This window comes from Lontra canadensis, unplaced genomic scaffold, assembly GCF_010015895.1.
Source record: "Lontra canadensis isolate GAN:19392208 unplaced genomic scaffold, GSC_riverotter_1.0 scaffold107, whole genome shotgun sequence".
NCBI classification, from domain to species: domain Eukaryota; kingdom Metazoa; phylum Chordata; class Mammalia; order Carnivora; family Mustelidae; genus Lontra; species Lontra canadensis.
Genome location: NW_022631101.1, coordinates 4,813,212 through 4,935,107, shown reverse-complemented (window position 1 = coordinate 4,935,107; position 121,896 = coordinate 4,813,212). Strand labels below are relative to the sequence as shown.

The 121,896-nt window shown below is 53.2% G+C and overlaps 3 protein-coding genes across 5 annotated transcripts; 2 read left to right on the top strand and 1 right to left on the bottom strand.

The window, feature by feature from the left end:
- Positions 1–305: 305 nt before the first annotated feature.
- Positions 306–9,551, top strand: NAPSA (napsin A aspartic peptidase). The gene is made up of 9 exons (XM_032838896.1): positions 306–484; positions 3,869–4,010; positions 4,100–4,223; positions 4,661–4,779; positions 5,129–5,328; positions 6,550–6,672; positions 7,099–7,243; positions 8,933–9,031; positions 9,239–9,551. The coding sequence occupies exons 1-9, from the start codon at positions 402–404 to the stop codon at positions 9,476–9,478; spliced, it is 1,275 nt and encodes a 424-aa protein (XP_032694787.1). The 5' UTR covers positions 306–401; the 3' UTR covers positions 9,479–9,551.
- Positions 9,552–13,788: 4,237 nt separating this feature from the next.
- Positions 13,789–25,909, top strand: KCNC3 (potassium voltage-gated channel subfamily C member 3). Its single transcript, XM_032838895.1, is given in 6 exon segments — positions 13,789–14,755; positions 19,263–20,370; positions 21,882–22,073; positions 22,319–22,338; positions 22,340–22,445; positions 25,262–25,909. Coding segments are annotated over 6 exon segments (2,328 nt in total). The 5' UTR covers positions 13,789–13,870; the 3' UTR covers positions 25,279–25,909.
- A 4,507-nt stretch (positions 25,910–30,416) lies between these two features.
- Positions 30,417–110,047, bottom strand: MYH14 (myosin heavy chain 14). Of its 3 annotated transcripts, XM_032838892.1 has the most exons (43): positions 109,829–110,047; positions 107,006–107,416; positions 102,741–102,897; positions 99,357–99,384; positions 99,123–99,225; positions 98,435–98,455; positions 97,360–97,452; positions 96,810–96,873; positions 94,569–94,667; positions 93,453–93,593; positions 82,797–82,892; positions 80,515–80,633; positions 79,123–79,275; positions 78,801–78,974; positions 78,302–78,475; positions 76,826–76,940; positions 74,941–75,039; positions 73,459–73,646; positions 69,688–69,809; positions 68,005–68,074; positions 67,711–67,871; positions 66,530–66,638; positions 64,502–64,633; positions 63,642–63,848; positions 60,984–61,121; positions 59,105–59,228; positions 58,347–58,518; positions 56,869–57,081; positions 56,197–56,341; positions 55,856–56,062; positions 53,769–53,873; positions 53,512–53,664; positions 52,062–52,310; positions 47,403–47,615; positions 46,109–46,321; positions 45,133–45,294; positions 43,514–43,642; positions 42,743–42,831; positions 42,536–42,659; positions 35,778–35,986; positions 33,059–33,167; positions 31,314–31,486; positions 30,417–31,206 (listed from the first exon to the last, which is right to left on the bottom strand). In XM_032838892.1, the coding sequence occupies exons 2-43, from the start codon at positions 107,411–107,413 to the stop codon at positions 31,053–31,055; spliced, it is 6,114 nt and encodes a 2,037-aa protein (XP_032694783.1). In that variant the 5' UTR covers positions 107,414–107,416; positions 109,829–110,047; the 3' UTR covers positions 30,417–31,052. The 3 variants fall into 3 exon arrangements, with proteins under 3 accessions (XP_032694783.1, XP_032694784.1, XP_032694785.1); XM_032838893.1 differs by lacking the exon at positions 74,941–75,039 and having other exon boundaries at positions 31,053–31,206; XM_032838894.1 differs by lacking the exons at positions 74,941–75,039; positions 98,435–98,455; positions 109,829–110,047 and having other exon boundaries at positions 31,053–31,206; positions 107,006–107,413.
- Positions 110,048–121,896: the final 11,849 nt, after the last annotated feature.

Sequence of the window (121,896 nt, the reverse complement as noted above, 5' to 3'; positions counted from 1 at the left end):
CTTCTCAACCCCCCGCCTCCCTTCTCCTGCCCAAGAAAACTCTTGTGGTTAATGAGTCTCGGAACAGTGAAGTGAAATGAAAGTCATAGATAAGAGCGACAGCAGCTGAAGGATTCAGTGGGGGTGGGGGAGGCCCCCTGCAGGAGACCGCCCCTCCCCCACCCCCGAAGTTGGGAGTGAGGCGCGCCGGCGACACAAGCTGACCCTCTCCGGCGACCCCACAGAACTACTCCACACATCCCTCCAAAAGCACAAGCAGCTTCCCGACCCCCGTCCGCGGTCCCCCCTCACTCCCAGAGAGCCTTCAGGCCCGGGTCACTTCCGAACCCCGGAGGTGGGCGGGGCACAGGGTGGAGACTCTGGGGAAAGAAAACGCATGGGTCTCCACCGGGTCCCTAGAGATGTCCCCGCTACCGCTGCTGCTGCTCCTGCTGCTGCCGCCGCCGCCGCTGACTGTGGAGCCCGCCCGGGCCTCACTGATCCGGTACTGGGGACCCCATCACCACCCCAAACAGGGGACGGCCCCTCCCCCTCTTGCCCTTTAAGTCTGGAGCCCCCCAGTTCAGTGACTCCCAAACCTAGCACCCCAAGACCCATGATTCCTATCTCTTGGGTTCACAGATCTCCAAACGGGGCTCTCACCCGGCAGGGGGTGGGAGGGTTCCACCCTGTTAGGTCCTAAGAGGGCAGCCCTTTCAGTCTAAGGTCCTCCAACCCTGAGACCCTGCACTGGGGGGCTCCTCTGTCCTTCCTGTCTCCAGACAAGCTTTGGGAGGACCCCACAGATCCCACCCTGAGCTCTGATGATCTTGTACTGGGGTCTCCAGACATGTGACTCCCCCTACCCCAAACCAACAAGATCTTGGAGACTCAGAGCTGTGACTCCCCCAGACTCACATCTTCCAAACTGTTTAGGTCTCTAGAAGTCCAGTTTTGGGGACCCCAGTGACCTCCCCCTTTCCCTGGCCTCTGGTTCCCCAAACCCCAATCTCTCACTTCTTCTCCCATTCCCTGGAATTCTTGATCTGGCGGGGGGACAAGGGGTCCTCTTCCAGGAAACATTTTCCCCACTTGACATTCTTGAGCCTCTCAAAGATTGAGTCATGGGGGGCAAAGATGTGAGGGAGGGAGCAGGGCTCCAAGGAGTGACTAAGAATAGGACAAAAATATTACTGCACAGGATGTTTGCTAACCTGCTTTTTGAACCAAAAAGCTCATGGCCATTTCCCAAGCCAGCGCAAAAGATAGTGATTCTCTGAGAATCATTTCAAGACCAACAGCATCTGCGTGACCCAGGAACTTGGTAGAAATGCAAATTCTCAGGCTTCATCTCGGACCTAGTGAATCAGAAAGGACAAGCTCTGAATTTCACTTCTCAGTCAGGGGTTGGCAAACACTTAGTTCAAGGGCCAAATTCATCCTGCTATGGAGTTTGACAAAACCCAGTCATGTTGCCTTGGACTGTTTTCATGCTATACTCACAGAGGTGAGTGGTTGCAACGGACACCAATGGCGGGTAAAGTCTTTACAAAATCTTTGCCCTTCACCCCTGCTCTAGGTGGTTCCTGTTCCTGCTAAAGTTTGAGAACCACTGGCATAGAGGGCTACTTTCTCCTTTTTTTTTTTTTAATTTGACCACATAAACATTTGTTTGCTTGTTTGTTTGTTTGTTTGTTTGTTTGATGGGGGGGTAGGTAGGGAGAGGGAGAGCCTACAAGCAGGGGAAGAGACAGAGGGAGAAGCAGGCTCCCCACTGAGCAAGGAGCCCCAATGCAGGATGTGATCCCAAGACTCTGGGATCATGACCTGAGCCGAAGACAGACGCTTAACCAACTGAGCCACCCTGGGTGCCCCTACTTTCTCCTTTTTAGTGCTTGAATGGATTCCATTCTATGCATGTTCCATGCAGAGCCAAGGCCTAGCTAGTTGGTCTCCAGTTTTCAAAATTAGATACATCCTCGTAAACACCTCTTAGTGCACTTGTCCAGTGATCTCCTATAGATGAAACTCATTGAACCGAAATTAAGTTGGGCTAAAATGTGTGCAATTTTAAGCCCTATGATACATACTTGCTGAATCATCCTCCAGAAAGTTTGTATCGATCCACATCAATCCACAGCCGGAGCCAACAGTATCGGTGGTTCTTTGCCAATCTGCAGGGTCAGTAAATGTTTCTGACTCTTGTCATTTGTATTCTTTTGACGACTACTGGGGTTGAACATCTAATATAAAAAGGTGTTATTTGTTTAGAAGCTGTTTGTACTTCTTTTGCCTGTTTATGTCCTTTTGCCTATTTTCCAAGAACTGTGAAGTCAGCTTGCCACAGTTTCATTTCATGGGTGCTCATAGAAAACATAAAACTCCCAGGTCAGAGACAAGGATGGGTTATTACCCTTGGCAACAGTAGTAGCCAGGTTATTAGTTCTCTGAACCCCAGTTACCATGGGGTGAGATGAAGAGGGTTGGCTGAGACCTGCACATGCAGTAAGGTATATTACAGGAAAGGAACCCAAAGTTTAGGGAAACTGAACCTTTTATAGTGGATCATAAACCTACTTGCTCTTTGCCCCAGAGGGAGACACTGTCTTTCTCCCAAGGCTATTCACTAAAGGAAATCCTTGACAAAGTCCCTCTTTGGAAATGTGAGAGAACCATGGCAAATTGTCTCCCCAATGCTGGGTTGTTTATCTTACTCTTATTTGTAAAAGTTCTTTGCATATTAAAGGTATTAACTCTTTGGCATATAACCTGTAATTATTTCCCCTAGATTAAAACAACAACAACAACAACTTTTTTAACAGCTTTGTGTGTTGGGAAAAGGGAGTACAAAGTTTTAAAATTTTAGAGTCCCATTCATCAACATTCTCCCCAATAATTTCTGATCTTGTTATCATGCTTTGAAAAGCCAGAGTCATTTAAACATTGTACTTCATTCTAGTGCTCTTAAATATTACATTTAATGGGGCACCTGGGTGGCTCAGTCAGGCATCTGCCTTCAGCTCAGGTCATGATCCTGGAGTCCTGGGATCAAGCCCTGTATCGGGATCTCTGCTCAACGAGGGGTCTGCTTCTCCCTCTCCCTCTGCTCCTCCCCCACTTGTTCTCACTCTTTCTCTCTTGCTCACTCTCTCTCAAATAAATAAGAAAAAAATCTTTTAAAAAATTACATTTCACCTTAACTCTTTGATTATCTGGAACATAATTTAGTATAAAGAATGAAATTGGGATTTGGTGCTTGTCCTCTCCCCCCACCAATAGTAAGGAAAATTGTCTCTAACATCATGATGAGAAGCATGCCAGGAACGGTTTCTGCAAAGGCTAGTTTTTTTTTTTTAAGACTTTATTTATTTATTTATTTGACGGACAGAGATCACAAGTAGGCAGAGAGGCAGGCAGAGAGAGAGGGGGAAGCAGGCTCCCTAATGAGCAGAGAGCCCGATGTGGGAATTGATCCCAGGACGCTGGGATTATGACCTGAGCCGAAGGCAGAGGTTTTAACCCACTAAGCCACCCAGTGCCCTGCAAAGGCTAGTTTTATGTTTAGGGTCTTTGGAAACCTTTGTAAATGTCAACTTCCTGAGGATGGTTTAGTTTATGTTATTCGGAATGTCTCTTATTGAAAGATTCTGGGGGAAACTCTGTTTGGGATGGCTTGCTCTTGTAAAGTCTTTGGGGAAATTTGTCATCATGGTTTGATATGTGTTTCGTTGGGTTTCCTGGAAGGTTGTTATTGTAGGTTTTCTGGTAATGACAGTTATTGTAGGGCCATAGAGACATTTGCTTTATCATTTTATCATATTTGGAACATTCTGTCATAGAGGGTCTCCAGGAAGAGTAGTTTCCTAACTGTCAGTATTCTCCCCAACAGGATCCCTCTCCGCCGAGTCTACCCTGGACATAGGACCCTGAACCCACTGAGGGGATGGGGGAAGCCAGCAGTGCCCCCCAGTTTGGAGGCCCCATCCCCTGGGGACAAGCCTGTCTTTGTACCTCTCTCTAACTACCTGAACGTGAGTCATGGCCCCAGAGAGTCCCTGCCCTCCTCCCCACTTAGGAAGCCAAGCTCTTCATTCCCCCTCTCTCCTGTTTTTGCCATCAGGCCCAGTATTATGGGGAAATTGGACTGGGAACACCCCCACAAAACTTCTCTGTCGTCTTTGACACTGGCTCCTCCAACCTCTGGGTCCCATCCATAAGATGCCACTTCTTGAGTTTGCCCTGCTGTGAGATTTCTTTCTTTCTTTCCTATTTTATTTTATTTTATTTATTTGACAAAGAAAGATCTGAGATCCCAAGCAGGCAGAGAAGCAGGCAGGGGCGGGGTGTGGGGTGTGTGGGGGGTGTGTGGAAGCAGGCTCTCTGCCAAGCAGAGAGCCCGATGCGGGACTCGATCCCAGGACCCTGGGACCATGACCTGAGCCAAAGGCAGAGGCTTTAATCCACTGAGACACCCAGGTGCCCCGCTGCTGTGAGATTTCATGGGGGATGATAAGGCTGAACACAGGTGATGAGAGAAGGGAGGCCTGGTTCTTGGCTTCCCAGGGATTTCTGAGGCACTGTTCTCTTCTGACATGCCTTTAGGGGTGACAAGGACACAGAGGCAGGAGGCACTGAGGATATTCCCTTTCCCCAGTGACACCTCCCTGATCTTCTGACCTAGGGTTCCACCACCGCTTCAACTCCAAAGCCTCCAGCTCCTTCCAACCCAATGGGACCAAGTTTGCCATTCAGTATGGAACTGGGAAGCTAAATGGCATCCTGAGTGAGGACAAGCTGACTGTGCGTGACCCTTGACCCCAGGAAGACTTGAGCCTGGGAGAACCCCAATGTCTAAGATGATCTGGCTTAGGGAGGTGGCTTGGGAGGCGGAGCTTCCAGGGCAAATGTGTGAGGCTTCTGGAGTGGGGGGGCGGGGCTTCTTGAGTAAAAGGGGCAGGGTCTCTCAAGCAGGGGTGGGGCTTCCTGGTTAAAGGGTGGGCTTCTTAAGTGGAGAAGCAGCTTCCTAGGCAGTTGGAGTTGTTTTCAAATGTCTCCAAATGTGGGATTCAGGCCTTCGTTCGTAAGATCTCAGGGTTACAAAGGTAATGTCCTCCAAGAAATAACTTGCCTCATTTGCATCTATCCCTAGATTGGAGGAATTAAGGGTGCATCAGTGATTTTTGGAGAGGCTCTGTGGGAGCCCAGCCTGGTCTTCACTTTTGCCCACTTCGATGGGATACTGGGCCTCGGTTTCCCCATTCTGGCCGTGGGAGGAGTTCGGCCCCCACTGGATACACTGGTGGACGAGGGGATGCTGGATAAACCCATCTTCTCCTTCTACCTCAACAGGTAATGGGGAAGGGTCTACCTTCCTATGAGTCCTAGCCCCTACCTTCCTATGAGTCCTAGCCCCAGGAAGTGCTTTCTGTTTTTAGGAAGCCCCTTACCCACTAAAGGAAGTCTCATCCTCCACTCACCAAGTCACCGACCCAGTCAATATAAGCAAGACCTGTTCAAAAGTTCCACTGGCCAAGCAACCTTAAGACCCATGAAAGACACTCACCACCATTTTAAATGCTCCACGTTCCAAACCCAAACCAGGAAACTCCATGCTCTACCTACTCAACTTAGGAATGCCCTCTTCACTATACAGAAAACCCAAATGCCATTTGAGAACGCACTCCAGAAGTCAGAAGTTACCCATTTTATTTTTTAAAAAGATTTTTATTTATTTATTTATTTATTTATTTGACAGAGAGAGAGAGAGATCACAAGTAGACAGAGCAGCAGGCAGAGAGAGAGGGGGAAGCAGGCTTCCTGCTGAGCAGAGAGCCTGATACGGGGCTTGATCCCAGGACCCTGAGATCATGACCCGAGCCAAAGACAGAGGCTTAACCCCCTGAGCCACCCAGGTGCCCCTAAGTTACCCATTTTCATCTAAGAAGTCCCAGGTTCCTTTTAGGAAGCTTGACCTTATGTTCAGAAATCTCCACCCACCATCCAGGAAGTCCCCACCTTCCCTCTGGAGGCCCATCCCCCATAGGCATAAAAGCCTATGCACTTTCAGTTACCCTGATGTCCATCCCACTCAGTCAACCCACTGTGTAGATCTCTCCTCCTGCACCTCCAGGAATCACTGCCCTTCCCCCCCCGCCACTCTCAGCCAAGTAGGAAGTCTACCACCTCTGAACTATGAGACCTACAATTCAGAAGGTCTCACCATGCACCCAGGAAGCCACCCCACTTCTACCCAAGTCACACCTGCCAGAGCCAATTCACAAACCCCAATGCTCCACTTAAATTCCACCCCCAAAATTCCATCTCCCACAGCCAAATCAAGAAGTCCCATCCTCACTTCAGAAAGCCCTCAGGACCCTACAATCCTGACCTTCCTCAAGAACAGTCCTCTCTCTCTTCACTTCTTGCTTTGCTTCCCAGTCACAACTTCTAGGCCCTGCCTGTACCCCACTACTCCCACCTAGAACCTGGAGACCTTCCCTTGGCAGGAATTCCCTTCCTTGGCCCCTCCTGGGTCTGGCAAGTGACATTGCCAGTACTTTGCCTCTACAGGGATCCTAAGGCAGCGGATGGAGGAGAGCTGGTCCTGGGTGGCTCAGATCCAGCTCACTATATCCCACCCCTCACTTTCTTGCCAGTCACGATCCCTGCCTACTGGCAGATCCACATGGAGCGGTGAGGGACCTGGCCTTCTAGGTCTGGGAGGGATGGGCTAGAGCCTCATCTCCAGTGTTCTGGGAGAATGGAGCTTGGAGGCCTGGACTCCTGGGTCTGAGGGAGGAGGGGCTGGGGGCCAGGATTCCTGGGTCTGAGGGAGGAGGGGCTGGGGGCCAGGATTCCTGGGTCTGAGGGAGGAGGGGCTGGGGCCCAGGATTCCTGGGTCTGAGGGAGGAGGGGCTGGGGGCCAGGATTCCTGGGTCTGTGGGAGGAGGGGCTGGGGGGCCAGGATTCCTGGGTCTGAGGGAGGAGGGGCTGGGGGCCAGGATTCCTGGGTCTGAGGGAGACAGGCTGGGCTAGGGCTCCTATGTTTGAGGGAGGAAGGGCAGAGGGCCTGGACTCCTAGGACACTGGCTCCAATGTCTATTCCTTGCCCCCTCACAGTGTGAACGTGGGCACAGGGCTGACTCTTTGCGCTCAGGGCTGTGCTGCCATCCTGGACACGGGCACATCCCTCATCACAGGACCCACTGAAGAGATCCAGGCCCTGCATGCCGCCATTGGAGGAGTCTCCCTGCTGTTGGGGGAGGTGAGGACCCAGTGTCTGGTAGGGATTTGATGGAAAACAATGCCCAAGGGTGGGAATAAATGGTTAAGAGGTATCGCAGGGCAAAAGGCACTGGGCATCACGAGGGACAGGCTGGGGGGTAGTGGGAGGGAGCAAGGACCCCTCCTAGGCCTCTGCAGAGTCACTCCGGACAGGAGGAGATGGTGATGGAGATTTATTCAGGACTGAATGGGAGTGAGAAGCCTAAGGAGCCTGGCGGGGTCTGGGGGAGGTGTGAAGGAACTGCAGGAAGAGTCAGGGGGCATTAGCTCCCCAACAGTGATCAGCCACAGAAGAGGGGAGCCCTTTCTGGGAGAAAGAAGAGATCCCAGAAGCAGCCTTGGGGAACACCCACACAAGGGAGAAGTGGAGACAGGGCAGGAGCAGCCCGAGGCATGGGAGAGTGGAGGCTCACAGAAGCTGTGCCAAGAGAGTTTCAGGCCTGGTGGGGGGCATGGTGCCACATCAAAGCTGCTCAAGAAGCCCTGTAGCTCCCGGGGGGAAGAGGGGGTTTCCTTCCAGGTCAGGATTTCTGTGACTCTATCCCTGTTTTCTTTGGCACTACTGAGAGGGTAGAGAAAACTCAGTTTGCGGGGCTCCGAGTTAAATGTCCAGGATGTGGGCTCGTAATGAGCCAAGCGAACCAGGGAGATCATCGTGGTTCAGTGTGGCTTGCCTGGGGTTGGGATTCAGCTCTGCCACGTAAGAGCTATGCTGTCTTGGACAAGTCACTTAGTGTTCCTTGGTCTTGGTTTCCTAACCTCTAAAGTAGGGTCACTAATACCTCTTAGGTATGTTGTGGAATTGAATAAATTAACCCACTTAAGGTACTCGGAACAATGCTCTGATGCTGTCATCTCTCTCAAGAGGGATATACACTCAAAATTAACTTCTCACCATTCCTTACCTTCCTAACAAGGTAATTACTATTGGTTTTTACGGAAAATAGACTTCCTGGTAGTCGTTTACATTACAGTCATTTCCAAATGTAAACATTTACAATATTTACAGCCTAGCTTTGTATTCTTAAGGACTTGGGGGTGGTGGGATGGGAGAGCAGGTACCCCATCAATCTAAAAAGGGCAGCTCTTGGCCACTCAGTTCCAGCCAAGTGTTTCCGTGCAGGGAAAGCCAGATCTTCTGGTTTGTTGGCGAAAGCTGAAAACATTATTTGAAACCTCCTGGCTCATGAATAATAACACTCTTAGTATGTGTCAGGCATTCTTCCAAACTAACTCATTTATTTCTCACACAGTATCTCTGAAGTATTACTATCAACTAACACCTTCAAATTGGAAACTGAGGCACAGAGAGGTTAAGTGACTTGTCTAAGGTTGCACCACACTGGACTCCAAGGATACAATCTGTACCACTGTGGTGTACAGTTGGTAAATAATTTTTAAAACATTTTTGAAACTGTTAGACAATTGCAATACACCTGTGGGCTCTGTGTGCCTCACGGAGCCAGCATTTTTTTGACCTACAAGTAGATGGAGGAAAAGGTTTGCTCAAAAGGGAGCCTAAAGGAAGTGGCAGTGATTATGTATGTGTGTGGTGGGCAGAGCCGGTAAGGATAGAGAAGGCAGTAGAGCTTGACCACACAAAGCTCTGAGTATCTACTTTAAGCAGAGCAGGAATCCTTCAACTCCCCTTGGTCCTCTTTTCCTTCAGTACCTCATCCAGTGCTCGAAAATTCCAACACTTTCTCCAGTCTCCTTCCTACTTGGTGGGGTCTGGTTTAACCTTACAGCCCAGGACTATGTCATCCAGGTAGGTGGTCTTAACAAGTCAGAGTGATGCAGTAAGATGGGATTTGAGAGGATGGAGCTGGGAGTGAGACATCACCAGGGCCAAGGAGGGGCCACAGAAACACTTCTGGTGCCGGGGATTGTGGGCGGGGGCAAGGCTCTGGCTCCCCGGGAAGAGGAGGGTTCGGTGCGTGTGACACACCCAGTGGCCTCTCTTGTCGCCCTGCAGATTGCTCGGGGTGGTGTTCGCCTCTGCTTGTCTGGCTTCCAGGCCCTGGACATGCCTCCGCCTGCAGGGCCCCTCTGGATTCTTGGCGATGTCTTCTTGCGGACCTACTTAGCGGTCTTCGATCGCGGGAACCTAACAGGCGGTGCCCGAGTGGGGCTGGCTCGCGCTCGCTCTCGGGAAGCAGGACCACAAAGGGGCGGGCCCGCGCGGGCGCAGGGCACCGGTTGGCGCGCTGGCTAGGCGCACGCGCACCGAGTGGTAGCCGAAGCATAACTAGCTACTCAGTACAAACCCGTTATTTACATTGACCCTACCTGGATTCTCCTCCCGCTTTTTAAAAAAATTTTAAGCGCACGATTTTTGGAGAGAAAAATTAGTGTTCAGCTCTCTGGAGTTGAGGAAGAAAGGAAAAAAGGGCTCACACCAGTGAGGGAGCCTTGTACTACGAATCCCATGAAGCCCTTCGCCTACGCCCTCTGTAGACAAAGGCGTCCGGCACCGCGGAGCATCACGGACCTTGTATTCCAGGCTGTGTTCTTTTGCCGGGGGCGGGCGCAGCCACAACATGCGTGGGAGGCGACAGGTCGCGACGGCAGCGACAGGTGGCAGTGGGGGGTGGTGGCTGAATCGTAAAGGGCTTTCCAACCCTTGTTTTAAGGGGTGGGGATACGATTCCCGCAGACTTCATCTTCTGTTCCTCTTCTCTCCTCTGGGATTCTGAGACCCCCCCCCAGGGTCCGCCATAAAGGCGGGGCTTGAAGCCCCCGGGTTGGGGGGAGCTGTGCTGTCCCTCCTCCGGCGATGATGTCATAGCCCCCCCTCCGCAGCCTCTTGCTGCCCTGAGCTGCCGGGGCTGGGTCACCCCTCCCCCAACGCCAGCCCCGGATTCCCCCATCCCCGCCCCGCCTCGACTTGGGGTGAGTACGGGGGAGGGGGAGAAGGCACAGGGACTGGGGGCGGTAAGACGGCCCAGATCCCAGTTTGGGAGGCGGGATACCGGGAGATGAAGACTTAAAAATTACAGCGGAGAGATTCTTCCTTAATAACGAGGTTTGGGGGCCAAGGTTCTTGGAGGGTCTGGGGAACTAAGGTTCCTAGGCAGAGTCTCCATATTTTCAGCTTTAGTGTTCGGGAGACCCCGTTTCCTAGAACTGATAGGAATGGGGGCGGAGGAACGATCCTGGGGTCCTAGAAATCGGGAAGCGGGATACCCTTTTCCAATTCCAGGGCCTTGGAGAATGGGGGAGGGTAAGTTAAGAGAGGGCGCCGAGGATGACGGAGGTGGGAGTTTGGAGCTTTCAGGAATTTCAGGGAAAGGATAGGTTGGGAAGGAGGAGGAAAGAGAAAGGTCTGAAGATGAGGAAAAATTTTGGCCTACACCCTACTAGTGTCTATGGCCAAAAATAGAGTCCACTTCCCTCTGGTCTGTCTGCAAGGCTGGGCGTCCCATAGCTGGAGCCTACATTATGCCTCCAGAACCCTACCCCATGGGTACAGAATCCAGGCTCACAAATCCCCCCACATAACCTGGTGGGGTCTGGGGAGGGCCATGAGGGAGTGATGGCATTCAGTTTTCCCAGGGCCTGATGGAGTCTGGACTATCCTGTTACTCCTTGCCCTGGGGCCTCCTTCCTGCTCCTGTGGTCTCTAATCTGGAGTCTCATCCCATATTCACCTCTGTGGCAGCCTCCTCCCTCTCCTTCGCACCTTCTCCCACACCTTCTGACCTCTGCAAAAATCGCTGATTTGGTAACTTGATCCTGTGCCTGGCTGCTGTCAAAAGCAGAAGAGAAAAGTAGAGTTGGGGGGAGGGAGAGGATATAAGGGAGCATGGCTGATTTAGGTCCTTATTCTAGCCCCTACTCCCACCCCTAAGGCCTACCCAACCCCTCCTCCAGTCACCACCCTCACACCCGACTTGCTCAGAAACCTTACCCAACCCAAGCCTCAGCCTAAGTCCAGTCCCTCACCTCAAGACTCACTGCTTCTGCCTGGGGATACACCAGAATTCTGGGCAGAGAGGAGTAGGAAGCTCCGATGTCTTTTCTCTGCCTTCCTGGGTCCCATCGGGGGCTTTAGGACTGCTCACGGATACTGGATTAAGGATATTGAATCGGGGGCAGCGGGGGAGCCCAGGGTCTGGGGGGTGAGGGAAGCTACCTCCCTGGTCTGCAGGACGGGCCCCACTTCTGCAACTCTCTCCGCAGTGACGCAGCCTCGAGTCCTGGCCAGGATGGGGGTTAGAGGGTGTGATGGGGGGGGGTCAGAGACCAAAGGACAGCGGGACAAAGTCCCAAAGAAGTGGGGACAGAGACTCAGAAGGGGGCAAAAGAGACACAGGGAGCGAGGATAGAGACCCAAATAGGGGGACAGAGAAAAAGAAAGGGCAGAAAGAGAAAAGGCACTTACAAAGGAGGGAAAGTGGTGGAGGAGAGGAAAAAGACACTGGGAGGGAGGTTGTAAGAGAACAAGAGCAAGGGGGACAGAAAGGCAGATGTATGGGCAGAGAAGTGGGTGGGGCGTAGAGATTGGGAGAGGGGAGTGGAGGACAGAGACACAAAGAAGACAGAGGGCTGGAGGGAACAGAGACCCAGAGAGTGGGAGACAGGGTCCTAGAGCAAGGGGGACTGCGACCCAGAGAAGGGGCAGATTGGCGAGGAGGGGCGGGGAGGGGGTAGTGGAGGTCAGAGACACAAAGAGGGCGGATAGAGACCGGGAGGGGACAGAGGCCCAGAGATAGAGGCAAATCCCTGAGAAAAAGGTACAGAAACCAGGAGAAAGAGACTGGGGGTAGGGGGGAAAGAGACACAATTGGGGGAGAGGATGGGGGCAAAGACTCAGACGAGAGGGACACCTTCAGAGAACAATGGGACAGAGACCCAGAGGGAGGGTAGAGACTTGTAAGAGGGGCCAGAGTCTCAGAGCGGTGAGGGCAGAGACAGGGGACAAGTACTCAGAAAAAGGGGAGAGAAAGACATCGAGAGACACAGAAACGGGAGCGGGGGGTGGGTGGGTAAGCGATACGAACCAGCCGCCGCACCTGCAGAGGGAGGCGGCGGGCCAGGGATAGTGCCGCGGTAGGAAGCCCGCAGCCCCTGACCCGCCCCCTTCGCTCCCGCAGGCACCGCCTCCTCCCGCCGCAGCCCGGGCAGCAGCCGCTGGCCCCGCCCCAGCGCCTGCGCCCTGCTACTAGGCGTCTGGCCAGCCAAGGGGGCGGGGCCGGACACGCCCTTCATCTAGCCCCGCCCCAAACCTCCCTCTCTCCCCTCCCGCCGGGACTCCCGGACACCTAGCCCTGCCCCATTTTTTCATTGGTCCTGCTTATTTCCTAGCCTTCCCAGCGCTTAGGTTTTTCCCCTCCGCCGCCCTTAAGGCTCCCTCTTCACTAGTCCTCATTCATCCTTTGGTCTCCAGTCTGCAGTTCGCTGTTGTGTATACTTGGTCCCTTTTTCATCAGCAGTTGGAAGTTCTTGTATCGCCCTCTAAAGCCCCACTGACTCTTAGGACTCTCTCCCAGGTTCTGAGCCCCAAGACTCCCCATTCCAGGTCCCACCCTTCCAACCAGCCCAGTATCTTTGTACCCTGCAGGTCTCACCTTTCCCATAGTGTACCCTTATCCGTTCTCTACTCTGAACCCTGCCCCACCCCGCCTAGCCTGGTTCCTTACACGCCTCTTAGAACCATACTCCCGCCTTCCCACAGCGCCCTTTAAGAGGTTTTCTACCATTCGTAGACCCTGCCCACCTTCCTCAGATCCGTTCCATCCATCCTGACCCTCATTTTCCCGGCCCAGCCCTGTCTGACCAGGACAAGTTTGCAGCTCCGGCCCCTCCACTTCCTTACTTTGCCCCCTTTCTTAGTCCTAGCCAGACGCTCTCAGGTTTCCAGGCCTCGCTTACGTCCGCTCCTCCTCACTGGGTCTCAGTCCCTATTCCTCCTTACAGTCCAGCCTAGTGCCAGTCTCGCCAAAGTACTCTACTCTCCAGTTCCAGTTCCCGCCCCTCGTTCAGTCTCGCCCCCTCACTCTCCCAGGCCAATTAGGACTGCTCCTAACTTTCTCAGGCCCTGCCTCTCTTTAAGATCCGCCCTGTGGCGACAAAGCGAAGTTAGGGACCCAAGCGAGCTGTTTCCATCCTCCCTTCCCCACCGGGTCCTGCTTGCCAACTCTTTAGGTCCTTTCTCTGTCCAGTCAGGACCGTCTCCCCCATGCCAGTCAGAAGTCTTTAAATAGTTTGGACGTGTCCCCTTCCTCTGCTGGACCCCCTCCTTTTTTCAGTTCACTCAGATCTCGTATCTGGTCCCACCTCCTCTGTTTTCCTTGCGCGGTCCAGCCCCGCAGCTTTAGTTGTCGGTCCCGCCCCCTAACGCCTAGCTCCGCCCGCCCCTTCTCTCGGAAAGATCCAATCGGTGTGCTTCACCTGCAGCCCCGCCCCGTCCAGCTAGGCTGTGCGGAGTCCCCGACCTTCTCCCTGCCTCAGCCCCGCCCTACCTCCCCCAGGCCAATCAGTTCTGTTCCTCCCTTACCGCGGCCCCGCCCCCTCCTCGCGTCACCTCCTCCACCCAATCCTGTCTGCCTCTCCCCCTGAGGCCCCGCCCCCTACTCCCCGCCCCTCTCGCCCCGCCCCCCGTCCAATGCTGAGCTCAGTCTGCGTCTCGTCCTTCCGCGGGCGCCAGGGGGCCAGCAAGCAGCAGCCGGCGCCACCGCTGCAGCCGCCCGAGTCCCCGCCGCCGCTTCCCCCGCCGCTGTCACCGCCGCCGCTGCAGCAGCAGCAGTCTGCGCAGCCCGGCCCCGCCGCGTCCTCGGCGGGCCCCCCGGCACCTCGCGGGCCCGGGGGCCGGCGCGCCGAGCCATGCCCCGGGCTGCCGGCGGCGGCCATGGGGCGGCACGGCGGCGGCGGTGGCGACAGCGGCAAGATCGTGATCAACGTGGGCGGCGTGCGCCATGAGACGTACCGCTCGACGCTGCGCACCCTGCCGGGGACGCGGCTGGCCGGCCTGACGGAGCCCGAGGCGGCGGCGCGCTTCGACTACGATCCCGGCGCTGACGAGTTCTTCTTTGACCGGCACCCGGGAGTCTTCGCCTACGTGCTCAACTACTACCGCACAGGCAAGCTGCACTGTCCAGCCGACGTGTGCGGGCCGCTTTTCGAGGAGGAGCTCGGCTTCTGGGGCATCGACGAGACCGACGTGGAGGCCTGCTGCTGGATGACCTACCGGCAGCACCGCGACGCCGAAGAGGCGCTCGACTCCTTTGAGGCTCCGGACCCAGCGGGCGCAGCCAACGCCGCCAACGCCGCCGGCGCCCACGACGCGGGCCTGGACGACGAGGCGGGTGCGGGCGGCGGCGGCTTGGACGGCGCGGGCGGCGAGCTCAAGCGCCTCTGCTTCCAGGACGCGGGCGGCGGCGCCGGGGGGCCGCCAGGGGGCGCGGGCGGCGCAGGCGGCACGTGGTGGCGCCGCTGGCAGCCCCGCGTGTGGGCGCTCTTCGAGGACCCCTACTCGTCGCGGGCCGCCAGGGTGAGCGCGCTCTCGGAGCCCCCATCCCTCCCCCCTTTCCTGGAGATCCCAGCCCCTTAGGAGTGCCCCCATCCTAACCCCCAGAATCTCGCGGCGGGTCCCAAGCCCTTCTGGCCTTCCTGGTCTCTGGGCCTCCCAGGTTCTTCTAGAAAAGCTTCTTTGTCCAACCCCGAGTTTCCCGTACTTTTTTGAACACACCCCCTCTCCCTGCCATCCCCAGGTCCTCGGAAGACGCTTCCTCAACCTTCAGAATCCTCCAGATCCCTCCAAACCCCACCCGGCTTCCCTAGGCTACCCAACACGCTTAGAAACTTATGCCCCGTCTGTTAATCTCCTGGGCTTCTCTGAACAACCTCACTACCTCCTTTCCTGGACTCCTCTGAGACCCTCAGAAGAACTTTATCCAGCCCCGAGTCTTCTGAGCCCCTGTAAATCCTTTTCACCTCTCTCGGTCATCCCCTCAGACCGCCAGAGAACCCCTCTGCAGCCCTCAGTTTCTTGGACCATCCCCAGACCCTCAGAAGACCTCTCCTCCAACTCCTCCTCCTCCTCCTCCCCCTCCTCCTCCTCCTCCTCCTCCTCCTCTTCTTCTTCTTCGTCTTCTTCTTCTTTTTGAAGATTTTATTTATTTATTTGACAGAAAATAGAGATCACAAGTAGGCAGAGCAGCAGGCAGAGACAGAGGGGGAAGCAGGCTCCCTCCTGATCAGAGAGCCCAATGCGGGCCTTGATCCCAGAACCCCGAGATCTTGACCTGAGTCGAAGGCAGAGGCCCAACGCATTGAGCCACCCAGGTGCCCCAGAAAACCTCCCTTCTTAACCTTCAGTGTCCCAGACTCTGTGAACACTGCCCCTACCTTTCCCTGCAAGCTGCCTCTCCTCTGAAGCTCCTCTCCAACCCTCAGTCCCTGGGGTTCTCCCTGATTCTTTCTCCCTATGCTCCTCTCCCTACACCTCCCCTCTCTTCAAGTTTGAGTCTTCTGGCTATTTTTGAACCCCACTTGTGCTCTCAAAGTCTTAGAAGACTCTGCCTCAATCTCAGAACCTCCTGGACCCCTGTGAACCCCCAAACCACTTGCTCTGGCTAGCACACTTTCCCCCTCTCCCCTGCTGCAACACGGAGTCCTGGTGAGCCTTTCCTCCTGGGACCCTATCCAGTCCCCTCTGTGTCTGTGTTCACATATCTTCCTGCATCCTCCACGCCAACTCCCATCCCAAGGACTTTCCCTATAAAGCTCCAGACTTCCCCCAAGCCTTTCACACTCCTCCTCAGTGTCTTCAGAAGAGTCTTGAGCCCCCATAATATGTCTTTCCTCTCCAGAAGTTCCCATATGCCTTCTTCATCCACAGATTCTCCCAGCTTCTTCTCCCTTCCCACTCTTTATCTCTAGGATCCCCCATCCAGAGCCTCCCAGTCCTTTTCCAAGTCAATCAACTGACTTTTCTCCTACTTTACTGAACCTCAATCTTTGGGACTCCCTCCCCCACCCCCAGATATCTGTCCCAAAACTTCCTCTCAAAATAGCTCCCAGTTCTTTCTACTCTGCCTCGGTATCTTTCCACTGGTCCCTACCCCAGCTCTGCGCACTCCCCCTTTCCCAAGCTCCCTGCCTCTCCATCAGCCAAACCCCAGGACTGGGTCTCTGTGCTCCCCTACCCCAAAAGTGAACCAGAGAGTTCACACTCTAATCTTAACTCCCTTGAAATGCCAGACTTTTTCCCAAAGCACCCTTCACCTTCCCCCCAAAACTTCCTTCAAACGTCTCTAACTTCCTAGGCTAAATAGCTACCCTCCCCCTTTGTTCTCCCTTGAACCTCTTCCTCCTACTAACTTCCTCCCTGTGTTGGAAGAGAGGGGGACAGTTCATAGTGGGGGGGATCAGAAAGGAGGGGAAAGAGGAACAACTCCCGGGCCCTCTCCTAGCCTCCAGAACACCCAAACACCCGGAGAAACCTGTCCGACCCCACCCCCCACCGTGCCGTGTCCTGGGCAGGGAAGGACGTGGAGCCGCAGTGTCGCATTCGCGCCAGGGGAGGGAGCGAAAGGGGGGGGGGGGGGGTAGCCCAGAGGCACTGCATAAAGTTTGGTCCCAGGAAGCGCTGAGTTGGCGAGATTTGGGGCTGGGTGGGGGGAGGTAGGGAGGAGGAGGTTCCGAAGGGCCTTGGCCCTAAATGCCCCTCAGGCCTCTGAGTGGCCTCCTCCCCTATGGCTGGGGCGCCCTTCTCTCGTGACCCCATTGAAGGGTGCTGAGGTGAGACTAGGGGTCCGGGACAGTTATGGGGGAGTGGGGGTTGTCACTCACTTACTACACAAATGGTTTTTGAGTGTCGGGCTTGCCAGGTACTTTCCAGCCTACAAGAGAGAGAGCTGGACAGACAGAGTTGGGAGCAGAGGCCAGTGCAACGTGGAGAGTACAGCCCTACTTCATCCTCCCTCCCCTCCCCTCCCCGTAATTTTTCTTTCCCTTCTTACAGAGACTTCTTGCCCTCCTGCCCCTTCTGCTTTTGAACCACCTGAGGGCAAGGGATTAAACCAGCCCCAACGCAGTCCAGACTCTACAGCCGCGCACTGCGGCGGGTGCCCACCTTTCTTTCCTTGCCCTGGGAGGGAAGGAGTTAAACTCCTGGCCCGCGGCCACCCGAAGCGAAGCAGCGGCACTGCGGCTGCGCCCTGCTTGCTCTGCTCCTGGCCCGGAAGGGGTTAAGACCGCTCTCAGCTGCGGCGGCTGCGCACTGCGGCGGGGGAGCTGGCCTCGGTGCTGGCCGCCGCGCGCCCCGCCCCCCGGCCCGGCCGGCCCGCCCCCACTGCGGTGCCGCAGCCTGCGCCGCGCACCCGGCTCGGAGGAGGCGGGGGAGCACGGGGCATGCGCTGTGCAGCGGCCTCTGGCCTCTTAAACCACTGCGGAGAAACGAAGAGGGGGGCGGGGCAGAGAGGGCCCGCGCTGACCCCAGCCCACCCCAAGGTCCAGGGCTGTATGTGCGGCAGACTCTGGCCCACCTCTCTGCTCCGCACTTCAGATTAAAGTTGAGCCTTCCCAAGCCCAGACCCCGCCCCCCAGCCCTGTGGAGGAAGGGGAGTGGCTGAAGGGGTGTGCAGGCCCCCAGCCCACCCCAAGGTCTGGTCCTGTCTGCAGTCGGAGCCTGGGCCCCCGCTTTTCTCTGCATCCCTGATTAAAACTCAAGCTGCCCAGGTCCTCCTTCCTCCTCTACCCAACTGACTAAAGCCCCCCTTTGCCTTAACACCCATCTCCTTCTCCCTGCAAGGCACTAACCCCACTCTTCTCCTCTCTGCATATTTGATAAAGCCCACTGTCATCTCCAGGGGACAACTCTGTCCCCTTCCTTCTCTAAGTTCTTGACCGCACCCCCTCTGCTCCTCACGGTTTTCTTCAAAATCCACACCATTGCATTCAGGACTCTGGTTCTCCCCATCTTGAAATAACCCATGTGTGCCCCACCCCCTTTTCTGCACTTTTGGCTAAAGCCTCATCACCTCTATGGCCCTGGCTCCACCATCTCCCCTGACGCTTGGGCCCCTGACCCTCCCTTCCTCTCCACAGCCTGAAACCCCAACCCTCCTTGCTTCTCTCTTTTTCAATTTTTGCAGACTTGACTCTTCACTTCCTTTCCTATTTATGGCCCTAACACCCCTCTGTGGTTCTAGCCCTTTGCTGTCCTCTCCAGTTGAGGGTGACACCGAGCTTTCTCCCTTCTCTGGAGCCGGACATTGGGACCAGAGTCCTTAAGCCCTGGCTCCTCTCTGAAGGCCTTGACCTTGTCTCCAACTAACGGATGCCCACGTACCCTAATAGGAGCACAGTCTTGCTTACTGAGTTCCAGATGCTGGGCCAAGCACTGTTTCTGGAGCCAGGACTTCTGTATATTCATTTAACATAATCCTCATAATAATCTGGTAACAACAACAACAAAAACCCTGAGGTGTAGAAAGCTTAAACTTCTTGCCCAAATTAGGCACAGGAAAGGCCGGATTCAAATCCAGACTTTCTTAACCGTCGGGTACTCTGTTTCCCCACCCACCTTCCCCCCTTCCCCTTCCCTTGGCTCCAAGCTGAGCTCCAAAGCCTCTGATACACAGAGGGTGAGTGATCTTGGTCTCCCCCCACACCCCACCCCTATCCCTCCCCCCAGCATCCTTGGACCCTGCTGGGAAGTCCTGAGATAGGACACAGAGTATGGGAAGGTGGTCTGGGACATGGAGCAAAGGACCAGAAATTGCTGCTTCCATGAAAACAGTTGCCCATCTGTTTCCACTGCTGGAGCCGGCTCCTATCCCAAGCTGGGGGGAGCTGCCTCCGATCCTTTTCCTCCCCTTTTTCAGGCGTTAGAGGGGACAGCAGGGTGCGGGCTGTGATGGAGGTATGGGGCTTCTGAATTTCCCTGGAGTCTGGAGCTGGGAAAAGGGCCGCCGGGAGGGTCTTGTGGACTTGGCTGGTTGACCAGATGCCTGGGTCATCTTTTGCCCTCTCTCTCCTGCCCTGCCTCACAGTATGTGGCCTTCGCCTCCCTCTTCTTCATCCTCATCTCCATAACCACCTTCTGCCTGGAGACCCACGAAGGCTTCATCCATATCAGCAACAAGACAGTGACCCAGGCCTCCCCGATCCCCGGGGCTCCACCAGAGAACATCACCAATGTGGAGGTGGAGACGGAGCCCTTCCTGACCTACGTGGAGGGCGTGTGTGTGGTCTGGTTCACCTTTGAGTTCCTTATGCGTGTCACCTTCTGCCCGGACAAGGTGGAATTTCTCAAGAGCAGCCTCAACATCATCGACTGCGTGGCCATCTTGCCCTTCTATCTCGAGGTGGGCCTGTCGGGCCTCAGCTCCAAGGCCGCCAAGGACGTGCTGGGCTTCCTGCGGGTCGTCCGCTTCGTGCGCATCCTCCGCATCTTCAAGCTCACGCGCCATTTTGTGGGGCTGCGCGTGCTGGGCCACACGCTCCGCGCCAGCACCAACGAGTTCCTGCTGCTCATCATCTTCCTGGCGCTGGGCGTGCTCATCTTCGCCACCATGATTTACTACGCCGAGCGCATCGGCGCGGACCCCGATGACATCCTGGGCTCCAACCACACCTACTTCAAGAACATCCCCATCGGCTTCTGGTGGGCCGTGGTCACCATGACGACCCTGGGCTACGGAGACATGTACCCCAAAACGTGGTCGGGGATGCTGGTCGGGGCCCTGTGTGCCCTGGCCGGGGTGCTCACCATCGCCATGCCCGTGCCCGTCATCGTCAACAACTTTGGCATGTACTACTCGCTGGCCATGGCCAAGCAGAAGCTGCCCAAGAAGAAGAACAAACACATCCCCCGCCCCCCGCAGCCCGGCTCTCCCAACTACTGCAAGCCCGACCCTCCCCCACCGCCCCCGCACCACGCCCACCAGGGCAGCGGCGGCATCAGCCCCCCGCCCCCCATCACCCCACCTTCCGTGGGGGTGACTGTGCCTGGGGCCTACCCACCGGGCCCCCACACGCACCCCGGGCTGCTCAGGGGGGGAGCGGGTGGGCTCGGGATCATGGGGCTGCCTCCTCTGCCAGCCCCTGGGGAGCCTTGCCCTCTGGCTCAGGAGGAAGTCATTGAGATCAACCGGGCAGGTGAGAAGGGTGCATGGGGTGGGGGGCGTGGGGAGGCGGAGAGGTTTGTGGGGGGCGGGAGGTCACTGCTGAGGTTAAGAGAGATGGGGGGGTCACGACAGAGGAGAGAGGGAAAGGGGAACGGCTATTGCTGAGGTCAGTGAAAAGGCACAGAAACAGATTCTGTGTGAAAGAGACAGCTTGGGGAGAGACAGACATTCCGGGGGACCTGGGAGGCAGAGTAATGAGCCTCTGGCCAGGGGGACTCAGACATCGGCACTGAGCGGGTCTAATGTGGGAATCATGGGCTGGCCGGAGACCTGGCGAAAGGACAGTTGCAACTTCGGAGGCTTCCAGTGATGACCCTGAGAAAAGAGTCTAAAAGCAACAGTCAGAAATCAGGCAATTGTCACTGAGAGCAGGAGAGTGAGGACAGATGGAGGGAGGGGTGGGGATAGGGTCAGTGGCAGAGAGTTCAGGTTCTAATAACAGTGAGGCCAAGAGAGGAGACAAGGCTTAAAAACCCAGAAGATAGAGGCCAAGAAGATAGGCCCGGAGGCGGACCGGCCACATGATGGTGACTCGGGACCTAGGGCCTGGCTCGGGCTGTGCCAAGAGCGAGAGCAGCCCAAGAGGGGTCTGAGAGACAAAGGCTGCTGAGACAAAGAGGGGAAGCAAAGGAGATGAGCTAGAAGAGAGTTGACTGGGTGTTGCCCACCCCTCCCCCCAGAGAGTCTGTGTCTCTGAGGCAATGATTGGGGGCAGTCCGGAGCTGGTGGCCCCCACCCCCATGACTTAAGTAGGTCAAGAAAGGGAGCTGGGCCACCTGGCCCTCATCTTGCTCCCTCAGCCGCTGACCCAGTTTCACGCCAATTAAAAATAGCTTAAGTCAGACCCTGGGGGACCCCCACCTCTCCCTTCCCTCCCCTGTCACCTTCCCAACCCTTCCCCACTGTTCCCTTTCCAGCACCCAACACCGTCCCTAAGCCACTCCCTCTCTGTCCTCTAGATCTCCCAGCCAATCCTCCAAACCCATCCCAACCCAGGCACCCTACCAACCCAACGCTGCATCCCAGTCCTACTTAGTTCACTTCAACCAACTGTCCCCTCAGCACCCTATCCCAGCCTCCTTCCCAGCACCCACCAAACTTCCTAACCACCCTCCAAATGCCCAACTCCCCACCCCAGTCCTGCCCTTCCCAGCACCTAATACCTGGCCCAACCACCACTTCCTACCACTCAGCACCCTCCATCTGCACCCACCCCTGACTGCCCTTCCCTCTCCCTGTTGTCCTTCCCAGCATTTAATACCCTCCCCCAATGACCGGCTCCCTGAACCCACCAGCACACACCCTGACACCCTGCTTCCAACTGTGCACCCCTCCTGTCCCCTCCTTGAGACACCGTGCCCCTCAATCACCTACTTCTGGCACCTAACATTCTCCAACACCCTCCTTGCTAATCTCCCCTCCACCTTGAGTTCCCACACCTCACTCTGTCCTCTCTGTCTCTGTCTGACCCCCCCGGTGCAGATCCCCGGCCCAACGGGGACCCTGCCGCAGCTGCGCTTGCCCATGAGGACTGCCCAGCCATCGACCAGCCCGCCATGTCCCCGGAAGACAAGAGCCCCATCACCCCTGGGAGCCGAGGCCGCTATAGCCGGGACCGAGCCTGCTTCCTCCTCACCGACTATGCCCCTTCCCCTGATGGCTCTATCCGGAAAGGTGAGGTGCCCTCCACTGGCCCCGGGACCCTCCCTCTCTTTCTCTCCCTCCCTCAGGGGAGGGGGGAGAGGGAGATGGGGGAGGAGGTGCTGGACTTCCCTTCCCCCATCCCCTGGCCCCAAATTCCCTTCCCAGACCCCTCCCACCACCAAATTTCCTCACCACTGACCCTTCACCTGTCTTTATTCCATCTCCATCTCCCCCACCCACCCCCCCGACCCTCTGGCCTCTTCCCCCACCCCCAGCCATCGGTGCTCCCCCACTGCTCCCCCCAGACTGGCATAAGCCAGGCCCCCCAAGCTTCTTGCCCGACCTCAACGCCAACGCTGCAGCCTGGATATCCCCCTAGCGGACGAATCCCCTCCCCCCGGGGTAAGTAGCCCCCAACCTTGGATCCCCACCTCCCTCCTGACTAACCCCTCTGAGAACATGTGGCCCCCACTGACCGAGACTCCCGTCCCCTCACTGAACGGCTCCATCCAATTAACCTGCAGCCACGACCCCCGACCCCATACCCATCTGCCCAGGACTTGCCCTGCCCCTCACTCACCCACCAGATCTAACCCAGCCCTCCCCACCGCGTGCCTGACCTCCCTCCCCTGCCGGTCATGACTGAGCCCCAGCCTCACCCCTATCCTCATCTCTCCCCTTGCCTCCCCGCCTGGGTGTCTTTTAAATTCAATGAAGAAAGCAGGGTGCACACCCAGCACACTTCTGGGTGCAAGCCGGGGTGAGGGGGACTCAGTTGCTCACGCAGAGGCTTGTGAACAAGACCAAGGCATGCACAGGGTACCTGTCTGTACCCGCACATCCCTGGCCTGGTGCTCAGCGCAGGGAGGCAGCAGGGAAGACCATCCCCCTGCCTCGGGGGAGCTCCCAGTTTGATGGGAGAGGCAGACACCGACCTAGAAAGTCCCTGTTTGAGGTGATCTCTGGAAGTGGAGGTAGCGCAGGGACACGCAGTATGCGGAACACTCGGAACTCTCCAGGGTAGGAGGGAGGTGACAGGGAAGGTTTCCCGAAGGAACTGATGTCTGGAGTTAGCCTGACCTCAAGCGAAGAAATGATCCCATTAGACGGTGGTGACCAGAGGGACCAGCACAAGCAAAGCTGAGGAGACCGGGGACTGGCAGGTAGACAGGCAGGAAAGCCGGGCTGGACTGAAAGGCCAGGACCTTGCTTAGGGCCCCTGGGGAGGGCAGGTCGGCTCTTGGGCTGTGTTTGTAGAGGTCAGGAGGCTGGATGAAGGCCCAGAGGGAGGGGGAGGATGCTGCCTGGACCCAGCTCAGGGCTGTGCACAGGGATGGAGAGGAAGAGACAAGGTAGAGGGAGTCAGGGATGGGGAGGGGGCGGAAGGGACGGGGCTGGGGACTGGCGGTGGGCAGATGAGGGGGAGAGAGTGGCGAGGTAGTCGAGGAATCTTGCAGCAAACACGGTCCGGCTTTTATTTTCTGCCAGGAAGCGAACACACATTCTGTAGTCTTCGGAGCCACCCTAGCTTAAGGCACAGGGCTTGCTTCCTCCATCCCTCCATCCGCTCCTTCACCGAGCAGCTCATTACTGAGGGCACAGCTCCAGGCGCTGGAAATTTGGCAGCGCGCAGAGCAAGAATCCACCATCACAGAGCGAACATGCTAGAGCACAGATTGGCACGCTTCAGCCCAGGGGCCAAGCCTGCCAGCAAGCTGTTTTGTAAATAGAGTGGAAGAGCTGCCACAGAGAACGTGTGGCCCACGGAGCTGAAAATATTTAGGAATTGGCCCTTTGCAGGAAACGTTTGCCACCCCCTGATCCGGGGATTACTCTGGCCACTTCAGACTGGGCTTGGGGGGGTGGGCGCGGTCTGCAAAGGGCTTTTTGAGAAGGTAAGACCGAAACCTGAACAGTGAAAAGGGCCAGCTGGTCAGAAGGCACAGCAGGTGCAAAAGTCCAGGGGTACTGAGATGGGGTGAGCTTGGTTTGTCAAAGGAAAAGCAAGGAGGGGTGTGTGGCTGGAAGTGAGTATCTGAAGGGAACAGGGTGCCAGACAGAGTATGCGGGGCGGGGGTAGGAAGGATCGTGACAGGTTTTGGTGAGAGGCTGGATTTGATCTTCAAAGTGACGGGGAAGCTGCCTGAAGGCACTTGATCGCAACAGTCTGTGGAAACTTCTTTAGAAATAGAGATAATAGCCCAAAGAATTCCCGCTTACAGCCTACAAAGATGCTGTCATGGGACTTGGGGAGCCTCCAGGGACAGCCTTTTTCAAGCCCCTTGTTCCACAGAAGTTCAGGGGGGCCTTGAGCGACCCCCGCCACAGAGCAGACAGGGATGAGAACCCAGGCTTCCAGGCTCCTCGTCCAGGAGGGACTGTGGCTCCTCTCGTTCCATCCCTCCGTCTCCCCAGTTCATCCTCCATTTTCATCTCATTATCCCCCCCCTTCCCTGCTCCCGCCTCACCCTTCCCCCTGCTTGCACCCAGTACCACCCTTTGTTCCCCACCCCCGGGTCTAGATGGGCCCCAGAGAACTGAGGGGTTCAGGGGGTGGGGAGGATTTGGGAATGGGAGGGAGGGTGGAGTGGGGCGGGCGGGTGGAGGTCTCTGCTACTCTTGCCTCTGATGCCAAAATCCATTCATTGAACTCAAATAGTGGCTGGAGCTGATGGGGCTGACTGAGCGGTCTGCCCCGGGTCCTGGGTCCCTCCCCACTCCAGTACTTCCAGGCTCCTCCCTTCCTCTCTGCCCTCCCTGGGTGACCCCTCCACTACCATCCCCCAACTCCTCCCAAGACCCTTCCCCCTGGCCCGCCCCTTGCCCACCCCATGACCCTTTCCTTCTCCTCTTCTCACACCAACCTCCTGAGTCCAACTCCTGACACCTGTTACCCTTTCTTCCCTAACCCTCCCCCAGCCTCCCTCCCTTGGTCCTCCTCCCCAGCCACCCCCTCTTCCCGGGGTCCTCCTCCCCACCCACCCCCTCCTCCCCTGGTCCTCCTCCCCACCCACCCCCTCCTCCCCAGCCACCCCGGAAGCTCCTTCCATATTTGATGTCTCTGGCTGCCCCCATTTCACTGCTCCCCTCCCCCGGAAAACACCAGAGAGGAGGAAGAGATTTCGGCGTTTCTCCGTCCCCCCAACAGTGAGGCTGTGTTGGGGGGTTCCCCCTGACCACCCTCCCCCCGCCGTGACTCTGTGTATTTCTGTCCCCAGCTCTTGTCACCGCCTGAGACCTCGCGAGACCCTCGGTCCCCCCCTGCCCCTTCCCCCCAGGTTAGCATTTGGGAATGGCTGGGAGGGGGTGTCCCCAAGATACTGGGCTTCCAACCCCGGTGCCCCAGGCCCCTTCCCCTCTGGTCAAGATGCCCTCATCCAGACAGACCTCTTGGCATCACCTAGAGAAGTACTGGAACTTTCCCCAGACACTGGCAGACTCAGATCTTCCCAAGCTTTCAAGAAACCACACACGTACTCCCCCAGTCTTAGACCCGTTGGGCTCTCAAGACACTGTGAGAACCTTCCCATCAGAAGGTTTCCACCTCAAGACTTCATGACCCTTTAAAGATACCCCATTACAACCTGCAGGTGTGCCCTGGCCCACTCAGACTGCTCTCCAGCGCCGCCCCCCCCCCAGGCACTGCCCCCTTTTGCTCCTTTCCGCCCCCCACAGCCCCATCACCTGCCTTTCCCCCTTTCCCCACAACTAGGTCAGCCCCCACCCAAGCCCTCCCACCGGCTGCTCCCCTACATGCATTCCACCAAGCTCCCTCCCCATGCCCGGCTGCCCACCATCTGCCTTGCTGCCCCCCACCGTTTTGCCTCAGATAAGGGGGCCAATGGGGGAGGGGGAGGGGAAGTGTGGGGCGGGCTGCGGTGGGGTTGGGGTGAGGGAGGCTTGGTGGGCCTCACCCTGCCTCCTAACCCTGAGTCTCTCCCCCCTCCCCATGTCTGAACCTTTCTCCTTGATGCTGACTGACTGTCCAATTTGTTCACCTCTCTCTCTCTCCATCTCCTTGGTCCGCCTCTGTCCATCTCTGCCTCTGCCATCTGTCTTGTTATGTCTTGGTGTCTGTCTCTGTCTCTCATCCCCTCTGTCTCCCTATACCGTCTGTCTCTATTCCTGACCCTCTGCTTCACCTTTTTCTGTCTCTTGACTTTTCCTGTCTCTGGCTCTCTGTTTCTGTGTCTCTCTTTCTTTTCTCCATCTCCCTTCCCTCCTGGTCGTTTCTCCCCTGCTACCCTGTCTCGGGGTCTGTCTGTTGGACCCTTCCCCCGCACCCCCATCTCCATGCTTCCTCCTGTGTTTCCGACCCCTCCCCCCCCAGGTTACGAGAAATCCCGCAGCCTGAGCAGCATCGCGGGCCTGAGTGGGGTGTCCCTGCGCCTCGCGCCCCTTGCCCCTCCCCCGGGCTCTCCCAGGGCCGCCCGCCGCGCTCCCCCAACCCTGCCCTCCATCCTCTAGCGCTCCCCTCCCCCCCCGTGGGGGGACTCGGGGGTGACAGGGAAGAAGGTCAAAGGAGCTGGGGGTGGGGGGTGGGGGAAAGGGTTTTTTAAAAAAAAAATCAAAAAGTCATTAATAATATGCAACTGAGACGACGACGCCAGCAGACACCCCCGGACCCCTCACCCCCCCCCGGGCCCCCCGGGAGGGGGGGGGAGGAGCCAAAGCCCCCCCCCCCACCTCTCTCCCCCCCCCCAATAAAGCCTTCTCAGGTCTCCATGAGCCATAGGACATCCCGCTCCCATAAACTCCTGTAAATACGTCCAAATTATGCCAATTACATTTTGGGGCGCCTCTCCCCTACTCTGCATGCCTCCCTTAACCTGGACAATCCCCCCTCCAACCCCACCTCAGCAATAAGCCACCAGGGGCTGCATGCCACGGCACTGAGGGAAGGGGAATTCTGGGAAGGGGGCGGGGACCTCAAGGGAATGAGCTGGCGTTTAAGCCGCAGGAGGGTTTCCTGGCCTCCTACCCTTCACCCCAGGAGGGCAACCCATCACATTGATGTGATATATATACATATATATATATATATATATATATATATATATATATATATATTAGCAACAATGTGGGGGAAGGAGTAACAGTCACTCGAGCCCCCAAAATGAGCTGAGCTCAGATGGTAGAAGCAGAGGCATGGGGCGTGTGCTGTGGACAGCTGCTCCCTCAGCTTTTAGGAGGACCCCTGGTGAATGTGACCCTGTCATCTCTCCCCAATTCTCCCTCCCCATCCCAACCCTCCCCCAAGGGATCTGCTCGCCTCTATTCTTGCTGCATGGACTCAGACCTCCCGTCTCAGAATTTCTGGGATGATCTGGCCCTAGCACACGAAATTCCCCACTACCCCCTTCAAATTACCAGGACATGAGACCTGTACCCAGAATCCCTGAGACCAACCCTGGCACCCCGCATCCCCTAAATCCCCACAGGGTCCTGGGACTTAACCTCTGCATACAGATGCTGCCCTCCCCAAGCCCCACCCCACCCATTGCCTGGACTGCATCCCAGCACCTCGAACCTCCAAGACTTGACCCAGCCCTTCAGCTCACTTTCAGCCTTTGGGATGCTCCAAATCCTTCCCACACTTGGACATTTCTTGGACACCACCAAATCCTCAGGCCTCCCCCCTCCCCCGCCACCCAGATATCCCCAAATCTCTGACATCAGACATCCACCTCAGGTTCTCCTGATGCTAGAATTTCCAAGATAGGCTCAACCTGTCTGCAATTCCAGGGAACCAGACCTTCCCCTGGGCATCCCCTTTCTTATGCCTAGACCTGCCTCTTCCAAGAGCCCCTTCCCCTACATGGTGCCCAAAAGGGACCCTCTTCATGGACATCAGTGTTTCCCAGAGGGCTATATTTGGACCCCTGGTGATGTGCTAAAGTTTTAGGCAGTACAAGGACACTTAATCTAGAAAGTTTTGTCTTTTACGGCATCTTCCAGAGGCCGGTAAGTCCGGATACTGCTGCCTGGCCCGGACACCGTTTATTTAGGGTAGAGTGTTTCCACTCACAGGAGAGGCTGTGCCCCCATCAAGGGACACTGGAACATCGGAAGCCTGGGAAACGACAAACCTACAGGGGCTGGAATCCCAGCCCACCCTTCTCCGGCATTCCTCGTCCTGCCATGCTCATGGGCGGAAGATCATTTCTCATATCCCATCCTGGCTCAAGGATGCGCTACCTCCCCCAAGCCCAGAGACCACACGGTCCCAGAATCCTTAGAGGGGACCACCCCTTTTGGAGCTGGAGGCCTACAGAATTAGCAACCTCCCTCCCTCTGCTCCCACGGCCTCAGGAGCCCCCCCCACCAACCCGAGGGTTGGGGGGTGTCACTGAGCACGATTCTTGATGCAACGATTCCTATGCAAGGGGCATTTTGAGTCCCCCCATCCTTTCCTTGGACCCTAAACCCTAAACCCTAAATCAGGGGTGAGGGGTGGGGCAGGTTCTGGTGTGAGCGGAGTGGGACGAGGCAAAGGGCTAGGGGCTCCAGACACCAGGGTATGGGGGTGGGGACTGGTTATATTGCCAAAGGGTTTAACTTCTTTAAAAAAAAAAATAGCCCCCAGATTCCCATGATCCTCACGGAAGCCGAACAGCGCAGGGAAAGGGGGTGAGGATCTTTTCCAAAGGGTACAGACCTCTTCCCAACGTCTCCCCCTGCTCGCCAATCTGCCACACGTACCCAGCTTTTTAGTTCAGCTTTTGAAAGTAATCACGATCATAAACTTTTACAAAACGTGACTCTCGTCCTTCACCACCGTCCCCATCCCCCAAGTCAACAGTGTAGGATTCGGGGAGGAAGAGAGAGCTAAAGGGACAACTTCCAAGTCCCGCTCCCCTTTTCTCCTCGGCCGCCAGGGTGCCTGCAACTACACGCATGCGCTGCATGACGCGCTCCCCACACGCATGTCGCGCCCCTCCTGCGCTCCGGGAACGCACGGACACGGGGCGGGAGGCGGGGCGATTGGGGAGGAAGGAACGGCGTGGGGGGGGGGGTCTCCCTGAGTTCAGCGGCTCCTCCTCCCCATCACACACACAGCAATAAGACTCTCTCACTCAAATGTGGGCGGGACAGGCCTGGCCTGTCGAAGTGGGAGGTGGGAGGAGTGGCGAGGGGGCGCTCTCAGGGATGGGGGCGGGTGTCCGGAGTCAGTGTGGGGAGGGGAGGTCTGCAAATCGTCCAACTCTGGTGCTAATGGCGGGTCTTCTCAGCCCACCCCCAGGGCAGGGAGGGAGGGGTCGGCATGGCCCCTCCCCCAAGTCTCCCCCACGCCCACCCTGGGTGCATGAACCGCCCAATGCAGAAGCTGCCGCATGTCACCTGCCCTCCCTAAAGAAAAAAGTGTCATGCCCCCTTCCCACCCACCCTCTTACTTCCCACCAAAATAAAAGTTTCCTTTTCATTTAAAAATTGCATCCTGTTTGCTGGGGAGCTCTGATCCGGGCCGGCTTGGGGGGTTTCCTCCCAGAGGAGTTGGGTCTTCAAGAACAGGGGTCATATTAAAGTAGCAAGACTGTGTGCTTTGTGGGGGGCAGGGGGTCCAGATATCCCCTTGATCGCTTGGTCTCACCTTGTGACTTTTCTAGGGGATGGTGTGGGGGAGGGGGTAAGAAGTGACTGCCGCAGTTTCCCTGATGGTAAAAATGGGGATCCACACCCCTAACTTGAAACTGTGAGGGCATCTGGTAATAGAAGCTCTGATGTCAGGGTGATGACCCCAGGAGAGGAGTGGAGCTGGGTCTCCAACAGGAGGTCAGGGCCCGAGGGCCACATGCTCCACATCGCCCACTCTGAAGCCCGTGGGCAGACTGTGTGGGTTCAGCTTCTTAGCTGTGTGTCCTTGGGCAAGTCTCAACCTCTCTGGGCTTGTTTCCACCACTCTAATAGGGCAGGAAGGGGTGATCTATTCATTCAGCAAATATATGAATTCCAACTGCATGCCAGGCACTATTCTAGGTGCTGGAAAGCAATGGAATCCCTATCTCTAGGGGTTGTGCTGAAGGTTGAGAGGAGCGGCCCACCTTTAGCCCATGTTCAGCTAAACAAAGGATCGCCATCCAAAAGGTGGCTTAGTGGTCACCCTGTCACTGTTTTGCAAAGGGTCAGACAGAGTGCAGCATCCCTTCTGCCACTTACTGGGAGTCTTGGAGCAAGGGACAGCTCAGCCTCAGTTTCCCCACCTATAATGAAGTTCGGAATATGTGGGAAGGAGGCCGAAATGAGTTTTTTCACATTAAATGCCAGGTACCCCAGCGGCTCCCAACACTGGCCAGCAGACTGGCCAGATTCGAACCAGCAGACTGCCCCACCTGCTGCCCCATCAGAGATCTCCGTGCAGGAACACACAGCCCCAAGGGCTGGGGCTGGGGTTTATTTCTGCGACAGCCTGGACGCTGAGAGGCTACGGGAGCCTCCTCCAGGCCCCGTAGGAAAATCCAACCAAACTGTGATCACACAAGAGCAATCAGAAGGGAGGGCGGAGCATGGGGGGAGAGGGGCCCCCTTATCCCGCCCTCTGCAAGGGACAAAGGCTGGTGGAGACCTGGGGCTCGGGCTGTTGTCGCTCAGATGTTCAGGGATCAGTGGCTAAGTGGAGCGAGAGGAAGAAATGGGGGTGGGGGGAGAGGAATGGGAGCCTTAGCTTCGGAGGCCAGGGGAGCCATGCTCCCTGGCTAATAAAGATCATTAACAACTTAAGGATGGAGGGAAGCCCTTTGGGACCACAGCTTGCCAACTACACCTGGATTTCTTCCCCAGCGAAAGCCCCAGTCCTCGTCTCCCTGCTTGCCAGCTCCTCTGTGTTTAGGGGTTTACAGGAGGTCGCAGCACCCGCTCCCGCCATTGGGTTGGTAAGTGCTGTAGTGCCAGAGGGTGGCACCATTTCCAAAGTGCAAGAAGCTGGAGGTCGGAGGGAGGGTTCCTGGGGACTTGGGCCTCCAGGGGCCAGGGGCCAGGGAGGGAGGGGCCATGGCTGGGAACAGGGTGGGGTCACTGGGGCTGGGACACAGGCGGCCCATCAGGCTCTGGTGGTGCCGGCCCAGCCCCAGGCTCTGCCTCCTCGGCCTCCTCTTCCGAGACCACGCCCTCCTCCAGTCGGAAGACCTGGCGCACGGTGCGGGTGGTGAAGGTGAGGGGGCCACGTCTGCAGGGAGGAGGGAAGACCGAGAGACAGAGGTTAAAGGAGGCGGGCAGAGATAGCTGGGGGGCGGGGCTTATGGAGGGAGGGTGCGCATGCGTGGCTGGCCCTACCGGAGCCGGTTCCTCAGCGTGTTCAGCTCCCGGTTCATGGACTCCGAGGCCTCTGTGACATCCTCCAGCTCATGCTGCAGCCTTCGGCGGACTGACTGAGCCCGGGATGCCTCCTCCTCGGCCTCCTCCAGCTGCCGCTTCAGCTGCTTCACCCGAAGGTTGCCCTTCTCCAGCTTGGTAGGAGTAGAGGACCGGGCTGCGTCTCTGGGCCACTCCCTTGGGCCCCCGAACCCCATCCCTCCTGCCCACTGCCTTCTGTTCATGCTTCGTTCTAGATCCTCTTGCCAGCCTCCACCCCAGCTGCAAATGTGAGGCTGTCCCCTACTTGGCCTCAGAGGGGTCTTTCTATGCCCAGAGCTGACCCCATCTCTCCTCTGCTCAAAGCCCTCCCATGGCTTCCCAGTGGCACTGAGACAAAGTGCCAGCCCCTCAGTCTGGCATCCCAGGTCCTGCAGGGTCTTCTTCCCATAAACCCATTGGGAGACCATCTTCACCAAGACCTTCCCCAAACCCTGCTATCTCTGTCTTTGGGGAGGGGACACACGTTATCTGCCTCCCACCAACCCCTCTGGCCTCCTTTCTTATCACTCAACTTTCCCTCCCCATTCTTCTCTCCAGCCACACTGCTCTGCTTTTTGCTCTAAACTCACCAGACTTATTTCCACACCCCAGGGCCTTTGCACCTGCTGTTCCCCCTGCCTGGCTCTTTCTCTCCTTTCAGTTCTCAATTCCTATGTCACCTCCTTAGAAAGGTCTTCCTGACCCGACCCCCTCACCCCCAGTCTAGGGAGTATTCCCTAATCCTCCACCTCTCCTTTTCTCTTCATTCTCTTGTTCCTCCACAGCGCCTGTCACAATCTGTCCTCATCTCTCCTTGTTTATAGGTTTGTGTCTTCCTTTCCTTATGCTACAAATGTGAGCTCCATGAATGGGGGACCTTCTCTGTTTTGTTCACAGCCACATCTCCAATGCCAAATACAGTGGTGGGTGCCGGATAATCATGGGATGCAGGGCAAATAAGCGGCAGCGGAGCTTTTAAGGCCACGGTGACGCTATCTAGAGTCAGAGAGTCCCGGGATCTGATGCAGGCTCTGTCTCTACTAACTGTGTGACTTTGATATAAACTGTGTCCCCTTTTGAAGTTTCTGTTCTCCCACCTGTGCGTTGGGGCTGGTAAGAGAATGCAAACATGTTTTTGTTTTTTGGTTTTTTAAACCAAGTGGCACAGCACTTGGGGCACACTTGCTGCTCAATAAATAAATAAGAGCAGAGAGACTCTGCCGTCAGAGTCCTGGGGTTTGAACCCAGACGCCATCTCTCATGATCATCTCTCTGCCTCATTTTTATCACCCGAATGAGAGGGGAAAGGATAGTACTTGCCTTGTAGGGTTCTGATAAAAACTGAATATACTACACCTAATGTCTTTCGCACAGTGCCTGGCCCATAGTAGGCATTCTGTAAACATTACACATTGTGATTTTAGCCCTGGCCTAGCCTCGGGTAGGGTTTCAGTTCTTCCTTCTCCCTGGCTGTCTCAGCTCCCCACCAGGACCTGTCCTCGATCCCACAATGGACAGATCGCAAAGTCACCGATGCCAGCTCTCCATTGATGTACCAAGCCCCAGGATGGTGGTCACACGTGGCCTCTCGTGATGGGAACTCACTGCATCCAGATAGCATGGGGTACGTCTCTGTCAGCAGAGACCATCCCCCCCGCTGCTCCCCAGAAACGTCAGTGGCTCACCTGGTCCCGGAGCTGGTCAGCCACCCTCCGCTCCTCCTCCACCTGGAGCACCACCTCCTTCAGGCGCTTCTCGGCCCTGCGCACCAGCTTGCCGGAGAGGATGCGCTCCCTGGAGAGGGGTGTGAAGGAGGCAATGAGGAGAGGTGCTCATGTGGGCTTCTGTCCCCTCAGCCTTGTCCAGGGGCTGCTGTCCTGTTTTTGCAGTGGCCTCTTCCCTCTTTCCCACCCTCACTAGCTCCCACAGTTTATACAGGCCAGACATGGCTCCCAGGCTCCCGACTGCATGGCATCTAGTCCTTGACTTGTACCAAGGTGCTCAATGTTCCTGAAAGTGGCTCATGTCTACACCAGTTCCCATACCCCACTGTGCACCCCAGTCCTCCTCTTAGGGAACTGCCTCACTGACCACCAGTCCCCAGGTCAGATCTAAGGCATTATCTTTGCCCCTTCCTTCCTTGCCTCATGCTCACCCTGTCCTGATGTCCCCTGGACTCTGTCCTGTCCCCTCCTCTCTGTCCTCCAGCCCGAGCCCCCAGCTCAAGGCTGTGCTCTCCCGCCTGACCTGGCCTGTCCCTTCTCTCTCAACTCCCTTCTCCACTGTCCACAAGTGTGTGGGGGACACTCTGGAAGCCCAGAGCATCTCCATCAGCCACCCTGGCTGCTTCTTCCCTCTCATACACATGCTTCCCCTGGACAAGCTCATCAGCACCCCAGGTCTCCACAGCCATCTGCTAAATCTGTTTCCTGGGCTCCAGCCAGGCCCCCGGCCTTGGCCACCCACCAGACCCCACACCCCCCCCCCACCCCTCATATTCCTCACCAGGCTCAGCGCCTTCTCCCCAACTAGTTCCTTCTCCCCCTGTGCTCCCCCTAGATCTGCAGATCAGACACCAGAGCCATCCCCACCTCCTGTCCCCTCAAAGCCTGTCCCTCCCTTCCCCCAAATTTCCCCATCCACAACCCTAGCTCCTCTATCCTTTCCTGCAAGGACCATCACACCCGGGGTGAAGTCCATGTGAGGGGCCCCTAGTGGTGGGTGGTGCTCGGCAGCCTCAGATGGGCTGAGAGGCAGACATGGGGCTAGGGGAGTGGGAGGGCTTAAGCTGTGGAAAGGGATGTGGTGGGGGAGGCTCCTTGAACTACAGATCCCCCAGCCACTCCTTGCTCCCAGGGTGACTTTGAGTAGGTCATTAACACCCTCTGAGCCTCAGTTTCTCCATCTGTATAATGGGGGAGGGGAAAGAGCTCAGAGTGGTATATCCATCTGCCTCTGGAAGGCCTCTCCAGAGACCCCAAACTACATCTCCTGTGAGCCCATGGGCCCTTGGCTGGGCCCTGGGATGACAACACCTTCTCCCATGACCCTCTGGGGTTGGTTCCCATTGCCTGTCCTTGAGACCCCATGTTCATCATACTCCCCAGTGAACTCAACTTATTTCCCCACTATTCCCCCAGTCACTGGGACTTAACTGCTAACACTGTCCTCTTCTCCCTACACCCACAACAGCCTATCAGCACCCGCTCTATCCCTTCTGCCTCTCTATCTTTTTCATCCCCTCAATGTCTATCCTCACTCTCTAGCCTCAGCTTAGGCTAGGCTCATTTTCTGCCACAATCTCCCAGCCTCCTCTCTAGCCTCCCAGCTCCCAGTCTCTGTCCTCCAGTCTGCTCCCAACTTGATCCCCAGGAGGACTTTTTACACCCAGCACTGACCCTACCCCCATCCCCTCCGGCTCACAGATATCCATGGCTTTCCACTTCCCAAGACAGAGTTCTTCAGCCTGGCATTCAAGGCTCTTGCCTCCCATCCCTCTCCTGAGTCACAGGCTCTCAGGACCAGTCACCCTCCTCCAAACACCCTGGAAACACCACGTTTCCCATACATGTCCCCAAGGCCACTGCTCTGCCTAGGTCAGAAATGGCCTCAATTCTCACCTCTTCCTCTACCCACAGCCTTTGCAATAGGATTTTGCAGCTTCTCGCACCAAGAGACAGAATCTATTTCACCATTCCCTTAAATCCGAGCTGGCGACACGACTTGCGTTAGTGACAGGAGGATGCAGCAGAAGTGACATTGTACCAGTTCCAAGTCTAGGCCCCAAGAAGCCTTTAACACTTGCCCTCACCCGTGGAACCTGGACTCTGTCATGTGAACAATCCTGGGCCAGTCTGTAGCAGGGACAAGTGAGCCTCACTGTCCCAGGCAAGGCATTAAGCAAATGGAAGCCCCTCAGATCGGCAGAACCTATCAGCCAGCCAAAGACTCATGAGCAGTAAGAAATGGGTGTTATTTTAAGCCACTCAACTTTAGGCTTGTTTGTTATGCAGCTAGAGCTAACTGCTATATTACTGTTTGAAGATTTATTTACTTTAGAGAGAGACTGTGTGGGAGCAGGGAGGAGCAGAGGGTGAGTGTGGAGTCCAACGTGGGGCTTGATCCCATGACCTGAGACCATGACCTGAGCCAAAGCCAAAGGTCAGATGTTCAACTGACTGAGCCATCCAAGCGCCCCTACATTACTGTTCAAATCTTATTCTTAGTGGGCGTACAGTTACTTGTAGCCCCAAGTATCTTAAATAATAGAGGAAATCAGCCATCATTAATATTATGACATCTTTAGGATGTTTCTAAACCAGGGGCTTGTAACATGGCTCCCCTTCATCTCCCTGATCAGAATGTGGGGACCACCCTCCAGCTGTGTGCCCCCCCCCAACCTACCTGCTCTCCTGCTCCAGCTGCTCCTCAGCCTGGGCCAGCTTAGACTCAAGGGCTGCAATGATCATCTTCTGGCGGGCCCGGGCCCCAGCATCCTCCTCACCTAGGCGCCCCCGGAGCTCCTGCATCTGCCGCTCCAGCTGCTGTCGCCCGCTCTCTGCCTTGGCCGAGAAACTTCGCTCAGCTGACAGCTCTGTAGTCAGTGATTCCACCTGTAGCAGTGGGAAAAGCAGAACCATCATGGGAGAGTCTCAGAGGGAAGACGGTGGGTAAATTCAGGCACCTCCCACAATTAAGTGAGTTGACAAAGGTTAAGTGTAGCACAGAGCCTGGGACATACTAGATACTCAATAAACAGCATGTATTTTCCCCGATTGTCTTAGCAGCCAACAACAGTGCCAGCCCCGTGTTTTCACCTTTCCGATAGCTTTCTGCTATATTTTAATGAGTCCACAGGACTATCACAAACTTGTTTAAATGCTATAAATTCTACCTCTGACTGTGAATGAGTCCATTCAAAGGGTTATCACACTTCTGTTTGCACTTGGATTATGTGGGGAGCTTAAGAAAAAGATGCAGACTGCAGGGTTCCTCCCCCCAGAAGTTCTGCTTCCGGCTGATCCAGGGTTGGAAGGCAGAGGAGTGTCCACGAATCCACATTTTCAACAAGCACCTCAGATGGTTGTGATATGGGTGACGTGCAGGGTCATTTTAAGAAATGCCAGCTCGGGGGGCGCCTGGGTGGCTCAGAGGTTAAAGCCTCTGCCTTCGGCTCGGGTCGTGATCCCAGGGTCCTGGGATCGAGCCCCGCGTCGGGCTCTCTGCTCCGTGGGGAGCCTGCTTCCCTTCCTCTCTCTCTCTGCCTGCCTTCCTGCCTGCTTGTGATCTCTCCCTCTGTCAAATAAATAAATAAAATCTTTAAAAAAAAAAAAAAAAAAGAAATGCCAGCTCGGGATGCCTGGGTGGCTCAGTTGGTTAAGCGTCTGCTTTCAGCTCAGGTCATGATCTCTGGGTCCTGGGATCAGCCCCCCATGGGAATTCCTGCTCAGCAGGAAGCCTGCTTCTCTTTCTCTCTCCCTCAGCCCCTCCCCACTGCTCCTTCTCTCTCTAATAAATAAATAAAATCTTAAAAAAAAATGCCAGCTCAATAAACAGCAGCTACTACATTGAGAATGTGTAAACACACCCCTAATAATAGTTCCTGTTGATTTATTCAGCTCATACTCTGACTGAGGTCCTCGCCGGGGCTAAGGAAGTGAGTCAGGTTCAGGCTGATTCATACTTTATTTCACTGGGCTCTCACAGGAACACAGCGACACAGTGATTAGCATATGCTCTGTTTTTTTTTTTTTTTTTTTTACTTTTTATTGGAAAATGAAACTGTAATACAGAAAGTCAGAAACTGATAACTCCATGACCTCAGACGTCGAAAGGCAAACACCCAGGTTTAGAAACAGAATGGTGCCGTTTCACAAGGCCCAGCACCTGACCACCCTAATACCAACCCCAACCATTCCCCACCAAATAGCACACTGTCCTCATTGTCACGGTCATCACTTCTTTGCTCCTCTTTCAAGTTTTATCCCTCCAAGATGAAGGTATAGATCCTACAGTTGAATTTTGCCCATTTAAAACTCTGGTCTATGTTTCTTTAAAAAAAAAACAATATTAATATACTTTCTTTATTTTTTAAGCAGGCTCCATGCCCAGCGTGGAGCTTGAACTCACAACCCTGAGATCAGAACCTGAGTTGAGATCAAGAGTCGGACACTTATCCAGCTGAGTCACCCAGTGCCCCTAAGTTGCTGTTGTTTTGAAGCTACCTGGTTTGGGGGACTTTGTTACGGGTACCCTAGGAAATGAATATAGTGACTAATGAGTAGTGGAAGAAAATCGCTGACCTCATGGATTTAAACAGACCGGACTGATTTAAAGCAGTTGTGATTATTATCCTTGTAGAAGCTTTAACTACTGCATTTGGGGCCAACAGGAGCCTCTCCTGGTTGATGTCTAGGTGCTTTTTGATGTAAGTATGCCGGCTCCCGGGGCGCCTGGGTTGCTCAGTTGGTTAAGTGTCTGCTTTTGGCTCAGGTCATGATCTCAGAGTCCTGGGACTGAGTCCTGCATCAGGCTCTTTGTCAGTGAGGAGTCTGCTTCTCCTTCTGCCTCTGCTGCTCCCCCCTACTTGTCTTCTCCCCCTCCACCTCAAATAAATAAATAAATAAAATCTTTAAAAAAAATGTATGCTAGCTCCCTCGATAACTGGTATGTTGTAGACTGAACGCTTGTGTCCCTGCAAAATTCCTACGTTGAAGTCCTAACCCACAAAGTGCTGATCTTGTGAAATGTGGTGGGATCTTGTTATGGGGCCTTTGGGAGGCAGTTAGGGTTTGATGAGGCCACGACGGTGGGACCCCCATGATGGCATCTGTGCCCTTATAAGGATCCTCAAGAGAGAGCTCTCACCACATACGGCCTCCAAGCCAACAGATGAGACCTCAGAATAAAATCTTCCTCATTGGCACCTTGATCTTAGACTCCCAGCCTCCAGAACTGTGAGAGATAACTGTCTGTTGTGTGAGCACCCCGCCAATGCTGTGGTATTTTGTCACGGCAGCCTGAGCAGCCTAAGGTGAGGTATGACCAGCACGCCCCAGTCTCCTCTTGTTTGTTTCCTCTTTCAGATCTGGAATTAGCCATTTGTAAAGAAGCTGCAGTCTCTTTTAGCGGGACTTGGCATTTCTGGATGGCAAACTTGGGTACCGGGGATGCTCACAGCTACTGGACTGGTTACTGTTCTCAGGCCTTTTGAGTAGACAGAGATAGGATGGCTCTCTACAAAATACCTCACAAGTTCACATGAACATGCCCAAGTCCAATTCAGAACCACAGAGTTTTGTTTGATTTTAACTAAGCCTCTCCTCATGACCCACCTACATTTAGGTGCTTACGCGCTTACGGACACAGGCGGCAACAGGACATGAAGATGCCGTCTTTACTCACTGACTTTGTCCCCCATTGCACACGTGATGGCCTCAGAAACATGACGTGAATACTGTCCTTACCAATATAATTACTCAATCTAGTAATATAGGGGTTTTTTTTTTTTACATATTTGTCCATTCTCTTAATTTAAAAATAATTGCACTACACACAACTGAGCAGACAGCTGTTACCTTCCTTATTCCTTTTCAGTCCTCACTGAGTCTTAGAACAATGAGCAAACTGGTCGCTCATTACGCCCCGGCGCTGCTGTCGCTCTAATGACTTTGATCACCCGGATCAGAGGCGGCATGTGTCAGAACCCACTGGGCTTTTTAAACAGATTGCTGCCCCACCTTTGGCATTCCTCACTCACTCGGGCTTGGCCGAGGCCCAAGAACTTCCATTTCCAGCAAGTTCACAGGTGACGCTGATGCTGCCAGCCTTGGGGCCACTTTGAGGACCGCCAATCTCATAGATTCCTCAAGAATCACTTGTGGGGACAGGGCCGCTGAGCTTCTGCATGCTAACACCTCTTCTGTGTCCTTTATACTTGGAAGGAAGTCTTGCTGGGTGCAAAAATCCATGGCTCACGTCTTATGCTGAGAATCTTAACTATATCTTCCATTTTCTTGCAGCACGAAGTCTTGCTCTCAAAAATCTGACGACAATCAAATTTTCTTTTCCTCATAGATCACAGGCATTTTTTCCTAGATGGCTAAGGATACCTCCCTGCCCCCTGCCCTTATTTGTGCAATAGTTTTACCAGCATCTGTCTTGGTATCAGTTTGTTTATTTATTTATTTATTTATTTATTTATTTATTTGAGAGAGAGAGAGAGAAGTAGCAGAGGGAGAGGGAGAATCAGACTCCCTGTTGAACGGGGAGCCTGATGTGGGGTCTGATCTTAGGACTCTGGGATGATGATCTGAGCCAAATGCAGATGCTTAACCGACTGAGCCACCCATGCACCCCTTGGTATCAATTTTGATAGGTCAGTATCCTTGGATACACAGTGTGCTCCTCTGGTACAGAGCTTCCAACTGTAGTATTTCAGGAAAGTTCTTGTGTCATGCTCTCAGGTTATTTGCTCTTTCCTCTTCCTGGGGTCATCTTCTTTGGGAACTCCCATTACCATATGTTGGATCTTCTTTGCCTGTCTTCAATATTTGCTATTTTCTTGTAACTCCCTTTTTGTGTCTTTTTAAGTTTCATTTTGATTTTTTTTAAAGATTTGTTTATTTACTTCAGAGAGAGAAGTGGGGAGGGGCAGAAAGAGAGGGAGAGAGAGTCCCAAGGAGATGCCACGATGAGTGCAGAGCCTAATGTGGGGCTTGATCCCAGGACCCTGAGATCATGACCTGAGCTGAAGTCAGATGCTTAACCAACCGAACCACCCAGGTGTTCTGCCCCCATTTTGATTTTTTTAAGACTTATTTACTGTATTTTAATTTTTTAAAAGATTTTATTTATTTATTTGATAGAGAGAGACACAGTGAGAGAGGGAACACAAGCAGGGGGAGTGGGAGAGGGAGAAGGAGGTTTCCTGCCAAGCAGGGAGCCTGATGCAGGGCTCCATCCCAGGACCCCCAGGATCATGACCTGAGCTGAAGGCAGATGCTTAATGACTGAGCCCGCCAGGTGCCCCAAAGGACTTATTTACTGTACTTTAGAGAGAGAGCACACACATCTTTAGAGAGAGTGCACACGTGTGAGCAGGGGGTAGGGGCCCAGGGAGAGAAGCAAACTCCCTGCCGAGTAGGGATCCAACTAAAGGGTTTAATCCCAGGAACCCAAGATCACGACCTGAGCTGAAACCAAGAGTCAGACCCTTAACTGACTGAGCCACCCAGGCACACCACACCACCCCGCCCCCCATCCCATTTTGATTTTTTAAAGAGGTCCTCCTTTCCACTAACAGCCAAGGATGCAGGTTGGGTTAAGTGCCCTTCACTAGAGCATGTATTGGGTTATTTACCTCATTTCTAATGAGCACCCAGCACTGTTTTATATCCAAAGATAGAACAGTGATCACAATTAAGACAGAAGCCCTACTCTTAAAACGCTTACTTTTTTTTTTTTTTTTTTAAATAGCCTCCACACCCAGCTTGGAGCCAACATGGGGCTTGAACTCACCACCCCGAGATCAAGACTGAGTCAAGATCAAGAGTCAGATGCTTAACCAACTGAGCCACTCAGACACCCCTCAAGGTGCTTACATTCTGGTGGGGAGATGGAGAGCAGACAAACAGGTAAATACATAATATAGTGCCATGTAGCAGTAAGTGATATGAAGGAGATTCAAGGAGAGAGAATGGAGGAGAACTGTGGAAGAGAAGCTGGCTGTTTCACACAGGGTGGTCGGGGAAGGCTCTTCTGAGGGAATGAGACATGGGATGGTCTGGGATAAGAGCTCTCTCCCAGAAGGCGGGAACAGCAAGTGAAAAGGCCCTGAGGTAGGAATAAACCTCGCAGAGTCAAGGAATAGTGAGGAGGCTGGTGTGGCTGGAGCAGAGTCAACCAGGGATAAAGAAGGGTTAGAGATAAGGTCTAAGTTAGCCAGGGAGCAGAGTGTGGGGCCTTGTATATGACTGGGCTTTCACTCTGAGTGAGCTCATCATCCTGGAGTACGACTGCCTCTCCTACTGGTCTAGGTGCTTCCCAAGGGCTGAGCTAGTGTCTTAACATTTCCCTGCATCCCCAGCAGGATCAGGGCATGGAGGAACCATGAGAGGCCTCAAAATGTGTCTAAAAAATAATGAGGGCACCTGGCTGGCTCAGTCAGTCAAGTGTCGATTCTTGATTTTGGCTCAGGTTATGATCTCAGGGGTGTGGGATCAACCCCACACTGGGCATGGAGCCTGCTTGAGATTCTCTCTCTCTTCCTCTGCCCCTTTCCACCGCCCTCCTCTCATACACATGGTTTCTCTCTCAAATAAAATATAAATTAATGAAATAGTGGAGACATCTCCACTATTTCCAAAGGCCTCTCTTTGGAAATCCCATCCCTCCACTGCCTGCCTGGCAAACTCTTAACTTCCTTCAAGATCTTTTAAAATAGCTCCTCTATCAGGAAGTCTTCCTTGATAGCCCCCAACCTCCAGGCTGGGTCAGTAGTCTCCTCTAGGTTCTCACAGTGTCTTGTGCTGCCTTCACTTTCATTTATATTTCTGTATGGGGATAGTCCATCTCCTCCATCAGACTAGGATGTCCTTAAAGGCAGAGACCTGGAATGATCCATTGCCAGGTCCCCAGCACCACCCAGCATAGGACCTGAGCCTCCAGAAGTTTCGGACAGTATTTATAAATAAATATACAAATGAAAATATGCTTTTCTCTGTCTAGCTCCTACTTATGCCTTAAAACCCCAGCCAAATGTTCCTTCTCCCACATACCTTCTTATGATTCTTGGAGCAAGTTCTCTCCCTCCTTCCCCCATTCTCTCTCTATCTCTGTCCATCTGCTGGGCCCAAGATCCTTCTATTATCACACATGCCACCCCACCCATAGACACTGTAGTTCCATGTCTATGTTCCCAGAGAACTTAGCAGGACAGAGAACCCACATCGTTCATCTCTGGATCCAGCCCTAGAGAAGCCTCAGAAATACAACTGAATGAAGGCACCAATGCCTATCCCCTCCTTCAGAACTCCTATTCAACCATTAGAACCCAACCCAGACACTCCCTTCTGCTTTAGCTGTTGAATAAGAGGGCTGAAGGTTACAGGCCCAGGTCCGCGGGGTCCCAGGCGGTCCGGAGGCCGCACGGCGGTGCTCACCTGCAGGAGCAGCTTGCGGTAGCGGTCGTTGAGCAGCTCTGAGTTGCTCTGCTCCTCCTCTAGCTCTTCTTCCATTTGCCCCAGGCGCCCCTCCAGCTGACGCTTCTCTTCCAGAATGGCTGCCCTAAGGAGACCGGGAACAGGGAAGCTGAGAGGGTGCGAGGGCCAGGGAGGGTGCCCTGCTCCATTTTGCGATGGGCCACTCACTTGCTAAGGCTGCCATTGGCCAGCTCGTCTGCCATCTCGTCCCGCTCCTGCTGGATTTGCCGCCGGGCACGATCTGAGGCGGCCAGTTCCTGTGATGACAGAGGGAGTAGTGGTCAGCGGTGGTGGGGTGACGCTACTTGGGCACCGGCCTCCTTGCCCCTCACACCTCGTCTCTTGGCCTCGTCTTCAGTGCACATGAACACACCACCCGTGGGCAACCTTGGAATGAACTTCGATCTACAGGCAGATGTCTCCTGAATCTGTGTCTGGAGGCCCTGACTCATGTCCGTTCCCAAGCCCCGCCCCCTCGGCATGGCCTCACTGAGCTCAGCATCTCCTTTCCAACCTGCTCCTCCAGCCATCTACCCCCATCCCCTGTGTCGTCACAGGTCCTAACCCCCAAGGTCTCTCCTTACCTCCTCTGCCTCCTTACAGTCCTGTCTATGTTGACCCTTTATTTTCTCTGCCTTTTCTCCTCCCTGCACCCCCGTGGCCCTAGCTCAGGCCTTGTCCTTTCTCCCCGGCCTTCCTGACTCCAATCTCCCCCCACCCAGAACCATCCCCAGTAGTGCCCTCATGCCCAGTCTTTGGCCCGCCCCCCCCCCCCCCCGGGCCCGCCCCCCCATCCCCAGGGGCCCGCCCCCCCCCATCCCCAGGGGCCCGCCCCCCCATCCCCGGGGGCTGCCCCCTCCCATCCCCTGGGCCCCGCCCATCCTCTGCCTCCAATCCCCGCCCACCCCACTTCCAGGGCCACGCCCATCCTGGCAATACCTCCTGTAGCCTCAGGACCTCCGCTTCCAGCGCCTTGAGGCGCTTCTCACTCTCCCGGTTCTGGCCAAAGATTTCCTCCCGGGAAGTGCGCGACTCTTCCACCTCCCGCCACAGCTCCTTCATCTGGGCCTGGGTGGAACGAAGCTAGTGAGCGGGCGCAGCCTGGGCGTGACTCACCCGGAGGCCCCTACCCTCACCTCAGCCCTGCAGGACCTCAAGCAAAGCTCTGCAACCGACCCCAGGCCCTTGCTCTGTGACCTTGGACCAACCCCTACCCCTCTCTCTGGGCTTCGGCTACCTCCCGTTTAAAAAAAGTAACACCTTAAAATTAAAATAAGTATGAAATGGGTGTAGTATTTAGCCTCTGCCGTAACCGTAATACTAATGCTGGCGCACACTTACTGAACCTCTACCCTGGCCAGCCTCTGTTATACACACGTACCGACTCCCTTAATCCTCACAGCTCCAGCTGGTGGAGACTGGCTGCCTTCCCAGTGTAGACGTGGAGCAACCGAGGCAGAGAGGCTCCGCAACAAGCCAAGTGTGGTAAATGGCAGAGTCAGGACTTGAACCCAGGCCATCTGGCCCCAGGGTTTCCCTCCTAGTCACTTTGCTATGCGGCCACACCGCTGTGTGTGTAAAAGTGCCAGTGTAAGACTTCTCAGTGGCTCTTAAACAGAAATAAAACACAAACCTGATGTCCACCACCGTTAACAAAAACTCTGTAGAAGGGAGAGTGAGGACAGCATCTGGCTTGGTACTACCAGCAAGACAATTAGCATCGTTGTTATTAATATTATTATTTGCTCCATAGTAATAGCTTTTCAGGGCAGGCACGTTCTCTATTCTCTCTCAGGGATGACGCAGTGGGGAATTTTTACTTTTTGGAGAGGGATCTTTCTATCCCAACGCTGCCCTAGGGGAGATACTACAAGGACATGCGTTGTTTTACATGTTCTAGTGGCCAGATTAAAAAAATGAAAAGAAATGGGTGAAAGTAGTTTAAACGCTCTATTTTTATTTAGCCAATATCCAAAATATTATTATTTCTATTTATAATCACTGTGAAAATTATTGAGATATTATACTTTTTTTTTTTTTTTTGTACTAAGTCTTCAGAATCCAGCAGGTAATTTGGATTTCAGTCCCATCATATCATAGATGCCCAACAGCCTCATGGGGCTGGCACCCACTGTACTGGACAGCCCAGTTCTATACTTTTTTTATTTTTTAATTAAACTTTACACGGACACCTCATTATCATTAAAAAATTTTTTTCTCAAGTAATTTCTACTCCCAACCTGGGGCTCGAACTTAGGACCCTGAGATCAAGGGTCCCGTGTTCCACCGACTGTGTCATCCAGGCACTCCCACCGCCCCACCAAATTTTTTTTTTTTTTAAACCACCAGATATAACTTTCATATTAGGGGAGGAACCCTAAGTCATTTCCATTTCAAAAGGTTAAATAGAATGAAGAAATTGGACTTCAAAGCTAAGGATTTTAAGTAAAGTCAATAAAAAATATAAAAAGAAGCAAGCAAGCCTTTGACGCGTGTATGTTTACAAAGCGGAGGCTCGCGCCCCCGCCCCACCCCCGGGGGTTAAGCCCCACCCCTACCTGCATCTTGCGGAGCTGCTTCCCCGCCTCCTCCTTGCCCTGCTGGGCGGCCGCGTTCTGGGCTCTCAAGTCATCCAGCTCCGCCTCCAGCTTCTTGCGGGCGGCCACGGCCAGGGCGCGCTGCTTGCGTTCCTCGTCCCGCTCCACCTCTGCATCCCTCAGCTGCGGAGAGGTCGGGAGGGGCAGGCTTAGGGGACCGGAGGCCCAGGCTCCCTCTACATTGCTCGGGACCTAGACGTCCACCGGCCAGCCACTGTCCAGGCCACCAGCGCCACTCCGCCTGCCCTCTTGCTTCTCTAGGCTCCAAAGGGATCCCAGCTCTTCGTCCCCAGAGCCCCCAGCTCTGGGTTTTTCCCTCTCCCCCTTTACTCCAGCCTCTGCTCTGCTCCCATGTGTGTCCCCGCCAACCCCTGCCCACACGGCTCAGGAGAGTCCTTCTACACTCAGAGCTGCCCTGCCCCTCCCATGCTCGGCACCCAGCTCCAGCCGGCTGCAGAGCACGGGGAGTCCCTCCACTGGCCAAGCCATGAATGGACATTGCTGAGCCCAGGGAGAGGGGGATGAGTACATGAATGCGCGAGGAAGGCTATGGTTGAAGGGGTGCAGAGGAGCTGGTCCTGGAGCGATGGAGGAGCACTGGGGCAGGCTGGGGGCTGGGGAGAGGAAGTTGCTGGAAAGGCGCAGCTGGGCGGGTGGAGAAGCAGAGGTGCTGCTGTGTAGGCTGTGCGTGGGTGGGGGGCTGTGCGGATGCCCAGGGAGATGCTGGGTGAATGGTCTGGTGATGATGTCCGATTGGGTATGTCAGTCGGTCAATGGGACATGCGTGTGAGTTCACGGGTTCGGGTGGGTGAGTGGGCTGGGCAGCAGGAGGGCCTTGGGAAGCAACTTGGAGCAGCAGGGAGGTGACTGAGGCTTTCTCGGCTCCTCTGTTAGCCTGCAGGCACCAGAGCCCTCCCATCTGGATGGACGCCCATACCTGCTTGGCCAGCTGCCTCCGCCTCTCCTCGCCAGCCTCATCCCGGCTCTGCAGGTCGCGCTCCTGCTGGGCCTTGAGAGCCTGCAGGGTCACTTCCAGCCGCAGCTTGGCGTCCTCTGCGGCCGTCAGCTCGTCTTCCAGCTCTGTCACCTGGGCTCGCAGGTCGCTGGCTATCTGTTCTGCCGCCCGGCGGGATCGCTCCTGCTCATGCGCCTGGTGGGGACAGGAGGGTGAGCTCTGGGCACCGGGGGCATGGGGAGAGGGAGGCCAGGATCCTAGCTTTATCCTAGGACAGAGTGAGGGAAGCTTTGATGGTCAAGGTGATGGGCACATTCTGGTTCACTCCTTCATTCACCATTTCCCAGGCAGCAAGTTACCACGTATGTCATTCCGAATCCTCCTAAAACATGGCATGAGTCGCCTCTGCATGCAAGTTCTGTGATCCCAAGCCCTTGAGAGTCCAGTTCAAGTGTGAGCTAGCTCAGCTGACGCTCGCTCACGGTAGAGAACCTCCTCGCAGGCTTTGAGATTTTTGCATCATGAGCTCACTTCACTAAGGGGCTTCTTTGGGGACATCCTGTGTGGACATGGGTTGAAGGCGTGTCGCGCCAGCCTTGAGTGCTGATTTGTGCGGGACCCCCCAGGATCACACCATTGCACTATCTCCTATGATTTCTTTTCTCAGACCTTCTGGGAAGTTTTAAATTAAAATTCCAAACACCCTGTGAAGGCAGACCTGGGCTTATGAATTCTGAGAACCGCCCCCCCCCCACATGCCTCTCCTTTAACTGTCACCTTCCCAGAGAAGTGTCCCTTGGCCTGTTGGGGCCTCTCTGTTACCCATACTGCTGGCCCTGAGCCCCTCCCTGACTCAGCCTTAGTCACAGTGATCATTTAACACGAGCTTATGTGCCTTTGTGCATGTGCAGAAACTCATGTCTAGGGAACGGTTCTCAGGCTGTTATGTTGTGGTAAATTCTCTTCATGTTCTCTGGACGATTCTGTGTATCTGTACATCAGCATGCATGCTGATGAATGGCCTTCCTACTTCCTGCATGTATGAACATGTGTGTTTGGTGGAAGATTCTCCTCACCCTCTGTATAGGTCATGGGAGTACATGTTTGGTAAGGGGCTCTCCTCCCATTCTGGGCTGGGCGTGAACACGTTGCTGTGATGGCTGGTTCCCTTCATGTTCTGTGCATGAGAGCACGCACGTGGCTAGGGGCCACACACCGTCAGCTGTGCCTGCGGCAGCCCACAGGTATACGTTGGGGAGCGGGGGCCTCTGCTCACCGTCTTGCCAGCATCATCCTTGCTGCTCAGCAGTGCTTCCATCTCTGCCCTCAGGGCCCGGTTCTGCCGCTCCAGCTCCTCCCGTGCTTCTTGCTCCTCCTCCAGAGCCCGAGTCAGTGACAGGGTCCGAGCCTCGCGCTCCCGGCCCTCCGCCTCGACCCGCTCACGCTCCTCCACCGCCCGCAGGACAGCGGCCTTCTCCTCTGCCAGGAGCTTCCGGGGTGAGGGAGAGGGGATGGGGGAAACAAATTAGCTGAAGGGAGTGAACAAGTGGACGGGGAAGAGGGAGCAACCAGGGACAGAGAGAGAGAGAGGGAGACAAAGGCGGAGACACAAGAGGAAGGTAGAGGGATTAAAGTCGCAACTGTGTCCCAGAGCAGCCCAACTTAGTGGATCAAACTGAGCAGCCCCTCACTATAGAAACCCAGTAGAGGAAAGGGTGTTTCTTCCTCCTGGGGTAGTGGTGCCAAAAATGTGTACATCATTTTTAAAATGTACTTCAACCCTGGCTGTTTTTGTTTTTTTTTTTAAGACACAGAAATTAATAATAATAAAACTTGCAAGACCTGCCAAAAGGGACGAGAACAGGGCTCACGGTCAAGAGAAGAAATAGTCCATGGAAACAGACCAACAGATAACCTCCACACTGACACTGGAATCATCACACAAGGACTTTAAAGATGATTAATAAATTTCAGGACCAGATGGATATGGTGGGTAAAGATCCAAGGTTATTTCAAAAGGGATTTGAAACTAAAACAGAACCAATTAGAAAGGCCAGGACTGGGGTGCCTTGGTGGCTCAGCGGGTTAAAGCCTCTGCCTTTAGCTCAGGTCATGATCTCAGGGTCCTGGGATTGAGCCCTGCATCAGGCTCTCTGGTCAGCAGGGAGCCTGCTTTCCCTTCTCCCTCTCTGCTGGCTGTTCTGCCTACTTGTGATCTCTGTCTGTCAAATAAATAAATAAAATCTTAAAGAAAGAAAGAAAGAAAGAAAGAAAGAAAGAAAGAAAGACAGACCAGGACTGAAAAGCATGATATCTGAAATCAAAAAGTCATTGGAGGAAACTGAGAGCAGACTGGACACATCAGAAGAACCAGTAAACTTGAAAGCCGGTGTTGATAGAAATGATCTAAATGGGGGGGGGGGGTAAAAAGACTGTAAAAAATTAACAGAGCTATAATAACCTGCAAGGCAGCATCAAGCAGTCAAACACAGATATTTGGAGACCCACAGAAAAGGGGAAGAAAAAGGAAAGGAAGATGTGAAACTGTCTTCATTCATAGAAAATAGGGTCACCAATATAGAAAATCCAATGAAATCTATTTAAAAAAACTTACTAACACTCATAAGTGAATGTAGGTAATAAATTGTAGGATACAAGATCAATACATAAAAATCTACTGTATTTCTATATAGTGGTAATCAGAAACTGAAATAAAAATCAGAACTGCTTAATTTAAGTAATCTCTGTATCCAGTGCGGGACTGTACTCACAATTCTGGGATCAAGAGACCCACATTCTTCTGATTAAGCCAGCCAGGTGCCAAAACCAGAACCAAATAAAAAAGCACTGACAATATGAAATGGTTGGAAATAAATTTGATGAAAGATATGAAAGATGTACACTTGTAAGTACTAAAAGGGGGCACCTGGGTGGCTTGATTGGTTAAATGTCTGCCTTAGGCTCAGGTTATGATCCCAGGGTCCTGGGATCGAGCTCTGAGTGTGTGTGTGTGTGGGGGGGGTCACTGCTCAGCAGGGAGTCTGCTTCTCTCTCTGCCTCTGCCAGCCACTCCCCCTGCTTGTGCTTTCTCCTTCTCTCTTTCTATCAGTAAATAAATTAAAAATTTTTTAAAGTACCAAAAGTAAAGATCTAAATAAGTGGGCACATGTATCATGTCCCTAGGTGAGAAATCAGTATTATTAGGATGTCAGTTCTTCCCAGATTAATCTGTAGCTTCAACACACTCCCAAACAAGAGGATTTCCTTTCTGTGTGTGGAAACTGACAAACAGATTCTAGAATACATGTGGAAATACAAAGGACCTGGAAGAAGGAGAACAACTTTGAAAAGAAGGGAAGTTTGGACAACTGTCACTCCCTGATTTTTAATGCAAGGAATGAGTCAGTAAGAGAGTATTTCTAGCCATGTTTGAACAATTCAGTAGCCATATATAAAAAATTAATTTGGAGCCATGAGAGTGCAATATAAACAAATTAACCCAAACTGGATCACAGATCTAAATATGAAACTGCAAAGTAGAAAATTTCTGGAAAAAATATAAGAAACCTCTGTGACCTTGGGTTAGGCAAAGTCTCCTCAGACACAACTCTAACAAGCAGAGCCCACAAAGTGACAAATTAATAAATAGGACTTCATCAAAATTCAAACCTCTTGCTCTTTGAAAAAGTCCATGAAGAGTAAAAAGTCAAGCCACAGACAGGACAAAAATAACTGCAAAGCGATACATCTGGTAAAGAACTTGTATTCACCAAATATAAAGAACTTTCACAGTTCAATAATAAAAGAAGCAACCCCCACCCCAAAAACAAAGCAAAGAAAGGAAACAAAGCAATTTTAAAAAATGGATAGAAACTTTGAACAGACACTTCACTCAAGAGGTATAAAAGGCAAATAAACACATGAAAGATACTCAATGTCATTGTTCATTAGGGAAATGCGAATTCAAACCACCACATCCTATTAGAAAGACTAAGGTTTTATTCATAATAGCCCCAAATTAGAAACAACTCAAATGTACAACCAGTTAATGGTCTTCAAAATGTGGTCTATCAAGGGGTGCCTCGGTGAGGCCCAGTTGTTAAGCGTCTGCCTTTGGCTCAGGTCATGATCCCAGGGTCCCGGGATCAAGCCCCACATCGGGCTCTCTGCTCAGTGGGAAGCCTGCTTCTCCCTCTCCCACTTCCCCTGTTTGTGTTCCCTCTCTCACTGTGTCTGTCTCTGCCGAATAAATAGAAAAATCTTTTTTTCTTAATGTGGCTTTTTATCAGCAATAAAAAAGGAACAAATAATTACTAAAATAAAATTTTTTATTAAGTTATGTATACGCCCAATGTGGGGCTTGAACTCATGACCCTGAGATCAAGAGTTGCATGCTCCACTAATGGAGTCAGCCAGGTGCCCCGAGGAATGAATTATTAATCCATGCAAAAACATGGATGACTCTCAAAATAATTCTAAATGAAAGAACCCAATCAAAAGGATTTATATGAGGGGTGCCTGGGTGGCTCAGTGGGTTAAAGCCTCTGCCTTCGGCTCGGGTCATGATCCCAGGGTCCTGGGATTGAGCCCCGAATCGGGCTCTCTGCTCAGCAGGGAGCCTGCTTCCTCCTCTCTTTCTGCCTGCTTCTCTGCCTACTTGTGGTCTCCGTCTGTCAAATAAATGAATAAAATCTTTAAAAAAAAAAAGGATTTATATGAGAAGAATTTATATAAAATTCTAGGAGAAACAAATAGAGCCATGATAATCAATGGTACAGCATTAAGTGGTCAAACATATGTGTGCTTGGAGTCTGAAAAGAAGAGAAAAGAGAGAGAATGGGACAGAAAAGACATTTAAGACATAATGGCTGAAAATTCCACATTTGATCAACAACACGAGCCACAGCTGTGGGATAAATTCAAAAGCCCACAGCTGGATATATCATAGCCAAACTGCTAAACACCAAAGATAGAGAGAAAAAAAAATGTAAACCAGCTAAGAAAACATATATTCCCTATAAAAAACACAGGATTTGAATGACTGCGAACTTTTCATCTGAAACAATGGAGGCCACAGAAAATGGAATGACCTCTTCAAAGTGCTTAAAGCATAAACTCTTTGCCTAGAAATCAAGAGCCAATGATAAATCCTTCAAAAATGAAGGCAAAAGTAATGACTCTCCCATCTTCTAGATGAAGAAAATAAGGCACAGAGACATTGGGCAATTCACCCAAGCCACACACAGCCAGGAGGAGCCAAGCTGGGATTTGAACCTCAGGGTTGCCTGATGGTTCCTAATGCTACGGGGTCCCATGATTTTTATTTCATCCTCAGATTGCCAGATGCTTAATACTATCCCCATTTCCTAGATGGGCAAACTGAGGCTGAAATGGGAAAAGCAGCTTGCCTGAGCTACACAGTGGGCCAGCAAGAGGAGCAAGATGTGTTGTTTTGTTTGTTCCTGGTTAGCACGCCCTGATACAACCTGAGGGTGTCTTGGGGAGTAACAGTAGGTACACGATCAGGGCGCCTGGGTGGTTCAGTCAGTTAAGCCTCTGACTCTTGCTTTTGGCTCAGGTCACGATCTCAGGGTCTAGGGATCAAGCCCTGCATCAGGCTCTGTGCAGAGCGTGGAGCTGCTTGAGGTTCTCTCTCTCTCTCTCCTATGTCCCTCCCCCTGCTCACATGTGAGTTCCCTCTCTCTCTCTCTTAAAAAAAAGGTGGGCCCTACCAAGAATTATTTTGGAACAAGAGTCATAAAGCAGGAGGATGGGGGTCTTATCTGACAGAGGCTTAGAGGGAAGAAGCATCTTGCCCGAGGGTTCCCCCACGTTCATAGCTCAGCTGTGAGGCCACATGTCATCCAATCTGCAATGACTGCAGAAGCGTGACAGAGCGTCCCAACTCCCCTCCCCCCAACCTGAGGGGCCCCACCTGGTCGAATTTGCGCTGCTTCTTCTCCAGCGTGCTCACGAGCTGCCGCTGCTGCTCCAGGTCCATGAGTGCATCATCCAACTCCTGCCCCAGCTGCCGGCGGCCCCGCTCCAGCCGCTCAACCGCCTCTGTCTTTTCTGCTAGGCGCTGGGTCAGGGCCTCAGCCTCTCGGGTGGCCCGGCGCCGCGCCTCCTCCCCTGCTTCCAGTGCTCCCGCCTCTTCCTCCTGGCGCCTCCGCCACTCTGACAGCTGGGTGGGGGAAGGAGGAGACAGAGTGTGGGGGGAAGTCATGGCTGCAACCAAGGTGTGATCTGGTAGTGTCCTACTTCCCAGAGGAGGAGACTGAGGCCAGAGGAGGGAGGTGACTGTCACTGGGTTCTTCTACCTTGGGATAGGGTTGTGGTTGCAAGTTCTGTGAACCTCAGCTTCTTCCAGAGATAAAAATTACTCCCATTGGGACCCAGAAGATGAATGGGACCTAGACCCTGGCCTGGGGGAAACCCTCTTCTAAGGGGGGAGACTGAGCATCAAGACCAGGGTGATGGAGGCTAAGGCAGGGAGCCTTAGGGAAGCATGGGAACCATGAGGGCCCACAGGAGGAACTTAGAATTTGCTTAGAACATCCAAGAGGGACTTCCTGGAAAAGGGGGCATTTGAGATGGGTCTTGAAGTATGCATAGGAGTCTGCCGGCTGAAGAAAGGTATTTTCAGGCATGCATTCAGCACTCATGCATTCAAGAGGCATTTTCCAAGGCGTCGTATATGTCAGGCTCTATGCTGGCCTGTGCTGAAGACCAAGATCTAACTCAGAGAGGGTCCCACTTTCAAGGAGCTCATATTCTGGTTGGGGGTGGGGGGAGACCTATGGGCAGAGAGAGTTCCAGCCCAAGGTGACTGGAATGGGGACAAGGAGAAAAAAGGGTGTGGGAGCTCAGAGTGGGGCGGTGAGGGACCTCCCACAACAGGAGAGGCTGACATTGAGTCCTGAAGAATGAAAAGGGTTTCTTGTGTGAAGTGGAAGGAGGTGAGAGATCAACACAGCTAATGACACGGAAGGGCCAGCAAAGGCACAACTGAGAGGCACAGGCTCCATCCTGGGGGTACTGGAAGCCAGGGAGGGCTGTGAGAGGGGAAGGAGCAGGGGCAGCTCTGTGGCAGGAAGACCGTGGGGAGGATGAGCTGGGAGGGGAGAAACCGGAGGCAAGGATGAGGCCTGACTGGGTCTAGGTCTGTGTGGATGCAAAGTAGGGGTGAGACAAGAGTCGAGGGAGGAGGGTGGGGTCTGAAATGACAGGCCGTGGGCTGAGGGACAATCAGAGATGAGAATGGGGGTCTCCCAGTGATCTGGCCTAGGACCAGGTGGGCAATGGGGCCATCCCCGAGCTGGGGAACCCCGGGGGAGCGGGTTGGAACTGGAGGCCCCTCGAGGTCGCCCTCCAGGACAGCTCACCTGGGCCTGGGCAGTCTGCAGCTCTCGGGCCATCCGCTCCCTGGCGACTGCCTCCTCCTCCAGCTGCTCCCGCAGCCCTACCACCTCAGCCTCCAGGGCTCGCGCACGGGACCCGCAGGCCAGCTTCGCCCTGGTCTCCTCCTGCAGCATCTCCTGCAGATGGGGGAGGGGGAATGGAGGACAGGTGATGGCAGAGGGTATGGAGGCGTGGGGGGAAGGGGCTGGGTGTGGGGCGGGCTGAGGGCCGCTGGCCTCACCTGGGTGTCGTGTAGCTGGGTCTCCGAGCTGCCCAGCTCCTTGCTCAGCCGGATGACTTTGGACTCGGCCTCACTCAGGGCTGCAGACATGTTCTCCAGTTCAGCCTGCGGGGAACGGGTGCCTTCCAATGGCGGCTTCCCCCCGGCTGACCCCACCCGCTTCTCTCCCCTCAAATCCCTGCCACACTGGGCTGGTGGCGATGATGTCAAGTGGGGAAACCAGCCCCGTGGTTCCTCAAACAGTTAAACGCAGAGTTTCCATATGGCCCTCGCTCTCCAGGGGAAAGAAACCCACTGGTTTCACACACCAGTAGCACTATTCCCAGTTGACATAGAGAGAAGTTGAGGCACAGAAAGGTTAGGAAACTTGCCCAAGATGACACAGCTACCAGAGGTGGGACTGAGCCAGGCAGGATGGCTCTACGGCTGTATTGTCCAACATGGTGGCTACCAGCCGTACGTGACTATTTAAATTTAAAATTAAATAAAAGGAAAAATGCACCTCCTCAGCTTTGGTCCCTACATTCTGAGTATTTGGGGGCCAAGTAGATCGCACAAATACAGAACATGTCTATCAATGAAGAAATCTTCTAGTGCTGGAACTCCTGCTATCAACCCCCAAACTCTACTTCCGGTGCCACTCTTCTGTGTGTGATATGTAAAATGTTTAGTACAGTGACCGCTGGCTAGCATGATTCCATTTGGGGCAGACCCTGGCTGTCCCCCTAGAGCCACTCTTCCATGATCCCACTATGATAGTCTATTCACTAGGCCTGTGCCCGTCAGCTAGAAACTACATTTCCCAGGCTCCTTTGTAGCTAGCTGTGATCATGTGGTTAGGTGGCAGCCAATGGGATATAAGCAAAGGGGGTATATGCAAATTTTGCTACTCCCTCTCTTTCCCCTTTCTAAGCAGGAGCATGGATGTGCCCATAATCCAGATTTGACTTGAAGGTGAGGGCGATGCTCTCAGGGACGGTGGCATGACAAGGCCAAGGAAGCTGTTTCTTTTTTTTTTTTTTTTTAAGATTTTATTTATTTATTTGACAGACAGAAATCACAAGTAGGCAGAGAGGCAGGCAGAGAGAGAGAGGAGGAAGCAGGCTCCCCGTGGAGCAGAGAGCCCGATGTGGGGCTCGATCCCAGGACCCTGGGATCATGACCTGAGCCGAAGGCAGAGGCCTTAACCTACTGAGCCACCCAGGCGCCCCAGGGAACCTGTATCTTAAGTGAACCTGTGGTGCATAGTATCCTGCCGGCCTTCATTGCTTACCCTGAGTCTCTTTCTCCAGAGGGAAAGACACATCTTTTACTTAAGCTGATGGATTCTGGGATGCCTTTGCTATATGTCAGCTTAGCTTTGACCCTAACTAACACAGCATTTTCATCTGGAAACTAACTGTCATGGTGTTTTCCCCTGGAGGAACTGGACAATTAAAAATCATTCTTCCTGGGGCCCCTAGCTGGCTTAGTCAATTGCGCATTCGACTCTTGATCTCGGGGTTGTGAGTTCGAGCCCTGTATTGGGTGTAGATTACTTAAAAACAAATTATTTTTTAAAAAGTCAGTTTTTTCCTTCATTCTTTCTGCTTCTTTGTATTTTCAGTAACATATAAGTATCAACCATCTAAAGAAACATAATAAAATTAAAATGTAAAAGCCCACATTTCTTTTAACAGTCACAGTATGATATCATCCCCACACAGTTGCATGTGTCCACGCTAGGCTTTTTTTTTTTTTTTTAATCAGAATACAGATTATTTAAGGCTTCTTGGAGGGTGGGGGGTCATGGTAGGGTTAAGAGCTATAGAATCAGGCATGCCTGGGTTCGGGTTTTGGCTCTGAGGGATCTCAGACGATCAGTTTCAGGTCTCTGGGCCTCAGTTTCCTCGCATGTACAAGAGGAACAATATTAGGAGAGTCAGAAAGATTTAGTGAAATACACAGGATATCTGGTATATAGTAATTGCTCACGGAATCCTAGCTACTTGTGAGTGATCATGTTGGAAGAGCTGGAAGGGACAACAGGGCTGCTGTGGACCTAACGGAAGCCCACAGAGGGTCCCTGCCCTGGCTGCCCCACTTACCTGGACTCGTTGAAGCTTCTCCGTAGCCTCCGCTCGGGCCCGCTCCCCATCACCAGCCCGGCCCTGCACCTCCTGCAGCTGTGACTCCAAGCGGCGTCTGCGCTGCTCGCCCTCATGCCGCGAGGCCTGCAGGCTGCTCAGCTCCGACCGCAACTCTGACACTTCGGTCTCCAGGGCCAACCGGGTCTTCTCCCAGGTACCTTTGCTCTGGCAAGGGAGAGACAAGTAAAGATTTATGCCTCCTCCCTCAACCGGACTGGGCACCCTCCTGCCTCAGGGCCTTGGCACCGGCTGTTCCCTCTGCCAGCCCCCCACAACTCCCCGTTCCTGTCCCAACCCACCCTCCGGGCCTGTTCCAGCTGCTCCGTCAGCTCGCCCAGCGCCTGGCCATGGCGCTGCCTCAGCTCCTGAACTGCCACTTCGTGAATACGCGTCTCCTCTTCCAAAGCCTTCTTCAACTCTGTCACCTCCTGTTCCCTCTTGGACCTTTTGCGGAGGGAACACAATTTCAGAATAAAGAAAGGCAGGGACTTTGGGGATGTGCCTCTTTTTATTGTTTCCCTTCAGGGGTGAGGACCTCACTCTACGTTCCCTAAGGGACCTGGGTGGTAACCTAGGGAGGAGTGTGGCTTTAAGGGTGAACTCCTATTCACCTTTCAAAACCCTATTCAAAAGTCCCTTTCTCAAGGAAGTCTTCCTGGACCTCCTTCCATAGACATGGTTTAGCGGCTCGCTCTTATCATCCACAAGGTCCTGTGTTGCTCCCTTAAAGCACACTTTGTTCTGGAGTGGGTCCCTTTGCCCGACTCTGCCTCCCCCAGACCGGGAGTCCCTGAGGAAAACGCCTGGGTCTGATGAATCTCTGTCCCCAGACTGGCAGAGCTGTACAGCCAATACTGGATAAACAACCGGTGAAAGTCTAAACCTCTGTGTGGATGGGGGCTCGTTCCAAAGCCCCTCTCCTCTCCCTGCGTGGCACCCAGCCGGTGCCCAGGCTCTGCCAGCTGCCTCACCGGAGCTCCTGCTGCGCATTGGTGGAATCCAGCGTGTCCTCCAGCTCGCTCCGCAGCGCCTCCAGCTCCTCGCCCAGGTCCCTGCGCTGCTTCTCTGCCTTGGCCCTGGCCGCCCGCTCAGCCTCCAGGTCCTCCTGGGCTTCAGCCAGTCCTGCTTGCGCCTCCCGCAGGGATTTGAGCAGCAGAGCCCGGGCGCCGCCCTCCTCCTCCACCCTGGGGGTGGACAAGGACCATGGAGTTGGTACAGGGGCAGGCGAAGGGCAGGAATGATTTCTGGGGGCGGGGAAGCCAGGTATGGATTTGGGGGTGGCCCAACCCGGGCTGAAATCCCAGCTCTGCCTTTGGGCGCATGTCTCACTACCCCAACCCTCAATTTCCTCAGCTGTAAAATGGGGATGACACCAAGAGTAATCACAGGGAAACGTACTGAGCCCCTGCCACAGGGGACCCTTTACTTAATTATCTCATTTAATGATCACACTGAGAAAACTGAGGTGCAGAGTGGGAAAGTCCTGGCCCGGGTGACACGGTCAGCAAGTGGAAGAGCTGACCCCAGCATCTGATCGGCTTCATGACCCCAAGGAGACACAGCCTCTTGCAAAGAGAAGCTGAATTGAGGGGCAGCACTGACTGGGGGTTTAAATTGCTCACGGAGTCATGAAGACTGGGGTTTGGATCCCCTGCTCTCCAGATTGATCAGGGAAGCCACCCTGGGGCTTGATACCAGAACCTTGGGATGATGACCTGTGCCAAAGGCAGATGCTTAACAGACTGAGCCCCCAGGCGTCCTTTAAAGGCAGTTGCAGATTTCATCCCCATAATAGCCTTAGGAATAGCTTCAAAATCTCCCCATTTTACAAATGAAAACATTGGCTAGGGAGGCCAATGGCACGTGGGTGAGGTCAGGTGCCCAGAAAGGGGTGGGCCCATGGCTTGAACCCAGAAGTCAGACTAGGGTGCGGGTTCTTAACCACACACACACCTGGCGCACTGCTGATTTTAAGACACATTTTTCCACACTGACGTTTACGTTGGGCTGCACCTATAATCAAGGGCTCTCAGAGGGCATGAAACACAGCGGCGGCGGGGGCGGGGGGGCAGGGGGAGGGGGAAGGCATTCATAACACGGGGCGCACACAGTAGGTGCTCCATAATTGCGACTGGCTGTAATCATAATGATACGACTCCTTTCATGACTGGAGCACTTATGAAATCACAGCTGATCCCCTATTCCGACCCCTAAACTGGGCAAGTTACTAGACATGCGAAGCCCCCTTTCACTCTTCCTTTAACCTGGCAGACTTGGAACTCTCGCCAGGTCCAGGTTACAGAAGGGGACACTGAGGCTCAGCGGGGCTGGGGCGCGTGCGCGCTGGCGGAGTCTCCCCGCGGTGCCCCTCCTGCTGGTGGGCTGTGCCCTGTAGACGGCCCTGTGGACTCGCGCAGGGTCCCCGCTGTACCCCACCCCCACCGCGCACCTGGCCAGGGCCGCCTGCAGCTCCTCCTCCTTGCGGCCCAGCTGGGCGCGCAGCTCCTCCCCGCGCTGCTGCTGCTCGGCCATCTGCTCCTGCAGCTCGGAGCTCTCCCCGTCCAGCCTCCGCTTCAGCTTCTCCAGCTCCTGGCGGCCCTTCTCCTCCTTCCGTAGGCGGTCTGGGGGCGGGCGTGGGGGCCATGCAGAAGGGCTCCCGACCCCACACCCAGCAGCTCCCCGACACCCGCGGCCCCGCCCCTGGCACTGGCTGGGGTGGGGGAGGGGAGAAGCTGTGGCTCAGCATCTCCCTGTGCCCCTTCTTTCCGCTTCTGCGACCCTGGGCCCGACCCCCAGGTGCCATCCTCTCCTCCTCACCCCCCAGTGACACCCTGCTCCCGCTCAGTAACTGCCACTGCCCTGTCCTCTCCTCTGTCTCCACAGCCTTCCCCTGGCGCTCTCTCCCTTCTGCTTCTGCTTCTGAGTCAATAGCAAGGGACCCAGGCAACAATGTGTCTGAAAGAGTCAGTGGGACAGTCAGAGACGGAGAGAGTGACCCCAAGACACGGAGGAGAGAGCAGGAGAATTGGATTTAGAGTGGCAGAAACAACCTAAGAGCTGGGAAGACACCCAATCTGTCTGGAGCCTTCTTTCCTGGCCCCATTGAACAGATCTGACCGCCGAGCCTCGACAGCTCACGAGGTTCCCTCAACGCCCCTCCCCCACCAAGCATGCGCACCGCGGCTCCCCACTAGCGGGGGCGCTCACCCTCCATGTCCGCAATCGTGGCCTCGTATTTGAGTCGAAGCTTATTAAGGCTCTTGACCTTCTCCTCCTCCTCAGCCGCCTGCGACGAGAACTCAGCCAGACGCTCCTCCAGCAGCTTCCGCTCCTGAGGGTGGTGGGCAGTGGGGACGGTCAGAGCGGCGCCCCCCCCCACCCCAACGGCACATCTCTGGTGTGTTCTCCTCTGCATTTCAGCTCCTCTCCACTCCATTCACCCTGCCCTGAGCCTCCGCTCCCGACCCCCAGCCTTCCTTCCCCGTTCTCTTGGGTCTGCAGACCCGTCCCACTCCGAACTACAGGGTAGACTCCCGTTCTTAGAAGAAGCCCAGCATTCCCTAACACACCATCCCACTCACGGGCGCTGAGGTTCATTCCAAACCGTGTGCCATTACAAACAACACTGCCAACTGCGCGGAACATCCTTGCCCACCCTCTGAGTTCCCAGGAACTCTGGCTCCATGTCCTTCCAAGTGTAGGTTTGTGGACCGGCAGCAGCACCAAATGGGAGATTGTAAAAGAAATGCTGCATCTCAGGCTCCACCGCAGACCCGCTGAATGAGAACAAACTCCCCATATGATTCCCCGGCACGTTAGCCTTTGAGAAGCCCTGGCGTGGATCAGTACTTTTCAAACTGTGAGTGGTTCTGGACACCAGTGTAGTGCGTTGACACTACCCTTAAAAAGAAAGAAGTAGAAGAGTGTAGAATGGAATAGCCGTTGTACCAAAAGGAACATTCTGTGAGGAAACCCCTGTGCATCCTTGACCTCTCAACTCAGATATCATTGTCTCTGAGAAGCCTGCCCTGACTACCCCAAGGACAGGTGAGGGACCCGTCCCCCTCCATAGTCCGCCGTTCTTTTCTCATAGTTCATAATTAAGTCACAATGTGTGGTTATATTTATCTTCTGTGGTGTCTCATCTAGCATCCCTTTCCCCCATCCCCATCAGGACACAGATGGTTTTCTAGGCAGTTCAATGCCGTCTCCCCCTGTGCCTAGCCCAGTCCTGGCTATGACAGGTCAAAGAGGACAGCGGATTCTCTGCCATGTCCCCACCCAGGGATGGAGCCTGATTTCCCACCCACTGAGTCTGAGCTGAGCCTCTGACTGCTTTAAGCTCAGTGGTCTGCAAACCACAGTGTGTGGGCCCAAGCTGGCCCACCACCTATTTTTATAAATAAAGTTTTATTGGGACACAGTCACACGTATTCAGTTACATACTGTCTGTGGCTGCTTTCACGCTACGTTGGCAGAACTGAGCGCTCGTGACAGAAACATGTGTGGGAACGTGTGAAATATTTGCTATCTGGCCTTTTACAGAAGATGTTTGCTAACCCCTGACCTATAGAATTGGGCGCAAGCGATGCCATGTCAATTCCAGGCTTAATACTTTAAGGGGCCTGGATGCTTCCGCTTGAACTTCTTAGAGCCCTGAGCTGCCATGTAAAAAACTCAGGCTCTCCTGTGGGGATGGAAGCCACATGTAGGGGCACCGAGACCACAGACATCCGCACCAAGCCCCCACGTCACAATAAGGGCCTCTGAGGGCCCCAGCTGACCCACAGAAGGACGGGCTGTAATGAGATGGTGGCTGTCTCCAGCCATGTGGCTTTGGGGGGGGGGCGTGTGTTATGATCTACCAGCCACGGGTAATGACACACAGTAGTTGCTAAAAAATACCGGCGGAGGAAGGTATGACAAAGGGGAAGTGAAGGTGTGACAAACAAGGGTGGAAGGGAGACATAGCTGAGACCGAGAGTTGGAGACCCCCTAGAGGTGGCACCAGCTGGGGGACAGGCAGAGACCCACGTGCCCCCCATGTGCCACTGCCCCTGCCCCTAGGGGCCCAAAGGCCACTGACCTTGCTCAGCTTTGCATTCTGATCTTCTAAGAGGAGCAGGTCTTCCTCAAATTTCTTCAGCTTCGCCTCCGTGGTCACCTTCTCTAGCTGCAACTTCTGTCGTGCCCCCTCCTCGGCCTCGAGGTGGCTCTCCAGCTCCTGGAGAGGGGTGGGGGCAGGGATGAGGATCCAGGGGCTGGAGACTGGGGTGCGATGGGAAGGACGGGGTGGAGGGGACGGTCCCAAACCCCGAGGGCTTGTGGCTCAGACAGGTCTACACTCTGGGCAAGACTGGGAAGGAGCAAATCTTCACTGGTCTCCCTGTCTCATTCATTCATTTCATTCTCCGCTGAGCCTTCCCTGAGGGCCCCATGTGTGCCAGGCCCTGTTCTAGGCACCGAAAATAGATACACATCTTTGTCCTTATGGAAATGACATTCCTTTGTGTGCGGGAAGATGATAAACAATAAAAATAAATAAGCACATCATAGAGATGGGCACTGCCCCCTGTGGCAACATGTGACGCGGGACTGGAAATTAAGATTCGATATTGGGTGACAGCGCGGATGGACGTCAAGGGCATTGTGCTAGGTGAGAGAAGTCAGAGAAAGACAAATAGCCTATGATCTCACTCATGTGTGGAATCTAAAAAACAAAACCAAAACCACACAAAACACTGAGCTCACAGATACATTGAAGAGACAAATGGTTGTGGTGGGAAGAAAGGGTCACTGAAGTGGGGGGAAGGGGGTCAAAAAGTACACACTTCTAGTTATAAAATAAATAAATCCAGGGGATGTAATAGATAGTACAACTGTGGTTTTAGTACTATATTCTATATTTGAGAGTGGCAGAGAGACTAGATCTTAAAAGTTCACACCACTAGAAAAGGTTTTTTTGTTACTATGTAAAGGAATGGATATTGACTTACTGTGGACATCCCTTGCCAATATATACAAATATTGAATCATTACGTTGTATACCTGAACTAATGTTATATGTCAATAATACCTCAATTTTTTTCTTTTTTCTTTAAAGTATGCTCCACATCATGGAGCCTGACACAGGGCTCGAACTCATGACCCTGAGATCAAGACATGAGCTGAAATCAAGAGTCAGATGCCCAACCAACTGAGCCACCCACGTGCCCCAATACATTAATTTAAAAAAACGGGGGAGGACCTGAGTGGTTCAGTTGGTTGAGCATCTGCCTTCAGCTCAGGTCATGATCTCAGGGTCCTGGGATTGAGCCCCACACTGGGCTCTCTGCTCAGCGGAGAGTCCGTTTCTCCCTCTCTCTCTGTGCTCCCCACCCCGAAGTAAATATATTTAAAAATTTTTAAGTATTTAAAATTAGGGGTGCCTGGGTGGCTCAGTGGGTTAAGCCTCTGCCTTTGGCTCAGGTCATGGTCTCAGGGTCCCGGGATGGAGCCCCACGTCAGCCTCTCTGCTCAGCAGTGAGCCTGCTTTCCCCTCTCTCTCTGCCTCCCTCTCTGCCTACTTGTCATCTCTGTCAAATAAATAAAATCTTTGAAAAATAAAATAAAAATGACTCTTTGAAGAAAATAAAATATTTAAAATTAAAATGAAAAAAATTAAATATTTAAAACTTTAAATATTTAAAAAATTAAAATATAAAAATATTAAAAATTTTAAATACTTAAATATCATAAAATATGTTAAAATATTTAAAATTTAAAAATATTTTAAAACCTTTAAAAAAAAAAAAGGATGTAGTATTGGGTGCTGCCTTGCTCCCTGCTATCGGGAGGATCTGTAATGGCTTACCCACATGTCCTCCTCCTCCCTCTCTGCTCCCACAGATGAGGTCTACCTATATACACATAACAGTGTATATCACAGGGACCAGGCACAGGGCCAGCTTCTGCCGACAGAGTGGACTTCAGCTACCTGCCAGCCCTGGAGTTATTCAAACTAACCCTTCACATCTCCCTGTAGGAACCAGAGGTCACCCCGTCCTTTTGTTACTACAAAGCCGGCCTCCCACAGCTGTGACCTGTTCATTTCATTCCTGAGTGCAACCTGTGTGTGGCTCTCTGTGGCATGGTGTTAGGCCATCTCCGTAACTACAGGGCAGAATCCCTCCCCCACATGCAGATAAAGAGGAGGTGATTAAAACCCTTACTGAGCTCCTGAAATGTGGTCAGTATGACTGAGGAACTGAATTTTCAAACTTATTTTATTTATTTTAAATTTAAAACCAGACACTCACTTAAATCACTGAAAATTTTTCAAGTATGTTTGGCATAACTTGGGTACCTCCATCTACTTTTTTCAAGGGAAGAGATCATAAAACGTAAATGCAGATGAATACTGCCGGTGAAACATTAGCATCTGGATGGAGAGGTAAAGCACATAGTGGATTTTGAAGGGTGGCCTGCCTGGGAATGCTGCAGCCTAGAGGCAAATGGACCGGATGGAGAGAGAAAGAGTACAAAGGATATCATCTCGGCACCTGGATCCAGCCATGCCTGAAGCTTATACATTCTCAAGTCTTCCATTATTTGAACCAAAGGAGTATTCTTTGGGCTTAATCACTTTGAGTTGAGTTTTCTGCAAATTCATGGCCCAATGAGACATGGTTTGGAGATGCAAAGGTTGTCAGGGTGGACAGAAGGGCATGGGGTGAGGTGGTCTGTGGGAACACAGGGGCCAGACCTGTATATGCTGTTGCAGCCTCTTCTTGTCACTCTGCAGCTGGCGGCTGCACTCCTCCTCCTCGCCCACGCGGGCCTCCAGCTCTGTCACCACCAGCTCCAGCTCCTGCTTTCGAGCTGCCAGCCGCCCCCGTGTCTCCTCGGCCTCGGCACACAGCTCTGCCTCTGCTCGGAGCTGCTCTGCCAGGCGGGCCCGCTCCTCTTCCAGCTGGGGACAGGGTGGGAGGTCAGCACTCAGCAGGCAGTGCTCCCAGAGCAGTCTCGGTGGAGCAATCCGAGTCCCTCCTGCCTCCTGCCTCCTGATTTGCTTTGACCTTTGGGACCTGGAAGGCTTTCCATCTAGGTCCCCATCTCAGGATGACCTCAAGCCCCTCCCCCACACAGTCATCAAGTCAGACCCCTAGGTGCCTCCTTCTCTCCCACCTCCCTTCTTCCCAGGGCTTGAGCCTTATCCTTTCCCAGTGAACTCTCTCCAACCTCCTCCCCGGCCTCCCCACCTCCAGTCTCTCCCTCTCCAGGCCACCCTCCAAATAGCCCCAGAGAGGCCTTTCTACCATCTCACATTTCATTTAACACTCCTACGCCTAGAAATCTAACCAAAGGAAATAACTCAGTAAAAGCAAACAGGAAAGTGCTCAAAAAAGGGTTTTGCTTCAACATTACTTAGAAGACACCAGAAAAACATGGTCAATGGAAAGCTCACCGCCTGTCTTCCCCTCTGCTTGCCCCGCCACAAGGCCGGCCCCGGCCTGCCCCTCTCCAGCCCCCTGAGCATCTAGGATCCGCAAGAACCCCGCGCCTCGCGGCTCAGTCGGGAGCCCCGCCCCCACACCCTGGCCCCGCCCCGGCCCCGCCCCTCACCTGTGTCAGGCGGCCCTGGAGCTCGCACACTTCGCGGGCACTCTGCTGCTGCAGCTCCTGCACTTTCTGCAGCTCCTGCGCCCGCGCCTGCAGCACCTCGTCCTGCCGGGTCACCTGCAGCAGCGGCTTCACCTGAGGCGGGGGAGGGGGGAGGTAAAGGTGGGAACGGCGGGCTCCCCGTGGCCCGGGAGCAGAGTAAGCACTGCAACTCCCGGGCGGCAGCTCCGGGGCCGCAGGGCAGCGTCCTCATCCACGGATCCGGGATGGGAACAGCCCCTGCGCCACGGGCTTTTCGCGATGGGTGAATGAGCGGACGCTACGAAGAGCTTCGAACAGTTCAAGGCAAAGGCCCGCAGCACAGGCACGATATGTGTTCCTTCTTCGCTAAACTAACCGGGGGCACCGCCCGTTCTGTAACACAACGCCCCTCAAAGTCGAGTCCCGGCCCCCGGGGAGGGATGGAGGGATGCACTGTCCGCGGTGTGACTCGGGTTGGCGGCACCGAAAGGACAAGCTCCCCTTTTGCTGAGCGGGATCCGCTCTGATCATTGCTGTCCCACGGCTGGCTTCCTGTTCGGTTCCTCCCAACTCTCCTTGGTTCTTTCTCTAATCGTAGTCTCTTCTGCCCTAGCTGGTGGCATTTATCACGGCTATAATTTTATATTTCTCTGAGATGCGGTCAACCCCCACTCCCAGGCCTGGGGCAGGCCGGCTTTCTCCCACAGGGCCGGCAGGACTTCGTTTTTATTCACCATTTTTATCATGATCCCCCAAAGGTGACGGGCAGGTGCTCAGGTGACACTGGCTGAGGGCCCAGAGGCTGAGTGCTCTCACACCGCACTCAGAATTACACTGAACGGCTGGTTTTTTTTGCCTCCAAATTTCGATCTTCCTTCCTCCTCTCCAGTTTCTCACTGGGGGGACACACTGCCCCCCACCCCATGCTCACAGGGGTCTGATGACCTGGCTCTGCCCCTCTGCTCCAGGCAGGCGTGTGATTACCAGCCTGGCTCATGGGATGTGTTGTGACAAGTCCTTGGGTGGTCACATGACCCCAGCTGGCCAAGGGTGAGTCAAACCTAAGAATCTAGCTGGAGCTTTGGGACAGAAGTCCATGCTGGCCTAGCCGGCCGCGGACAAGTCTCAGTGGACCGGTGGCACCCGTGTGGAAAAGCCTACAGGGCATCACCTCGGAGGAAAAGCCAGATGGGAGACACAGATCACTGACATCACTGTTTGGGCCCTTGTGGCATAAAGGGTTGACTCAGCGGGCCTGGGCTGTCCAAACCCTGCCTCTGTCACAGAAAGGCCTGGCCCTTGCCTGGCTCCTGGAAGATAATCTGCAAGCTCTTGGAACATTCTGACTGATAAGACGGACTTTGTTACCTGGGATTCTTGGCCCCCGTGGTATCAGCTTGGCCTCTCGAGAGGCTGGAGACTGAGTGAGATCAACCGCATGGGGGGGTCAGCCATGCCTGTGAGACTGACCCCTAATGACAAGCTTGGACACTGAGACTCGGGGAGCTTCCCTGGTTGGCAACAGCCCATATGCGTTGTCACACATTGTTTCTGGAAGAATTATGCACTGTCCACATGACTCCGTGTTGAGAGGACAACTGGAAGCCTGTGCCTGGTCCCTCCCGAGCTCTGTTCGGTGCCCCTTTTCCCTTTGCTGACTTTAATCTCTCTTGCCTTTCACTGTAATAAACCATAACCTTGAGGATAACAGCTTCTCTAAGTTCTGTGAGTCCTCCCAGCGAGTCACTGAATCTGAGGGGTTCTCTGGGACCCCCGACTCAGCCCTGGATCCAGCTATTCCTGAAGCTGTCCAGAATCTTTTACTCATGTTGGTTTGAGTCAGATTTTTTGGGTCTCCACCAAAGAATCCTGGCTAATAAAGGTTGAGCTGATTGGTCCCATTTTACAGATGCAGAAAGCTGAGGCCCAAAGAAAGCCACATGCCCGAGCAGCCCTGGACCCAAGGTGCTGTCTCCTTGCTATTCAGGTTACTTCCCCAGGCACCCTCACCTTGATGAAGAGCCGCCACCACTGCCAGTGTCTCAGCTTGAGGTAAGCGGCACAGTTTCTCTGCATCACACGCAGGGCGCTCTGCTGCTGCTGCCGCTTCTGGAAGGCTCTGAGTGGGGAGATGGGCGGGCAAGGGGGAGAGTGACGGCTCTGCCCCCCCAGGCCTGTCCCCTTCACAAGAGAGCATAGCTCCCTTCACTTAGTCAACCATCGTTAAGTGCCTCCTATGTGCAAACGCCTTCTACTATTGGCAGGTCCTGTTGCATACAGGCTGTCAGTCCTTCAACCCTTGACTCTCTCAGCTGTGTCCCCTGCTCTCTATTCCCACAACTCTAGTTCAGGCCTCCTCTTCCCCCACCTGGACCCTCACCCCAACCTCCCAGTCTCTTCCCCCCAGTCCGCCCCCAAACTGCCTTCTGAGGGGGTCTTCTATACCCAGAGCTTACCCTCCCCTCCCCTGCTCACAGCTCTCCCATGGCTCCCCAGCACCCCTGGACGAGGTCCCTGCCACTCGGCCTAGTGTTTAGGGGAGTCCTTTATTCTCTGATCCTCCCTCTGGGCTGTTTCAAGGGAGAAGGAGACCGTCCTACAAACTTCTGACATTCCTGAAACATGTCAGGCTCCTGTGTCCCTAGGCCTTTGAATCAGCTGTCGCTCCTGCCTGCAGCACCTGTCCCATCCTCCTTCGTCTCTCTGGTCATCGGGTATGACTTGAAGGCATCCTGGTCTGCTGTAGGGTCACCACACTTCACGTGGGAGACCATGAAAGCTCCAGACTGTGACATGTGCCCATGTACGTCTCCCCCTCCAAAGTGGAGTCCCTCAAGGCACTGGCCAGTAGGGTGACCACCACGCCCTGTTTGCCACAGGCTTTCTTTGTTTTAGCCCCGAAAATCAAGCACCCTGGGGAACCTCCAGTCCCAGGTGATGCAAGATGGTTGGTCAGCCTATGGCCAAGCCTAGCTCTTCCCTGTGTCCCCAGCACTGCTCAGCACCGGAACTGGCCCACAGGGGCCCTCAGGGACTGTAGAAGCAAGAAGTCTGAGCATCTGGTGACTCCATCCCTTTGTTTCCCGGTCCTTCTACCATTTTGGAGGCCCTGACCCCTGGAGCCATCTGGTCAACCCTTCCTTGCCCCCGCCCCCAGTCTTGGCCAACAGGACCCAGGCACGGTGCCCTACTTGCGAGCTAGGTATCCCCGGGCAGCTGCCTGGAAGGACACGATGATGTCTGTGACCTTTAGGTCCCGCTCCTCTTCCAGCTGGGCCAGGACCCCTGCCCGGAAGAAGATCTTGCTCTGTCCCACACGGTAGAGGTTGGAGTCCAGTTCTAGGGCTTGGATCTGTGAGGGGTTGGAGAGGGGTGGTGAAGAGGAGGGGTGAGGAGAGGGAGGTCCCGGCTTCCCTCTTCCACTGCCAGGGCCCCTGTACATGCATGCGCACACACCCACAGCCTAGGCTCTGCCCCACACTCACCATCTTCTCACAGGCCTGTTTCCCATCCATAAAGCCCTTGGGGATGGCATTGGGCGTCAGGATCTCGTATCTGTGGTGGGAGGGGAGGAGTTACATCACGCTGTCACTGAGCTCCCGCCACGGCTCACACTGCGCTCCGAGCGACAAACAGCGGTAACGATGATGATGATGATGAGGATGATGATGATGATACAAACATTATGAAGAGAGAACACTCGAGCGTTTACAGAGCACCACACACTGGGCTAAGAGTGTTAATACCGCCAATGGCGGCACTGGCTCCAGGAGCTGCCAAACTTGGACACTCACCGCGAGCTGATCGTGAGTGTTCACCCCACCAGCACCACTGAGATGCGGAACACGGCGGGTCTCAGAGTGGAAAGGTGAGAACGCCCGCCAGTGACAGCTGCTGCCTCTGAAGACTTATTATTGGTCAGACCCTGAGCTAAGCACTGGGCGGCAGCTGCTTCCAAAGCTCGAAGCGCAACGGAAAATAAAATGGGACACGGTTCCTAAACACGTCCCTGCTGTGCCCTTCCCTGGATCTCGACGTTCCGGAAAACATCATACATATTATAAATACAATGTATACACACACACATCAGAGACATAATACATGTCCTATGTTAATACGACTTATTTTATGAGTCGTATGAGTGGTTGAGAAACGTGTGTGTGTGCGCACGCACACGTGTGTATCAGGGTTGCTCAGTCACCAGGGGTGGGTTATTAAAATGCAGATCCTAATTCCGTAAGTCTGGGGTGGTGTCTGAACATGGGCATATCTGACAGGCTGCCCAGCGACACTCATGCTGCTGGTCCCGGGGGCCACACTCTAAGCAGCCATCTCACAGCTGCGCTGTCCAACAGAGAAGCCGCTGGCCAAATTTAACTGCTGAGCGAGCCCTTGAGATGTGGCCCGGCCAACGGAGGAACTGGATTATTGATTTATTTTTGAGAGGGAAAGCGCGAGCACATGCGTGCACAAGCAGGGGAAAGAGCAGAGTGAGAGGGAGAAGCAGACTCCCTGCTGAGCAGGGAGCCCAAGGCTGGGGTTGACCCTGGGACTCGGGGATCACGACCTGAGCCAAAGGCACACACTCAAGCAACTGAGCTATCCAGGTGCCCCAGTAATTGGATTTTTTAATAATTTTTTTTTTCCAGAGAAAGAGAGCACACGTGTGCGTAAGTAGGGGTTGAGGGGTAGGGAGAGGGTCAGAGGGAGAAGAAGAGAGAGAAAGTCAAGCCAGCTCCACACTCTGCACGAAGTCCAATGCCTGCCCGATATCACGACTTAGAGATCGTAAGCTTCACAGACTGAACCACCCAGGGGCCCCTATGACTTGCTTCTTCTTCTTTCTTTCTCCCCCCCCCCCCCCCCCATGACTTGCTTCTTAAACTCTGGTATTTTTTGTCCTATCCCTTCCTATTGCATTTGTAAAGAAATGCAAATCGTCACCTAGGGACTACCACAAAAAGCAGCCTTTCCCTCGGGAGCGCCCTGAGCAGGGTCCTGATCTCCCATCCCACAGAGAACGCTAAGACAGGAACCAAAGCAACTTGTCTGGACTCCCCAGACTGAGAAGTGGCAGTGGGGGGATTCGGATGCAGATATAGGGGCGGGGGGCGGGTAGGTTGGCTTCCCAACCCGAGCCCCTCCCCGCGGCGCCCCACCGCACTCACCGCTGCCGGAACTCCTGGAAGAGGATGCGGTTGGGGAAGCCCTGGCGACAGATGCGGATGCCCTCCAGGACGCCGTTGCAGCGCAGCTGGTCCAGCACCAGCCGAGGCTCCAGCTTGCCGGCCTGCGGAGAGCGGGGCAGAGACGCGGGGTCGGAGGCGGCCACACGGGGGCGCCTCGCACCGGACGGCAGCCGCCTGGGGAAACCAGCACCGGCGCTTCTGGCAGGTCAGAAATCATGGGCGATTTCGCACAGGTCAACCTATAATTTCCTGAGCACCTACTGCCCTGGGGGTGTTCACTGTCCAGCCGCAGAGGCTGACAATGAGGACAAGAAATCAGTCACTAAGTCAACGTAGGACGGGAGCAACAGTGTGTGCTAAGGCAGAAAGAGCCGCAGGGAGGGCGGGGAGTGCTGAATTTGCACCAGGGATTGTTGGTGAATGGCCTCCCAGGGAAGGTGATGTGTAATAACACCCATGCATCATTATTTTGGAGTAGCTAACTTCTCTTGCCTTTTTTCATTTTAAATTGCTTCTAAAAAAGTCTAAACAGTACAAAAATTTAAACGACATTTTTAGAGAGCTCTTGTCTTGTCCAGGCCCCCAGAGTGGGCAACACAATCCTCAGTTTCTCTCTTCTCTCTTATCTCTCTTTTCCTTCCTTCCTTCCTTCCTTCCTTTTTCCTTCTTTCTTTCTTCCTCTCCTCCTTCCTTCCCTCGCTTTCCTCCCTCCTTCCTCCCTCCCTTCCTTCCTTCCTTTCTTTCTGTAGGCTTCACACCCAGCATGGAGCCCAATGCACCAGGCTTGAACAATCATCCTGAAATCAAGACCTGAGCTGAAATCAGGAGTCGGACTCTTAAATGACTGAGCATCCCAGGCACTCCACAATCCCCAGTTTCTTTCTTTCTTTCTTTCTTTCTTTCTTTCTTTCTTTCTTTTTTTTTTTAAGATTTTATTTATTTATTTGACACAGAGATAGAGATCACAAGTAGGCAGAGCAGCAGGCAGAGACAGAGGAGAAGCAGGCTCCCTGCTGAGCAGAGACCCCGATGTGGGGCTCGATCCCAGGACCCTGAGATCATGACCTGAGCCGAAGGCAGAGGCTTAACCCACTGAGCCACCCAGGTGCCCCCTATTTATCATTTCTGACTACAGCTCTCTCCAGCTATTTCCTTGGGGCTGTTTTGATTGCGAGACAGTCAACTAAGGTGGCTTAAGCAAAAACGAGAATGTATGAACTCATGTGATTGAAATTCCATAGTGGGGTTCAGTTATAGCTGGATCCAGGTGCGCAAATGGGGTGTCAGGGATCTTTTTCCTTTCCTTGGCTCTGTGTTGACTTCATTCTGAAGGAATCTCATTTTCGCTCTCTTTCTTTCTCTTTTTCCCCTCAGGATGGCAAGGGAGCCCCCAGTAGCTCCCAACTTTGGTTCTCCCAGTTCAGCAACCCTGGAGGAAAAAGTGTGGCTCTTGCCCAGTGTCCTCATTGGTCTAGGATGGGTCGTGTGCCCACCCCAGAACCACACACTGTGATTGGCCAGGCCTGGGTCACATGACCATGTGTAGCTCCAATATCCCACTGAAAGCTGTAGGGGAGAGTTAGTTCTCTCCCGCAGTAGTGAAGCCTTACTGCTAAGGAAGGGGGACACCTATAGTAATAAAAGGAAAATCCCTTTTGCCACAACATTAACAATCTGAGGGAAGAGGCTTTTATCTGCTTTTTCATTGTTGAGTCCCCAGTGCCTCAAACAGTGCTTGGCAGATATTCAATAAATGTTTGACAGTTGCATAAATATAAGATATATATGCTTCAGTGGCCCCACAAAAAGATCCAGAATGGGGGCGCCTGGGTGGCTCAGTGGGTTAAAGCCTCTGCCTTCGGCTCAGGTCATGATCCCAGGGTCCTGGGATCGAGCCCCGCATCGGGCTCTCTGCTCAGCGGGAAGCCTGCTTCCTCCTCTCTCTGCCTGCCTCTGCCTGCTTGTGATCTCGCCTGTCAAATAAATAAATAAAATCTTAAAAAAAAAAATCCAGAATGGCGGTTCTTGTGTTTTAATCCCCCTCCCGAGATTCACGTTCTATTCTGGGCTGTGGCCCGGATGTTGGATTTTTGTTTTTTTGGTGTTTTGTTTTTTTTAAAGCTTCCCAGAGGGTGCTAGTGTACAGCCAGGGTTGAGAACAACTGATCTAGAAGGTTCTATAAGAAACTGGGGATTGTGTTGGGATAAATAAAATCTTTAAAAAAAAAAAAAAGAAATGATAAATAGGATGGTCTCACATTGATGTCTTCTTCCCTCTTCCATCCCACTCTCTTACAAAATATTGGGCAGGCTTGAGTGTGGGAGGTGCCAGGAGGGCCAAGAGATGGATTACATGAAAAGGGACTGAGAAAACACATAAATGTGTAGTATTTTGTAGGATCCAAGTTTCTCACTATCACACACACACACACAAAGAGTTACAAATTTGCATGAGGAAAAAGTTACAATAAACTCTGGGATATTGAGACAGAACTTGGCACATTGGTGTGAACTCAGAGTTTTCCATATGTAGAGATATTTATAGAAATCAATATAGATATAAATGTGTGTATACAGGGGCGCCTGGCTGGCTCAGTCGTAGAAGCACGTGACTCTTGATCTTGGGGTCGTGAGTTTGAGCCCCACGTTGGGTGTAGAGATGACTTAAGAAAAAAAGTATGTTTGTGAATGTTTATGCACTTGTGTGTATATACGAAGCTGTTTGCTGAGAAGTTCTAATACCACTGAGCACATCTAACACCCAGATCTTAGACTCCAAGCACCATTCACGGAAAAGAACCAGGGCTCCTTGGAGAAATGGGTAAATCTATGCACGGTATTTCATCAAATACAAGCCTCCATCAGTTGCAAAACATGCTGTTACTTTATATACTGTCAAGAAAGACCAACTCCTGTCAATCATCCTCTAACAGGACACCGATTGCAGGCCACCCCCCCTAACTTCAGAGATGCTAAAGTGTGAGAAATAAATGTATCCTAGATTTGATAAGATATAGTATCTGCAGACACCAGACAGACAGACAGACACACACACACACACACACACCCAGGAACTACAGTTCCTGTTTTCTGAGGACAGGGGAAGCCTTGGGCACTTATTGCTATATTTCATTTTCCACCCATGTTGACCCTTCTCTACAGGGCCCATTCTCTGATTGTCCTAACAAGAAAAACTTTTGGTGGCCTGGGAAGCCAGGCATGGTCTCCCCAACCCTGACATGACATCCCCAACCCCAACAGCCTTCATTTCATCCCCTGTACCTTTCATGCCCCAATCTCCCACCAGACCTTTGCACAAGCTGTTCTCTCCTCAGCATACCCCTGATCCTTCATGGCTCAATCACCACCTCCTCCAGGGAGGCTTCCCTGACTTCACGGACCAGATTAAACTGTAGGGGATAACTACCACCCCTACAAATTCAATTGGATATTCATTATGGTTGCTCAGTCGAATGTCTGTGCTCCCCCTCAGACTGTGAGAATAGGAGTTGTCCGTGCTTTTCTTTCAAAAGTATCCCCAACACCTGGCCCTTAGTAGGTGCTCAGTAAAATTTAAGTCCCATGAATTGAATGAGTGAGTTTTCCTAACAGAGCACTGAGCCTGGGAGGGAAAGCGACTTGGTCAAGGTCACACACCCAGTCCGAGGTGAGCCAGGCTCCAGCCAAGGTCAGTGGCCAGGCCTTTACCCGCTGCTGGAGTTGCCCCCCCTTCCCAGGCCGATCACTCACCCTCTTCTCATGGTTGGGGACGATACAGCGGACGAAGCTGGGGTTGGTGTTGCTGAGTGTGGCCATGAGGCGGCTCAGGGACTCCTTGTAGAGCTGTCCCACCGTTCGGAACATGCCCCGGCGGGGGCGGCCCCCTGGTGGGCCATCCCCAAGGCTGCTCACCTGCTCCAGCCCCACGATGCCCTCCACTATGGGAAAAGGAAACAGAGGCAGAGGAAGAAGGGGGTCAGGTGTCAGTTGTAGGTGGCCTGGTTAAACTTGGTTAAAGTTCAAGGGTCTTGTCATTGCTAGGACCTGGTACTTTACATACGAAACACTGCTAAGGTAGGTGTTGTCAGCCCCCCTGGACTGCTGTGTAAACTCAGACAGGAGGCTCAGAGAGGTGGAAGACAGTGCCTGAGGTCACACAGCTTAGAAAATGAAGCTCTAGGATCTGAATCCAGCCAGGGTGAGTCCTCAGGGACCCTGGCCTCTGATGTCTCGTCTTCTCAAGGACGAGATCTCCATCTCCACGCTCCTTATACACAGGTGCGGATGGCGACAGCACAGGCTTACCAAGCACTTCCTCTCTGCCTGGAAGAACCGTTCCCATTTCACAGGCAGAGAGAGGGCGCCGGAGATCCTGAACGCAGCTTGGTGGCATTTTTTAGGAACTTAAAACGATGTCCCACTAAAAAATGTAATAAAGCCTGGGTTTTACGTGCCGTGTGTCAAAGAAGACAGACCGCCTTCACAGAACCTGTTCCCAGTACAGCCTGATCTTTGATGGTGTCACTTCAGCTAGTGAGTAATACCTCCTCCTTCCCCTCGAATTCTGTTCTAAATCCTGCCAGGTTTCTGCAGGTGGGGCAGACCCTGACATCCTGCAGCCCTCAATAAGGAGGGTCAACCAGGTAAACCTGACTTCCAGGCAGGGCCTGGTGTGCAGCAGGGCTCACCTACGGCCTCTTCCTCCCCAGGTTCAATGCTCCCTCTCACTGCCAAACTCCCAGCTACCATCAAAAGGATAATGAAGTTCTTACAGCATGGAGAAAAACAGAGGCTCTGGGACCCGAGGTCCTGGGCTCAAATCCCAGCTCTGTCCCTTAATGGCTGTGTGACCTCAGGCAGGTGACATAACCTCTCGGGACCTCAGTGTCCTCTGTATCATGGGGTTAGTAGTACCACCACCTGCCTCTCTGGGTTGTTCAGTGGATTCTAGGGCATAGTAATCATAAACAGGCTTTGCACATAGTAAGTGCTCAGTAAACACCAGCTGGTACTATCATAATTGCTTGTCCCCTTACATGCGGTTTAGTTAGAAGGCATGTGCTGCTACGGAAAGTCTGGAAACTGCAGAGGGAAGCGCCAAGGAAGGGGGAGAAAGGCAAGTGTCCTCCACGTGGAGGAGAGGGGACAGACATTCAAAGTCAGGTACCCGGTCCGACAGGCCCACCCTCCTCGGCCGGCAAATCTCACCCGTGGACGCACAGCAACACCCACCCCCTGACGGAGAAATGGCAGAGCCGCGCCTCCCTGAAGATCCTGGGGGCGACGGTGGGAAGGAGCCAAGAAAAGAGAATTGCTGGAAACCCCCATGTTCTTGGGGGGGTGGTGAGGACAGATGAGGGGAGGGGCAGAGAGATGGGGCGGAAGATGTAAAGGGAACAGCAAGAGAAGGGAGGAGAGAGAGGGAAGGTGGCAGAAAAAAAAAGCATTATTAGTCAACAGCACAAGGCAAAGCAGGAGGGAAAACTTCAGTGCTGGCCGTGAACTTCTAAAGCCAGGGGGATTGTCCCATTCGCCTTCGTGGGGAGGGCACTGAGGGCAACAAAGGTGACTGAAAGGATGAATGTCCTTTATGAGAATTTAATGCCAAGGGGGAAAAAAAATCTCTCTGGAGGTTAAATCTGTCTGTTTCATTACGTATCCCTTTTTGCCCTGGCTGCCAGGAAGCTCGATACTCCTCCCCAGTTTGTTGAGGTTGCCTCTCTGAGGAGAGCCTATCTCATCCGCCTTCCCCCCTGGGCTACCAGGATGCTGGGCACCCGACTCTGAGCTCAGGGCAGCTGTCGTAGAGATTGATGCACAAACAGCCACTGTCCCTGTCCCTCCCTGTGACTTGCAGCTCCTTGAGTCTGGGCTGTTGTGATTTGCTTTGTTCAGGAGAGTCATGGAGGAAAATAACACTGTGCCAAGTTCGAGTCCAGGACTCAAGAGGCTTCCCAGCTTCCACTTCACTCTTGGAACCCCTGGGGGGCTTGGGCACCTATGAGATGTGAGATGTCAGGGATCACAGTAGCGGGGGAGCGTGCTGTGTCCTTGAAGGGGACACAGACTTTGAAGAAGTGTGAGTGTGTCGGTTGGAGGGATTTTCAGGCTGAGGAGAGGATTCTTGTTGCGGAATCTGCCTGTTACTGGACATCAAACCCTGCTTGTCAGTCCGTCATGTGTAAACCACGCAAGACACCATCATTAGATCCCTCAGTCTAAAACCAGCTCACCGGCATCGAGGCGCCTCACGCCCTTTGTTCCACGAGTTCGTCCGGGAAGCACACGTTTGCTTATTTTGTTCTCTTGTCTCACTGCCTCACAACTACACTTTTCATGTCAAGAAAAAGGCTAAGGCAAACTGACAGATTCTGGAAGCCTTGAATTGGGAGAAACCAAGATGCTGGTTCCGCTGGTTGTTAAAATCACCTTTCCTCTAAGGATGGGGAGTGGCGGACAAGGCTTGGAAAACTACAGGGTTCACGCCAAAGACATTTGGCTTTTCTGCCTGTGCCTCCCAGAAAGGCCATTCCAGAAAGACTGATGGCTAAACCCACATGAGCCTTGTTGCAGCAGGAAAGCTCTCCCAAATGACATCGTGATCTGTCATTCCTTTCTTCTTCCCTGGGGGCCCTGACGGGAACTTTGTGAGAGCCAAAAAAGCAAAGCCCCAAAACCGACTAATTTATAAAAACACCACGCTGCTGAGTTCTCTTGTGATTAATTCTTTTTCAGTCAAATCTCTCGATTTTTTCTTTTTTATCTCTTTCTTTATAATAGCCATATAGATATTTCTTTTTCCAGTCTGATTGCAGAGGCTAGTATTGCTAAAACCGTGTTTCCCAGCAGTGCTGACTATGGGCACCCTCATCTTGTTTCTGATTAAGGAGAAGTGTGTTTTGTCACTGAGTATGACGCTGGCTTGATAGCAACCACCAACCACTCAGTCACTGATTGGAAATACTACCGGGAGGCTGTCTGGCCTGCCTGCCTCAGTTCTGCATCCGAGCAGACAACTCCCGTTTAGAACTTAGCCTCTAGAGCAAAGGTGGGCTGTGGGCTGGGGAAAGGGATGCACAGAGCACCAGGGACAGGGCCTGGAGAAGCTGGCCCTCACCATCTTTCCAGATCTCTGCTGTTAGCTTGTCCGTGCTCAGGTGGAGCAGGGCAGCGACGTTGTCATTCAGAGGGTCCATGTTTTTCATCAGCCACTCGTTGGCCTTGTAGTCGACCTGGGTGAAGCCGGGCAGAGGAAGGTGGTGAGACTACAGCTTCACCAGCTCTCCCAACTTCCCATGGAACCTCCCAGAAGCTCTGAGACCGCCTGCTCCTGCAGGGTTCGCCATGGATCAGAGAGCGTCGGTGCCCCCTTTTGTCTATTCCCAGAACTGCACCCTCCGCAGGTAGGGCCCCTTTCCCTCTACTTTCCTTATCTGTCCTCCCTCCACCCAGCTGGAGAACCTCGTCCACCATCACTTCTTCCTTATCCATTCTATTCCAGCCACACTGGGCCCCTCACTGTTCCTCAAACATGCAGGCTGATTTCCACCTCAGGTTTACCCCTGCCATTCCCAACGCCTGTGATTCCCTCACCATGGATTTTCACAAGGCTGGCTCCTTCCCAGTATTCAAGGCTTTGCTCTGAGGCTTCCAGAGTCAGTCTTGACAGGCACAGTCCCCCACACACGTGCCCCCCACCAGACAGTGGCTCCCTGAGGCCAGGGCTCAGGTCTGACCCACAGGGCAGGGCTGGGCCCATGGGAGGTCTTAGACGATGTGTGGGAAGAGGGAGTGAGGGACAGACACGGAGCACAGAGGTCTCCTGCCTCCCAGCCTCTGTACGCTGTTCCTTATCCCTGGATGGCCTTTCCCATCCTTCACCCAGCCTTTGCTGGCTGTTATTCATCATTTGAGCCATGGATTGGCAAATGATGGCCCACAGGCCAAATCCGGCCTTGACACCTTTTTATAAAGTTTTATTGGAATATGGCCCTCATTTATATATTCATTTATGTATTCCCCGGGGTGTCTTTCGTGCTACAGTAGCAGAAGCGAGTAGCTGCGGCAAAGACTGTCTGGCCCACAAAACTGGAACTATGTACAGAAGATGTTTGCTGACCCTTGATTTAAATTCCAGATCGAGCCTTACTCTCCTCTGAGACCTCTCCTGGCATCCCCCCTCCCAGCTTTGACGCTGCCCCCACTGAAGCACCTAGCAGCATTTTATTCTCATGGTCTTTGTCCCTCTCCCAGATCAGGAACCTTGTGAGGGCAGAAACCATGCCCAGCGTGGGGCCCCAGCTTTGCTCAGCACACAAAAGGCACGTCTTTGCCGAATGAGGGAATAAAACGCACACAATTCTCCTTGCAGAGAACTCCTATCCACCTCTCCAAGCCTCCTGGAAATATCACTTCCTGAGCAAGCTTTTGCTGACTTCATCAGACAGTGTGCCCAGTTGTCCTTGGGCTTCCCCGGCCCCGGCCAATGTCTTGATCCAGGGGACATGGTGGGGCGCCCTGCATTCTCCCTGCATCTGCAGCCGAGTGATCCCCACCCCTGCCCACAGGCCCCAGGGCCGGCCCAGCCCCCTACCTTGCCCGCATAGTGCAGGACGCTGAAGTCAGCCTGGTCCCGCAGGTTCCTTGGCCGCTGGAACTTGGGGTGGCCTCCTTGCTCCTGGGCCACCTTCTCTACAAAGGACTTGTCAGTGGCCTTCGGGAACCAGCACTCCTCATCCAGCAGAGCCAGGAGTCCAGGGGGGTTAGCCTAAGCACCAACAAGAAGGGAAGAGGGCGTCAGATCCCCACATAGTGGACACTTAGGTTACCGCGAACTTGTAACTCTTGGAAGAGGCACATGGACATACGACCGAACATGAGAACGATAGTCACAGTTCCGGCTGCTGACGAGCGCTTTGGCCCAAGCCGGTCCCGTGGCCGGCATATCCAGGGCCCAAGCGTCTAGTGGCCACGCGTCTACAAAGCAGACGCCGTCACGCACCAGTTTTGAGCCCGGAAGCCCCAGCGGGGCTGGGGGCGGGCCAAGGACTGGGATCTCGTGGCTGGGGAGGCGGGAGGACCCTCAGGCTCACCGGCCGCTCGATGAGGTCGATGCAGGGCTGCAGGTCGAGGCCGAAGTCGAGGAAGGTCCAGGGGATGCCCTCGCGCTGGTACTCCTCCTGCTCCAGCACGAACATGGTGTGGTTGAACAGCTGCTGTAGCTTCTCGTTGGTGTAGTTGATGCACAGCTGCTCGAAGGAGTTCAGCTGCGGGGGTGAGGGGACAGGTGAGAGAAGGGACAGAGACCGGGGTGGGGGGAGCGGGGGGGACTGGGTGGACAGACACCCAGAGGGAGGGGACAGAGAGCCAGGCTGACGGAGCCCTCCCAGCCCCAGCCTGGCACCAAGTGCAGACCTGGAAGATCTCAAAGCCGGCGATGTCCAGGATGCCCAGGAAGGAAGCGCCCTGGCGGGGACTGCGGTCCAAAGCACGATTGAGGCGCAGGACCAGCCAGCGGAAGAGGCGCTCGTAGGTGGCCTTGGCCAGGGCCTCCAGTGCAAAGTCAGCCTGTGGTGACGGTGGGGAGGTGCAGGTGGCACATGGTGAGGGTGTGGCCCTGTCCCCACAGCCCCAGCCTGACCCCCAGCAAAGAGACACTAGTGTGGACTGGGGTCCCCTCACAGCTCATCGAGAATTACGACATTAGTGATGACGCCAACCAGTTCAGAGCCCTACTATGTGCCGGGCAGTGTGTGAAGCGCGTGGGGCACATTAGTTCATTCATCCTCCCTGCCCCCAACCCTTGAACCAATTTCGACAGCATAACAGTTAAGAGGCTGGACTCTGGAGCCTGACAACACGGGTTTGAGGCCTGGCTCTGCGCCTTAGAAGCTCTGTGGCCTCAGGCATGTGACTAAACCTCTCTGTGCCTCAGTTTCTTCATCTGTAAAATGGATCCCAACAATAGTACCTCTGAGAATACCTTCTGCTGAACGCGGAACCCGGTCTCTCATGTGACCCCCAATCTCTGGCCCCCATGTCCCCCACTGTGTCTTCTTCACCCTAATACTTTGTTCAAGGGGCCAGTCTGGGTCCAGGCAGAGGCCTCTGCCTGAAAGCTGGATTCTGAAAACCTCTAGCATGGGTTCACTTCTCCCCAGTCCCACCATTATCGTCGCTTTTCTGGACTATGACAGCAGCCTCCTTTTGTCTCCCTGTTCCCACCTGTACCCCCGGGATCCAATTCTCCATGCAGTAGACAAGGGGATCTTTATAAAAGACAAACTGAAGCAGGTTGCTCCCTGGCTTAAACTCCCACCGGCCTCCTACTGCACTCTGAATACAAACTCACCTCCTTTCTGTGGCTCCTAAGACCCTGCATGATCTGTCCCCTTCCGACCTCTCTGCCCCAGTCTCTAGCCTCACTGATCTCCTTGATGTTCTCAATTCGCCAAGCCTGTTCCAGCCCCAGGGCCATTCCTTCTGCCTTGAACCATCTAGGTCCAAACCCAAATATCACCTTGTCAGAGAGGACTTTCCTGACCACAGATACCCCCTTCTTCGTAGAAGGCCTCACTGCTTATGTATCTCCTTTTAGGATCTGTTCCCTACTTTGGCTTGAGCTCCACGAAGGCATGGTCTTTGTTTCCATCACTAATTTTATCCTAGCACCAGAACCAGAGCTGATCATGGGGCAATCAGCCAAAGTTTGTTGAGTGAGAGAAAAACCAGCATACGCTGCTTGAAGGCCCAGGACCCTGGTGCTGGCTCTCCCTGCAACCCACCTGCCCCCCCAGGCCTACCCACCTGCTCCTTGGTCTGTGCCTTCTGCACGTAGTCTCGGCCAACTTTGATGCGGGGGGTGAGCAGGGCGCGGGAGAAGTCCGTCACCCCCAGTCCCAGGAGGCGGCAGAGCTTCTGTGCAGCTGAGGGTGACAGGCACAAAGGTCTGATCGGCCCCGGGACGTGGCAGTGGCCACTGAGTGCAGCAGAGGGGGTCGTCCCCACTGCTGGTGGGCCAGAGAAGGGGCCCAGCCTCTCCCACTAGAAGCAGTACAATCCTAAAAGTGTGTACGTCCTCTGGGCCAACAATTCTCTCTCTGGGACCCCGAGATGGGATCAATAATCCCGGAGGCAAGCAAAGACTAGACCAAGAGGATGTTCATCGCAGCCTGGGTGATGATGGAGGAAAACAGGACACAGCCAAATGCCCAGCAACCAGGGACTGGTTAGGGAGTCAGGGATCCTCCATTTGAACACGTGTTCTGCGGTCACTGAAAATTATCAGCGCTCGTTACATGGTACACTTAAGATGTGTGCATTTCACGATCCGTATGTTCCACACCAAGGAACAACTGTAAGCAAATACTGGATACTGGTAAGTGATACGCACATGCGAGCTGATGCGTGCACATGTGAACTACTCATGTACACGCTGAAAGGTACAGAAATCTGCAACTTTGAAATGCACCAGACCACAGGATGGATGACCGATGTGTGGAAAGATATCCAATAAACCAAGTGTAGTAAATTGTTAATGGCAGAATGTAGGTGGTGGATATCTGGGGGTTTGCTATTAAAATTCTTTCCACTTCTCTATATGCTTGGAGATTTGCTAATATAATTTTGGGGGGAAAGCTATTGGAGTAAAAACCCATGGAAGTGGCCAATAAATAAATATTTAAAAGCAACTTGTTCTTCCCTATTTTTGTAGGGGGAAAAAACGCATAAAAAATGGTATTTGACAAATGTTTTCCAGCTTCTGTCACTTCCATAACGGGAAAACGGTTACTACAAATGCTCAGCTCCAGCAAAAAAGAGAAAGGAAAAGAACACATCTAGAAGGAAAAACACCAAATTAAATAAACAGTGATTATTTCTAAGAGGCGAGCTGATGAGAATTTGCATTTTTTGTTGTTGTTGTTGTTCTTTTGCTGCAATTACAGTTCCTAATTCTTCTATGGTGACTCTGCATGATACAGAAGGTATTTAAGAACTCTAACAAGGGCCTGAAGAACAGCAGGGAATGTGTACAAGGGTGCTCCGCCGCGAGTCGCAGGAATGTTCTGTAGGCTTCTAAAGCCTCTGCTGTGTCCTCTGGCCGGTGGACGCCTTCTCCAATGAATGTTTGCAAATGCAGAGAATGAAACACCCAGCAGTTCCCAGGAGATTAATTATGTTAACATATGGTTCTACCCATAGACCCCAGAGGAAGAAACTCCAGTAGCATTCTAGTTAATAATCCAGAAACATTACCCTCAGTGCATTAAGGGAAAAAAACAAATTTCAAAATGGTCTACAAGCTCTGACCCCAAATTTGCAGATTGGACGAACGAATGAGCGAGCATGTACGGCACACTTGCTGGGCGTGTGAACAGAGACCCCGAGTGCCACAGAGGGTGCCACTAATCATGGGGGAGGGTCCCCTTTCTCATATCTTCTGTGGTAGTACAGCTTTGGAAAATGAGCCCCTAGGATTTTATGGATGCAAAGCTCTTGCTGTCTTGAGGGGAAAAGGGGCAAAGCATGATTCCATTTCTCTGACAATTATTTCTACACAGATATGGACAGAGAACAAAGCCCAGAGAGAAATACCCCAAAATGTTGCACTACTTACCTCTCAGGGGTATGACTGTGGGTCATTTCCCTGCTTTTATACTTTTCTGTTTTGCCAGATTCCCCCCCACTGCCCCATCCAGCTTGTATTATTTTACGACCATAAAGAAGCAGAGCTATTTCCATTGGATAAAAAAGGAGTATCAACTATAGTTCTGCTTTTGAAAAGCAAAAAAAGTATATATATGGCAAGGACAGAGGCCAGGAAGTTATAAGCCCAATGCCAATGGCGGTTTTCCCAGAGGGGCCAGGATGACAGGGGATTTTTGGTACACTGGTGTTGTTCAAACCTCCGGCAGGGAGGACACCATTCAGAATCAGGACAAGAGTAAGAGATGACATTTTGGTAAAGGATTAGCACAGCCTGGAGGTGTGCCCGGCTGGGGAGCGGGGAGTGGGGGGGGACGCTCTGTCTGGTGGGAGGAAGGGGAAACCCTGGGTTGGGGGGGTGGGCTGCGGGCCGGGTAGGATACCTGTGTTGTCAGGCATGGAGGCTTGGTCGTTGTTCCGTTCTCTCTTCAGGACGATGTTGCCAAACTGGAGAACGGCTGAGACAACCCGCAGCATGGCTATGGGGCAGAGAGAGAGAGAGAACAATCTCGTGGGGGCTGCAGACCCTGATGTGTGGTCGTAACTAGCCCCTTAGAAATCTAGCTTAAAAACCCTACATCAGGGGCACCTGGATGGTTAGAAGTTGGACTCTTGATTTCAGCACAGGTCATGATCTCGGGGTCCATGGGATCGAGCCCCACCCTCAGCACAGAGTTCACTTGAGAACCTCCCTCTCTCTCTCCCTCTGCCCCCTCCCACCCGCTTGTGCGCACACGCGTGCTCTTCTCTCAAATAAATGAAATGTTTTTTTCATAGTCCCAACTTTTTAAATAAAATCTTAAAACAACAACAACAAACAACAACAACAACTCTATGTCAAATTACACCACCGCCCCTCAGCTTAAAATCCATCTGTGACACTGGGCAGGTCTTAAAACATAAGAACAGATACATGAATTCTGTATTTTGTATTCAAGGCTTGTTTTAGCACCATTTGGTGTCTGCTCGTGTCCATTTCATAAAGCAACACATAGAAGATTTAAAAGGATGTGTGGAAGTGAACGAAGAAAGTCTTGGGCAATGTGGAAAGATTCTCCTTTTTTAAGATTTTATTTTTAAGTTATCTCTCTACCCAACGTGGGGCTCAAACTCACAACCCCAAGATCAAGAGTTGCGCGCTCTAGCGACCGAGCCAGCCAGGTGTCCTAAACAGGAAAAGATTTCTAAAATAGCAAGTGGAAAATGTGAGGTGCAGAATGGTACAGACAGCACACCACTGTCTACGTTTTAAAAAGGCAAAAATACACAGTTGAGTCTCCTTATTTGCCAAGTTACATTCTTTGTAGTGACCGTGAACACGAATTTGCTTATGGGAAATACAGGGCTTTGTTCCTGTGAGCCTCTGGTCACATTTTCCTCAGCTGATCACTACATCACCTTGTTTTATGCATGCTTCCGTTCAAAGACACCTTATCTACTATACAACATTGCTTCCGAAACTTTGAGCTCACGGCCAACAGCTGTGTAACTCAAGCCTGAAGGATTTACACGTTTTCTCTGTGAGACACACTACAGCCTTCCTGCACTTGGGAATGCTAGCCAGCATTAAGCACTAAGAGTGGGGGGCATTTTAGACGGTGAAGCCATCAATAAGAAAAGCACAAAAGACATGAAAAACGTGGCACTCAGTAGCAGGCGAAAAGGAGACAAGGACACCGGGTTACGGTATGAGCCGAGACAGGAAGGCAGAACACCAATTTGCTGAAACTCAGTTGCGTATGCGCCGGACCGCTCCAGCTTTCCACCCCTGTGTGAGTGACACGATGATCGCAAAAGCATCACGGGTGCTGCTTTGGGGGGTTACGTATAAATTTAGCGAGCAGGCGAAGTCGCAAATACAGAAACTGCAGAAGAGGGCGGACTGGGCTTGTTCGTGAATGGATAGTGCTGCCCCCTAGAGTACATCCCAGGAGCTCCCGGGGTGGGTTGGCGTGACAAGGGAGGCCAGGGGGGCAGTTTCTGGGGTGTTTCTGGATATCACAGGGCCGCCGCAGGTTGGGACCCAGAGGAAGAGGCCCCCCCACCACAAAGAATTGGCCACACCCTGTGTGACCCTCAAATATCCCACTGGACATCCGTGTCCGTGAAATAATGGCCTGTAATTACCCGAATTGAATCTCAACTGTTTTATGTATAAACTCAAGTGTTTTGTGTTTGGTTTTAATGCACAGTGGATTCTGGGGGACATCTGTCTGGCTCAGTCAGTGAAGCCTCCAACTCTTGCTTTTGGCTCAGATCATGAGCTCAGGGTCATGAGACTGAGCACCACGTTGGGCTCCGCACTCAGCGGAGTCTGCCTGTGATTCTCCGCCCCCCCCACCCATATCTCTCTCTCTCTCCCTCAAGTAAGTAAATAAATAAAATCTCTTTAAAAAAATTACACAGCGGCTTTTCCAGGAAGGTAGCCACTGTGAAATCTGAGGAAAGACTGTGCTTGGTTCAGAGTTTTACCAAGACTTGGACATCGCCTCAGAACTCCCTCACCTCCAACAGGGAAGCAGCTCGTGGCAGGTGAGTGGCCTGTGTAACACGCCTGCCTCAGGCTGGGTCTCTACCTGTGGGTCTCTACCTGTGGCTCTCTCAGATCGACGCCAGCGCCCAGCCACCCCACTAAGGACGCACTCCAGAACAGGTTCAAATGGACACTGGCTTATTCTCACTCACTCCATGCCAGGTCCTGTTCCAAACACTTAACAAATACACTCGTTTAAACTTCCTAACAACCAAGGGAGGCAGATCCTACGGTAACATTTTACAGGTCTGGAACGGAGTAAAACCCCTTCACAGATGGGGAAATCGAGGCACATTCTGGGAGCCATCTTGCCCGAGATCATCCAGCTTGTCAGCAGCAGAGCAGAGGGGCAAATCCAGGGTCTGAATCCTTTATTTTTTAAAGATTTTATTTATTTATATGACAGACAGAGACCACAAGTAGGCAGAGAGGCAGGCAGAGAAAGAAAGGGGGAAGTAGGCTCCCCACCAAGCAGAGAGCCCGATGCGGGGCTCAATCCCAGGACCTTGAGATCATGACCTGAGCCGAAGGCAGAGGCTTGACCCACTGAGCCACCCAGGCGCCCCTTGGGGTCTGAATCCTTAACAGTGGTGCTTCTCTTTCCTCCCTCTTCCAGCATGAAATTCGAATAATGAGTACAGAAAAGCACGCAAATCACACCGGTCTGGCTCTGGTTTTTACAAAGTGAATGCACCTGTGGAGCCAGCCCCTCAGAAGCCCCCTTCCCTGGGACACCTGAATGGCTCAGTCAGTTAAGCGTCTGTCTTTGGCTCAGGTCATGATCTCAGGGTCCTGGGATCTAGACCCCCCAGCGGCCTCCTTGCTCAGTGGTGAGACTGCTTCTCCCTCTGCTTCTGCCTGCCACTTCCCCTGCTTGTGCTCTCTCTCGCTCTCTCTCTCTGGCAAATAAATAAATAAAACCTAAATAATACTAATAATAAAAGTAGCCTCTTCCTGGCCACTCGCTGAACATGGACAAATTTCACAACCACTGGGTGGAGTAGAAGAAGACAGACATGAAAGCACACAAGCTGAATTTGTAACAAAATTCAGGAACAAGTGACACAATTCAAAGCTGTTAGACGCCAGAATAATGATCACACTGCCAGTGAGGGGGGCAGTTCTTGCGATGGGAAGGGGCAGGAGGGGGCTCCTAGATGCTGGTTATATAGGGCGTTCACTTGCAGAAAGCCCCTGAGCTGGACGCTTAGGCTCTGGGCGCATTTTTAGGTGTCTTCGCTCCTACACTGTCTACTTAGAGAAAGGGGGTGGAGGAGGGGGAGGGAGGAGCACCCTCCTGGGAGTTTCCTGCCAAAAATGCGTAACCCGAATCCTAACCGCAAGAAAACACACCCAAGTTGAGACAAAACAACTGGTCTGTAATCTTCAAAAAGTCAAGGTCACCAACGATAAGAAAGAATAGTTCCAGGCAGACGGAGAGCACAGTGTGCTAGGTACGTGTACTCCCAGCCAGGGGAAATGCGTGTGCACGTGTACGCATGCGTGTGTATGTGTGCGTGAGCCCGTGTATGTGTCACAAAACCTTTTTTGCTCTAAAGTACATTGTTAGGAAAACTGGCAAAAATCCTGTAAAAAACACTTCTGCGTGTTATAAGGGACATTACTGGGACAATATGGTCTATGAATGGGGATGCTAACAGTACCAGCGCTTTCAGCTCCCAAGACGGTACCATCCAGTGGCTGCATGAGAAAATGTTCTTTAAAAATATGCAGACAGGGGGCGCTAGAGTGGCTCAGTCTGTTGAGCTTCGGACTCCATCTCCGCAAAGGTCTCTATCTCAGCGTTGTGGGTTCGAGCCCCGAGTCCGCGCTGGGGGTGGAGCCTACTTACAATGTATGGACAGACTCTGCAGGGTGGTAGGCTGGACAATCCCTCCCCGCCCCCCGAGAGGTCCACATTCCGAATTCCCCACCAGGAAATGTTACCTGGCAGAGCAAAATGGACTTCACGGATGTGACTGGGAATGCTGAGATGGGAGATGAACGCTGGATTACGCAGGTGGGCTCTAGCTACAGGGTCCTCATAAAAGGGAAGCCGAGGGAGAATGCCATGTGAGCAGAGGTTAGAGGGATGTGCTTTGAAGTCAGAAAAGGCAAGAAAACGGATTCTCCCTTTGAGCCTCCAGAGGAAACCAACCCTGCCTGTGAAGACTGGTTTTGGACTCCCGGCCTCCAGCATTATAAAAGAATCAGCAGGTGTTGATTTAAACCACTGCGTTTGTGCTTGTTTGTGACTGGTCACGGGAAGCTAACACAAAGAGTAAAGGGGATTCTCATTATGCAGAAGTTTCCTGCACGGAAGTTCCCCAGTACACCTGTGCCTTTGTCCCTGCCTCCGCTCCTTCCTCCTGCCTTGTGGGACCATCACCCGCCCTTGGCCTAAAGTCTACTGGGGTGTGGCTGCATGCTTGTCCACACCCCTGTTCTCAAACTGCTCAGAATAAGTAATTAGAAAGACAGATGAGAAGCAAATGCGGCAAGATGTTAGCACCCAGGGAATCTTAGAGAAGAGCGCAGCAATGTTTTGTACCCTTTTTGCAACTTTTCTGTAAATCTGAAAGTATTCCCAATAAAAAGTTTTTTGAACAAACCCTGAAAACAAAAGGAAGATCACTGGCCTTATGGCTTCAAGACGCCTTGCTCTGAGGGACATGTGGGAAACTGTGGACAGAGGTAGCCCAGGTGTGGGAGCTGATTATATAGTACTTATTATATTCTTTTGGAGTTTCATACCTGTTGAAATGTCAGATCTTGTCCAGAAAAAAAAAAATGGCTGTTAAGAAAGGACTTGGTGTCTAGAATTAGTGCAATTGTACATTCGCAACAAATGGCCGCACTGTGCACTTGACAATGGTGAATTTTACAGTATGTGGATTCTCTCTCAAAGGACAAAAAAAAAAAGGCAGACGGTGGCTACACTTGGGATAAGCACTGATGAACAGAATTGTTGAATCCACATGTTGTATACCTAAAATTAACATGACTTTCAATAATAATAAAAAGAAGTTAAAAAAAATGCAAGCCCGAAAAAACAGGTTTTGGTATAATTTGCAGGGCATGGCAGGGTATGCAACAAGTATTAATTTTTCTCCATTCCCACTGAAATCTTAACTCCCTGTGGAAAGTATCTGTTCCTTACTCATGTGCTGCCCATGTGCTCTACATATAGTAGGAGCTCTATAAATGTTTACATGAATGAACTTGAGCTTGCCTGTTCACAGGGAAGAGTTCCTTCCCTGGTTCCTAGTACTTCTGGGAATCAATGTGAGCCCTTACCAGGGTCTTGGGAACCCTGACCCTCCCAGCCCCTCCGGCCCCAGGGTATCCTCGCTTACTCCAACCAGCCACCCCAGCTGCCCCCCATCAGCTTCTCCAACACTGTTCTTGCCACCAGGCCTTTCCCTTGGCAGTTCCCTCCACCTAGATGTTGCCAGCACCATCTAGGGCTAGTTAGCTCCTGCCAGACCCATCAGTGCTCAGGCAAGGGCCTCCTCATCCAGGGGGCCCGCCCCAGGCCATGCTGGAATGCTGTGACACACGGTCCCTGCTCCATGCACCTTCCATCGCTCACCCACCCACTGGTTCAGCTTTAATCCATGTGTGTGATTCGATGCTTCTGGGTCTGAGCATTCTACACTACAGGTCAAGGGTTGGTTCTGTGTTGGTCACTGTGAATTCTGCCCAGTGCCTGTGGAGGTCTGGCCCACAAACCCCACCACCGGTTGAATGACTTGATATATTCATGAATAAAGGGCAAAGAGTTAATTAATAGGGGGACACATACATTACTGGATGTGGGAGTTTGCTGTGTGCCTTTGGACAAGCTGGGTGGCCTCCTGGGCCTCAGTTTCCCTGGCTGGGCAGTGAGAGGGGCTGGGCTCAGAGATCTCTGGTCCTGCCCATCTGGGGTCAGGAGGAAAGAGTAGATGGGGGCAGCCCAGAGCCCTGGCAGTTCTGGGGGTTCCTCAGAGGACATCAGGGCACCTCCAAGAAGATAAATAAAGACATCTCCTTATGGGCCCACAGCGGCATCATCACCTAAAGAACTGAAAGATCATTCATCCCTTAACCTCCACTAAGACACAGTTCAGACTCAAGTCCCCCCAGTGGCCTTTGAAACAGCCTCTGACAGTTGGCTTAAGACTTTGCATCGGCGTCAAGCACCCGGGCGAACCTGACACCTAAGAAGTTGGCAGTTAGCTCCTGAGGTGACTTCACACCAGCTGACTTCAAGCAAGCCCAGGCCTGCAGAGGCAGGGGCGTGGGGCTGATGAGGCCGAGTGTGCTCCCCAGGGTGAGCACCCGCCTCCCCAGGTACCAGGCTCCCTGCTCAGCCTCTCGGAGTGGCATTCACAGCATCGGCACCGGTGAAGGGGGGAGGTGGGGAGGAGGGTGGAGGTCCTGTTTGGACGGGTCCCCAGTGCTCTCCACGCTAGCCTTCCCACTGGCGACCACCTTTCCAGAGATGGTCCAGAAAGCTTCCCAGAGGCACCCATCTGCCTCTCTAAAGATGGATCATGGGCTGGCTTTGGAGTCAGACCTGGGTTCCGTTGGCTCCTTGTCAACTGGGGTGAGTCGTGGGGCAGACATCCCACCTCCCTGGACCTCTGTCTCCTTTTGTGCCAAAAGGAGTCTATGAAAAGGTGACCACAGGACACGTGGGTGGCTCAAACATCCGACTCTTGGTTTTGCTCAGGTCATGACTTCAGGGTCGTGAGATCAAGCCCCGCGTCGGGCTCTCCACTCAGCGTGGAGTCCGCTTGTCCTCCTTCTGTTCCTTCCCCCGCTTGCTCTCTAGCTCTCTCTCTCTCTCTCTCTCCCCCAAATAAATGATAAACAAAACCTTAAAAAAAAAAAAAAGGTGACTGGCTGGCTCCACTCCTTGTAAGTAAAACACCGAATAAAACCGTGAGACCCCATCCACCTACCACACCAGCAAAAGCCAGAAAGCTGACGGCAGTGGTTGGGGGCTTGTGTGGAGGGAAAAGCGCTCCAGGGACAGGGCGGATGGCAATGGAGACTAGCGCCACCTTCTGGACGGTGATGAAGTGGCTTCTCTACAATTTAAAAAACGCTTGGGAGCCCTGAGGGTGGGAGATGGGGGTTTCGAAGTAAAACCCAAGAAGCCACAGGTTGGAGCTGATTATAGGACCTGGTGCCCATAATAAAAAGCTAAAAATCAAAACTATTTAGCAATAACCAGGAACGAAACACCGAATCTGATTAACCCCCCACCCCCTGCCGTCGGGATGAACCTGAAACCATCTCAGGGAGTAAAAGCAGCCAGCCACAAGGGCCGTTATACTGTATGATCCCATTTACATGAAAGGGCCAGGATGGGCAAAGGAAGGGACAGGAAGCCGAGGAGCAGTTGCCAGAGACTGGCGGTGGAAACCGGCAGCTGACGGATGCCAAAAGGGTGCAAGATATCCTCTTGGGCCACTGAAAAGGTTCTAGACTCACCTTGGCAGGGGATGGGGGGAAATGGGTGCCTGACTCCGTGAACAGACAGAAAGCCCCTGCCTTGTACGCTGTCACCAGGTGACAGCGTTCAAATTCAAGCTCAATACCTCTATCACACTTCCGTTAAAGCCGGATTAAAATCAAAAGGGACACCCCCTCCTTGGACCCAGCATTTCGCTTCTAAGAATGGATCTCATGGACACATGAGAACAGAGAGCTCCTTCAAAGGATATTCCTGGCACCTCTTTTGGGAGGGGAGTTCATTTTAATAGCAATGGGTGCAAACACCCTAAAGGTCTCTCTGCAAGGGACAGAGGCTGGTTAAAAGAATCACAGGCCATTTAAACAATGAAATTTTATGCAGCCCCCCCAACACACACACTCTCTGAAACCCACATACAAAACCAGAATTATCACTAAAGTATGCTGTCTGCTAACAAAAGCAGGGCACAAAGTATGCTAGCCCAAGGGTGATGAGCTGAGTTCTTAACCCCAACATTACCCGGCCCCTCCCTGATGTGCTGCATGGTTTTCAACTGTTCATTGCTCTATCTGGGATGGTCTTAGGAGGAAGGTCAGGGAGATGAGGTTCACTTAAAGCAACAACCACGGGGGACTTTTTTTTAAGCAGGCTCCATGCCCAGTGTGGAGCCCACCTTGGGGCTTGAACTCACAACCCTAGGATCACGACCTGCGCCGAAATCAAGAGTCGGACACTTTACAGACTGAGCCACCCAGGCGCCCCTGTGCGGGGAACTTTTAAATTCAGCAGAGAAATATCCTACCATTTTTATTACTGGTATGGCTGAACATCTACCCTGGGACTACAAAATGCCTCATTCTATAGGAAAATAATATGGAGACACTTGGGTGGTTCAGTCAGTTAAACCTCTGCCTTCAGCTCAGGTCATGATCCCAGGGTCCTGGGATAGAGCCCCAGGTCGGGTTCCATGCTCAGTGGGGAGTCTGCTTCTCCCTCTCCCTCTGCCATTCCGCCTGCTTGTGTTCTCTCTTTCTGACAAAGAAGGAAGGAAGGAAGGAAGGAAGGAAGGAGAGAAGAAAGGAAGGAAGGAAAGAGAAAGAAAGGAAGGAAGGAAAGGAAAGGAAGGAGGGAGGGAGGGAGGGAGAAAAAATAATGTGTGTCCTTTCTTAGATGTAGAAAATATTTCTGGAAGGATGTATGGGAAGCCAGGGGAAAGCAGGGCTCGGGGCCCTGCAGGAGACCCAGTTGCCACACTATGGCCTTTGGCACATCCAGATTATGTCACCACACACATATGTCACTTCCAAAGTTTTGTTTCAGAACTGCAAAAATCGGCTATGCAGTGGGGCGGCCACGGGGAGGGTCACTTGAGGTGATCTGTGTTAGGAGGCCAGGCCCCCACAGTGGCCGCCATCCGGATTTGTTCGCCAGCTGCCCTGGGAGGAGAGCAGAGACTCCCAGGCGGAGGAAGTTTTGCAACTGCGGTTGGGCAATCTAGCAGGGGAGGCCTGGGACCCTGTGTCAATACACCCGAGAAGGCTGGCCTGTTTGCAGCCCGGGGAGATAGCCAAGCTGGCGCTTGCTTGACTTCCAGCCCTCCCAGTTGGCCCTGGAGCCAACAATAGCTCCCAGAGCTTCCCGCAGTGCCAGAGACGGGAGGAGAAAGAAACCCGCCATGCCAGCTCAGCCCGAGACATCGGGGTCTTTCTCCATGGGACTCCAAGTTCATCCAAACAGTGAAAGAGTCAGGTGGTTGCAAAAAGATGGGGTCCACCTACACGTACTTGGCATGGGTCAAATCGTACCCTCTTCCCCCCAGAACAGGTGTGATGACATCCTAACCCTCGAGCCTTCTCAGAATGTGGCCTCCTTTGGGTCTTGGGTCATTGCAGATGGAATTCTTTAAGTCAAGACAAGATCACAGTGGAGTAGGGGGGTGCCTGCAGGGGACAGACAGATTCTCCCAGGACCGAGCAACCCTGCCAACACCCAGAGCTCGGCATTCTGGCCTCCAGAACTGGGAGACGATCCATCTCTGCTGCTGAAGCCACCCGGCCTGGGGTGCTCTGTCACAGCGGCAGAGCAAACAAATACAGGACTTCCACTGACCTGCTGTCAAAACACGTGATCTGGTGAAAACCGGTGGGGGGGCAAAGCATCGCCACGTGGGTAATGGGCCACAGTCAGGGTCTTCCCTACACCTTTGCTTCAGCCTCCTCTGGCCCTCCAACGCATCCTCCATACAGCTCAGAGGGGCCTCTGCCCTGTTGCCAGCTCTCCCATGGCCCCCAGGACAAAGTCCCAACCCCTCAGGATAGAAATGGATTCATCAAACCATGCCATGACTTTCCTGCCCCAGGGCCTTTGCATAGGCAATCCTCCTCATCTAGAAGGCTCTTCTAGCTCTTAGTATGGGAAACCTCACGAAAGCAGACTCAGGAAGCTAGAAGGAGAGGCTGGAAGGGGGGAGTCACACTACTCAATGTCAAGTACAGACACCAACAGAGGAATCCTCAACAGGAAAGAATCCTCACTGACAGGCCCCAACAGGGAAAGATGTACATCGCATCTCCTACAAGAAATTGGCTGCCCCAGCTGCTCAGCCAGAGAAACCATCAACACCCTCGACTCTTGGATTTCTCCAAAGGACTTTCGTTCAAAACAACCTCTTCCAACCTCCTCTTCTTCTCCATAAGATAATATTCCTGTCCCTTGCCGGATTCCTATCCTACCTTGCTTGTCCCAAATTACAATTCTCCATTATTCCCAAATCAATCCATTTTGCTGGTAAAATAACCCACCGTTTTACTTTGGGGGTAATACCCTGCTAGCACCAATGCTCACCCTCTCAGCTCCTCAGGCCTTGGCTCAGAGGTCACTGTCTCTGTGTCCCCTTCTTGATCCCCTCCTTAAAGCTGTACCTCCTCCCTCCTCCCATCCCTGTATCTTTTTCCCAACTGAGGAATGCATGTCCAGGTTCCCCGCCTGCCCCCGCGCTGCCCCAGCCCCACCATTCGTGGGGGCTCTGGGCTCACTCACAGGTGATTTCATCCGGGGTGAATCCCAGGACCTTCAGGGACTCCAGTGTCTCGTGGAAGAGCTCCCGCTCCTGGCCAGGAGAGGATGACGGCCCGTTGGTCAGGAAGCGGTAGTTGGAGCAAGGCTCCAGGAGGAGGTCAGCTGCAGGGGTAATGAGTGGAGGCCAAGGTCAAGGGTGAGCTGAGGAGTCAGACTCACAACCTGATGGCCACCCGCGGGACAAGCGTTCACTTTCTCCACTGGGGACCTCGGTCTCTTCCTCTGTTAAATGAGTGAAGATCCTCTCCTCAAGGTTTGATGGGAAGGGCCGGGCGTGGTGAGGGTGCTTAGCCCTCATCAGGCCCTTTAGTCCTTCCACAGAGATTGTCAAGTCCTGGAACTGCCCAGAGCAAGCAGGAGCAGGAGCAAAGGGGCCGCGGATGCCTGAGCTCACAGAAGTCATGGGACAGCAGAGCTGGTGGCAGAAGGCCTGGGAGAAGCGGGGACAGCCAAGGCTATGGGGGAAGGGGCCTGGCGACAGCAGGGGTCCGCCCGGAAAGGAGAGCCCCAGACTTTCTTCAGCCAGAAGGCAGGAAGAGCAATGTGGAGACAGGAGGAAGCTCAGGCAGGAGGCAGAGGAAAGGGCACGGTGAGGCAGCAGGTGCAGCAAAGCCACACAAACCAGGACCGCCTGGACCGCCAGAACCACGAGGCAGCAGGCGCTGCGGCAGGAGCTGGCGTCACGGCGTCACAGGTTCGGAGTAAGCCCTGCAGTTTCAGAAGAGAAGGGGTGTGTGCAGCAGCCAGGGAGCCACGTGGCCGGGGTGGGCAAGACCCCGGGGGAAGCTGGGAACAGAGAGCCACAGGATCGGTCAGCAGCATAGGGGCGGGGGCGGCCGGCACTGAGGGGCAGGTCCTGAGGACATCAAGGTCATAGTGTGACAGAAACCTGGGGCAGTGGGCTCCGGAGGGAGGCACCAGAACCCACCGCCCAGCAGAAGCCTGACCTAAAGCAGGTGTTCGCAAATCCTACTAACTGCCTCCCAGTTCCTCCTCCTAAGGCCCAGGGATGCCAGAGGCCCACGTGCCCCCCCACCGCTGCCCACTCCCACCCTCCTTGAGAGCCCCAGTACTGACCTTTGAGCTGCTCCCCCGCGCCTCCCAGCAGCTGGTAGAAGATGTGGAAGCTGCACTCATCCTTGGCCTGGCGGATGGCCCTCGACTTCTCCAGCAGGTCTGGGTGGCCAGGAGTCAAGGTTTCGTAGGTGAGGAGCAGTGAGGGGAGCCCACCCAGCCCCCTCGGCCTGTGCTGCCCCCACCACCCTGTGAAGCCGTGGAGTTGTTCACAGCCCAGGCCTCGGGCATGTCACTTGAGCACACGTGCCTCAGTTTCCTTTTATGAACCCCGTGAATGAGCTGCCGTGCAGGTAAATGCGTCACTATGTGTCAAACACCCAGAGCCGTGCCTGCCTGGTAGCCAACCCCCACAAGAAAATCTCTGGCCATTGTTACCCTGCCGGCCTCAGTTTCCCTATACAGACAGTGGGGCTATCGGCTCCTCCCTTCCAGAAAATTCACATGGCATGTTTACACTCTAAGAATGGGCAAACCACCTTAAAGTAGAATAAAACACCGGCAAACTTGTTGGCCCCTCCATGGCCCCCGCTCAAGGACCACACAGCGTCCCTTCGGCATAGCAGTTGGAATGCGGAACCTACCTCAGGGAGTCAGGCCCAAGATCTGCACACCATTGACCGACAGCCCTGGGTCATTAACCTGCTCGTGCAAGGTGGGGAGGATGTGGGGGCGTTCCCCACAGACAGGGTGGGGTGGGGGGAAGCACACACACCAAGCCTCGGTTTCTTCTTCTGTTAAATGGGCTGACAAGGGGTGCCGGGACAAGGAACTGAGCACACAGGGAGAGCTCACAGGACAGCACTAGGCGCAGAGCAAACCCTCAGGAAATGGGAGACGCCCATTTCCTTATTTGCTAAGGTCTCTTCCGAAAACCCTTACCCCCCACATCTGCTTCCCAGCCTCCCCGCAGACCACAGAAGACTGAGGTTCTCAGACACCTCTGGGAAGGGGCACGCGGTTTACTGTTAATGTGTCTGATTAGTAATTACCAACCGAGAATATTAACATCAATAAGGACATTGCTAATTTGTTCCCATCGTGAACTCCTAATGATGGCAGCTCATTCTGGAGTGCTTGCTACATGGCGGGTGCCAGGCGAAGAATTTGACCCCCATTGGCCCCCAGTCCTCCGAGAGCGAGTTCTATGAGCCTCCCTCTTCCGCAGAGGGGGGAAACAGAGGCACAGAGAGGCCAAGGAACTTGCTGAAGGTCCCTTGGCCTCCAAGTGGCATAGATAGAATTCAAACCTGGGTGGGTGTGATTTCTTGGCCTGCTCTCTTAAATTCTGAACTCCTGCTTTATCATTTAAATTCCTACTGAGCTGAGGGGAGCCTGGGGGCTCACTTGATTAAGTACTTGCCTTAGGCTTAGGTTGTGATTCCAGGGTCCTGGGATCAAGCCCCGCAGCACCGGGCTCCTTGCTCAGCAGGGAGCCTGCTTCTCCCTCTCCATCTGCCCCTCTCCCCACTTGTGTGCTCATACACGTGCTCGCTCTCTTTCTCTCTCTCTCAAACACAGTCTTAAAAAATAAATCCCTACTGAGCTTGCACTTTGCCCGCACAGAGCAGGGTTGACGCCACAGGTCTGAGGTGGGCACGCCTGGGAAGCCGGATTTTGGGAAGGTTCCCAGTGCTCCCTGACTCCCAGGAGGGGCTCCCCATGCCTAAGCTGTTGGTGCAAACAACGTGGTTTCTGCTGAACCTCTGCTTTCCCTTGGGGAGTCTGGAATTTTGGTACGTGATAGGCTGAGGGCACTGAGGCCACCGGTCTCCACAAAGAACTCTGGGGCACTGATGGAGTCTCTGACAAGCGTCCCTGGTGGACAACACCTCACACATGTTGTCACGTCTTGTGTGTGACCCATCCTGTGTGACTCCATGGGGAGGGGACTCTGGAAGCTGGCCCTGGTCTCCCCCACACTTGGCCCCACATGCCTGTTCCCTCCGCTGCCTGTGCTGTGTGTCTCCTGTCTGTGGTAAGCCAGAGCCACTCCACTGCCCCACTGCAAGGCCATAGCAGTATCGCCCTCCCCCCTCCACCAGGGGGAGGGGGTGCTGCATCTATGCCTTCCCAAGGTTCCTTTCCCTTCCACAGAGGGGGAAACTGAGGCACGGTTTCTAAACATCAGCAAGCCAGGCTTCCCCGTGTGTGTGAACATCTGTTTCCTGGAAACAGTGAGATCCCAAGGGCTACCCTCCTCAGACACCAGGTCCCCCCACCCCAAGTGCTATGTGAGGATACAGGTCTCGATGTTGGCACCCACGATGTACCCGGCCACATCGAAGTTGATGCGGATGAATTTGCCCTAGGAAGGAAGGGGTCAGGAGTTAGCAGAGAGTCCTCTTCTGCACTGGGGATCTGAAGAGCCCCCCTAACCCACACTCACCCCTCCCAGAGCATCTCAACTTTCTCCCTCCATCTGAACCCCACCCCAATTGTGAGGTCCCAGCCATGGAGAATCCAAGGTCTGGGGCTCCTTGACTGCCTTCCTCAGGACCCAAACCCCCAGCCCCTCCTCCCTCAGACCCAGGAGTCCAGGTCCCCAACACCTCCTCCCTCAGACCCAGGAGTCCAGGCCCCCACCCCCTCCTCCCCCAGACCTGGGAGTCCAGACTCCCACCCCCTTCCTCCCTCAGATCCAATAGTCCAGGTACCCCCTGTTCCCTCAGACCCAGGAGTCCAGACCCCCAGCCCCTCCTCCCTCAGTCAGCCCCCACTTCTTGCCTCCCCTTAACCACCCCCAAAGCTCCAGGCTCCCAGCAGCCAGCCTGTGCTCTCCCCCAGCACTCACGAAGCGGGAGGAGTTGTCATTCTTCACGGTCTTGGCATTGCCAAAGGCCTCCAGGATGGGGTTGGCCTGGAGAAGCTGTCGCTCCAGCTCACCCTGCGGGGCGTGGGAGACAGCCTGTCAGTGACGACCGGGCTAGGGCGGGGGTCTGTGCTATGACCGGCTGCGCGTGTGTGCGTGAGGGGCCTCCGTGCCTTTGCAGGTGGGCCTGCTCTCCTACACCCGGGTCTTGCCCTTCAGTTGACTGTGAAGGGAACAAGGAAACCTCTCCAGGATTCACCGTGGAGTGGGCAAACAAAACACAACAAAGTCCCGTGGCAGAGCAATACCTACAACGTGACCCCATGAGTGAAAAGTACCTCGAGAAAAAAACACTACAAAACATGACCCCCACGTCTCCAGGTATAGATGTGTGTTCGTAAGCATTTAGAGAAAGGTCTACGAGGATACACACCAAATGGTCGACAGCAGACACCACTCCAGGGGAGGACGGAGAGGACAAAAGAGGGATTTCACTTTATCTTTTTCTGTTGTTAAAAAACACGGACTCATGGATTACTTGCAGGATTAATTAAGAAAAAAAAAATCTATACCATCCATATAACACGCTTCAAACTGCTTGGCACATAGTAGGCGTTCAAGAGATGGTAGCCTCCTTCCCCCAGTAGGGGGCTCCAAGAGAGGGACCCCACTCTGAACTTCCCTCCAGGCACCTCAGTGTCAGAGTCAGGAGCACAGTAGGTGCTCAGGAAACACCAATCCCCCTCCCCTCCTAGCAAGGTTCTCAAGGGCATCAACTGTTTCCTGAAGTTTCTGCACTAAATGGCAACATGGGCCCCAGGATATGTCCGTGTAGGGTTGCTAGAAACCACAGCAGGGGGCACCACACGCACGTACGAGGGTGGCATTAAATGGCAGTACGGGGCCTGGCACACACACAGTAGGGCCACATAAGCTGCAGCACGGCTTCCCGGCAGCCACTGGGGTCCTGGGGCCTGCCTGCCGGGAAGACCGTGGGTTGGGCTGACCCAGGTGGCCTAAGGGGTGGTGTGATTCGAGGTGATCCCCTGCTACTCACATAAGACAAGGTGCTGGCAGCCTGAGGAAGTCACGGGACACGAGACACGGACCGGGACACAGACCAGGACGCGGCACATGGAACGTGGACAGACACACAGGTGAACCAGCGGTCTTGGGTGGTGGGGACGGAGGCGAGACATGAGGGGCTAGGGAAATCAGGCTTGTGGGGCAGGGTGGCCTGGGGGAGGCACATCGCCTGGGCTTGAATTCTCTTTAGCCCTTCCTGGGTGTGTGACCTCTGACAGCCGACTCACCCCAGCCAGGCCTTAAGTTTCTCATCTTTAACACAGGAGAGCGACACCCATCCACTGGTGTGTTAAGTTCATATAAGCAGAGAGACGGGTCCTACAGATGCTCACTGGTGAAGGTAACTGGGAATTGTAGGTCCTTATATCAGGCCTGGCACACAGTAGGTGCACAGGACTGTAGGCACCTCCCATGTACCTGGTGCTGTTCTGAGGAGCCACAAACTGGCCCGTGATTTTCCGTTTCCATCCTGCCTCCACTCCCAGCACTGTCTTGGGCACATAGTAGGTATGCGGGCAGCATGGGCAGCCAAAAAGAAAGCTCGCAGTTGTGGCCCTCCATAAGGGAGGCAGGGGGTTAGGGGGAAAAGCAGGGCCTCAGATGGGGGCAGGCACTGCTGGTGGCAGGGTCCAGAGTGTGTCCCAGTACAGGGCACTTACCGGTACACCAGGCTCCTTCCTGCCCTTTGGGGACGATGCCACATGGGCGAGATACTGGATGACCTTCTTGGTGTTTTCTGTCTTCCCAGCCCCAGATTCCCCGCTATAGGAGGACACAAGTGGGAGAGGAAAAGGATTGACAATGATGCCAGCCAGGTAAGACCTGACATTCCAAGCAGAACTACACCCAGCCAGGACCCCACCTCCTCCAGGAAGTCCTTCAGGATTACTCACGTGCAGAGAATGGACTGATCTTCACGATCTGTAAGGGACAGAGGTCGACATGTCACCTGGAGGGTTGCTGCTCTAGGGGGACCCGGACCTCTTTTACCCCACCCTTTTCAAGGATTAAGGAAAAGGCCCCCCCCCCCCGCAAAAAGGTTTTTATTTTTAAGATTTTATCTGTCTATTTGAGAGAGAGCCTGAGTGGAGGGGGCAGGACAGAGGGAGAAGCGGAAGCAGACTCCCCACTCAGCAGGGAGCCCGATGTGGGGCTCAATCCCAGGACGCTGAGATCACGACCTGAGCCAAAGGCAGACATTTAACTCACTGAGCCACGCAGGCGCCCCTCTACCCAGAAGGGTTCTGATGTGTGACACTCCTGGATCCTAACACCCCACCCCAACCCAGCTTCTTGCTTGCTGTGTGACCCTGGCAAAGTAGCTCTCCCTCTCTCAGGCTGTTTCCTCACCTGTAAAACAGAAGCGAAAAACTCCGACTGAACAGAATGTAGCTCATTCAACAAACTTCAGTGTGAGCCCCTCCTGGAGGTCCCCTTCTGCCGGGTGTGTGGGATGCCAAGACAGGACAGCAAGGTCCTGGTCCTAAGGCTCATGACATTGACATGAACAGGCCACAGTATGGTAGTGCTGATGCCTGGTGACCCGTCGGTGGCCCTCTGCCCAGCAGAGAGCACAGCATGCTTCCCACCATCCATCTCCCCCAGCACTCGCCCTGCGTCTGACATGACTGATTACCTACTAAGTGCCAGGCACCTACAACGGTGGGAACTGGCAAAGTCCCTGCCTTCACGGGGCTTCTGTTGGACTGGGGGACAAAAAGCACATAAAGTAAAACTGAAGATGATTTGGCAGTTGGCAGGGTCTGCACACATTTTTGGTTTGGTTCTTGCAACTGGAAGGTCCTATGTGTGTCTACTGAGTTGAGTTCAGGGATGCCGCTGAGTACCCTACAATGCACAGGATGCCCTATATAAAGAATCCTCCAGCCCCAAATGCCGACAGAGCCAGGATTAACCCCTAGTGTAACGTAGTAAGAAGACTGAGGAGGGGGAGGGCCAGGAAGGTTTCCCAGAAGGGGTGATGTTTCAGCTCAGGCCTAAAGGATGAGGGTAGAGAAAGAGCGTTCCAGGCAGAGGACACAGCCAGTCCAAAGGGCCTGTGGTGAGACCAAGTTGGAACTGTCTGAGAGACAGAAAGGAGGCCAGAGAGGCTGGGGGACAAGGCAGAGCTGGAGATTGTGAAGATGGATTTGGAGGCCATGATTAAAAGATCTGGAAGATTTGGGGGGCACCTAGGTGGCTCAGTCAGTTAAGCGTCCAATTCTTGATTTCAGCTCAGGTCACAAATTCAGGGTTGTAAAGTCAAGCCCCACATCAGGCTCCACGGTCAGCAGGGAGTCTGCTGGGGATTCTCTCTCTCCCTCTGCCCTTCTCCCCTCCCCCCTCAAAGAAATAAATACATCTTTTTAAAAAAATCAGGATAGTTTTTGAATGGGGCAGGAGATCTCCAGCAGGTGGTTTTAAACCAAAGGGAGAGATGCATTCAGCCTGGTTTGGGAGCCATATGGATGTGGGTTCAAGGCCCAGTCTCCCCTCTGTCTTGCTATGTGACCTTGGACCAGTCTCTGAGATGCTCTGTGCCTCAGTTTCCCCATCTCAAAAACAGGGCTCAAACAGCCCTTACCTCACAGGGCTATAGTCAGAACTCCAAGAGAAAGTCCAACAAAGTTTTTATATACTAGTTAGTACATAACACTGTTTTGTGGCCCATTTTCTACTGGGGCCGAGCCCTGGGGTCTGGGATCTCGCTCTCACATCTTTGAGTCTCTCACACCCAGCACAAAGTGGCACACACAGTAGGAGCTCAAATTGTAGTTGGTTGAATGAAACGCATTCTATTCAGCTGAGGCTTATTGTCTCCATTTTACAGATGAGGAAAGAGACTCAGAGAGGTACAGCTGCTCTGCAAGGGTCACACAGCAAGCAAGGGGCTGAGTTGGGGTGGGGTATTAGAACCAGGTGAGTCACACAGCAAAACCCACAACACCCAGCCCAGGGTGAGGATGGGACACACAGTGTGACCCACATACAGGAAGGCGGAGGTCGGGAGCCCTGGGTTCAAGACCCACATCAGCCATCCACCCACCAGTGGGACTGCAGGCAGTGATGGTGCTGCTTGGTGCCTCAGTTTCCCCAACTGGAAACCAGGGATAATGATCACACCTCCTCTCTGGGGTTGCTCATCATGAGTTTAAATGTGTCAATCCATGAACAGTGCTCAGCACAGAGCAGCCACTCACCCCTGCTTTACTGTTTATTTGTTTATTTATTCCTAAGGCATAATAATGCATGTATATTAATGGCTAAAAATCATAAAAATAAGTAGATACCAAATCAGATTATACAACCAAAGGAAAGAAGTGTCACCAATGATCAAATACAAATTTATACCGTGAATTCAAATTGTGGCCTATAAACGTGTTCTACTGCATAATGCGAGTATAACGATATACTGGATACTACACCAGTGGTTCTCAAACTTTGTGCCAGCATCCGGATCCCCAGAGGGAGCCCAGGGATCTTGTGAAACTCCCAGTTTCTCTGACTTCACGGGTCTGGAGCGGGGACCCAGTTTGCATTTCTGCCAAGCTCCTAGCTGACGCCGATGCTCACCGCACTCCGAGAACCTCAGCACGGAGCATTATAAATGCGTCATTATGACCCACAGTAGAACTACAGCACAGGACATGTGATACAGGTATAACACACACCGTATAAATACATTGCTGCAAAAACCAACCATAAATGAAAAATAAAACAAAAACAAAAACAAACAAACAAAAATATATTGCCACATGCCATCGTATGTCATATGATAGTAAGACATAAGTTTTTAAATATTTATTCTGCATTTAATTATAAACCAAATGTTAAAATAGATACGTAATAATTTATAATGATGACATTATGTATAGTACACGTGAGTTATGTTGTTTTGCCGGGACATCCTCATTCAACCTGCTCAGCTCTCCCCAGTGACCCACACTGCCCACCATCTAAGGGGCTGACTTTGATTCCGCAACAATGTGGATCACGTCAACCACCTAAGTGTTGAATGAATGAACACTAAGAATCACTGTCTCAAGAGAAAATTTTGCAGACCCTCAACTGGCTTCCGGATGATACTGCGGAGAGAAGGGGTAAACAAGGAGACAAATAAGAAGGGGCCTGTCTGGTAGGACCCAGAACTCATCCACTCAGCCCTTCCTCCTGCCCCATGAAAAAGCCTGAGAGTCTGAAATTCTTGGTCTGTTGTCTTACCTTAACCCCCAGAATAGCCCCCACCTTGAAGAGACATGTCCCAGCCCCACACTCACCCTGAAGCATGCTGCGGTAGGCTCCCTCGGTCACTGCATACACGTGGGGAGGCACCTCGTGGCGCTTCTTGCCCCGGTACATCTCCACAATGGCCTCCGTATAGATGGGAAGCTGCTTATATGGATTGATGACCACACAGAAAAGGCCAGAATATGTCTGCAGTGGGCAAGAAAGGAGAGGGCCTCAAGTGCCTGTCTGAGGCCCAGAGGGCAACATGGGACTGCCGTGTACAGCTGGGCAGGTTGCACACTGCACAAGGATGCAGTTCATATCATGACAATGTAGATTTGAGCATTTGTGACAAAGACATTCAGGCTGATGGTGGAAGAGAATCTTTCCCTATTGCACAAAGGTGCTGTAAGGATAACGATTTACCCTGAGAGAGAATGCAGCCTTTGTAGCCAGCCAGACTTGGGTCCCAGCCCCCTACCACCTGGATGCACACACACATAAAATGACCACGTGCGCACTCATCTGCTGCCTCACTCTCTCTTTAATAGCAGAAGTCTGGCAATGACCCTCATGCACATTCTTACAATGGATCCCTACAATACTTGCAGTGAACAGATTCAGAATTCTCTCCAAAGCATTATCAAATAAAGAACACAAGGTGAGGACTGTTTGCGCTGAGAGAGGAGGAATAGTTATATTTGTATGTATTTGTTTGAATATGCATAAAACACCCTCAGAAGATACCACAGTTCCTGAAACGTGACAGGAACAAGTCTGTGGTTTCTACCGAGACTCAGGGGCCCTGCTTACATGCTCATTGGAGGAAACACTAACGTTCGGGATCAAGGTGCCTAAAAAGAAAGATGCAATTTGTCTTGCATCCCAGTTCGTGGACTCCCTGAATTTGTGCTGACACCCGATGGGCCCAGGATTCAGCTCACACAGACGCCCTCAAGCCATGGAGAAGCAGTGAGGATTGCTAGAGAGCTAGCTGGTCACCCCACTAAACCAGCCCAGAGAGCTCACGGGCTAAGCTAGCTGGCATTGGCTAGCCAAGAGCCAGAGAGGTAGGTGCCTAGTGGCCTCGCTAGTTAACGATTAAACTGCTTAGCTACTCGGCCAGCCAGCCGGCCAGCTCCTTAGTGGGTTAGTAGTGGGATCCCTTTAAGCTCCCTGGACAGCTTGCGCTTCTCAAGCCGAGCAGGGTGTGGCCACCGAGGGCTGTCCGGCTCCCAGGTCCCAACCTGTTAACGGCAGGAGGGTGGGTGACCAGCCGGGAGCCGAACAACCGGTTTGCTGGGTGTCTGCCCTCCCTGCCTTGAAGAGCGGCTCCTGGGAGCTCCGGGCTGGCAGAGGGCGGGGCAGCCAGGCCACATTCCCCAGGAGGGTATCTCATGGCTGCTGGCGCCCTGGCCCCCACTCCTGGCTGGCGGAGGAACCCACTCCCCACGCCACCCTCCCACCTCAGCCCCCTCCTGCCAGCCACACCTTGTTGCCAGAACGACACGCCCACCCCCCACCCGCCCCATGGCAACCTGAGCTGGCTGCCAAGGCCGGGGAGCAAAGGGCGGAAGCTGGTGCATGCCGTGAGGGCTGGGGACACCTGAGTCAAGGGGGCAGAGCTGGGGACACCCACGTGGAAGGGTCTAGAGTAGCTGCCCAGCCCTCGGGGCTCTGAAGCCGTCCAGCCCAGTGACTCTCTCCACAGTCTCGGTTTCCTTCCCACCTCATTGCAGAGGCTATGGGGATTAAGGGAGATAATGAATAAAAACCAGCCAGCCCAAGGCGTGGCCCATAAAAGGTACTCCAAGTGTGGATCCCAAGACTCTCCTGGTACCCATCCCCTGGGAGCTAAGCGCTCACTCAGACTTCGAAGCTGTGTGATCCTGGGCTTCTGGCTGTGTATGAGATTTGCCCTCCCTGAGCCTCATTCGCCAGCCCTGGAAAATGGGCTTTTAACCCTGACCACCTAGAAAGATTCTAAGCATGGTGTGTGCTCAAACATATGGGTTCCCTTCCTGCCTAAAGCATTGGGGCAAAGGGACTGAGACCCTCAGGGACTCCAGGCCAAATAGGGAATTAGTGGCAGAAACTGGGTTTCCAGAGGTCTGGACACCATACTCACTGGGCAAACGCTGCCTTCCCCATCATCCGCCAGCCTGTCAAACAAATACCTACAAAGCCCAGGCCTAAGACAAGCAGGGAGTAGCTTGATCACACCTTTAACACTTTCTGGCTGATGGCTGCAGCAAGCACACTGAGCTTTCTGGAACTCACTTTCTTATCAAACGGGGAAAGGAACAGCACTTCCACAAGGGTGGCTGGGAACCAACCACAGGCTGGTCTTGCACATACACAGCATGACAAGGGGCCTGGAGGGCCACTCGCGCTTAATACGTTAGCCGTTAACTACTGCGGGGCCAATGGCTTCCCCTCTCCCAGGTGGGGAAATGGGTGCTAATTCTGACCTCACAGCCATGTGTGGAGAGGGGAAACCAGGCACTCGCTAGGTGCTAATGGTTATTCTTCAGGCCCAATTAGCTTCCTGTCTAGTCTTCTGGAATCTTCCATCTCGCTTCCATTTGTGAAATCCAGGGGAATGGCTTGGGTTGAGCGAGGCTTCTTCCCCAGGGTTTGCAAAAGCGAGCAAGGACTCAGCAGGGGCCCGTGCGGCCTAGAGAAGGTTCCCAGCCCCATTCAGGGCTAGACAGCCCTCAATTCCAAACCCGCAACTGTCACCTCAAGCAGGGGGACCCTGAGCCAGCCACTAGCCCTCCAGCCATGGTCTCCTCCTTCCCAAAGGGCAGTCAGACCTCATAAAAATATTCTGAGCTTGTGATTTGCGACTCTTAACAGGGCGGACATTGGGGCCACTCTGTTTATTTTTATATTTTGATATATCTCATCACTGAGTTAAATGTTTTTACTACTCCCATCAATTTCAACGTTTTTTCCCTCCCCCTAAATATAAAACCAGCACCTTTCCTTTGAGGGCGTTAGCTAGGTATTTAAAGATTTTTCTTGGGGGGATGGTCAGTGCAAGGCGGGAAGACCCCAGCCCTCTAAGCTGCTGTTTGGAGTGCGATTCTGAGGCTAGCGGCCTGGGTTCAAATCCCGCCCCAACTCCTTCCTGTCTGGGTGACCTGGGATCCAAGTCACTTGACATTCCTGAACATCAGGTGACAACAGCAGTCCCCGGCCCAGAGGTGCGCTGATAACCCACAGGTAGCACTTAGAACAGCACTTGGTGCATGGTAAGGGCTCAATAAATATTTGCTAGCTACCATTATTATTATTTTTCATCATTATTGTCGACATTCTTTGTCAATCTCTTTAATCCTGTTTGCTCTAATAACGCTCTGGCTGCCCATTAGAACCACCCTGGAAGCTTATTAAAAATGCCATTGTCCATGCCACAGCCCCAGAAAGCCTGATTTAAACTGGGGAGGGTGGGGATCGGGTGCTAATACTTTAAAAAAAATTCCCCAGGTGATTCTAAGTGCAGAGACAGGCTTAGGAACCACAGCCACGGCCCCTCCCTACTCCACCTGTTCTCTGTAGAGCTTAAAAATGTGAGCGATACTCGAGGCTCAAAAGAGGGGCGACCACCAGAGTCAACCTCACTATCGTCAATCCCATCTTTATCTTGAGAGATGCCACAGCAAAGGGATGGCACTTGCCGCCGGACCACCCAGGTCCACCACGTCCCCCCGGGTGACCTTGGTCGCGGCACTTGACCTTCCTGGGCCTCTGTGTTTGTTCTGTCTAAAACGGGGACAAAATGCTTTATAATTGAGAGGGTGTATTGAGACAAGACATTTAAGAGTGCCTAGTGCCTGCTTCATAAATGTCAGTGTTTATTGTTAGGAAATCTCTCCAGGCCTCCGTTTCCTTTTCAATGAAATGGAGCTAATAACAGGCTCTGCTTTGTGTACAGTGAGAGGAAGTGAATTAATATATGGAAGGGAATTTAGGACAGGGCCTGGCGTGCAGTTTTCCACCCTTGGTGGTTGTCATTAATTAGTATGACAGACCCACATCCCTTTCTCAAAACGCTTTGATGTGTTCTATTTGAGAATTTGGAATTTTTCACACTTTAGGAAAATAATAAGGTGTATGATATTCTGGGACACCCTCAGTGGTGTCTGAGGCCATTCTGGCAACCCAATAATTTATAATTTGGCCACTACGTGTGGGAATAGTGGCACAGCGTGGGATCCCAAGCAGAAAGGGCCTTGTGCTTCTCACGCTGGGGACTGACACTCAGCTCTCCACCCCTGGGGCCATGCCCTTCCAGCCGGCAGCCACTCACGTAGATGAGGCCCGAGTAGTAGCGCTCGCGGAGATTGTGTAGGACGGAGGCCTCGTTGAGGCAGGTGAGCTCGGCCATGTCCTCGGCCTTGCTGAACTTGGGCGGGTTCATGCGCTGGATCTGGTCCCGCGGCAGCCGCAGCCTCCGCCCACTCTCGGCCAGTTCCACCTCGGCCTCCAGCTCGCCCTCGTGCCGCAGGGCCGCCGCCTCGAACCCGTGCAGCTCCGAGGGTACCCACACCAGGCGCCGCGCCGTCCACTCCACCTGCGGTGAGGTGCCGGCGCCCCCGGGTGAGCCACCAGCTCCCGGGCCACTGGGCGCGAACAGATACGGCTGGGCGGCCTCCGGTACCGGGCCGGGCCTGAGGGGCGCCTTCCGCCCGGGCACTGACAAGGTCACTGCCGCCATGGTCTGCAGGGGAGAGAACGGTGGAGGTCAGGTGGGGCTCCGTACCCAGCCCAGATCACACCCCACCCCCTACCCCGGGCAGTCCCCACCGCCTTTCTTCACCAGACCTCTTTTTACACATCTGCAAAATGGGCCCACACATCTCCTTTACCAATTCCATTCATTCATTCAATAATTATCTAATAAGCCTGGCTGGGCCAGGTACCCTTCAAGGCATTGGCCATACAGCCAGAAAGAAGCAAGCAACAGGGATGCCTGGGTGGCTCAGTGGGTTAAAGCCTCTACTTTCGGCTCAGACCCTGATCCCAGGGTCCTGGGATGGAGCCCCGCATCAAGCCCTACATCGAGCCCTGCATCGAGCCCCGCATCGGGCTCTCTGCTCAGCAGAAAGCCTGCTTCCCTTCCCCTCTCTCTGCCTGCCTCTCTGCCTACCTGGGATCTCTGTCAGATAGATAAATGAAATCTTTAAAAAAAAAAAAGAAGAAGAAGAAGAAGAAGAAGAAGAAGCAGCGAGCAACAGATTCCTGCCTACATAAGGCGTTTGCATTCTAGCCCAGTGCTGTCCAGTATGGGAGCCACTGTCTCATACAGCTACTGGGCAGTTGAAATGGAGAATCCAAACTGAGACGGGGGTTCTAAGTACAAGATACACAGCGGATTTCAAAGACTTGGTACAACAAAAAACTCATTAGTATTTTTTATATTTGGTGATTGATACATTGCAATGATAGTTATTTTGAATATGCTGGGTTAAATAAAATATATCATTAACATTAACAACCCTTGTCCCTTTTGAGTTTTTTCCATTTTTAATGTGGTAACTACAACATTTTAAATTACACAGTTGGCTTGCATTCTATTCCTACTAGATAGTGATGCTCTAATGCCAGGAGACAGATAAAAAGATAAATAAGTAAATTATATCGTATGTTAAGGGTGATAAATGCCAAGGAGAAAAAGAAAGCAGGGAACAGGGGATGTTAGGATTGAGGGCTGCTGCAGTTTTAATGGGGATGGCCAGGGAAGGCCTCTCTGATGTGGTATTTGAATAAAGACCTGAGGGAGATGAAGGGAGTGAGCCATGGGAATGTTGAGAGGTAAAGCATTCCAGGCTGGGAGAAGAGCCAGTGCAAAGGCCCTGAGGCAGAAGTATGCCTGTGTGTCTGTGGCATTGTGAGAAGCCAGTGTGGCCAGAGCCAAGTAAACAAGGGGAAGAGGTGGTAGGTGACGTAAGATCGGGGACCAAGAGCACCAGACTGGGCCATGATGAGGACATCAGCCTCTTAGATGTGAGCCCTAGGAAGGCGTCAATCTGATCTTGGTCACTCGGGTTCCCTATCACCTCTGGCCCATCCCACAACTGCAGAACAGACTCAAATCTCACGCCTTAGTTATCAGTTCCTTCCTTCCCTGCAACCCAGCTTCCTTTTCTCTACGATGGGGAGAGTGGCCCCATTCATTTACTTCTGCATTCACTCAACATTCACTCAACAGGCTGTTCAGATGCCAGGCTCTGCCCGGAGTGAGAGTCTGGGGACCCTGAGATGCTTCAGATGGGGCCCTGCCTTGAGAAGCTCCTGGTCTGGGGGTGAGGCACCTCTAGTCTCAGTCGGCCACAGCCCGGTGTGACCTGTGCCCTGTAAGGGAAACACGGGGTGAGCCAGAATGGGCTAGATCCCTCCTGGCCCTCAAAGGCCCCAAAGAGCAGCAGCAAATAGCCCACAGCAATTTCAGGGCAGTCTAAGCACCAGACACGACAAATGCCCTCTCTGTCCCTGCCTGTGCCCTGTTCCTGAAGAAGTCTGCCACTATTCTCCCCTCCCACCGCAAACGTCTGTACGAGTCACAGGAATACCCGAATCTTTGTCTCTCCCACTCAATGTCTCTGCCTCTGCCCTCCAGGACCCCCACCTCCAACGTACCCACACACCCAGCTCCTCCTGAGACATCCCCACATCTGTCCCATCAGGTTCTTGGCTCTCCCTCAGAGCCTCTCCCACCTGGAAACTCACCTCCACACCACACATCCCACTTTCACCCAGAGCCCCTATACAAGCCCCAGCCCTTGGTCCTGGTGATCTCAGGCCTCAAAGAGATGGCTTCTGCCTTCAAGCAGCAAGGTTCTCCCCCCCCCCACACACACACACCCACTCCCCAGGCTCCCAATTGCCAAGGCTAACCACCAGCCCTCAGTGAGGCCCTGATCCACCCAGAGCCAAACCCCATCCCCGGGACTTTGCCCCTACCCTCACCCTACCCCACTCACCAACTTCCCTCTCCAGCTCGTGGCCTTTGACCAGGAAAGGTTTGGGAATTTTTGTAATCGGCAGGCCCTATGCCTCCCCTCCCTAGAGCCAGGATTCTGGGCTCCCAGTCCCTCCTCCCTTGGACCCATGAGCCCGGGGACCCCCTCACCTTAGGGCAGCTGGGCTAGAGGTGAGGATGATGGGACATCCAAATCCTGAGGACTGACAACAGCCCTGATGCGGGGGGGGGGGGGGCGCAGGCCTTGGCTCCCAATGGCTGAGCCCCTCCAGCAGCCCCACCCTCCTTAGCCGGCAGGATCACCTCTGCCTGGGCTCATTACTGTCACCGGGACAGGTGCTTTCACCTGCCCTGGGAGGGGCAGAGACTGCTGGGCTGGAAAAGGAAAAGGAGCCAGGGATCCGCCCCTGGGGCAGGAGCTGGGCCCTTGGCATCCAGCCCTCTCACCTCAGCCTAGTGCTAGTAGTATTCAAGAGTCCCCTCCGTGGCCAGACCCGGAAATCTGGGCCCCCAGACCCTCCTCCCTCAAACCCAGGGGTCAGGCCCCCAGCCCCCTCCTCCCTCAGATCCAGGAGTCAGGGCACCCAGCCCCTCCTCCCTCAGACCCAGGAATGCGGGCCTCCAGCCCCCTCCTTCCTCAAGACCAGGAGTCGGGCCCCCCAGACCCAGTGTCCCGGCCCCAGTGCCTTTGTCCCTCAAGGCCTAGAAGCCCAGGCTCTAGCCCAGTGCTGTCCTCACTCAGACCTGGGATTCCTGGCCCCCAACTCCCCTCCTCAGATCCAGGAATCCGAGCGCCCAACCCCCATTTCCCGGAGACCCAAGCGCCCTGTGGCCGCCCCCTTAATCCGCGAATCCTCGGGGCTACCTGGGGCCGCCGGCCGTGCGGGAATCCAGAAGATGGGGAGGGGGCACAGGAATCCCCTGGCCGATTGAGCTCTCAGGTACGACTACCTCCGCGGTCCAGCGCGGGGCGGGGCCACGTCGCGTCACCCGGAGGGAGCCCGGCTCTGATGTCACTCAGCACCTGCCCGGCTGCTGGGGGGGGGGGGGGGGGGGGGGGTCCGGGAGCTGCTAAAGCCCTTCACAGGAGGAGGGGGGGGGGGGTGGGGGGAGGCGCGGAAGAGTCCTCTGCCAGGTGGGCTGCACTGGCAGCCCCAGGCGCCCCTCCTCCTCCCGGGAGGCAAAAACCAAGGACACGCGCGGCGGAGAGGGCTGAAGACTCCTGTGTTCGAATCCCGCTCAAGCTTTCTGGGCCTCAGCTTTCCTCTGCGTGAGTTGCGGCCAAAGAAATTAATAAGATGATGTGGGAGAAAAGGCCCCCAGCCCAGTGCTTAATAAACAAGCAGTGCCTCACGACATCGTCTGATCTTTCTGAGCCTCAGTTTCCCTAACCCCAGAAATGGGACAACACAATCCACAGAGAGTACTAAGAGTACCAAAGAAGACCACAAAGTGTTATTCTGGCCTCCAGAGCTTCGGTTTTCTCATGGGTGGAATGAGGACTAAGGAAGGGTAAGCGCATCTAATCTGTGCCGGTGTTTTTCTACGTTTAGAACAGCTCTCCGGGTTTTAATTCATAGAATGATCTTAAAAACCAATGTGAGGGGCACCTGGGTGGCTCAAGCTGTTAGGCATCTGCTTTCAGCTCAGGTCATGATCTCAGAGTCCTGGGATCAAACCCCGCCTGGGGCTCCCTGCTCAGAGGAGAGCCTGCTTCTCCCTTTCCCTCTGCTGCTCCCCCTGCTTATGCTGTCTGTCTGTCTCTCTCTCTCTGTCAAAAAACAAAACAAAACAAAAAACAATACGATGGGGATGATCAGCCTCCCCATTCATCCAACAAGGAAAGTGAGGCACGGAGAGGGGAAGTAATGCGCTGAAGGCCAGAGTCAGTAAGAGGGGGAGCTGGGATTCAAGCTCATACCGTTTTATGTCATTCTAAAGAGGAATCTGGGTACTCAAAGGGAACAATTTCCTCTTTCTCATTGGCTAACTCTCTCGAACCTGCTTTCCCATCGCCACCACAGGACCACAGCCGTCCTTAGCGGACTATTATGAGATTAAAAAGGTTAAGGGACCCAGCACACAGTCTCCAAAGTGTTAGTCGCAACCCCCTCTCTCTTCAGTCACTGCCTCTGTTCAGCCTCAAGTTTCCCCTCCCTGTAAAATGGGTACAATATAACCCCTCTCGAGTTAATATAAATTATTTACTTGTAAAAACAAAAGCGCCCGAGTACATCATAAGTGCTCAAATATGTCTTTCCCTACCCTTCTATCTCTGCCAGTCGTGACCCCGTCTCTGGGCTGCAATTTTTACACGTGAGAACCGAGACACGTTATCTGGAGGCGGAGGGCTGAAGGCCATGACTCAGGTATTAGAGCGTCCAAGGTCCCAAAGAGAGCCTCAGTTTCCTCGTCTACGGAATAGGCCCGGGACCCCCAGCGAGGACCCGGACCCGGCCTTTCACACAGTAGGAACTCGAGTTGGGGGTGAGTGTAGACGCCCCGCCCCCCCACCCACCCCGCCGCTGTCCCGCTGAGCGCCCAAGGTGAGTGGCCGCGTCACCGCTTCTCCCCAGCCGCCCGCGCCGGCCTTCGGGGCCCCTGTCCGAAGTCCCTAGGCTCCAACCTCCCCAGGCCCAGTCCCGCTCCGCCACCTCCGGCGGGCTGCGAGCCCCAGGCACTCACCGGCTTCCAGGGCCGTCCTGAGGCTTCGGCCTGGGGAGAAAGAGGGGCGGGCCCGCCAGGAGAGCCCCGCCCACATGAGCATGGCAGGGGCCAATCGGCCCCCGCTGCGACAAGCTACGGCCCCGCCCATGGGGGATGCGCCCACCAATCAAGAGGAGAGGCTGGTGGGCCGGGCCAATCAGAAGTTGTCGGAGTGTGCCAGCCGTGGGAAAAGAACGGCTCCGAGTGCGGAGCCAGGCGGCGCGGTCGTGGGCAGGACCCCAGGCCTGACGGGCAGGGGAGGCAACCAATGGCGAGCTGCGGGGAGCGGCCGGGGGCGGGAGGCCCGAGGGACACCGGTGAATGCACCGCTTTGTGCGCGCGGCATGAATGGGGGCCTTTGTGAGGGCCGGCGTGGGGGGGGGCAGCTGGAGGCCGGAATGCCTGGGTCCCCCGGGAGCCGGCGGGCAGGAGAGACGGGAGAGAGAATTCACTTTTGTGGAACTCCGACCGCGTACCAGGCCCTCTCTCGGGAGGTGTGGGCGATACCGTCGGTAATAATAAGGATCATTTATTGAGTGCCCAATGCATGCCAGAAGCTATGCTAAGCGCTTTACCTGCATGATCTCATTTAATCCTTACAACTACCCCTTGGAATTAAGATCTTCATCTTCCATATGAGGTAAACCCAAGCTTAGAAAGAGGGTGTTAATTGTCGAAAGGCATGGAGCTGGCAGGTGGCAGAGCAAGGGCTTGGATCCTGCCAAATTTGACTTCAGAACTCGTGCTCTTAGCCACCGTGATACACCCAAATGGTAGTTAATGCTTCCCAACTTACAAATGGGAAAACTGAGGCTCAGGTAAAGGCAGATGACTTCCCAAGTTCACAAAGCAAAGGCCCCACTGAACCCTGAGGTAGAGCCCACCTCTGAAGCTAGTCTGTTGCTGGAAAGCCCTGCATGGTTGGTTTCTGAGCCGTGTCTCCGCTTTATGGGTGTGTACCAAAGCTCCTGAAGGAATGAGCAGCTGGGGTGGCCTGTCAAACTCTATTGAGACTGTACCCCTCCTCTGCTCAGAAACTTGTGCTTCACGGCTCCATTTCAGTAAACGCTGAAGATCTCACTGTGGCCCACAAGGCCCTGTGTGATGTGTCCCCTGGGGCCCTCTCTGATCTCATCTCCCTCTTCTCTCCCTGTCACTCCTCTCCAGCCACCCTGGCCTCCTGGGTGTTCCTCATTTCCAGAAACACTCCCCATGCATGGCCCTGCCTCAGGGCCTTTGCATTTGCTGTTTCTTCCACCAGGAATCCTCTCCCCGCCCCCACCCCTAACCGGGTTCTGCATGAATATCTGCCTCTCCTCCAATGTCAGATCTCCTACAATGTCCCCTGCTCCAGAAGGCCTGTCCTGATCATTCTGTATAAACCAATTCCCCTCGTCACTCTCTTCCCTGACTTTGCTTTGTTTTTCCTCATAGCACTGGAAGTATTTATGCGTTTATCTGTTTATCATCCGTCTCCTCACTAGAATATAAGTCCCAAGAGGACAAGGGTCTTTGTTTTGTTCAGTGCTGGATCCTCAGGGCTTGGCATACAGTAGGCGCTCAAGGTTTTTTTGAATCTATAGTAACAAATCCTTGCATTGTGTGAACTAAACGAGTTAATGCATGCAAAAAGCTATGTGCAGCTGACATCAGGAAAGGGTTGAATAAACAGTAATTATTATTACAGTTGTTACTCGTTGCCCTACAAACCCTTCTGATAGCATGCAGGAGAGAAACAACAACAGAGAGAGAGAAAGTCTACCACGAGGGAAAGAAGCCAGAGAAAGGGAAAGGTTGAGAGGTAAGAGACAGGGATCAAAGATGCAGGAAGAGGAGATGGAGTTGGGGTGGGGACAGACATAGGAGCAAGCATCCAACACCCAACGCATTTGCTTGGCAATGGCAAAGGCCATTATCTCCATTTGACTGATAGAAAACTAAGGCTAAAACAGATGAAATCCTGTGTACTTGTGGGCCCCAGGGAAGAATGTGTGAACTGGGACACCACAGAAATTCAAACAGGAAAGGCTCTGGCACTCGCATTCTAACCATATTCTGCCTGATGACTGGTGATGTCATCAATGCCGGTGAGGGTTAAATCTACCTGGCAACTGGTGATGTCATTATTCCCACTAAAGGTCTAAATCGGAGATGTCATTAGGTCTACTCAATCTGTAGGGTAACTGATGACATTACTGACTGGTAATATTGAGCTTCCTTTTGCTGAGGTTGTTCTATGAGCTGCATGCCTGTACTAAGTGAGCACTTTAATAGCTGGTGATAGATATTTAGCACTTACTATGTGCCCGGCACAGTGCTAAGTTCTTAAACGTATTAATATATTTGTATTAAATGTATTACTGTATTAAACTCTAAGTAGTAGGTACTAGTGTCATACCCATTTTACAGATGAGGACACTGAGAGAAGGCAGCCCAAGATTGGACAGCTAGAAATCATCAGAGCCCAGATTTGAACCTAGGCAGTCTGGCTCCTGAGCTTGGAATGTGAATCACTCTATGAAACTACAGGAGAGTGGCCGGGACCCAGGAAACCAATTCAGAGCCCTCCATCTGTCTTCCATTCCAAGTCTGCCACTGAGGGGTCCTCAAGAGAAAACCCAAACTCATTCCCTTGACAGTCAAGGCATCTCCACCAGGCATCCATCTCCACCCCAGCACTAGAATTGTCCCCATTAAGTTGTGAGCCTAGGGCTGTCAGGGGCCAGATATGACTCTTCTGTGGGTATAGCATAAGCTGTACTAGAGAGGGGACTCAGAAAATGGGGGTGATAGAATATCAGGATGGATGTATCAGGGGAAAAGGAAATGGGAATAAAGGAGCATTCCAAGTTCCCTGACAAGGAGAGGGATTTCCGCAGGCCAGCACAGACCTTATTATTCTTAATTCATAATGGCCTTGTTATGCAGAATCTGAGTAATGGGCAGCACAGGTGTGGGATAAAAGTCATCAGGGAGCTAAGTTCATGGACCAAAGTAAAATGTTGGAGCTGAGAGGGGAGGAGATAGGAGAACCAGCAAGGAGGTTGCTCTATGGAAGAGAATCTTTGGTCAGATTTTATTCTTAAGTAACTACACCCAATGTGGGACTCCAACTCACAACTCCAAGATCAAGAGTCACATGCTTTACCGACTGAACCAGAAAAAAAACTGGGGGAGCAGCTCCTGTGCCTGGTGGGAATAGGGGTTTTACTTTCTCTTTTAATTAATTGTTTTTTTTTTTTACTTTTAAAAGGGTTTATTTATTTATTTGTTTATTTATTTAGAAAGCAAGCAGTGGGAGGGGCAGAGGGAGAGGAAGAGAGAGTCTCAAGCAGACTTCCCACTGAGCACGGAGCCCCAGGTGGGACTCGATCTCATAACCCTGAGATGGCAACCTGAGCCAAAGCCAAGAGTCGTGGTGTCCCAAGTCTTACTAGAGAAAAAAGAAGGGACAAAGAGCATGCTAAATGTACAGTGGGTCCGGACTATAATCCTGCCTGGGACATTTTCTCTCTATGGTAAGGATCTGAATGGGTTCCAGTATTTTATTTTTGGTTGCTGGGCTGTTGTTTTCCTGCATGTGACTCAGAGCTAGAAGTGGCTCTGAGACAAGAGCATGCTGGCAGCCTCTCGAGGGTCGCAGATGAATGACGGGTCCAGTTCTGCAACCGCAAATATTTACTGAGCGCCTACTATGTGCCAGGCCTGTTCTAAAGCAGGAGTCAGCACACTCTTCTTCAGGAAAGGGCCAGACAGTAAATATTTTCAGATTTGAGGGTCACGTGGTCCCTGCTGTAACACTTGGTGCCCTTACAGCAGGTCAACCGCAGTAGATAATACGTAAATGATGTGTCTGGCTGTGTTTCCTTAAATCTTTGCTTACACAGACAGGACGTGGGAGGGTCTGACCTGTGGGCCAGAGTTTGCAGACCCCTGTTCTGGAAGCTGAGGAAATGGAGGTTACAGGGACGTAATCCCAGCCCTCATAGAACTCTGATCACGATCTACTACACACAGGCAGAGGAAAACTGCTCACACCTAAGTTAGATCCCATCCTTCCTCTGCTCAAAATCCACCCCTGGCCCAGTCTCACTCAGTTAAAGCAAAGTCCTCACTAGGACCCACAGGCCCTACACCATCTGGCCCCCTTTGTCCCCTCTCTGACATCATCTCCTGCCATCTCTCTATGGCTTCCTTTGCTCCAAACACACCCAACTCAGCCCTGCCTCAGGGCCTTTGCATATGCCATTTTCTCTACTGGTATGCTTTTCCCCTAGCTAACCATATGGCCCCTTCCTCTCTTCCTAGTCTTTGCTCAGATACTACCTTCTCTGTGAGGACATTTATGAGCACTTTGTCCCTTGGACTCCTGATACCTCTCACCTGTTCAGCCTTTTCTTTCTTTTCTTCCTTCTTTCTTTCTTTTTCCTTCCTTCCCTTTTCTTCTCTTCCCTTCCTTTCCCTTTTCTTCCCTTCCCTTCCCTTCCCTTCCCTTCCCCTCCCCTCCCCTCTCCTACCTTCCCTTCCCTTTCCTTTCCTTTCCCTTTCTCTTTCTTCCTTCCTTCCTTCCTTTCACCATAGCATCCTCCATCCTGCCAGTAGTTTGCTTATTACATTCATTATTTATTCTCTGATGCCCCCAACTAGAATGTCAGCTCCATGCTGGTGGGGGTTTTTGTCTGTCTTGTCCTCTGCCATCCCCAGTGCCTACAACAGAGCCTAGCAGACAGGAGACGTTCAATACACTCTTGCTGAATAAATGAGTGTGTTCTGGTGGTAGACACAGACTGAACGAGCAAACATATAATTATAGAGAACATTGGCAAGTCAGGGTAAGGGCTATGAAGAAAAAGTCGAAGAGGATGAAAGAAGGCATGGGCCTGGGCTATTTTAGCAAGGGAGTCAGCGAAGGCTTCTTGCGGTGGTGTCATTTGGAATAGAAGGATGATGGGACAGTTGGTATTCTGAGTAAATATATGAATGGACAGGTGTGTAACTGATGGAATAAATGAGTAACCAGATGAGTGAATAAATAAATGGATAAATGAGGAAATGGATAACTGGATGGGGGGATAAGTGAATGAATGGAGTGTATACACGATCAATAAATAAATAAATGGGCAGATGGATGGAAGAATCAATTAATGCATAAATGGACCAACAGATGAATGAATGGATTGATGGACAGACGGATGGATAATAAATGGTCTTTCATGCCCCCGTACCTTTGCATATGCTATACCTTCTGCTTGTTATTCCTTCTCTTCATCTCTCTACTCCAAGAACTCCAGGCCAACTTCCCAAGGCCCAGTCTTTGCTGGGTGTATAAAAGGCTCCCTAATCAGGGCACCTGGGTTTCTCAGTCCGCTGATCATCTAACTCTTGGTTTCGACTTAAGTCATGATCTTGGGATGGTGAGATCAAGCTCTGTGCTCCATGCTCACCAGAGAGTCAGCTTGAAGATGTTCTCCCTCTGCCCTACCCCCCATAAATAAATAGGTCTTAAAAAAAAAAGTCTCCCTAGTCTCACTCCACTCCCACCCTCTGCCTGGCCACCATATCCTCTCCCTCATATTGATGCTCTGATCACACTAGGTTAGACGATCTGTTTGCTGGTAGCTTCACAGACCCAGCAGCCCCTCTGGAGCTGGACCTGACTCCAAGTCATGTCTGTGTTCCCATCGTAGCCAGCATCCCACTGGTACATGAAGTGAGGAGGGTCTCCAGAGATGTATGCTGTGCCTATGGGGAGGTATAAAGTCTAGGGTCAGATGACTCTGACAACATTGCTGTCTGTGGGGGGATGTGCAGATCTGAATCTGGGACTTGCATGTGTTGGGTATCTCTGAGTGAAGGGCCTCCAAAGAGGCAGGTCTGTATCTCTTGCATCTCACCTGGTCGTCAAAATACCCAGAATCCAGGATCCATAGACTCCTCCATGCTGTGTTATCTTGGGCAACTGCCTTTCCCTCTCTGGGCTTCAGCAAATGGAAGGAATCAGACCAGCCATTTCAAGGCCCTTGTTCAATGCCAACCTTCTCAGAGTCCTCACCCACTCTCTTCCTTCTTGTGTTGCTGCCCTGATCACCCTGGATTGTATCCCTCTCTGCCTCCTCTATCAGCTTGGAGACTTTAGAGGACAAGTCTTGGGTTTGGCCAATGTCCCTGATACCAGTATCTCCACAAAGGTCAAGGTCAGTCTTATTGGGTTCCTGGGATCTCCCAACACAGGATCTGGAAACATGATGCCTCACAAGAAGGTTGTTGACTAAGAAAATGAATGGATGTGGGACGCCTGGGTGGCTCAGTGGGTTAAGCCTCTGCCTTCGGCTCGGGTCATGATCTCAGGGTCCTGGGATCGAGTCCCGCATCGGGCTCTCTGCTCGGCAGGGAGCCTGCTTCCTCCTCTCTCTCTCTCTGCTTGCCTCTCTGCCTACTTGTGATCTCTGTCAAATAAATTTAAAAAAAAAAAAGAAAGAAAATGAATGGATGTATGACTTCTGTCACCTGCCGAGCTTCTATTATACTTCTCAAAAATTCCCTCCTCTGAGAAGGCCTTTCTGACTCCTCCTGCCTGGCCAGATAATAACTGTTCATATTTTTATGATACTTGTTATGTCCTAGGCATCCTAAATGCTTTCTTATACTTATATGTTGCATCATTTAACTCCCAGCAAGCATCGAGAGTCAGATTCTATTGTTTCTTTCCCTGCTATAAACAAGAGAAATTTCTCTCACTTGCAGAATACAGCTGAAGTGATGGGATGTCTCTTTCATAATGAGGTTTTAAAATACTGGGACCTCTATCTTGCTAGCTGACTCTCTCCAGGTAGTCTTGACAAAGCAAGTGGCTGCATTTAAGGCCGAGGGACAAGGAAGCGAGGTTGGTCTCTAGCCAGCAGCCTGAAAGAAGCGGAATCCTGCCAACAACCATGAGAACGAGCATAGACTGACCCTTTTCTTGCTGAGCCATGAGATGAGTGTGCTCCCAGCAACGCTTTGATTATGGCTTTGTGGGAGTCCCTGAAGCAGAGGATCACTACAACTATTTTTTTTCTATTTATTTATTTGACATAGAGAGATCACAAGCAGGCAGAGAGGCAGGCAGAGAAAGACGGAGAAGCAGGTTCCCTGCTGAGCAGAAAGCCCGATGCGGGACTCGATCCCAGGACTCTGGGATCATGACCTGAGCCGAAGGCAGAGGCTTTAACCCACTGAGCCACCCAGGCGCCCACTACAACTATTTTTAAAAACATTATTTTCGGGGTGCCTGGGTGGCTCAGTGGGTTAAGCCTCTGCCTTCGGCTCGGGTCATGATCTCAGGATCCTGGGATCGAGCACCGCATCCGGCTCTCTGCTCAACGGGGAGCCTGCTTCCCCTTCTCTCTCTCTGCCTGCCTCTCTGCCTACTTGTGATCTCTGTCAAATAAATAAAATCTTAAAAAAAAAACATTATTTTCTTTTCAAGTGAAAACTACTTTAATTACATAAGATGGGGGGTAAAAAATCAAACAATAGGATAACATTTCACCTGACCAGCATCCTACATCTCCCTTCCAAACCACACATACCCCTGATAATATTGGGTGTCTATTCTTCTTTAAAAAAATTTTACTACATAATTTCCTGTTTCCTGACCTACAGAAACCATGAGACTACAAATGTGTGTTGTGTTAAGTCACATAGTTTTGTCCATTGGGTGATTATTTGTTATGCGCACATAGAGAACTAATACAGTTTTGGGTATTAAAGCACGGAGAGGTGAAGAAACTTGCCCCTGATCACACAGCTAGAAAGGGGCAGAGCCGGGATCGGAACTCAGGCCGCCTGACGCGAAAGTTCATGCATGTAACCATACTGCTCTGATGCTTTTTAAGCCCGTCACACTCACACAAATATACTAGGCATCTCTAGCCGTTACAAATGTCCCTAGCACTCTTCTCTGGGCCACCTTACCTGCCTAGAACTCATGTATTCACTGCCAGTCAGACACCCCTTCCAGGACCTCCCGCTCCCACTCTGGGGTCCCATAGCGCCGCCCCTCCCCTGTCCAACTCTGACTCCCCGGGGTCATCCCATCTGGGGCTGGCACTGCCTGGCCCTCAAGACTGGGAACTCTGGAAGGCCCGGACTGGATCCGATTTAGCACCTTGTCCCTGTGTTCCCCAACATGGGGCCAGGTGTGCTAGGATCTGCCGGAAACCGTGACTTGTTTATGATCAATTTCATCCTTTACCAAGTACATATGTCTCTGAAAGAGGGTGCTAATTATAGCTGCCCTTTCCTGGGAGCCTGTATGCACCGGCTCCAGTTTAAATCTTTTACACACATGAGCTCATTCAGATGGCGCATCAGCGCTGGGAGGCCGGCTCTGTCGATGGCCCCATGTCACAGAGGAAGGCTGGGAGCAGGGAGCCTCTCATCCACTGATACTCTATTCCTGAGTAGACCCCCGCCCCCCCAAGAGGGGCCCACTACCGTGACCTCAGGGTCACCAGTCCCCCAGTCTGCACCTGGACAGCTCACTCAGAAGGCAGGTTCCTGGGCCTCACCCCAGATGCACCAGCTAAGGAGACCAGGGTGGGGCCTGGGGATCTGCGTTTTTTACAAATTCCCAGGAGATCTCGTGGCCCGATGGTTCTAGATCACACTCGATCCAAAACACTCGACATCATCCTTGATTCCTCTCTTCTCCTTAACCCCTCCATCCAGTCCAGCTGCAGGGACTGTCGACTTGACCTTCAGAACATTTCCAGAGTCTGACCCCTTGTTGCCATTGCTCTAGTTTAACCAACCCGCCATTGTCTCCTGCCTGGACCCCTGCAGTCACCTCCTGTCTGGTCTCCCTGCTTCAGCAACTTGCCTCCGTTAGGCTATTCCCCAGGTCAGCTCATGTCCCTTCTCTTCTCAGAGCCCTCCAGTTGTTCCCAGCTCGTTCTGAGTAAAAACAAAGTGCTTATCTTGACCGCAAGACCCAGAAGGATACAGCCCCATCCCCTCCTTGATCTCACCTCCCTCTCTCTCCGCCTTACTCCCTCTACTCCATCCATACTTCCTTGCTGTTCCTTGGACACACCTAATATGCTCCCACCTCAGGACCTTTGCACAGGCTGTGTCCCCTCCCAGAATCCCCATGGCTCGCTCCGTCTATTCCTTCAAGTCTTTGCTTAAATGTAACCTTGGCAATGAGACCTTTCCTGGCCACTTTGTTTAATAGCATACCAGCCCCCAGGTAGCCCCCATCTCTTTCACCTGTGGTCCTGTTTCTGTTTTTAGAAACATATTATATCATTTACATATTTCCAACATATTATACCATTTACTTATTTACTGTGTTTGTTATTTATTGTCCGTCTGTCTTTGACTGTAAAATACCAGCCTACAGAGGGTGTGGACTCTGCTTCGTTTACTGCTCTGTTCCCAGCACCTGACATTTGCACACAGTGAGTGGTCCATAAATATCTGTTGTATGATTGAAATAAACCCTTTAAGAAATTCTGCTTAAGGATGCC

Coding starts and splice junctions, on each gene's coding strand:
- NAPSA (XM_032838896.1), top strand. CDS start 402: ATGTCCCCGCTACCGCTGCTGCTGCTCCTGCTGCTGCCGCCGCCGCCG. Junction 485..3,868: donor GCCCGGGCCTCACTGATCCG/GTACTGGGGACC, acceptor TCTCCCCAACAG/GATCCCTCTCCGCCGAGTCT. Junction 4,011..4,099: donor CTCTCTCTAACTACCTGAAC/GTGAGTCATGGC, acceptor TTTTGCCATCAG/GCCCAGTATTATGGGGAAAT.
- MYH14 (XM_032838892.1), bottom strand. CDS start 107,413: ATGGCGGCAGTGACCTTGTCAGTGCCCGGGCGGAAGGCGCCCCTCAGG. Junction 99,226..99,356: donor GATCAGTCCATTCTCTGCAC/GTGAGTAATCCT, acceptor GTCCTCCTATAG/CGGGGAATCTGGGGCTGGGA. Junction 59,229..60,983: donor AGAATGCAAAGCTGAGCAAG/GTCAGTGGCCTT, acceptor CACCACCCTCAG/GAGCGGAAGCTGCTGGAGGA.